We start from the raw sequence: 133,930 nt of genomic DNA on the forward strand, positions 1-133,930 counted from the left end.
AGTTTTTGCAATAAGAAGGTTCTATCAATTTTGTCAAATATTTTCTCCCAGTCCAGAAAGGCCACATAATTATAATTTCTTCTTTTTTCAAGCGTTTGTGTAATGCATGTAGAATAAAAATACAGTCGATTGTTGACTTGTCTTTTTGAAATCCAAATTAATTTTCGATAAACGTGTGTGTTTCCTTTGCCCATTTGGATAATCTATTAGAAAATAGAGTTGAGTATATTTTTGCAATTATGTTTATAAGCGTGGTTTCACGATAATGGGTAATGGTCAAGGTCACTGTTACAAAAATAGGAAAACGGTTGAAACTGAATACTAGTAACTTAAAAAAGGGATGACATATCTTAACCAAACTTGGTCTATAGGAAGAGTTTTTGGATACCCTTCATGGGATTGCGTTTGGGGTCAATATGGTGAAGGTCAAGGTTACTGTTACTAAAAATAGAAAGACGTTTGAAACTGAATAACTTTAGTTACGGTCCACATATCTTGACCCAACTAGGTATAATGGAGTTCATGGATACGCTTCATGTGATTGCGTTTGGGGTCAATAGGGGTAAGGTCTGGGTCCACATATCTTGACCAAATTTGGTACAAAGGAAGAGTTTATGGAGACCTGTCATAGGATTGTGTTTGGGGTCCTTAGGATTACGGTCACTGTTCCTAAAAATAGAAGAATGGTTGAAACTGAATAACCTTAGTCAGGGTTCACATATCTTGACCATACTTGGTCTATAGGAAGAGTTTATGGATAGGAAGAGTTTATGGATACCTTTCGTGGGATTGTTTTGGTGTCCCTAGATTCAAGGCCAAGCTCACTTTACTAAAAATAGAAAAAAGGTTGAAACTAAATAACTTTAGATAGGGTTGACATATCTTGACCCAACTTGGTATAACGGTATAGTTTATGGATACCTTACATGTGATTGCGTTTGGGGTCCCTATGATCAATGTCACTGTTACTAAAAAAGAGAAAAAAACAGACACAGGCTAAAGTTCTTCTGTCAATCATTGAAACCTGTTTTCGTCGCATTGCGGCGTTTCTTGTTAAGTCTTATATTGTTTTTAATGTATTTCCAAAACTATTTTGGGTATTTTTTTTGCTTGGTTTGCTTGCTCGGGAATTCTCAAAAACCTCAAGTTGTGTCTCATTGAGCAGTTTTCTAGGTCAAGCATTTTGCTTTTTAGCGTTTTTTTTTCTTCCTTTACCTTTTTCAATGTAGAATCAAGGGAACTATATTGTTTTTCAACTTTATTTACGGTTTCGCTGGCCGTTTTCAGTTCCTGTGAGTGTTTTTTTAAAGCCTTGGATTATAAATTTGCAGAATTTTTCCACTTCTGTGACTTTAATGTCCATATGTTTTACGTTTCCTTCTAAATCTGACATTTTTGCATTCATTAAAGAAAGTGTCTGTTCTATTTTAAACTTGGAAGGACGGACTTGAGTTCTTTTATGACGTCTAAAAGTTCGGAGGCCCATGGGGGTATACCGAGTTGTGGGGAGGGGTTCTGGGGGGCGGGTACTGTACTGTGACATGGGCGAAGATAGGTAGCCCGATGAATATGCTGGGGGTTCTTGGGGGTCTGAATGCCGTACACGGGCTGGGCGGGGGGCTGGGCAGCATAACTCATATTTGTATTCGTAGAACTGCTGTTCATGTCAACGTTCGTATTCCTAGTTAATGTTTTTGCAATCCCTTTTGTCAAAACCCTTATTTATTTATTTTCAATTTCTTTGTACTCCCCCTCCCCCAACACACTTTTTTCAGTTTGGACTGTATTGCCGACGTGGCATTCCAGTGGGAAGTTCGCTTATCTCTTGTTTTTCTCCTTTCCTTTTTGCCGAATTTTAGGTGGCATATATCACTAGTTAGCTATTCTCTGTTTTAGTGTCATTTTTTATTTTACTATAGTGATTTACTTTAAATAATCGAACAAATATTTTCCTCCATAATTTTCACCTGTTGCTCAAAGGGCGGTAACCAAAATGTATATACAATAGGGTTATTAGTACTGCGTTTTGATCCGGGAGATTGTATTCGACTCCAGTGTACTTTTGCAGATTTCGATTTTACGAGACTCAAGCCGAGTGAAATCATAATCTACAAATATCCACGAGAGTCGAATACGACATTCCGGCTGAAAACGCAGTGTTAATAACCGTTTTATTGTATACATTACTGGTTAGATCACTTCAAAGCCACATGTTTTCATAATAAATGCCTTTTTTACGACACACTATTTTGTTAATGACGTCATTTTAACCACGCGCAATGATATTTGTTATGACGTGACGTCACAAGAGTGGAATACGGCCATATTGCACTGGAGTGGAATACGGAAAACCGTATTTTGCGTATTGCGATTATGTATTGCGTGTGGATTCATGATGGGTATATAATAAATACAGATACAGTTCACGTTGGTTTCTCATCTGCCGATCAATTAAACTGAAGATTGAAAAACGCTGGCAAGAAGGGTGCTGCGACAAAATAAACGTTTTGTAGTGTTGTAATGGACTGTTTTAGGCCGCGGTTGAGGCAGTGCAAATTAAAAGTTTCTTTAATGCAAAAAGGCATTGTTATTGGACTAAGTTTAACTGCTTAATGGGCAATTTTATCTGCAAACCGTAGTAACATATATTATTATGATTTTTGTTGTTGTTTTCAGGACATTCGTTTTTTGTCATTACTGAGCCAATTCGACAAACTTATTTCTGAAGCAAAGGTTTGTCATTACACTGATTGTTAATTCAACTGACATTTACAATATGCATTTATTTCAAATTTAGCTTAAACCTATTATTATATTTGGTACATTTAGATCGTTGAAGTCCCCGCACTTAATTCTAAGTATATCAAACATGCATTTGAAGCCACTGCAGCAAGTCACTTAGCCAGTCGTTGTTTTTTGAAATTTTAACAAATATCTTAACTTAACACCACAACGTATAACTATGAATGCAACAAAAGCATATATACAGTGTATTTTGGCTTAATAATCAGATATCAACCAAAACGACACTAAAGGAGACACAACAACCATACCACATACGCATCGAAATAGCTTTATTGATAAATGATGAAATTACCGTTTAGAACGGTCAATAAAAATAGAAGTCCCTTAAACATTAATTTGTTGGGAGTAGACACAACACAACACCTAACAATTGTCCCAAAAGCTAACAACAAAGTATTTATTGTACTAATAAAGGTAGGCAGGGACATACTTGATGCAAAAAAACAACACATACAGTCTTTTTGTAAACACAATCAAGCAAATATGGCAACATATTTCGCATGCCAATTGTTTACAAATACGTACATTTTTTTCAATATTCCAGTAAGTTATCCCTTATTGAGTAACTATTAAAATTTATTGTGTTTTTATTTAGTCTTAAACCCATTTAATACATATATTTCAATCTCTTTACAGAGATACCATGTGAATTTCGTAGAAGAGTACATGCAAGCATTGTATAAAGAAAAAGATGCACTATTATTTCAAAAATACTTATCAGGATTACAAAGTGATGACGTTGAAATCGACGGAATCGATCACGAAGTCTGCTTCTTATGCGGTTCGAAGAAACGACAGGTTGTTGTTGAATGCTGCAAGAAGGAGATTGTATCAAAACAAAAGCGCTCTCTAGCGGCTCGACGTTACACTCTCTTAAAAACCATTGATGGAGTCCCCTCTGAGCAAAACGTGTATAAAGCAAAAAATCCGCAAGATTTCACTGTTGAGTTTCGGTCTGGAGAAGAAACAACAAATGCTTGCTTTAAGGAGACATTAACGTTTCAACCTGATTTCAAACGTTTGACGTTCGAAATTCCAAAGCAGAACGGTCCTGTTGATGTGACCATTCACTTGAATCAACCAGATGAATATCTTGAATTTCGATTACAAGGTTGGTCAAAAATGATCATAGCTTTATTTTTATATCACCATATACAAATGAATCTGCAGATTCAAAAAGCACGCCAAATGTTGATCATATCTTGAAATTGAAACTATCTGAAATGTTGCATTGTCATTTTTGATATTTAAGTTAAAACTACTTACGTGTATGTTTTATAGCGGGGTTCAAATTATATATTCTTTGTTGTGCTTACACTATTTATATTTGGTAAGAGTATGCATTACGTTGCAAACAGATTTAAACGTTCATCTTGCAGCAAAACATATCGACGTTGCAATTCTCGGCAAAAATGAAGAAGAATTGCAATCGTGGAAAGAGGAAGATTGTGCGAGGGATCTGATTGCAAAAGGGGTTCTCCCTCAACCAAACATTCTAAGGAGTTTATGCTCACACTATGGTCGAAAATCTGAAATTATAACGGACATCTGCACAAACATATGTGCTGTAATCCGATTAAGTTTAGACGAAAACCTGAACGGTGCCACTATCCATTTAATTTATCCAGCCTTTCAAGAAGAAGATGAATGTGCTATCATTTTCGTGATTCTGCTAGAGAGTGATCTAGATGCAATAGATGTTCAGTTTGGCTATCAATGTGAAATACTTTTAAAGAGAAATAATAGGCCTGAACTTCATTACGTTTCAGAAGAAACGCTGGAGAGAAAGATGACACTGCCACTTGAGCAACAGAAAAAACTTCAAGATACAATTTCGGAACACTGTGGACAGTTGTTTGAAGAACATAAACACTTAAGCATTATAACAACATCCGCAATAAAATCAAAAGGCTTTCTCAGACGTGGCTGCACAGAGATTACAAACATCACACCAGTTATTAGGTTTTGCGTCCGAGTAAAAGGATATATTCCCCTTAATGAAGACAAATTCAGCCCTGTGTACAATGGATTTTCAACGGACGTTATCGAAGGAGAGTTCATTCCTTTCGCTGGAAAGGCAACGGATCGATTGCAACAGTTACAATTAGGTTGCGAAATAAGTCGCAACTCGACCTTAGGAGGAACTCTTGGGGGATTCGCCTTGCACCCGACATATGGCTTCTGCGGTTTTACATGCGCACATGCTCTTTTATACCCAGAAGAAATGGACATATTGGTGAAGAAATTTATTATTGGTTACAACAACTGGCCAGGAAGTCATTCAAGAAGCATTTATCAGCCAAGAGCAGGCAATCAAGATGATGAAGCAGGCACTCTTGTTGAGGCTATTTACGATGCTGCATCCGGAATAGAAATAGCCTTTTTTAAGATTGAGAAATCGCGGGAACCGCGAGATGGGAAGTTTCCTAAAGATTACGAAAACAAAGGTGAGGTCTTTATATATATGTAAACATAAATACACATTGCAACGTACATCCGACTGAAATCGAACCCAGGACACTCGCTCTGCAGGCGGACACGCGTCGATACACTATAACGGCTTGTCGATTAGCGAGCAACTGTGATGCACTGTTACAAAACTTATACAGGAAGAGTTTATGGACAAAATTGGTTATCATGGTTCCCATCGGTATTATCTTATAGTTGTCTTAAACATATGAAATCGGACAAGACAATCCGCTTTGGTTCGTCACACATACATCTCTTGTTGTCGCCATTATAGAGTATACAATTACTCTTTCATGAATAATCAAGCATAACACAATTTTGTCCCCTGTTTCTTAAACAATACCATTCAGTGAACCTGTAAACTATATTTATAACTTAATTATATAAACTGGTTAATCTCTGTAACACGGGGAAAACGAATTTTTACAACGGTTTTTGCTTCCCCATCGAAACTCCAGTGACCTATAAAAATGAGTTTATTACCTACGACCTAACAAACAGAGCAAATTTGAAGCTATATACATGTATAATATCCGGTAACACTTCCATTTCACTTAATATTCGTACTTTGTCATCGGGGTTTAGTATCTAGGTCACAACAATTGAATTGATCAACGTCTCAAAAAACGTCCAGGTGTGACTACGTCATCAAAGAGAATGTTGAGTGGGCCTTTGGAAGCTACACGGTAACACCATTTACAACGGGTTGTATCGTTATGTTACAATGTCACTGGCATATCTCAGTGAAATAATCAGGCTTGTGAGGTCGTGAGGCAAAAATAACAGACAAAATACAAAGCTCGCATTATTTTAATGTTTACAAGTGTATACCAATGTGACATTGGACATACTTCATTGTTCCTCCTGGAAAACTATTATTATTTATGTTTGTTTTGTTTTTGTATGAGAAGCTACCCGTATAATTATAATTGATGGTATGTATTAAAACTACATATATTTTGTTCTCAGATACAAATTATCGTTATGAAGAGGGACAATGTGCAAGTGATTTCACGAAGAAAGAGGCGTTTTGGAAATTTGGGTGCGCATCAAATGCAACACGAGGATTTCTCGTTCGACCAGAAACTGCCTGGTGCAGGTTTAATTGCGGTCTATACCTTGCAAATATGTTCACCGTTAGCGGTGAGTTTGCGTGTAAGGGTGATTCTGGGGCTCTAGTGTTCCGTGATGGGGATCCTATAAGAATGAAATGCGTGGGTATTGTTGAAGGTGGTCAAGATGGTGAAGATGGTCATTATTTTATTTATGTTTCACAAATACTGCCAATACTTCAATATTTGGATACCAACAATTTGTTTGACTTTAGATTGTTGCGCAAGTAACAAACGCTGATTGGATTGAATATCATTCGAAGTGAATGCACAACTAGTGCGTTACAAATTGTTTACATTGTATTTTACTTGATACGTAATGTATTTGTAATACGGTGGATTATTAGCTTTATGGTAACAAAGCCTTATAACCACGCCCTAGGGTAGTAGCGTTCTTAAAATCTCAATCAACGGCTCAGGTTTCAGAGATCTTTTTTACGTTAATATAATTCACAGCTATGAAACTAAATGAATGTAAACTTAAGCATACAATACACGAGTACACAATTAAAACACGATATTATGTTAACATTGAGATATTCCTCATAATACCTATTCAAGTGGCCGAAATATTACATAACGTATTGTTGGTTGACAATCAATGGAGTGAATACATCACCCGAAATATTAAAATACAACTTGTTACAAAAATCTTAAACAAGTGAGTTCATAAATATAACTCATAATATTAACATGCAGCGTTATATCACCATCTTGATATTTAGAAATAACTAAACAATTACATGTCAAACTAATTTAAATAATACTGCTCAAATTATTACAATTTCACTTCTTATCAAAATACACTAAAACTCTAAAAGTATAAATAAATTCAAATTATACATTCTAAAACTAGTTGACTTATCTTCAATTACTTTTCCCTCAAATTTTAAATTCACAAACCTATCGAATATGGTTCAAAACTTGGAATGGAATTATCCAGATCACTTGAATCCAGGTCACGTGCAATCTTCGTCTTCAATAAGTGTTCACACAAAATAACCGAAAAACTGAAAAGAATGTCTATAAACAAATATTGCTAAGCATACACAAGATTGAAATTGTAATTAATAATCATAAAACGGCAATCTATTCCGAAACATTTTCATGACTTCCGTCACTCAATCTCACATACCTACTTACCAATACTCCTGAGCTTATTTTAGTGTGCAACGCATGGAACCTGGCATCATATGAGCTGCTGTCCATTCCATATATCACGTAACTGCTTTTTTCTCAGGATCTCTTCTTGTCCTTTCGGAACTTCGGATGCGGAAACTGTCTTTATCTCATCTTCTTTGTGGTTAACGGAACGTCCTCAAGTGTTGAATTCAACGTCTCGTTGCTGAAAGTACCTTCAACAACGGTCTGTTCAGCTTCATCTATGTTCTCATATATCTAAGGACCTCTTAATTCTGCTTCGGCAACATCACTGTTGTCCACTTCAACTTCGACCTTTCCAATGTCCTCATAAATCCACTCATGTTCTCAAGATCAGACTGAAACTGAAGAGCTTCTCTTTTCTCATCATCTGTATCATCTATGTGTAACACATCCATCTCAATTTATTTATTTGTCTTATGCACCGACACACGGGTGTCCCCGTGAACATATGCATGTGGGACATAAATCATAACATCATCATTTGGACTGCATTCTCTGGATGTATCCTTTTGCTATCTCTGTTCTGTTTTCTCAATCTTCTATTCTATGACACTATCATCTCTCACCCGTAGGCTCAATGATGGTTCCGTTGCAGGGTCCTAGCCCTTCCGGTACAGTTACCTTCTTAATTTTACACCGGTACTTCTTCGTTATGTCCTCACAACGTGTTAACCTCATATTCAAACTTGTCACTTAGATTGTGTTTTCATTCTTCCCTAGCCAAAATATTCACTATTACCTGATCTCCCCGCTCAGGTACAACTTATTGTTCACTCTTTTTTTACCATCTTGCTCTTCTATTCTATACAGAACACCTCTTGACGTGTTTCCAATTCTTCTGCATTTTTGTACCTTATTTAGTGAAGTCATTTTCTGTTATATCTATCTTTCATCGCAAATCTCCATTTTTCCATCACGGTGTCCACTATATTCTTCCTTCTGATTCCCCTTTACTCTTCTTGGGCCATTGGGGTACTGGTGATTTCAGTAGCTTCTACTTTGTTTAAATTTATAGTGGACAGAGTGTATATGTATAGTGCATACAATTTGCTCTTACTGCATCTCTATCTAACTTCAATATCTCTTCAGTTGCATTCCACTCCTGTTTCATGAACACTATCTTCTCATATGGGTACCGACTGAGTGTATATGCGTCTCCATTCTTGGCTCCATTTCGGTTTCTAACTTCAAAAACATAATCTGCCAGTGCAGCTGCCCATATTTGGCTTGTAGCAGCAAGGTTGGATAAAGAGAGTTTATGAGTCAGTGTCAGTATATACCATGAAATGATTTTCTGTCAAATAATCCAAAATGTTTGAAGTCCACTTAAACGCCAAAAATTATACTCTGTATAACTCTTCTCAGTTTACCTAATTGCCCTGCCTTTATCATACCATTGTTGACATAGTACTGCTGGCATTTCAAAGGGCTTACTAAATTCCGGGTAGGCGGGTGTTGATTGGCTCGTCAATAGCTCTTTATAGTCTTGAAATGATGGTATCCACTTTTCCTATTCATTGTAGTGAAGTGTAAGCAGTCAAACATCTTTTCTATTTTAGGAAAACCGTAGGCAACTTTTCGTTTAGCATCGTGTAATTCACACGTCGCTTTTTATTGTTCTTTATTATCAAAACTACGGATGAAACCCATGGCAACATTGATGGCCGTATGATGCCACATGACAGCAAAATGTGACCTGACTCTACTATAGCAGGTGGTATCCGCCGTCGACGTTGCCTGGTATAGGATTAATCAATTCAATTCCGTCTGCCGTCATCCGTATCGCTTGTGCTAAAAATATCACGATGGTGTAAAAGTAAGTTATTCTGTTCTTCATTAAGTAAATGATCTTCATATATCTTTAGCTCTTCAGCTATCTTCCTTCTCTACTGATCTATGTCTACTCCTTCCATCTTTTTTAAAACTTTAGTGTCAGTGACTGTTACTGGTTGCCTTTGTTGAAATATTTATGGGAATGATTCAAAATGAAAATTGTAACTTTATTGGCATCTGCATGTGAATAGTGTATGACGCTATGTGAAACTCTCAAGCAATCTGGAAGGCTGGACCTATTAGTACCACAAACAATGGCTGCCGTAGGCTTGTGATCAATCTTCTGGTCAATTCTACCCAATGATGTCCATGTTGTGTTTGAATTCAATGTCAACTTGTGTGGTATAGCACATCTTATGATTCACAACCTTTTCTAGTTTTTTTAAAAATATTTTCTCTAGTCACTATAGTCCTAAAGCAGGAGAACCAGGGAAATTAAAGCTTAGCTATCTGTAAATATCAGCAAAATTTCTGTCTTCAGTCGTCCTGAATTTCTTGCAAAATGATGGTCACTAATGAATGGTTTTGAACTCGAACCTTTTGTTTCGGGTGATATCAAAAATGATGCTGTTTGCATCTTACGTTATTGGATTTCTGATTTCTATGTCATCTACTTCAACTTCAATTTATCCTGAGTATGGAAGCAAAGTTCTACCTGCAAATTCAATTTTAAAATTTCAGATTTGAATTTAATTCATTTTTTTAGTGTTATGTTCGCTTCACCTTCTGGTATAGAACCATCCGTAATGTCCTTTGTGCCCTGGTCCGGCCAATCAAACAAGGCACCTATGCGTTTAAAGTCTCTATATGAACCGCCCGTGAGTATGCTGCTCTGCATTCCTTCACATTAAGATCATGGCCATCACACCTGTGACAACAAACGATGTAATTGTTGGTTCTTATTTGGCGCCATGGTTTGTAAGTTCCTCGGCCTCTATCGCTAACTATGTGTAAACTTCCCGACTGTCTTAAATATCTCCCGCTTCCATAACAGCAGGGTTGATATTGTTGCTGTTTGTGTGCATGAGGTCCCGCTGCTGTTGTTGTTGCTGCTGCAATTTGTCAATCTTATTGTTGAGCTGTTTGTTCTTTTCCAAAGTGTCATATAGTTTCTTACTCATATTCTCAAGTCTGTTTTATGTGACTGAGAGTTCTGTGCCGCATGACAAGTATTTTTGTACTTCCGTCTGATTGGTCAGGCTTTTCATTTCAGCTTTAAGTTTCCTAAACTCAATCTTAAACCTATCATAATCTTTGATGGTTTAACTCATGAATTGAGCAACTGGTTGAAGATCAATTCTCAATCCTTGTAGTAATAGTAAAATTAATTATTTCAGTAAATGTCATCTCCCTGTTGTACAACTTTAAGTTCCACTCCTTATGCAAATAAATCCTGAAGCTTGGATGCATATATGTTTACGTGATCCAATCCTTAAGAGCAGAAATACAATTTCCTTATAAAAACTCCTTTGATTTAATATTCCCTAAATTGCCATTCATTAATCTCCTAACAGTATCATTAGCAGTCTCCACAACACTCGTTATAATGCCTAAAAGTATTTGTTTATCGTTAAAAGTCTTCTTTTGACTAGGGAATCAATTTCAAACCTGTACGCATCACAAGATGCTTATCCTTTCTTTTATTCACCAGAAACAATGACACTTTCGGAAAGTGGAACGATTTCCCGGGCGCTGGGTCTGATTGCTGTTGCTGGGCTGGAGCACTGTCTTCGTGTATTCCGTCAAAACTTCTTTAAACCTTCTGGGCAACTCACACCTAGTTCTAATTTCAGTTCTTGAAATGCTTTAAATATATGCAATGCCTCTTCAAAGTCATATTCATTTACTTATTAACGAATTTTCCCAATACTCTGTACCGACTGATATTCCTAAATTATCCTTTTCAAGGAACATATGTAGTGTTTGATTAACTTGAATCATCATATAAGTTCAAAGTTCAAATCAATATCAATTACTAGCACACACTGACCACTTAACTGCTCAATACCGCAAATTAATCATAAGCAAATTATCTCATATCAAATATCAATTCAAAAGCATCAACTGAATTGGTATATAAATTAAAAAATACCCTTAATAACTACTGAATGGCATCGGTAAGGCAATAAACAAATAATCACTAATGCATGCAGTTGATTGTCAATAATCAATATAACACAATACAAACATCCGAAATAAACTAAGTGGAAAAAACAAATTTAAATTCGAAATCATATTTTTTTAAAGAAATGTCTAAACACTTAAGTCAGCCTTAAAGAAAAAGGTCACTAAATAATCAAAGTTTTTACCTCGAGCGAACATGTGTATCTAGCATTGAATGTGCGTACGAGGGTTTTTCTCAACCTTAAGTATTCTGACTAAAGAGTAAGTCTACATGATACTAAAAGTAAATTGACCGTGCATTCATGTATGTTTACACATGAGCAGTAGATAAGCTTATCCTATTATCAATTCAATGAAATTTGGAATGTAAACAGTCAAGATGATAGCTGTAGTGACTAAGTAGTGAGAAATGAATGCTAAAGTACACATTCAGACAATAAGTGAAGTGCCATCACCAAATCATGAGAAAGATTCAGTTATGCATGCATATGACCACACTCTGTCAATCTTACAAGATCTCATATGAAAAAAATCACTTCTGCAGCTATGACAAATGAACAAGAATAGTTGCAGAATCAACTTTGGCCACTAGAGTATATGGATAACTGGATAAAAGTCCTTAATCACAAAATCACAGCTTCTACAATTCACATTTGCTGTATATAATGTTTGCCTTTAACACTATATAAAACGCAGCAAAACAGTAAAATATTTCAACTGTGCAGAGGAGTAAGGGTTCAATCCTTTTTGCAACTTTACAATGTCATTGTAAATCAGATAAAATATGCCTTGTAGTAGGTAAAGACGTTGGTTATTTAACTGACTTGTTAATGCATTTGATTTGTGGCACTATTATAATAGTTCAAAATCACTGTGGTGAATTATGTTTGATTTTACTAGTCGTTAATGTGCATGATTCAGGTCACTATTACAATAAGTCAAAATTACTGTTGTGAATTATGTTTAATTGTACTAGTTGCTAATACGCATGATTGACGTCTTTTTTATTGTAGCTCAAAATCACTGTTGATTGTATTAGTTGTTAATGCGCATAATACATCTCACTATAATAGTAGCTCAAAATCACTGTGGTGACGGACAATGGCTTATAAATTATCTGTATGCGTACGAAAGCTTTTTGTTAGGGCGATTGTTTAAACTTTGAATGTTCAATATTAAAGCAATTGATTGCTCATGCTCACCTTATTTGATAATGTCCATATACTATATTATAGTTCAGTTTATATAATTATTACCCGTACATAAACCATGTGTGTGTTAATATGTTTGCTTACAAATACAATGTACGAACTTTGTACAACCCATCAATATATATACATATATATGTGTGTGTGTGTGTGTGTGTGTGTGTGTGTGTGTGTGTGTGGTTACGAAGATAATATACATTGTAGAATTCTAAATAAAGTATCAGTTCTGTTCTGTGTTAAGATAAGCTATCGTAGTATTCTTAGCTGATGTTTTTCGTACGTATGATTTATTGAATATCTAAATATGTTTGATATTAAAATGTGTTATCTGACTCCAAATAAAATAATAAGTCCAACAAAACTTTTCCGTGATGTAAAACTCGTCTGTGAATTCTAAAGGTTGGGGCAATTAGAAAGAATATGATGGTTCCCATTCTTATTAATAATTAAAATCAGTACAGTCGAGGGTAATAATTCCGAAAATGAGATGATCAATTCATTGAACATGACAACACGCTAAATGTAGTTATTTTGATAGATAATTAAATTTAAAGGTCCGCCCCACTGTAATACACCCGGTGCAACTCTATCTATACGCCAAATTGTTTTACGCGCAGTAAGTAACTACCATTTTGCCCATTTTTACGCCCGGTGTGTATCTACCCGCTTTTAAAAGCCTTTTTTAAGTCAACGATTCGTCTTGTTTTATGCAAGATGTATCTATTCAGCCTCCCCGTTAATTTACGCCCTGTGTGTAGCCAACCATCCACCAAATTGATTAACACCCGATGTAAATCTAGCCATCCGGCCATTATTTTACACCCGGTGTGCAACTACCAACCCGCTCAAATGTTTACGCCCGTTGTTAATATACACGTCAGGCCATTATTTTACGCCCTATGTGTATCTTACTATCAACCGAATTGATTTACACCCGATTTAAATCTATCCAGCCACCACAATATTTTACGCCCGATATGCAGCTTCACATCAGTTCAAGTGTTACAACCGTTATGAATCATCCCATACGCCCATTTAGCGCCCTGTAATTATCTTGCAATCCATCCAACTGTTTACGCATATTTATCAATTCGCCAAATTATTGTTCACCTGGTAAAAATATAAAAAAAATCTGGCTTGAGAACATAATTGGGTTGCCTTTTTAGCATGGCCAGTGAAATAATGAGCAAGTTATCACCTGTTTTCGAGATCTCAATCTCGCTGAAATGTATCCTCATTTGTATCCTTTGAAATAGTCACAAAATAGCAGAATACAAATGAATACAACAACGCACATTTATTATATAATTGTACATACACGAAGGACGGTTTCTAAAATATAGGGAAAGAAATGAAACATGACTCTTCATAACCAATACGTTCCATTTAACAATCTATTACTGGCCGTTTTACACAAAATATTAATAATGTATGTATCATAACACTTTCACGGATTCTTGAGCTTTAAGTATCTTACAACCACAAACCATTTAGTTTTAAACAGAACCTTTGAATCTCAAATTTCACAATCGCCGTTGTTTAAATACTTCTTTTTAACATCATCAGGACAACCTTTTCTATAGTACTCAGTCTTCGCTTGTAACATTTTCATTTTCTGGTCCAATAACATTTCTTCAGTTTTCTTTTTTAGTTTAAACAGTTCTTGTTCTTCAACAAGTCGTTGTCTCAGCAGGGTATTTTCCAAACTTAGCCTCTCAACTTCAGCTTTAGTCTTCTTTAATTCCCATTTCTTTAACTCCTCTTCTTGAGACAATTTTCTCTTTTTAGGCTGTATATCTATTTCGCTGTCACATTTCCTCTTCAGATTGGTATTGTCTTGAACAGATTTATCATTAGGCAAATCTATTTTGACATCATTTGTAGTCTGAGTATATTCCGTTTCAATGAAATGTTTACTTTTTAAATTCATATTTCCAAACGTATCAGATGGTTTAGGCTGAAATGGGTCAATGAGATTGTTCTTTACTTGTTCGATTTCTTTCATTAGATTCGCCCTGCTTTCCACCTTTGAGAAAACAAGTATAGATTTATCCGTTTCATGTATTGCATTTTCCGCTGGAACCTCCTCTTTTGAACCATAAAGGTTGGAATTACCCGCTGGATTATACTGCTTTGGAACACTACATTCGGAATTATTCAACGGTATCTCCTCCATTGAAATTTCAAGTTTGGAATTACCCACTGGTGAATCTGATTCCAAATCCGCTCTTTCATTAGTCGCGTTTATCATTTGATCCCTTAATTCCTGATGTTTGATGGTCTGTTGATTTTCATATTTGGAGCTAATGGCTTGTGAATTGTAGTCTACACTTGGTGTTAGTGTGTCTGAAACTTTCGTTTTCTGTTCAAGTGGCTTAATAGTCAAATAGCCAAGCTTGGAGGTACTGGAATCACAATCTAGCTTTACATCTGGTTGTACTCCCACTGTTATTTTCGCGCCAGTTTTCTTGGATATGTTTATCAAGTCCGCAGCTGTTGAAGCTGCTTCAGAAACGTTTGTATTGAACATAAAATCACCATTAACTTTCAAACTCCCATTGCCGTTTCTGTATGATGCCTGATTTGTAGAGACTGAGGAACCTGATGTTATCTGTGATATATCGCAGACTTTAGTTGCTGTGGACTTAAGACCTTTTTCAATGTCTTTGACCTCTGAAATGATTGAACAAAAATCGTTTATTGGTTACTATAGATAATCGTTAAACGGAATTATGTTTAGATTCTATAGATTACGGACATTTCTCACAATTATTTTTTAACAAAAGTTTAAACGCTAAACGTTAAACGCGTCAAGGCAAAATGCATGGCTAATTGTCTCCCTTTAACACTCACATAAAGTCGAACGCGTCCAGATATAAACGCATGGCTAATTGTCTAACACACTAGCCATAAAGTCGAAAACGTCCAGATCTCAATACATGGCTAATTGTCTCCCTTTAACACACTTACCATGATGTTGAACGCGTCCAGATATAAACACATTGTAATTCACTCCGTAGAACACATTAACCATAACTCTTAACGCGTTCAGATATTAAAGCATCGTTAATCGTCTGGGCAGAAGACACTTAACCATAACTCTCATAACGCGTGCAGATAAATACTCCCCGCTTATTGTCTCCTATGAACACTTACCATGAACTGAACGCGTCCAGATATAAACGCCTCGCTAATTGTCTCCGTATAAACACCTACCATTAAGCTGAACGCGTCCAGATATAAACGCCACGCTAATTGTCTCCGTATTAACACTTACCATGAAGCTAAATGCGTCCAGATATAAATGCCCCGCTAATTATCTCCGTATAAACACTTGCCATGAAGCTGAATGCGTCCAGATATAAACGCCTCGCTAATTTTCTCTGTATAAACACTTACCATGAAGCTGAACGCATCCACATATAAACTTCTCGCTAATTGTCTCCATATAAACACTTACCATGACGCTGAACGCGTCCACATATACACGCCTCGCTAATCTCCATTTAAACACTTTTCATGAAGCTGAACGCGTCCAGATATAAACGCCGCGCTAATTGTCCCCGTAAAAACACTTACCATAAAGCTGAACGCGTCCAGATATAAACGCCTCGCTTATTGTCTCCATATAAACACTTAACATGAATCTGAACGCGTCCAGATATAAACGCCTCGCTAATTGTCTCCGTATAAAACCTCACAATGAAGCTGAACGCGTTCATATGTAAACGCCTCGCTAATTGTCTCCATATAAACACTTACCATGAAGCTGAACGCGTCCAGATATAAACGCCTCGCTAATTGTCTCCGTATCAACACTTACCATGAAGCTGAACGCGTTCATATGTAAACGCCTCGCTTATTGTCTCCGTATAAACACTTACCATGAAACTGAACGCGTCCTGATATAAATGTCACGCTAATTGTCTCCATATAAACACTTTTCATGAAACTGAACGCGTCTGGATGTAAACGCATCGCTTATTGTCTCCGTATAAACACTTACCATGAAGCTGAACGCGTCTGGATGTAAACGCCTCGCTAATTGTCTCCGTATAAACACTTACCATGAAACTGAACGCGTCTGGATGTAAACGCCTCGCTAATTGTCTCCGTATAAACACTTACCATGAAGCTGAACGCGTCCAGATATAAACGCCTCGCTAATTGTCTCCATATAAACACTTACCATGAAGCTGAACGCGTCCAGATATAAACGCCTCGCTAATTGTCTCCGTATAAACACTTACCATGAAGCTGAACGCGTCCAGATATAAACGCCTCGCTAATTGTCTCCATATAAACACTTACCATGAAGCTGAACGCGTCCTGATATAAACGTATCGTTAATTGTCTCCATATAAACACCTACCATGAAGCTGAACGCGTCCGGATATCAACGCCTCGCTAATTGTCTCTGTAGAAGCATCAACCATGGAGCGGCAATCCGCGGAAGGAGGAGGAGAGGGTGGAACTATATAAGTAAACAAATAGAACGAGATATGAAAGCAAACATGTTATTAAATAAAATGCGAGAAAGTAGAGAGGAGTCATACATTATAAACTCGATGGCCGGAAAAGTAGTTTGGGCAGTCATGTTAATGTAGACCAATATAATTATATTGAGGAATAGATATGAAAATGGTCTAAGTGACATGAAAAAATCAAAAAGACACAACCTCTACAGATTCGTCATTTGAGATTGCAGAATACATGACTTTTAACGATAAACAATGATGCAAAAATGTCAAAGTGAGCCCTCAGTGTTATGCCAGTTCAACGATTTTAACGAAATATCGCCGCGTAAGCATGGTGTGTTATTACTTTTGTAAAACTGTAAGTGAATAAACTTTGTTCTTGTTTAACGTTAGTTTCTTTTTTCTCTTCCTCTGTTGTGTCGGTGATCGTTACATTGTACATTATAAGTTCATGTATATACCTTCACGGAAAAGCAGGATATGGGATTGTGCTCGACGTTCTATATGCAAAATCGTATTCATGAACATACAATGTTGCCTACAGAAAATATCATAGTTCACATGAACATACAATGTTGTGTAAGATAACATGCGACCGTTTACATGAACATACACTGTTGTGTAAGAATACATGCGACCGTTTACATGAACATACACTGTTGTGTAAGAATACATGCGACCGTTTACATGAACATACAATGTTGTGAAAGAATACATGCAACCGTTTACATGAACATACACTGTTGTGTAAGAATACATGCGACCGTTTACATGAACATACACTGTTGTGTAAGAATACATGCGACCGTTTACATGAACATACAATATTGTGTAAGAAAACATGCGACCGTTTACATGAACATACACTGTTGTGTAAGAAAACATGCGACAGTTTACATGAACATACAATGTTGTGCTATCGAATATGCGATTGATTACATTCGTTCTCCTCCTCAGTCCTCATGTAACATTTGGGCTAAGGCTTTTAACCAAATAAAAGTGATTATGGAAACTTACTCTTCTTAAAACAGTAGTAGTCGATTGGTTTATCATAAGGTGAATTTTTCTATTACATACGAACATTTGAAAAAAGTATAAACGACATTAAATGTAAGATCATTTTACCAAGACCAAAGACCGCAGAGTTGAATGGCCTATGTGACAATGTATAAACGACATTAAATGTAAAATCATTTTACCAAGACCAAAGCACGCCGAGTTGAATGGCCTATGTAACAATGCATAAACGACATTAAATGTAAAATCATTTTACCGAGACCAAAGAACGCCGAGTTGAATGGTCTACGTAACAATGCATAAACGACATTAACTTATTTTACCAAGACCAAAGAACGCCGAGTTGAATGGTCTACGTAACAATGCATAAACGACATTAAATGTAAAATCATTTTACCAAGACCAAAAAACGCCGAGTTGAATGGCCTATGTAACAATGCATAAACGACATTAAATGTAAAATCATTTTACCAAGACCAAAGAACGCCGAGTTGAATGGCCTATGTAACAATGCATACACGACATTAAATGTAAAATCATTTTACCAAGAACAAAGGACGCCGAGTTGAATGGCCTATGTAACAATGCATAAACGACATTAAATGTAAAATCATTTTACCGAGACCAAAGGACGCCGAGTTGAATGGCCTATGTAACAATGCATAAACGACATTAAATGTAAAATCATTTTACCGAGACCAAAAAACGCCGAGTTAAATGGCCTATGTAACAATGCATAAACGACATTAAATGTAAAATCATTTTACCAAGACCAAAGAACGCCGAGTTGAATGGCCTATGTAACAATGCATAAACGACATTAAATGTAAAATCATTTTACCAAGACCAAAGAACGCCGAGTTGAATGGCCTATGTAACAATGCATAAACGACATTAAATGTAAAATCATTTTACCAAGACCAAAGAACGCCGAGTTGAATGGCCTATGTAACAATGCATAAACGACATTAAATGTAAAATCATTTTACCAAGACCAAAGGACGCCGAGTTGAATGGCCTATGTAACAATGCATAAACGACATTAAATGTAAAATCATTTTACCGAGACCAAAGAACGCCGAGTTGAATGGCCTATGTAACAATGCATAAACGACATCAAATGTAAAATCATTTTACCAAGACCAAAGAACGCCGAGTTGAATGGCCTATGTAACAATGCATAAACGACATTAAATGTAAGATCATTTTACCGAGACCAAAGAACGCCGAGTTGAATGGCCTATGTAACAATGCATAAACGACATTAAATGTAAGATCATTTTACCGAGACCAAAAAACGCCGAGTTGAATGGCCTATGTAACAATGCATAAACGACATTAAATGTAAAATCATTTTACCAAGACCAAAGAACGCCGAGTTGAATGGCCTATGTAACAATGCATAAACGACATTAAATGTAAAATCATTTTACCAAGACCAAAGAACGCCGAGTTGAATGGCCTATATGTAACAATGCATAAACGACATTAAATGTAAAATCATTTTACCAAGACCAAAGAACGCCGAGTTGAATGGCCTATGTAACAATGCATAAACGACATTAAATGTAAAATCATTTTACCAAGACCAAAGGACGCCGAGTTGAATGGCCTATTTAACAATGCATAAACGACATTAAATGTAAAATCATTTTACCGAGACCAAAGAACGCCGAGTTGAATGGTCTATGTAACAATGCATAAACGACATTGAATGTAAAATCATTTTACCGAGACCAAAGAACGCCGAGTTGAACGCATATGTAACAATGCATAAACGACATTAAATGTAAAATCATTTTACCGAGACCAAAGAACGCCGAGTTGAATGGTCTATGTAACAATGCATAAACGACATTAAATGTAAAATCATTTTACCGAGACCAAAGAACGCCGAGTTGAATGGCCTATGTAACAATGCATAAACGACATTAAATGTAAGATCATTTTACCGAGACCAAAGAACGCCGAGTTGAATGGTTTATGTAACAATGCATAAACGACATTAAATGTAAAATCATTTTACCGAGACCAAAGAACGCCGAGTTGAATGGCCTATGTAACAATGCATAAACGACATTAAATGTAAAATCATTTTACCGAGACCAAAGAACGCCGAGTTGAATGGCCTATGTAACAATGCATAAACGACATTAAATGTAAAATCATTTTACCAAGACCAAAGAACGCCGAGTTGAATGGCCTATGTGACAATGTATAAACGACATTAAATGTAAGATCATTTTACCAAGACCAAAGAACGCCGAGTTTAATGGCCTATGTGACAATGTATAAACGACATTAAATGTAAACTCATTTTTACCAAGACCAAAGCACGCCGAGTTGAATGGCCTATGTGACAATGTATAAACGACATTAAATGTAAACTCATTTTACCAAGACCAAAGCACGCCGAGTTGAATGGCCTATGTGACAATGTATAAACGACATTAAATGTAAACTCATTTTACCAAGACCAAAGAACGCCGAGTTGAATGGCCTATGTAACAATGTATAAACGACAGTAAATGTAAACTCATTTTACCAAGACCAAAGCACGCCGAGTTGAATGGCCTATGTGACAATGTATAAACGACATTAAATGTAAACTCATTTTACCAAGACCAAAGAACGCCGAGTTGAATGGCCTATGTAACAATGTATAAACGAAATTAAATGTAAACTCATTTTACCAAGACCAAAGAACGCCGAGTTGAATGGCCTATGTGACAATGTATAAACGACATTAAATGTAAACTCATTTTACCAAGACCGAAGCACGCCGAGTTGAATGGCCTATGTAACAATGTATAAACGACATTAAATGTAAGATCATTTGACTAAGACCAAAGAACGCCGAGTTTAATGGCATATGTAACAATGTATAAACGACATTAAGTGTAAAATCATTTTACCAAGACCGAAGAACGCCGAGTTGAATGGCATATGTGACAATGTATAAACGACATTAAATGTAAAATCATTTTACCAAGACCGAAGAACGCCGAGTTGAATGGCATATGTAACAATGTATAAACGACATTAAGTGTAAAATCATTTTAACAAGACCGAAGAACGCCGAGTTGAATGGCCTATGTGACAATGTATAAACGACATTAAATGTAAAATCATTTTACCAAGACCGAAGAACGCCGAGTTGAATGGCCTATGTAACAATGTATAAACGACATTAAATGTAAAATCATTATACCAAGACCAAAGAACGCCGAGTTGAATGGCCTATGTGACAATGTATAAACGACATTAAATGTAAGATCATTTTACCAAGACCAAAGAACGCCGAGTTGAATGGCCTATGTAACAATGTATAAACGACATTAAGTGTAAAATCATTTTACCAAGACCAAAGAACGCCGAGTTGAATGGCCTGTGATCAGGCGAGTTCTTCATGTGGTGTATCAACAAGAGGACGTGAGCAGGAGGTTCCCGTATTTTAGGACGACCTGGCTCACGTGGTACGCTGCTCTCCTCAATATGTTTCCTGGCTGCAAAACAGGTGAAGTCGTTGAAAACGCATAACAAACAATAAGTCACCTTAGAGCAAGAACTCAATAAGTACATATATTAAAAGAAGCAGATATTGAGTTTTTGCATAAAGTTGACGAATAGCTAGATGCAAAAGCTAATTTGTGAACTGGTTGGCCAAGGGACATATTTCAGGGATCAAGATTTATTGATTCATACAGTCTTTTGTATGAATTTCCGCTACAGGATTATCAACATAAATCTTTGCCATCTACATATCTATATGTATTACAATAATTACAATTGTTTCCGTGTGCTGGCAAGGTTAAATGTGTTTGTGTGACGCTATAAATCAAACAGTTAAGTTTCAAACGCAATACTTTCGTTGGACTTGTAGGGTGTGTTTTAATTGATTCGTTTATTTTGGTCTTATGCTCTTTGTTACAAAGAACTATGTATATATATCTAGGAGGAACTTTCTTTAGTGTACCTTAATGTCAAACCTTTCATAATTCGGACGTTTTCACAAAGTGGTGTTCCTTTTAATGCATGCATTGACCCTGGGTTTAATAATAGTCTTTAATTTTAATGGATCTATTTAGAATGAATTATGGACCCCAGTCATTTACCTGCCATGCGAATATTTTCAAACGCCTTTTTCAGTTGCTCCGGTGACCTTGGTTCGTCCGCCTGTCTGCAAAGAAAGATGCTTCATAAATTTATGATGATGATGATGATGATCACCCACGTCCATATAAATTTTCTCACCAATCTGAACGGTTATCTCAGTTAGAAACGTTTGGATGAGTTGCGTTATGCTACCTTTCTATGTGAATTTTCAACAATTATGCAATTGAGTAGACGATAGCTTTTTAAACTGAAAATGACCCGTTGAACATCGCTGTTCCTTGCATCCATATGATTTTTCTCTTCCTTTATCAAGGAGTTCTAGTGACCGATGTCGGGGTGGTTGGAGTGGATATGGAGTGGGTAAGAACTGTTTTCAGAAATTGGGTATGGTTTAGCATGCGTAGTTACTTTACTCAACTGGTATATGTAACATAATCGTTAAACGTCGCTTCCACTTGCATGCAATAATCCTTCCGTCCCTCCGTAAAGTGAGGATTTTTTACGCAGGGTTAGGGTGGCTTATCATTATTAGGTAATTATAACAACGTACCTTATACAAGTGACACCCTTATTCAAAATCAATACATACACATGTATAACAAACATAGGTTTTGAGGGGTAAATCTTTTACTACTTACTAAGTAATGCAGTTTTGGAAATATTAATTACTGAAACAAAATTGTAACCGTTTATTAAATAGCTAAGCACGCAAAAATATTAAATGATTGGTGAGTGCTCAAACATTTACTGCGGTCTGCTATCGTCCCAGAAGGTAAAATACCGTGTTTACTGCACCTTTCTTTCAAATTAATCTCGGTATACTTCATAAAAACAATTGATTTCGACATTTATTCATCGTTTTGGTATATTATAACAGTTGTTGTAATATATGGTAAAACGTATTTTGGAGGAAGAGTGCATCTTTAAAACTGAAAAAAGATTTACTCACTCGTTAAACATCGCTGTCACTTGCATCCAGATGACCTTTCTCTCCATGTTAGAGGAGTTCTTGTAAGCTGTGTTTGGGTGGTGAGGATTATGACTGGGGTAGAGCTCCATCTCTCGCGGTATTATAAGCTTCACTGCCAGGTACTTATCATGCTCCGTCCAGTTAGAGGCACGATTTCGTAAGTTGAACCTGTAATGATATTATATTATCAATAGATGACATTAGACGATGTGCAAACTTTTGATAATGCACTTTCCATAAATGAGGTGAGGTTCAATGCCTCTCTGGTGTTGTTTAGGATTCAGTTGAACAAGGAGCATAGCTATTTTTAAAGCCCTGACTATAGACCTTGCTAAAGATGCATGTGTTTACACTTATATGTTCAGTTTAATTTTAATACTTTGAACAGTCTATTTTAAAGTATAGTCATAAGTAAATCATTTTTTAAACATGTAAATTAAAGATCTTATCAAGGCGTTGGCAATATAAAATCGTCTTATGTTCTTTGGTTTACAGAGCAGCAAATAAATTAAACACCCACCCCTACTGTCCCCTATTTTATTTACAAAAGTTTGGGAGGTGGTGGTGGGGCGGGGGGCTTTTCTGATACGGAAAATAAATATGTCTTTTTTACTTAAATTTGGTATTTCAATTTCCCAAGAATCAAACCGGAATACTTTAAGAACAGATCTACACAATGAAATAACATGTTAAAGTTCACGTCTTAAGATAAGAGAAATTTTCGGACATACAAAAACGTTCGGTCGGTTTTTGATATAATAAAAATCATCAACGAAAATTTGGAATAGGCCTAAAATTGGTTAGAACATTTTTTTTTAAAAGAATCCACCCCATTTACCCCATCTACCTGTTTAATGGTTTATGTCCCACAAGCCTTCCATCGACCCATTGAAAAGTGGTTGGCGACCCTTCGTTGGAGGAGAGGGAATCACCTTCGTCTACGTCAAATGCTCTTTGTGACATCATCGGACTTTGAGCTTCCAGCGATGACATCATCAGTTGTCGGAACAGAGGGAGTTGACTTCTGAACGGAAACTGTGAATATATATATTAGTCTTAGGTAGTGTTCTCCTACTATTTTCAAAAAAAAAATGTGAAAGTGATCAGTGACCAGTCCACTCGATCGCTGAAATTCGAAGGCTAAGGGGGTGTACATATGTACCTATAAACATGCAACGTTTCACTAACAGTTTAATTTTATGTGACTGGACGTTAGCATTCAGAATGCTTGAAAATGGTTATTAATTACCGTATTCTTTAAAACTTAATTAATTTTCCTACGCGAGCCGGAAGGGAATCCCCTTGCTTCAGTTTTCAAACCTCAGAGAACAGTTTTTGACTACACCAATTAAAGACATTTTGGACCATGGCTCATTATGAGCGTAAAACTCAAAATGACTCAGATACGTCCCTGACTAAAGAAAATAGTAAAATTCTTACCATTTCGTCTGTTAGACGTTAATGGCAAACTTACAACAAGGGGACATAACTCGCTAAATTCAATGTTGGTAGCAGGCAATGATTCTTATACATTTTTTTTCATTTGTTATACATGAAATGTTTCAAGTTATTTTGTGTTTGAATTTCATGCTAAAATAATATAAAATTCGAATAATACAGTTGTGGTCGTCTTTGGTTCAATTCCACTAAACAATGAAAAATACTTTAAAGTACGAAATGAATTTTATTAAATGGCATTTCGTTCTAACCATATTTAATGAATCTGAATACTAGTTTTCGACAGTGTATGTGTGATCGCTTAAGGTGATTCAAGTTTAAATTGAGACGTAATTTGATAGTAAATTTCTTTAAAATTCTGTTTAAAAATTGAATCCAGGAAATTATACGCATTCAAAATAATCAAGATGTTCATAGTTTAAAATGATGCCCGTTATAGTCTTACATGTCCGTATAGAATTTGTTTATAACGTATGGGATCGCATACAGAAACCAGAGCAACAACCAAAATTGTTTAAACACACAGGAGTCGAAACCGTACACACACTAGATATGAACGCAAACCACCATACCTGAGAAATACAGGTTTTGGTAGTGCAGTCCATCGATGTATGAAAACGTTTGGTTATTGCACGGTTTGTGACTTAACAACTAGTCATACACTGACCAAACGTTTTCAAACACAGATGTACCGCAATTATAAAATATTCAATGTTTATATTGGCACTTAGTAGTTTTAAAGTAACTCGGTCATGGTTTGTAAAATGCACTTTTTTAATTACGAAATAAAGATTGTCAAATCATAACAAGTGTTAAAACAAAAATACCAAAAGCTAGTTTCCTTCAGCAGTTGTTGATATTTGCTCAAATATCGTCTTTGAAGACCACCATTTTCAATCGAGTGAAAATTAATTACGGCTGTGGTGTTGCGTGATTGGTTGATTGACATTATCACGTGATATTACCAATGTTTCCTTAAGTAACAGATCAACATTTCCACCTCTTTTTTACTGGTGGCCGTGTGAACTAGCTGCTTTTTTTCTTCTCTTTTCTTGACTTTACCGGAGCTCGAACCCCACTAAAACCAAAAACTGTTTATGCCATAACTGTATTTTTCCACAATTTCGATGTCAAAGAGTAAAATATTATTAAAATAAGTGTTTTCAGATGCATTTCTGGGAAAACTAGTTTTTGGTCCAAAAAACATTGGTCATTTTCCATGAAGTTTAGATGCAGCAGTTTTATCAGCGGCGACGTAAAATATGTCACATGTTTTATCGACGTCACATACATTGTAATCACGATATTCTAAACCTTATCTGACCAATCACAAGCGTTGTTTTTTGCTGTATCAAAGGTGTTCCGAAGATGTTGCGTTCGTCGGAATTTACAATGTATTTACATTCACACTTGAGTTACTGAATGATAAAATAGCCATGAACCGGTCGACCTTTCGTGACCTCTATGGGTGGAGTTTCGCAAAAAAGACCTGGATCATGCATATATAAAACACGAACTAAACAAACTCCAACTATTTCTTAATAAACACGAAAGTAATTTAAACTAAGTAAGCATTATCAAAAAATAATAAAGTTATGCAAATGAAAAAAATAAACAAAAAGATTAATTCGTAGTTGTTTCGTGCGTTCATGCAGTATGAACGCTCGGCGGCGAGTTTGCAAATTTTCCGCTGCATATTTTTGCTGCATAAACGCACAAAAAATCAGAATCAATCCTTGAATTAATGTAATGAAAGGGATATGCGTTTATCGACTGAACCACAATATTGTAAACAGTAACTTAACTAGTAACTAATAGGTAATACTAAAACGCCGGTTAAATGGATAACAAAACAGTGCAAAAAGAAAACAATAACATAAAACAACGCTAAGTCTTGCTAGATATCACTCTGGTTTAAACACATTTTAATTCACCAAAAGGTTCAAATGACAACGTATGTTTTGATACAAACATTTATAAAATAGATCGAAAACTTCAGGCTTATAAAGACCACCGTATTAAGTCGTATAAAGAATCACCGTATTGAGTCGTATTAAGTATCAATCAGTTTGGGTTATATAATGAATTGCAATTAAAAAAGTACCCTAAATGTCAAAAAATAGGACAATAAATGTTTCACTTATTTTTAAGGGAGCTACCGACCATTGTAACGATTGGAAACAAGTCTTAAAATACTTTCTTGGTCTAAAGTACCTTATAAACTTATCTTGAGAAGAAAAACTAACCATGGTAGAAATGGAGGCTTACTTCATCTTAAGTATATTTTCACAGGTCTACGAGTAAGCAAATAGCTTATCTTTAAAGCTTAAGGGTTTCGTTCATAAATTTAATGTCGGCAACGATATTAGTCTCAATTTTGTTGAAAATGAGATATGCTGCTTACTTTTATGTACAAACATCAAATTGAAATTGGCAGATGTTCGTTTGAACAGACCTTTGAATATAAAAGCCAGAAATAATTAAATTGTCATTAGTGTTAATATCACTTTCGGGAAAGACATAGCATTTATACTATCACATTGGTAAAAAGGTATTAAAGCTGCACTCTCACAGATTTACCACTTTTTACAACTTTTTTATTATTTTTTTGGTCTTGGAAAGAGCAATTTTTGCGTAAATATCTCCAAATCGTTAATATTATATTGCTGACAAAAGATCCGATAGCAGATTTCATATTTCCGTTCGAAAATTTATGTTTTATGGCTTCAACCGTTACTAACGGTTTAAGAAAAATGCATAACACATCAATTTTTGAACTTCAATATAAAAATCTGAGATCAATTTTCTTTGTCAGCAGTCCTAAATTACTTGTTTCCATAGGTTTTCGCAAAAATTGGCACGTTCCAAGACAAAAAATAAAAAAAAATTGTCAAAACTTTCAATCTGTTAGAGTGCAGCTTTAACAATTGAGCTCTAATTTTAACACTTGACATTTTATAATTAAAACAACCATTTCATTCACATTTCACACGAACTAAAATAAATGTTAATCCGATCCTATAAAACGTGTTCGAGTCCCTTTAAAACTATTCTATCGATCCGTCTACTTCGCTGTAATATAAATAAATATCTAGTAATTAGACATACTTACACTTTCACTTAAGATTTCCCTGTATTTCGCATATTAAATTAAACCACGTGTACATGTACGATCTTATTTTCTATAACTTTCCAAAATGTACTTAAAAGTCCTATAATGAAATAGCTATCAACCACGTTTTAAACTCAGCTTACGAATACATGCTTTGTATTTAAGTCGGCTTATATATAAACCAATGAAATGGGAGGATTTAGGAGAGCGAAATCTTGGCTTAGTTTATGAACAACGTTATCGGATTATTTTAAACCTCGCTGAGTGAAAATATGGCTTAAGGCTGTAAGGTCAATTTTATATTGAGCGACATAATTTGAAAGAGTTCAGTGTGGTATTATGTTAGCCGTCTGAATTAAAGCCCGATTTTACTCAGGTCTGGATAAGAGAATATATGTACCTTTTCCATCAATTCAACAATTTCCTTAACTGTTTTTTCACTGGTACAAAGTCTTATTCTAAGTGCTTATTTTGCTATCAAATATTAAAAAAAAATAAACTTAATTTTTAATATTGAATACACCAATTCCAGTTGTAACACTGATTTTCTTTTCTTCAGATACTTCTATAATACGGACAGTTAGGTTATGTAGACTGGGCATTATCCGATTAATTTAAGATACTAACAATGACTTTATTGAATTTGATCGAACTCAGTTCAACGTAGAGTATGGTTGCTTAAGTAAGATAAAAAAAACAACTTTTTATCCGAAAAGGTGCCCAAATCAATGGAATCAGTCCAAGTGGCACACCTGGACCACCCTCCCCCCCCCCCCCTAAAATCTTCCAAGTTAACTTATATATTTCAAAAAAAGAAGAAGAAAAGTTATAAAATACGCCCTGAATGTACCATATCGGACTAGAAACTGTTCAATTTATCTTGAATAGTACATCCCCCCCTGCCAACATTTGAACTAAATAAATAACGGTTCGAGTGGAGGGGCGCAAGTCAAAAGCTTACACCACTAAGTTACGCCCCCTCTAACGTCTTATCATGGATCCGCCACTGGAGATGGGATAAACATTTTCTACATATCTTTAACATATAAAATTCATCATAAACATCGAACAACACATTGCAACATTTTATGTTTTGCTATTATTAACATGATCTATTGACACGAATAAAAACGAAATCAATTAAGGATTACATTCCTCTATAAAACGTGCGAAGTTTACGTAGTGCTTGATAAAACTCCGTGTTTCAATTAAATTGCGTATTACGTTTTGGTTTTAACATGCCTTACTAAAGGCTTACCTAACATATATATATATATATATATATATATATATATATATATATATATATATATATATATATATATATATATATATATATATATATATCAAACATCACATTACAACATTGTATGTTATAGTATAACATACTACTTGTACTTTATAATATATATTATACGTTATGACGGATTTAAGTAAAACTGTTTATTTCGATACTTCTTGTACTTTTATAATATATATTATCCGATATGACGGATTTAATTAAAATAGTTTATTTCGACATTTTAAGGTGTTGTGTAGGACGTATCGGTTGCGCCTTCCAATTTGGCTTTAAATCCAGCCTTATGGTCGGAGAAATTCAACTATTCTTGTAGTTTGTAGGAATCATTTCGTTGAAAATATCTTCTGCATGATATGATATTCTATTCGGAACTCCTCGGCCATTTTTATCGAAAACAACCTCGGATATATATGGACGGTTTACAATGTCAGAAATCGGTACGCTGCATAATTAGCTCAAAAGTACCGACTCCGATATATACCCCCCCACCCAGCATAATTAATGCAAATATGCTTTAGTTCTCGGGTAGGGACACACCACTCAAGTAGCATTCCATTTAAGTTGAGCTCCCTCTCATGCTAAATACCTTGTCCAGTCCTGCTAAATAACTTCACTGTTTGAAGAACTTTAAATATACACAAATCACGACAGTTTTCGGAAGGTCAATTGTGACACATATGGAATATCGGTCGAATTTATGAAAACTTTAATATAAAAAATGGCTAAGTTTGTGAAGTTCGAGAATGAATTATATTGGCTTTCATGTTTATAATGTGGATGCCTCGTTTAAAGAGACGCAATCACTTAAGTAATTCAGTACCAAATGGTAATATTTTTTTTAGTAACAGTGACCTTGACCATAGGGGCCCCAAACCCATTATTTTGATTAGGTTTCTATAAACTCTTTCTATATACCAAGGTCGCAATACCTCAACCCTAACTTAAGTTATTAAATAACAACCATTTTTCTATTTTTAGTAACAGTGACCTTGACCCTAGGTGGCACAAATCAAATCCCATGAAAGGTATCCATAAACTATTCCTATATCAAACTTGGACACTATATGTCAAACCCAAATAAAATTATTCGATACCATGGCATAATAGGCGAGTTTGACCCCACCATCCCACCGGCCAACCCGAACAACAACGTACATCAATCTAATAACCATGTCCCAGTTTGTGTAAACCTGACAAAAAATGTAAAACAGTGCCTGTCAAAAGCAATAAAAAAGCAAAAAAGTAATTTAGGGGGACCAAACACGATCCTTTGAAGCGTCTGACCTATATATGAAGTTTGGTCAAGATATGTCAACCCTAACTAAAGTTATTCAGTTTCAACCCTTTTCTTTTTTAAGTAACAGTCACCTTGACCTTGACCCAAGGGACCTCAAACGCAATCCTTTGTAAGGTTTCCATAAACTATTCATAATTACCAACCTTAGTCGAGATACATGTATGTCAATCCTAACTAAGTTATTAACCGTTCCTACCATTTTTCTACTTTTTGTAAGCGACCTTTACCCTAAGGGCCTAAAACACAATCCCATGTATGATAATCATAAACTCTTCCTATATTTGAAGTTTGCAGATATGCAAACCCTAACTAAAGTTATTCATTTTCATCTGTTTTTCATATTTTTAGTACCAGGGCATCTGACCTTTACCTGAGGGGCCCCTAACGCCCCCCAGGCGCACATCCACACTTAAACCTTTCAATTTTACATTTTATTTCGATATATAGAAGAAAAAATGTAATAAAATGTGCCCAAAAATAAAATTCTCTAGGTTGAGTATGGAAAGTACCCGCAAAGCCCCTTGCCAACAAAATAAATATCGGTTCTTCCTTAGCGTAAATGTTACGCCGCCCCGAGGTTACGCCCCCTCTAACATCAAAGTCTTGAACCGCCCCTGATAAACAGCAACATTCTTCTTCCTACAATTGATTACAGCCAAGAAATTCATCAACGTTTCCAATGATGTCAACTGTCGATGTCAACACAGAGTTGATATTGAGAATTCTTTGAAAGTGGACTTTTCCAATTAATTTTCTGGTACTTTTTTACTCTATTTATTTTTTGGCATGCATTCTAGTGAAAGTTTATCTATTAAGACATCATGGGACATGAATTTAGGACGTGTATACTTATAATGATTTTTTTCTCTTTTATGACAATTGAGACTTTATTCAATAGAAGTAAAAGCTGAATGCACAATCCCTGGACCCTGGCCCCAATTTCTCGAAACTTATAACAATCCCTTATAACAGGATTAAGCTAAACTCACTGTTTTTGTTCTTAACCCACTGTTTTTGTTCTTCTATAAATTGTTGTATATTTACTTCTGTTAAGATTTTGTAGACATGAAATAGGAATTATCGCCATGATAATTACAATTAACCATTTTTCATTTAACAAAATCAAAGTTTAGCATGTATTTTGGCTTATTGAAATAAACTACTAAAGCCTGTTAACCTTAAGAAGTTTCGAGAAATTGGGGTCTGGTTATTCCGTTAACTCCATTTGGACCAAAAATCACACACCTTTTCTGAACCTTAGTCTCAGTTTAAAGATTTATTCCAAACACAACATAAAGAAATTTCCAACAAGCAAGTTTGAAGGACATAATACAGCATTATAAAATAAAACAATACATGGACAAGCCCAGTAGTCGAAAAAATCCAATTCTGGTAAGCCTGAAATACAATGTTAAGCAACATAATGAATTCAACGTTTCATAAATATATGTTCTGTTGTTTAAAGCTGCACTCTCACAGATTGAACGTTTTGACATCATTTTTATTTTTTATCTTGGAAGAGACAATTTTTGCGAAAATCCATGGAAACCGATTATATAAGACTGTTGACAAAAGAAAAGATCGCAGATATTTATAATTAAGTTCAAAAATTGATATTTTAGGCATTTTCTTCAACCGCTTAAAAGCCATAAAACATTAATTTTCGAACGGAAATATGAAAACCTACGATCTGAATTTTTGTCAGCAATCTTATATTATTGGTTTGCAGATATTTACAAAAAAATTTGCTCTTTCCAAGACAAAAAATAAAAAAGTTGTAAAAATGGAAAATCTGTGAGAGTGCAGCTTTAAAGGAACATTTACGAGAGAATATTTCATAAGAAATAAGCTGAAAATGCATCTGCATCATCATTATCTGGTACATGTAGCTACTGTTTTAATATTGGCAAATGTCTCTCAATAAATCATGTTTTTTGAAAATATTGATACATGAAGTACACATTGTTAAACACAATTTTAATTCATTATTCATTTGTTAAGTGTTCTATTTTTTCATGCAGAATACTCTTCAATAAATAAAAATCATTTTTTTAAAGCTGTTCTCTTACAGATTGACTGTTTTCGCTACTTTTTAATTTTTTGTCCTGGAATGAGCCAATTTGTGCGTAAACATCTCGAAACTAGTGCTATAAGAAGGCTGACTAAAGATTGGATCGTAGATCTGTATTTATATTATTGTCAAAATCTGATGTTTTGGACCTCAAGGCGTTACTAAGAAAATATAAGTTTCTGGCCATAATTCAAACAATTGCGATGTGTTTGAGTGTGTGTTATACTGAAACACTGATGCCAACATCAGCTGATTCTGAGACAAAAAATGAAAAAGTTGTCAAAACTGTCAAACAGTTGTCAAAACTGTGAGAGTGCAAATTTAAGAGATGTTCCTATAAACAAATTCTGTCACTGCATATTTCACTGTAAGTTTAATGCACCAATCAATTGTAACCATGACCCCCGACCAAGATCCGGGGAATAGCAGGGACTTTGACTTTCGTCCCAGCTAATCTCGGGTAAAATCCCCGCTCTGTGGAGACAAACTGCTGGTAAAATCCCCGCCAAATGCAACCACACCCTGGGATACCAAGGTAAGGCCCATTCTTCCACCCTATTTACTCGGCACTGCCAGGCAACCTTATGCTCCATATTTGATGACCTGATGGCCACACGACTTATTTCCCCTGCTATCCCCGGTATACCCCCCGAGCTGGGTGTGTGTGTGTGTGTGTGGTTACAATTGACTGATGCATAAACCTGCTTAGATGAAAATGGTGACTTCCATATCTAGGTTGAGATCATTTCAAATAGAATTGCCAAGACTGACAATGTGAATTACATTTCGTTTAAAAAAGCAATAACACATGCCTCAACCTAGTATGGCTTCTGCCCTATAGATGTGTAGTATTTATGTGCCAATAGGAATTAAGGCAGGATTTAGAAAGAGCAGGGTGCTGCAGAAAAGAGACAAAGGCTTAGGGTAAAAAGGGCACATTTAATTTGGCCATGAACAACTTTAACATTAATTATGAATTTGAAAAAAACATTTGAAATTGTGTTTAATTAAAGTAATATCAGGTTTTAACTGCCAGATATGTAAAGTTTGTATGTATTTTTAATCTTAAATCAATTTTAAACAAAACAAAATGAATATTTTATGGTCTTGAACATTTAATTCTATGAGGGCAAAATGGTGCCCATGCTGGTCTCCATGAGCCAGAAGGGTGCTACAAAAAAGGACAGGGTGCAGCACCCTTCCATTACTCCCTAGCCAAAACCCTGTCCATGAAAACAAGTTTTTATCAGCATTTGCAATACAACATGTCGCAAACTGGTATGGATCCTCCTTTATATGTTTATGTAAAGTTAATCAGTTTTTATTTTTCTGTATGTAAACTAGTTGAATCCGCAAAAGAAATACCACTAAAACCACACCTGAAGGGCTCTCTTCTGTGTATATAATCTGTGTCTCTGTAAACTACGTTTATAAGAAAAGGAAGCACCACCCATGTCACAGACTTGAGTGAGGAAATCTCCATGTCTCTCCAAACTACTTTTATACGGAAAGGAAGCGCCACATGTTTCACATTTCAGTGTGTATTCTTGCATGTCTCTGCAAATTGCTGTTATAAGGAAAGGAAGCGCCACATGTTTCACATTTCAGTGACTGTGTGTATTCTTGCATGTCTCTGCAAATGTCTCTGCAAATTGCTTTTATAAGGAAATGAAGCACCACATGTCTCACACTTGAATGGCTTGATCCCTGTATGCAAAATCATATGGACACGTAAATCACTGCTTTGCGTATAAGAAGCATTACATGTATCACACTTGTATGGCTTATCTTCTGTGTGTATTTTAATGTGTCTCATTAAACTATTGTTTTCAGAAAAAGCAGCACCACATGTCTTACACCCATATGGCTTTTCCCCAGTGTGTAGTTTATTGTGTCTATGCAAACTACTTTTATCAGCAAATGCAGATCCACAGGTCTCACACATGTATTGCTTTTCTCCGGTGTGTATTCTCACATGTCTTTGTAAATTATTTTTATAAGTAAAGGCTTTATCGCATGTGTCACATTTGAATGGCTTCTTCCCTGAATGTAATACCATGTGGTTCCGTAAATCACTTCTTTGAGTATATGCAGCATCACATGTCTTACACTTGTATGGCTTTATCCCTGTGTGCAATCTCTCATGTCTCTGCAAATTAAATTTTTCAGTAAATGCAGCTCCACAAGTCCCACATCTGAATGACTTTTCTCCTTTGTGTATATTTTGGTGTTGACGTAAAGTGTTTTTCTCAAAAAATTCAGCACAACATGTCTTACACTTGTAAGTTTTCTCCCCTGTATGTTGACTTACATGTTTTCGAAGATTAGAAATACTAGAAAAAGAAGCACTACATATATTGCACTTATAAGACTTCTCTCCTGTGTACATGCTGTTGTGCTTTTGAAAGTCGGACCCATGAGTATCATCTGTTTGCATGAAGTTCTGTAAACTACATTGACATGTATGTTTAGAAGCAGCACTGCACAATTCACACGTTAATGATTTCTCCCCAGTGTGTATTTTCATATGTTCCAACAAATGCTGACTATCCTTGAAATCAATAAAACATATCCCACACATGTAAGGCATTATTTCGTTATATAAAGGGTCAGACATTTCAAAGTATTGATCTAAACAAACTATCTCAAGGTTTTCTTGGTATGTGTGTTTGTCGTGTGTTTTATTCATCGCATGTGTCTTTGCAAAGAAATATTTCGTGTAACAATAGTGCTTCCTTTTTTGTGACCAATTTTAAAGTGTTCCTTTTAACGTATGATTTCGATCTCCCATCTGAAAAATAAAAAGACCAAATTTAACCTCCAATTATCATAGCAGCATTTATAATTTAAAAAACCATCATAATAACAATACACAGTGATGAATTACGAATTCTATATATTGCTATCTCAGTTAAATGAGAAAAAATAAATAAAAGTGTTTTAAAAGAAGTAATTGAAGCAGCTGAATAACAACAGTCAGGAACAATGTTACAATATTTATCAAATATTAATGATCCCTGCCCTTGCAAGATTGCAGACCCTATCATTTCCCAGTATATGGTTGCCTTTGCCCTTGGTCTCCAAGAAGAATTCGTGACTTATCTTTATAAATGGAAAACATGTAGCATAGGAACAGATATAATAATGGATGTAGTGTGTGTGGGCTAGCACCAGACGCCCGGTTAGCTCAGTTGGTTAGAGCTCGGTGCTGGTGTACTGGCAGTCGTGGGTTCAAGTCCCACAACGGGCGCACTTTTCCTCCAAGGTTTACTTCATAGATTTTTATGAATATGTGTGAACAAAAGATATTACAAGTTCAACTTTGTGCAATACCAGCTTAAACCTGGGGCTAATAACGAATCCTTCTTTCAACTTCAACTGAGCTTTTTATGTTAAACGTTTAAGACAACAAACGATGATAAATACCTTGTTCTCCTGACCAAGGTCTTTATATTTATTAAAATTTGCAAAATATTTTGAATCAGTATCGTTTTGGCGCAAATAATCAAGCGCTTGGTGATAATGAATTGCGGTTACACAACACTATATTAAGAGAAGTACTATTTCCCGGTCTCTCACGGTATTATAATGACGTGAATGTGTGGGTTCAAATCCTGACGCAACTCACAATGAATGTTTTAAAGTTTTAATAACGTCCAGAATATAATCACATGTATACAGTTCTATGGAACACCAGTAGAAGTAATTTATACAGTGTCATCAATGATTCTTGTAACACAAGTGTTTAAGTATTTTAAATTTGTAACACAAATTATTAAACACACTTATTAAACTGTTCCTAGAAATGTATATTTGTAACACAATGTCCTTTATTATAACTTTGGTAACACACACAAAGTTGAAAATAATATTTGTAACACAATGTTCTGACTTTGGTAACACACAAAGTATAAAATAATGTAATGGAACACCATACAATTCGAAGTCCTTAATAAAAGTGATCCTTAGGCTTTTATATGAAAAATATTGTTGTTTTAAAAGGTTAAGAAGTAACAAGAATGTCTGAAATGTCTCACTCAGGCTTAGCTATCAAAACTTGTCTAGCTAAGCCTGTTGCATAAAGATTAGTTAGAACATAAAATAATGAAGGTGCTAAAATTAAAGGAAACATGTAGACACAAGAAATAACAGTTTGTTGAAGAATTAAAAACCATTATGAAACCCTTCAGATGTAAAAGGAAATAAAGAAAATGTATGAAATATTGCATATAATTTAAAGGTTCTATGTTATAAAGAATATAAATGAATTCCTCATAAGATAACATTAATTTTCATACCAAATATCATATATTTCATATGAATAAAAGATTTACATCTGAACAGCAAAAGAGACAATATGTACATCAGACTTACGGGACAAAAACATTAAGAACTATTAAATAAAAGATATCAAATATTACGAAGACAATTTGACACAAAATTGCTTCATAATAGTATTATCCGGTCTCCTAATTCCCGGTTACAAGGTAATTGAAATAACCTTCAGGCAACGGATTGGGTTGCCTATGTTTGGTAAATTGTATTTGCTTCTAATAGGATTGAAAAAGGAAATATAATTTTCGGAATAATTCGATATAAAGATGGTATTGGTTAAGCCTTTTTAATACCTTGCTGTTTTTGAAACTATTTTTTGGCGAAAAAAAAGTATTTTGAGCAAAAGTAAGCAAACACATCGTCTATTTATAGTTCATTGTTTAAATTTCGATCTTAAATATTTACACTACATACGTAATAAGTCTGAACACTTTATAATTTTATCATTGGCATCAAGAAATAAGACTTTGCGAAAATATTTTTTAGCGAAATTAAGATATAAGGGAATAAGTAAAATAATTGGCGAAAATGAAATTGCTTTTAGTATTATTCATATTTTATTGTAAATATACCTATTTTACTATTTTTGACCTGCTGAATATTATAATAACGAATGCACGATTCATGTGTTCCACAATTAGTGTTGTTATATTTTTATTTAAAAAAATAGCGAAATTATCTGACTAAGGATAAAAAGTATTTTATAAATTCGGTCATCCAAAACTATAATTAATTAAAACTTCAAAGCCTTACGCCGCACTCACTTGGCTTCTGTTGTCAGGCGTGTCTGTCATCGCCATTAAAATAGGTCGCTACTGTTGATTGCTCGGGTATTGTCACTAAAAGAGCACGTGTCAGCTAGACAAATCACTCTTCAAAATGTCTGGGTTTTCAACTGCAAATAAAATGTTTATACCTAACCACTTAATTAATATAATATTTTGATAATAGAGAGAAGAAATTATTTGACTTGAATGATGGCTTGGGGCAGAACTATATTACCGAGTAATACAAATATACTTGGATAATTTCTAAAATGTACGCAAAACACGTAGAGCAATATCAAGGCATGTGTTTACAGAATACAAATGTATTCTAAAAAATATATTAATCAAGCCAAATTAAAATTATATTGGTGTCCGTCCTACAAGGGAAAATCTCTCTACTGCTCTTCGCGTTGTTTTAGTATACAACTATAGTTTATTTAGAAAGACATGTGTATATACTGTTCATGTGTTTACATTTGAACAATATGCTATTAAAGGCATAACATAAAGATGTATATAATCGTAATTGTATAGAGAGTACTAGTCTTGTGATTTTTGATGATGAATTCCTTACAAAAATACCAAATTTAAACTAGCGTCCTTACATAACTAAGCTTTCAGTTCTTTGAGTTAATCAGGTATTTTTAGATTTGTATAACCTTTAAACCGTTATTTCCATCCGTTCGGTTTATTCGAAATGTTTCAGCGTATCACGTCACATATTTCAAATAGTTTAATCATTTGGAAGAAGATATTAGGAAACACATATTGCAATTTTATTTTAATAATGTTACCCTTGCTTATTCCACAAATTAGTTCAAGGAAGCTTGCATTATGGAAAGTTAAAAAGGCTGAATAACTTTTATGTAAATATTAACTTAATTTACACAGTTCATTTTTTTAATATCTAATTCTTAACAAACTATTATTTTAGAAAATGCTCATACCGGGACTGGTTCGCTTTAAACAAATATACTTGCAAATACTGGGTGCAGACGTAATGAAATAAAGACATTGTCAATATATCTAGTAAATAAAACAATGGACATTAACCGTGTTTTCCCCTATTAAAAGTATTTTGCAATTATTTTAAAAAGTTTTGGTCACCTGAAAAATGTTTCTTCTTATACGTTTAGCCTTTTTTTGTATGACGAAATACATAAAAGTGTAGCAGATCCTTAGTGTTAAAACTGGTGCATTATTTTAGGTCCGTGACTAAAATAATGATATTAAGGAGTCTTTTTTCCCCTTATTCATTATGGATGAAAGTTATTGGTGTTCCGATCTTTACAAAGGGTGACGATAGCAACGTGAATATATAAAGAGGAATTACCTTATGCAGCAGCCTGTCAAAGCTTTTCACGACGGTTTTTAATAAAAGACCGAGGTGTCGGTCCAAGCAAATAGCAACATATCAGACGCTCAGTTTGGATTTTGTGAGAGGTCATCAACTACGGATGCTGTTTTCTGTTTAAATAGTATCATACAGCACAAACTCTATAAAGGAAAACGCCTATATGTAGCATTTATCGATATATGTCTTAATGTTTTGACAATGGTTATAGAAAGATTTATACGGGGTAATATATTTGGGATCATCAAGAACATATATGAAAATATACCTGTACAGGGCCGACACAGCAATAGTTTTCTTTGACATTACACACCAGTTTATATGTCCGTGACATAGCTAACAAAAAATTAAGGCTTAAAAGAGGGAGAAATATGATCACCTTTGTTTTGGGCCATGTTTATCGAAGACCTAGAACTATTTTACAATCTTATCAGAACAGTGGACCTATGTATACGTTAAAACAGATAACTATGGGTTATTCTTATATGCCGATGACATGCATGGTTATATTAGCGGAAACGTCCGAATATCTACAACGAAATTGTTGGGCGTAAGAACTAAATGACAATAAAAGTAAAATAATGGTTTTCAGGAAAATATTAAGCCTAAAGCTAAAGTACCTAAATTTATGGGTGTGAAATTTGGGGATACTTGGATCCTAGATAATTTGAAAGAGTACATCTGAAGTTTAGGTAGCGCGTGCTAGGTGTAAAGCTTTCAACAGTAAATGTAGGTGTTTATGATACGTGAATTAGGACGTTACCCATTGCATATTATAAGACAGACTCGAATGGTGAAATATTGGTTTTGAAGTCATAAATACTAACAACTGTGTAATAAAGGCAGTATGTGACGCATCAGTTGCTGACATCAAGATAAGATACTTATATAACTGGTCGTCAAAGGTACAGGACTTACAGACTAGGTGTCCGGAATGTATAGGAAACTCCATCAAGTATCAAACCTGACTGTTTTGCTCAATTATTCAAGCAGCGGCTAGTTGATATTTTTCAGTCAAAAATGACACATTTCCCTGCAAAATAGCAACGTACTTACTCTATATAAATATGTAAAACCAAATATTGAATATGAACAGTTTAAGACGTTAAATGAAAGGTTGAATCGTCCTTTTTTATTTCCAATTTTAAACAAATTGCTTATAGACATCTGCATACAACATGTATGCAAGGTAAACTCGTTGTTTTGTTTTAAAATCTTATCATTACAGCTTTGTCTACATCCACTCTTTCGATCCACACGTAACAAAAAGTCGAACTTAATAAGAACTTTAAAAAATAGATGTGAATGTAAATTAAAATAGGTGTATTCTATATTACGTGTGGACTAACCGACTGGTTGTAGAGTTAACTCTTACCATTAATGGCAAAACTCGTGTTCTTTTTTAAAAATTGCATGTTAAAAGAATTAAAAACAAAGTATGCAGATATCTTTAAGCAATATGCATAAATTTGACAACCCCCAAAAAGGAAATAAACGTTAAGTAAACAATCGCAAATGTAACCGCCTTAATTGTAGTTCGTCACAATTTCTATATTAAAAGGGGCTGTCTCACAGATGATAAAATAGAAAAAAAGAAAAATGTCGAAAAATGACATAAAATTGGCATCGATGTGTACAATGCATTGAAACTTACTAACTGAAGTACCACATAGTTTACAATTTATTTAAGTTTAGCAGTTATTTCGTATTTTTCCATTAAAAAAGATTACTGGGTATGTCTACCAGGTAGAATTCATTCCTTATGCGTGATTGGCTAGTCGGTGTTATCACGTGATATTACCGAGGTAGGTTTATAGCTTAATTATGTCACCCGATTTGAATAAGCATTAACAGCTCAGTCAGTGGACTTCAATTTTGGCGACGCGGGTTCGAACCCGGTCTCTGACACATTTTTTTATACATTTTGGTACTTTTTTACAATTATGATATCAAAGCGTAACACATTCTATTAGATAATTGTCCTGAGATTCGTTACAGAAAAATACTTTTTTGGTGCCAATCTGTGACACAATCCCTTTAAGCGGAGACATGTGAGGTACTAATCAAAATCACCATTCAATCACATACGTATTTATAGTTCACACACATGGATTAGGAAAAGCAGTCGACGTCTTTTATTGTTGTTCTAGTGTACCATAGATATACAAGGTTTAGAGTGAACCTGGTTTCTAAAAATGCACAGAATGAACCAGTAAGCATGTTCTTATGTGTGCCGATTTAGCCAAAACACTGACGATATCCGCATACGAACAAAAATACCTGACATTCACCGAAACAATGTCTCATATAAACTTTGCACGGAAGTGAACGGTATTTATAAAGTCGTTTTAAAGAATATTAAAGTGCATCTAGTGATATTTCTGTAAATTAATAAATGTAATTATCATCTTATAAAGGCGTCATCGTGAGCAAGCAATTTCTCTTCATTCGTTGCACAAGGTCGTTTCTAAACAAAATATCGTTTAACATAGAAGTCAGTTTTTATACTCAATAAATCAAGGACGTTGTTCACCCCGAACAATGAACCAAGAAACATGGGCACACCTGACATAACTGCCTTTAAATTGAAAATGGGGAAACACTAGAACATCATTCAGACAAGGGCGGTAAGGCAGTTAATTGATAACGTTTACATGTTCGATTGAGTGGTCTCCCTCAATTCGCCCTTAAAGATATTGCATGTGCGTATCAAAATTCTTTTTGACACGATTGAGTGGGATAAAAGAACATGTGCAACACGCATTCGAACTCCGTGAAACCTTAAAGACCAACATTTCTCCTTTTAGAAGTATTGTTCCATGAAACAATTGTTTGCTCATGAAATCATGAGGTGGGTATATTTTTGATTTGATTTTATAATCTCGGTCTAAATATTTGTTAAACTTGAGAATTTTACGACTTCTACCTGGCGCTACGCCTCCGTGCACGTACTACGATAAACATGTTTTGGTTGTAACATAGCTGCATGTGAATAATTTGCACGTGACCGCTTATAGCCAATTAACTGCCGGAACACGATGACGTAAGTTTTTAGGTCACGCCCACAAATGTGTACTTCCGCTAATGGCCGACAGGAGATATAAACTATGATACGTTGGATTAATATGGAGTTAACTAGTTTTTGGACGGTTAATGCAAACAGATGACAAGTTACAATTCATCTGAAAGCCAGGTGTGTTTAATTTCTACCCATTTTTGTTAATTTTCTTTTCGGTCTTTTGAGAAAACTCCCTCGATCTTCAACGTTGAAACGTCAACATGATTTTTGTTGTATATTAAACTATTTATAGTAACACCTTTTCCTTGTGGGATTGTGTACAAATAAGGCTTAAATTATTAATGTATGACTTTAATGCAACGTGCATTTGTGTTTCAGCAGTAAAGGGTTTATAGAAAAATTGCCAAAACATCTCAAAATGACCCCGATATATCATTTTTATGAACAATATTCAGTCAATATATAGAACTTAGAAGTGTCAAATTACACAGTGTGACATGCCCTGTCCTATACATTATCGAACAGTTTATTATTTATGTATGGTTGCTATCACAGTTTAGACTTGTTAAAGATGTGGTTAAAAACTTGTTTGACATGCCATTCGGTGGTTTACCTGTACATTTTTTTTCAACACTTAGATGGAAAAAGATATTCCTGTCAATATTTTATATAACCTGCTATATATTGTTTATCTTAAAACTGCAAGTGTATGGTTATTAGCTTAAATAACTGAATTACTTACATGAGTTGTACTTGTTAGTTTTATCTAGAAGTTCACAATGAAATCTGAAAAGATAAGGCTGAGGGGTCAAGGGCGGCAGTTGATGCCTCCAGGTGGAGGATTCAGGGTGCAAAGCTCCTATTCATAAAAGAAATTTCACAATAATTGATGAGTCATTTGAGGCTTTTTGAGACATGCTTCTATGCTTAATTTAACTTGTAAATAGATCAGTAATTGAACAAAATATGAACACAATCTTTTTTATTTCAATAAACTTGCAAATAATACTGTAGATATGTGGGATTTAATTGTCATTTACCATTTATTATTTGAAAAGACTTATCCATACTGCTCTATGTAAAATATTAGATAATACCATCATTGTAATTTATTCAACTGATTTTACAAACACTGTCTAACCCAATTTCTGTAAAGATAAAAGATTAAAAAAGGTTTTATTTTTAATTAATCTGCTGAACTGGGAAATTAATTAAGAAGATAATAAAACTAGAGATTGTATTGCAGAAACATGAGAAATGACACAGCTAATTGACCTCTGAGTTAATTAATATCTGCTATAGACAGGTTGACAACCAATAATTCATTCTTTGATTTCACACTGACCAATAGCATAAAGATGGGCTAATTTGCATACTAATATGTGTAAACAAAAACATTCAGTGTGTTTATTATGAAGCAGTAACAAATATAAGACAACATTGCCTAAAAGTTCCAGAGATCGACTCTTTGTCAACGTTGAGGGTCCCATGTTATGATGATCTATAGGGATATAAGGCTTAAAACAACAACTGTTGGTTTGAATTACGTTACCCAACCCTGTTTGAAATAGGTGTGACCCTACCATAGTGTTTTAAACCTTAAAGATTTATACAGAATATTACTTGAATGCCATTCCCCAATAATGACAATAAAGTTTTAAGATAAAGCCTATGTTATAATCTGAGCTTTCAAAAACCCATGCAGTTGTTCAGTTGCTAATGTTTTTTCTGAGAACTTATTTTTCTAAGACCTGTGTATAAGTAATAGTGTGGGGTAAATATTTTTAATGTCCTGGCTGTGCACACAAGTCAAACTTAAAGCCTCAGCACAGTTTTTTATTGAGAATCCACGGTAATGGAAACCATGCGAAACCCCCACTTTTCGTTTCCTCCATGGAATTTTGGCCATTGCGTACATTTAATATAAATATGACGCTATCAGCGTTTCTCAGCATTTGACTCTCACCATCAGCAGCTGATCAGTGGACCAAAGAGTTTCTGTATGTTTGTCCTTTAGGAACATATTCAGGTACTTTGTTGAATGAATAAATGCACATTATGACAAAATTAATTTATGATGGAAATTTAAGAAAAGTATGTATATTTGGGAATAAATATTAATTAATTTATGTAAAATTAAATTCAGGGCTTCCATTAAATAAAACAAAACTCCAAACTGATGGCATGGACATAAAAACGTCCATTTTCATCTTTTTTGAAGCCCAGACAACCGTTAAGGTCTAAGATATATTTGTTTCAGGTAAACTGACCAATGATGTTTGTAACCACCGACCCAAATTTATTTTTTGAAATTAATAAAAAATCCTAGCTATGATATAACTGACCCACTTTTTTCAAGCTGTTTGAGAAAGCTAATCGTTTTTTAGTCCTAAATACATGTAGTTTAATAAGTTTGGTTGTGCATGATAAATAAGAGAGTCAAGCGTATAAAGACATGTGTAATATGATCCAATCAGTGTATGCCAATTGTAAAAAGTATCTGGTAGAATATCGATCAGTTCTATGCGTTACTTACAAATAGAGTTGAGAAACTAGGGTATCCAGTAATTGTTCATTATATATTTTATATAGTTAAAAGTGATTGAGGGTCGATAATCTTTATCAGTGGCAGACTTTATTTCCAGGGGAGAAATATTGGAAAACAATATCTTAAGCATCTGCAATAGTATTCAAACAGGATAATGTTAAAGTGACATTCATATTTAAAATCAGTACATACACATGAATAACAAACATGAATTTTGAGAGATAAACCTTATAAACTACTTACTAAATAATGCATTTAAGGAAAATATTAATAACTGATAGTGATGACAAAATTGTAAACATGTTATTTATTTGATAGCTGAAAACGCACAATTTATGATTGGTGGGAGCTAAAAGATTTACAGAGATCAGCTATCGTCTCATAAGGTAGAAAAACCGTGTTTTCTGCACCTTTCTTTCAAATTAAACACTGTATCCATTTTACGAACCATTATTTTCGATATTAATTCATCCTTTTTTTTGGTAAATTAAAACAATCCTGTTAATTGCGGTATTTCTTATTTGGGAGTATTAAAAGTGCATCTTTGAATTGTCCGCAGGACACTTCTTTTTAAAATGCATGAGTTGTGGTCATATCGCTTGAGCCCTATCGTCAAAATCTTTAGGAGCTACATGTTAATCTAGACTAGGGTTTTGACTGATTTTTTAAAAGTTACGGAAGAGTTCTGCACCTTGTCCTTTTTGGTAACATCCTTCTGCCGTCGCGCAGTCCAGGAAGTATATTTATATAACCTTTCCGTCTGCATAGATTTAAATGCAGAAGATTATCAAATATTTCTTTTCAAAGGATTAGAACTTCACTTATTCACATTTAATATATTTGGTTGTTGAAACCTTATAGTTACTTCAATTTAACACACAGAACCTAACATTTTATGTGAAATTTATATTTATGTTTAAGTTCTTCCCAGCTTGAAACTATGTGCCAAATTCACCCTCAGCACCCTGTCCCTCATCTGCAGCACCCAGACTTTTTTAAAACCTGGATAAAACCATATAGTTCCTAGGAGTAGTACATCGGTCCAGCCAGGATTTGAAAAGGGCAGGGTGCTAGGTTAAAAAGGGCACTTTCAATGAGCCTTGATCAGGCACTTGCAAGGGCCAATGTTGAATTCTTATTGTGTATTTGTTGTAATTACTTTCTATTTTAATAGTTAGTTATGAATACCTTAGCTGTTTTCTTTAATTTAGTGTCAAAACTATGTATATTTATTATTTTCATACTCATTTCTGAAAATTGACTCTGTCAAACAAAAGGGCATAGCAGGGTGAAGTAAAAAGGCAGCAGGGTGCTGGAAAAGGGCAGCAGGGTGCCCCACCCTGCTATTTAGGCCTAGCTGGAGCACTGGTACATTATGGACACCACTAATACATTACTGCGCTATGCTTTGTTGTGTACTATAGGCAACATGGCTAGAAAAATCTCGTAATCATGGATAGTTAATGAGGCAGCTTAGTTGAGGCACTCACTCTGAACCAATGCAGAAATATGCACACTCAGCACTCATATTTTCCTGTAGAAAAATTATTCCGGCGAAAGCTCGAATTGTCTACTTGTTTGTCCCCCTGATCACTACAAATTTAAAAACCACCACATGGAACACTCGCCTGCGGAGACAATTGACAATACAAACTAATTGAAGGAAGTATTTAATTGTGAGATGTGATTTCATTGGAAGAAGAGTTTATTCATTTCAAATGAAATTTTGCCAGCCTTTTTTTCCAAGGTATGTATGAAGCGTAACGGAAGAAAGTACCGAGGTTGCAGACTGCTAAAATAAATGAACAAATTCATGACTAAATTCATTGCAATATTCTGAATATTTTAATGATAATTGATTAATTTGCTATTTTATTGTTATTTATAGTTCATTGCTTCATAAAACCCAATCAGATCCATTTATTATGTACACTTTTTTGGTTATTGGTGTATGCGACTCAGAGTCAATTGATTTATTGTGCAATGACGTCACGCTTAATGATATCTTACCTGATTTTCAAGATTAAACTATTGAACTGGTTATATCGATATAGTTATTGTATTCCTAATTAAACAGATACATTCCTTCTGTTGCTGTCGTTCAACTGGAATAAAGTTGTTTAATTTGTAATACATAAACTGTAACCTATTATTTTATACTTGCCAGCTAAATTCTGCCTGTCAGCTGAAAATTAAAGCACCACTCTCTTTCCTGGGGAGCATTTTTTTTTTCATATTAAAGATGCACTCCTACTCCCAAATAAGATTTACTACAATTAATAGAATTGTTTTAATATATAGTTACCAAAAAGGATGAATAAATTTCTGGAAAAAGGGTTCTTACGAAGGATATATAAGTTTAATTTGTGCCGAAAAGTGTTTTTACCTTTTGAGTCGTTAATAGGTTACAGTTAATCTTTTAGCACTCACCAATCATTTAATATTTTTGCGTATTCAGCTATTAAATACACAGATACAGTCTTGTTATCAATAATTAATATTTTCCATAAATGCATTATTTAGTAAGTAGTTGAAGGTGTATCACTCAAAATTTATGTTTGTTATACATGTGTTTGTATTGATTAGAAAAAGAGTGTCAATTTAATGAATTAAGACATATCTCTAAGCACCTTCTCATTTATCCTGATAACCTGCAGTAATCATAGCAAAAACTGTCTGTTTCAACAAAAATATGATAGCAAAAATGTTTAGTATGTTCAAACAACCCTTAACTATCACAATAAACAAACAAATGTTGACACATTTGGTATTAATATTGACAAATTATACCACAGTTTTAAAGTTTGTTTACATGACTTACATAAACCCTTCCTGCTCTATTTGTCTTAGTGGATGAATATATATGTACCCTAAAGTACCCAGTTCAAATTTTGCTTCTGGGTGAATAATTTTCTTAACTTTCTATAATCCTTTTATCATAATATTAGGCAACACCAAATTAATGTTTCGTTCCTCGGATTTTTGCCAAAACAAATTGGAGCGAGCGAGCGAAAAAAATAAACATGACAATTTTTTTGTCAGTTTTCATAAAAACCGAAGCGAGCGAAGAGCGAAAAATATATTTTTCCTTATATATATTCAATATAAATAAGAAAGATTGTTCAATATAATTGCCCTTAAACCCATTTTAATGCCATCTTGAACTGAACCTCTAATGGACATTGGGAAAATGTCGGAATACATACTATTTATTCATCCGTGTTTAGTACAAACATTATATGGATAAATCTAATTTCTTAGATAATTAAAACGTACTTTAATATGACGATCATTCATAATAAGAAATAACCCTGCTTTTAGTAAAAAGTTTGAAACGACTGATATAAATCTACCTGAATCATTTTAACATGATATGCAACTGTATTTAGACATAATTAGGATTGATTTTGGATTTGTAAAAAATGATCACTTATACAGGCATCATCAAACATCAGACTCCATATAAAATAGACTAAATTTTGTTTTTATTATCACAGGAAATGCAATGACATGACATTTGTGCTTATCAAAACAAAAAGAACAAGTGTATTTTTCAGAGTACTTTTTTTTGGTTATTTAGATATTTTTATGCACCAGCCTATTATAACTTTGACATCCGGTCTTTTAAAACCCGGGTAAAATACCCGACCTGTAGGGACACACTGCTGGTAAAATCCCCGCCAAATGGCCCCGCAACTCCGGATAGCTATGTGAGGCCCATTCCCGACTATTTCCAATATGAAGACAAAACCACATTCACTAGGCACTGCAGGGCCACCTGAAAGGTAAAAACACAGCCTGTTGCCTCCACTGTCCCCGGTATACCCCTGGAACGAGGGCGAGGGGTGGGCCGGGCAGTGGTTACAATTGACAAGTGCATTAGTATGATTACAATCCCGGATTATGCTGCAAATAAAAACAAAATATAAGATGATAAACTTGGTCTTACTTATGTTGAGGTATATCCAGACTATTGTTTATATTGCTATTTGTGAAAAGATATTTGTTCAAAACTGTTGTTTTGTCAGATTTGATCAAAAATGAGCTTGATTATACATCAATTTGGACCAAACAATGACTCATGTTCCAGTTAAGTTGACCTGTCATCTTCAGCATCGTCGTAACGAGGTAAAATGTTGGTCCCTTGTATTATGACTTGAATAAAATAGTACGAAGTTGATTATTCCGATTTCCATTCAAAACATAGTCACTAATTACGCAATATATTCGCTACCAGTCTCAGATACACATGCTTTATTGCATAATGATTTCTTTAATTAATGATCCTTTAGTGCATGAGACGATCAACAAAGACTTCAAGTATGCTCAAAACATATTTATTGTAAAAAATAAGATTTAATTTCCAAACTTCCAGCCACATTGTTTATACCGGAAGCCGCCATTTTGATTGAATTTATTTAAACACATGCTAAAGTTGATCGATATACAGTATAAAACACTACGCATCGGTAACTTCCCTTTACAAAAACATGAAAACTAGCGTAGAAAAATTATACTTGATTATTTTTAGCCTTTTAATAAATTATTGCCTGAAAAAAATCTGCTTGGCGATCAAAATGGAGGTGCGGGCGCACAAAAAAATAATTTTTTTTCTTTACATTTTCAAATAAATAGGAGCGGTAAATCCGCGGAATGAAATATCAATTTGGTATGGCCTTAGCAATATAAATCTCATGTCTTAATTAAAGCTGCACTCTCACAGATTTAACATTTTTTTATTTTGTGTCTTATAACGAGCCAATTTATGCGAAAATGCCTGGAAGCCTGAGTGATATAAGACTCAGCTGAGAAAAAATCAAATCGCAGATTTTCATTTAAGTTAAACAATGATGTTTTATGCATTTTTCTTAAATCGTTAGTAATGATTTTTGCCACAATACATTACTTTTCGAACAGTAATATAAAAATCTGCGATCTGATCTTTTGTTAGCAGTATTATATCACTTGTTTGCAGATATTAACGCCAAAATCGGCTCATTCCAAGACAAAAAATTAAAAAGTCAAAATGGTAAATCTGTGAGAGTGCGGCAGCTTTAACCGATCACTATGATATGCTTTTTCAGAAAAGTTTTTATGTAAATTATTAAAAATGTACATAACTGTTGGATTTTTAAACACCTGAGAATGTGTCTTTAATATTTATGACATCAATGTGGTGAGATGATTCAGTAATTCACATAAATACCCAATCATCCTGATATCTGAACATTTATTACCTTTAAACCATGGACCAGATTTACTAAGTAACTCACTAGTCACATAATAACCCTGAGGCCTAAAAAACAAGATTTGGTTCGGGTCCTACCCCTACCTCCGAAATAGGCACTGACACCACCGTTTTTATAGTCAGTTGGTATAAACTAACGATTAATTAAACACTATTTTCAGTCAAATGATGACAATTACTTTCTTATATAAACACAGTGGTCAAAATTAGCACAAGCCCGCAAGCCCTGCACTGGTAAAATGCTTTCTGGGCTTGCTCAGTCAAATTCTGGGTTTTATAATATATATAGAAGGGCTTGTTCAAAAATGTTATTCCAAGCAGTATATAGTATAAGAATTCAGGCTTGATCATCCAAAAGACTTATTTCAAAGACTGATATAAAGCATTATAAAAAAACTACCTAACATATATAACCATTGTAGGTGGTGCAGTCTCATTCAGGGCCATCCATTGAGACACTACCATCACGAAATACTTTTCATGAACTTCATTTTGCATGCTGGACATTTCATTCCTAATTGGAGATTTATTTTGACTAGAAAAGTAAGTAAACAAATGAGTCAAAATTGCTGGTATAATTCATAATATAAATATACATGTTTTACTTTTTAATACTGTATTAAAGCTTACAAGTCTAGTAAAGATCTTTGCAAGAAATACATCTCTTTTTGTTCATTCATGGAAACTGTGACTGATGAATAAGATCATAATGATCTATTTGGAAAAGAAAGTTATGGACACCTTTTTTCAAGGGGAAACCTCTTTTGCAAGTCAAGTCACGAATTTATTTAAGTAAGTAAAGGCCTCTGGCCCAAAATACATTTCAAAATAGTAAACAACATAATTATATAGTTACATTACTTAGTGTTTATACCTAGTTGTGTCCTAGTACATTATACATGAGATGAAAAAGTGTACAAAAAGTATAATTATTCTTATTCCTTGATACAATTCATAAGATGAAATATTTACACTGCTAAATTTCTTATTGTGTTATAGTCATTTGTGGATAATAGGTCATTCAAATTATTAGGCCATTAATATCAAAAGGCAGTTTTAATTGCACCAAAGAAATCGCAGTATTAATGCATTTAAACATGTATAAACTCACCAAGGGCTTATATACTACATCAATATCGTCAAATACATTATGGGTAAATATACTTGATTCAATTGTTGAGATTGATTTCGATAAAAATGCTTCTTTAGAAACTATTGTGGTGATGATCGAATATTTATGTGAGCATAATTTGAAAGACATGTATGGCTATTACAATGAACTTAACCATACATGAGCTAACATGTGGGTTTTTTGTGTGTGCAATTTTTATTAATGAGAGATTTGGTTGTCTGCTTGTATAATAGTAATTTACTGGTATGCACAGGGTTACAGAATGTAGAAAAAATCAGCTCTTTTTTATCGCTAAAATATTAAATATTGCTCTCCCATAGCAATTTTCTGACCACTGTGTACAAGAGTGTAACCTAAGGGTCTATTCTTCATCATTGGTAACAAAAACTAACATTTAAATAAGGCCAAAAAAATCATTCTTTGTTTCCACTATATATAATTATAGAACATCTCCAAAAAATAAAAGGGTATTAAGGTAGGCATAACTATTTTATCTTTTGAGAACCGGGATTCTGTACCAAACGGACCTATAACAGGGTATATCACTATTGTAGAATTTTTAAATCTTAAACGGACAAATTTAAACATGTACACTAAAAAAAAGCAGATTTTTAAAGAACTTTATCCAAAAAAAATCACACTTTAATAATAAAAATAACAGTAGGGTCGGGTCAAGTTTACGTAAAAATAGGGTCTGTTGGTTTATTGGAAACAAATAATTGTTTTTTTTATGCCTGATAATTATTTCATCATTAGTAAGAGCAGTTTCAAACGATGAATACATAAATCTGTAGTGTTGTCTATGAAATTGAAAAATGAATAGAATTATTATATACATGTATGTATTAAATCACTTCCTATTTAAACCTTATTTCAAGTCTACATGTTTGAAATTCAGTATTATTAGCCCATTATATAGACTGTATATCACTGCACTGGTAAAAAGGTTTTCGGGTTTGTTAAAATTATGGAATTAAAAGAAATTAGAAGGTCTTATATATATATTTTCAAAAGATTTATGCCAAAAATTACAGAGAAAGAATTTTATTTTTTTATTATTTCGATGACTGCATGTACCATGACTGTATAGATCAAGTGTTTTGATATTAATTTTATGTACATTATTTTAACCCACCTCAGGCATATAAAGGTGATCTTAAAATACAATTGTATATTCAATATTGAGTTTCATGCCCAACTCTCCAATATTTGATTCAATGCTTTAGGCCAAATAAAAAAATACATTTGGTTTGGGTTTTCCGACGCTAGTCATTTTTTGTTGTTGTTTAAGTATATGTTTTAATTTTAGTTAAAAAAACCTTTAGCACTTTATACAGAATGTTGCTTTATAACGACATTCTCCAATGATGACAATTTGTATGTTCTTATTTAAATCTTGATTACAAGAGAGCCTACTTACCCAAACTGCTTTTGAAAAGGATGTAAACCCTAACCAAACCATTTTATTTTTTGGCCTTCAAAAAATGCTTTTATATTTCATGTACTTTCCTGTATGTACTGAAGTATCGAATTTCCAAACCAGATCTGTGAGTTAAACTCAAAGTTTAGGAGTATCTACTCTCTCTAATGATTCAAAGGGACAGACACTCACAGATTTTATTTTGGCAACTTTAAATTTAGTAAATTTTAGGCATTTTTATGAACAAACGCCAAACAAACGCATATTCTTTTGAACAAAGTTTTTTTTAATCCAGGCTAAGAAGCATTTGGTTTTCAATGGACCCTGCCCCCCCCCCCCCCCCCCCCCTCCCCATCCCCCCCCCAAAAAATACTCTTTGAAATTCCACATTTAAAAAAAAAATATATAAACAAAATTATATATATATTTTTTTAATTCTAGAATTTAATAGTGAGAACTTCATGATTCAGTAAATGGTGATTCTTAATGATATATATACTGCATTATTTGATATTTTACTACATTATATTTTGTAAAACTAAATTGTCCTAATTGTTTGAAAAAGGACTGTGAGATTTTTTCCCAAAATTGAAAAAAAACACTTTTTTTCCCATAAAAAAGCTTAAGGTGTCTTCTCCATAACTGGTAAACAGGCCCTGACTGTGTTTTACCATTAAAAGAACTTTTTTGTTCACTAATACCACGAAATAAAACAAAAATGGTATTTAACTTTATGTAACTTGCATGTCAGTCCCTTTAAATGCTTTAGATAAGAATAATTTTTTGCATAGAGCATGATCAGGAAGTATAAAATGTTTTGAATTGTTTCAAGCCGTTACAAGCATGACTCGTAAATGAGATATATATATCGTTTTAATTTATTGAGCATAATCATTAACTTAACAGGCAGGCAGGATATAGAATAGTGGTCGTGTTCATTAGTAAATGGCATTTTAATAAGTTGAAATTTAATTGCAAAAGCCAGACAGTGTCCAGGGGTGTATCCAGGATTTGACGTTAGAGGGGGCGTGACTTAGGGGGCGTAACTTTTTGGCTTGCACCCCTCCCTCAGAACCGAAATTTATTCGTTTAAAAGCGTTGGAAGGGGGGGGGGGTCGTGGGCGTATTCCCCCGGGAATTTTTTGACAGTTTCTAATCCCAGATGGATGCGCACCCCCTGGAGCAGCTTTTGGTGCTCACATTTTTTTGTTGCAAGTTTGGTGTCTAAACATTTTGAATGACAGATATAATTTATTCTAATGAGATGAAATTTGATTAAAAGACGTCATGTACATTTTTTCGTGTTTTATCATTATTCAATGACGGACATTATTAACAATGCAGTTATTATAATGATATTTTAAAATCTGTGCAATATCGTTTAGTTAAAGTGAAGCATTGTTGGGGAGTGTAAATTATAATAATAATAATAATTTAAAATCTGTGCAATATTATTCAGTTAAATTAAAGCTTTGTTTAATGAAGAGAAGAAATTTATTCAGGGAATGTGTTCTGTCTGTTCAAAAGAGTTTTGGAAAGGATATTTAACTTTTTGGTGAAACTAAATGTGATGAATTGTGCATTATTTTCAAATCTTTGCAGAAATATTTATATTGTCAAAAACAAACATTGTTTGACAGAATACAGATTTTCCACACAAAGCTTTCTATTGTTATTCTTTAACTCAGGTACCCGATTTTATAATTCCAAATTAAAATACCAAAAATATGAAATTAATTTATTGAAAAATATTTTTTTTCATAAATATGCGCTTTGTACTGTCTATATATGTGAGAATATTAATTTTGTAGGGTATACACATTTTATTGGGACCTTTAAGAACATTACAAGAAACCCCATGAGTAATGTAAGTGGTGAGGGTTTATATTCAAGGCAACCCTGAAACATTTATAGAATGAACAAGTGCTCTGTGTGTGTACATTAATGGAGGATAAAGACCTCAGAAATTGAGAGGAATATTAACACATTTTTAAGGTTAGTAAGCTACAATCATTATTTAATTCATAAATCAATAATCAGCTATGTATAAAACAGGAAAAGTTTTCATAAGGCAGCCAGCCAATTTTATAAATCTACTTATTTCATTGGTTTGGTCAAAGTTAACTGAAAAGCTTTTTGATTGGTCAGTATTTATTTAAAAATTGATATTAGCCAATCAAATCATTTAATTGGCAAACTTAGCTGGGTATGATATGAACAGTGGATAACTAATCCAAATGTTATACTAATGAACCAGTCAATTGTAACAACGGCCCCCCCAGGTCCGGGGGTATATCGGGGATAGGCGGGGAAATGGGCCGTGTTTTTATCTTTCAGGTGGCCCCGCTGTGCTGGGTGAATGCGGTGGTTTTGTCTTCGCTTTGAATGTAGCGGGGAATGGGCCTTACCTAGGGTCCCTGGTGTGCGGGGGCATTTGGCAGGGATTTTACCATCTGTTTGTCGCCGCAGGGCGGGGATATTTCCCGGGCTTGGCTGGACCGAAAGTCAAAGTCCCTGCTATTCCCCGAACCTGGGGGAGCCATGGTTACAATTGACTGGTGCATTACCAATGGTGATGTGTAAGCTTATTTATACTCCCACTCCGGCATGGCACATTTGGTGATTGCTCCGATAAGATTGTTAGTCATTTTAGGTCTTTGGATCATAGTGCACAGACAGAATTTAACCCTGATTAGAGCTAACCTGGTTCTTTACAGTGCATCAGTGTAAAGCACTGTCACAAGGGACACTCATTTAACATCCCTTTTCGTAGAATTGTTTTACGCCTGATTATGCACCAGTCAATTGTATCCACCACCCCCCCCCCCCACAACCCCCACCCCCAAACCCCACCCCCGGTCTGGGGGATATGCCGGGGAAATGATGGGCCGTGTTTTTACCTTCCAGGTGGCCTGCAGTGCTGGGTGAATGCAGTGGTTTTGTCGTCCTGCCAAATATAGCGGGGGATGACGGGGGGGGGGGGGGGGGGGGGGGGGGGGGGCGTGGTTACAATTGACTTGTGCATTACTCAAATAAAATAAATTATTAACTAAGTTCATTATGAACGAGAATTCGTTGAGAATTCAATAATAAGAACACCAAATCAAACATACGATAAAGCAACCCTTCCCCGATATAGCGAAAAATTAGGCTCCATTATCGTGATATTGGGGGTTTTGGGACCCTCCGCTTCATTGTGTTTTGGCAAGTTTTGTTTGTCAAAGAACGTGTATTATTGTGTATAATTTACGCATATATATGTAAATGAAATTTCTTTGAAGATATCACCTCGAATCATTAAATGATTGTTAATTGGTATTTAAACTCGATGGCCCCAATCAACCAACTTTTATTTTAATCAAATGCAAGCGTCTGATTCTTGTCGATATATTATGTACATCATTGTCATAACTGTCAGCGATCGGCATAATTACTTCACATGTTACGTATGGAACTCAAATTATTGAAGAGGCGACATTTTTCATCCTTAAACATCGATATAATTTTTATAATCTACAATTTGCATTGGTGACACCTAAATCGGCCAATAAAAACGTAGATTTTACTTGCTCGTGCACAAACAATGCAGAGATAGCTGAGAGGCTAAGTTGGGGTTACGTGCAAAGTGTGTCGTTTTCTTCAGCATGGATAATGGCAGTGCGATTTTGCTTCGATGCTTTTCTGATTGATGTTTATAATTCACTTAGTTTATTGCAAATATTTTTTTACAAAACAATTTATACCAATGAAATCAATATTTGATTTGGTCACAACACCTTAAATAATCGGCCAATTAAAACTTAGATTTTGCTTCGATGATTTCCTTTATATTGATCTTAAAATTTCGTTCATGCATGGATGGTGCTGTGACAGAAAGGTGACTTTGATACTAAAAGAACAACTGTTAATTCAGAGCTGCTTTTCTTTCAGGGTGCTGTACTGGTTGTCATTCTATTCAGTGTAAAGTGGCTCTGTGATTGTGCCTTAATGTTGAACTAATGAACCATAAAGTTATGTTAAGTTTATTTGCAAACATATTTTTAACTTTAACTTTAACTTTTAACTTGACCAATGAAATAAATATTTGATAATTATGAATTTATATAATGGAATCAATGTATAATTATTTTCTATTATAATGGGTTTTGTGGGCGTTAGGCTTTCAAATTTGTAAAATCAATACAAATGATAATCATGCACTGTGGTGTCCTTAGCTGTGTGCAGTTTATTCAGCATGTTAAAAGCATAAAACAAAATTAAGAACATATATATATTTGGACCAAATTTAATTATAAGCCTTTTGTAGCCTAAAAGGTACTCTTCATGTTTACTAAGATACCAAAAGCTGGAACCTTTCAGCAAATGTTGATATTTGCTCAAATTTGTCTTGGAGGACCACAGATTTTAAAAGCCTTAATTATAACGCTAATGGTCACTAAATTACAGCTTTGTTGTTGCATGATTGGTAATTGGTTGATTGACATCATAAAGTGATGTTATCAATGTATTATTAAAAGGTCAAAATATCCATAACTTTTTGTGTAGATCTTGGTGGCATATTTGTGTTTAAGGCGTCTGTTTTCTAATTTTTTCTTGACCTAATTAACAAGCATGGGTTCACTACCCCCTGAAACAAAATACTGTTTTATACTATAATTGTACTTTTTGTTGCAATTTCGATCGACATCATAGAGTAAAACAATGATAGAATAAGTGTTTTCAGATGCATTATCGTGACAACTTATTTTTGGTCACAAAACATGAATGGATCCCATTTAAATATCTATGCTCTTTTGACAAGAAAAAGCAGAGACATTTTTTCTATTTCATCTCCATATTTGAACATAAATATTTGTAAAATATAATAAACCCATGCTCCAGCTAGGCCTGAATAGTGTCACTTGGTTTTTGGCGGACTTTTAGCTGTGTTTCAATAAAAATATCGTACGGACATTTCCGGGCACTTTTCATCATTGTTGAATTTATGATTAAGATATCTTATTGAAATAGGGCTAAGTATTGATTTGCCAGCGTTGCTCTTGTTCATGAATTTTATTCATGTGTTTTCAGGGAATGTCGCGTTCAAATATGCTCTCACCAGAGGCGAAAGAGTTTATCCCTCGGCAACAACATGATCCTGCCCCTGATGGTGGTGCCCACGATGAATCGGGAATCCCCACCCCTGCAGGAGATGGACTTCTCGGCCCGGCCCCTGAAGGGCTGCTTAATTCTCCGCCCATTAATGGTCTGCCTGGTTATGTGACTACGTGTTACCCTTTTGTGCCCGCTGGTGATGGCAGGTATGTTTTGGGGTACAGATTGTGTGGTAAAATAATTTAGGTGTCAGATTAGTAAAACACAAAACATGTTTTAACAATTAATCATGCTGAATTTTCAATGTTGTCAAGTGATATTTTGAAATCCTTCTATTCCATTTTAAAATTTATATAATTAATTATCCGCAGTTTCAAAAGGACCCAGTAGCTAGGGACACTTTCCCGCCTCCCCCTCACAATACCCCCCCCCCCTCCCCCCCAACTCCCTACCCTCAACTGCCCACACAGACATTCAGTATTGGCAAACTTTATAATCTCCATTTATGTCATTCATTGTAACATAAGGTTGTAATTCGATTGCACAGCCCAAATCCCCACTTACCTTCAGCAGTAATACTGCTACATGTTAACAAAATGAAAATGAGACCTCTGTTTATCTGATTGTTCAGGCAAAAATATTTTTGAGTTAGTTCACATATACAACATCTAGGCCAGATTCTTTTGGGTCCAAATTTTATCTTTCAAACCACAGACTTCATTCTTACAAGATAAGAAATGTATGCTTAAAGTGAGTTAAAATTGAAACCAGACTTCTCTTTCTTTAACTATGTGTAACGGTTAACTCAGAAAATGAGAGCAAATTGAATTAGGCCAAGAAAAAAATTTGTTTGGTATGGATTTCACTGCCAAACAATATCTAGGTCACTTTTTAATTTTTATTTTTGAGATATTAAATGCTGTGTCTGATTGTCCTTAAAACAAGTCCGCCCGGTTTGCTCAATCGGTAGAGCATTGGACTGTGAATCGGACAACCCGGGTTTGATTCCCGGGCGGACCAGGTCACTTCTGTTGTGATTGGTTATGAAATCATTTCTACAAGCATTCGCAGTGGTACCACTGCCCCTGGCATGTACAGAGGTTGTCAGTTCCTTGCAGAGGTGAAGACACCTACTACTGGTTCACCTCCCAGGATAGGTGTGCCATGGTTGAACTGTCACTCTGGGACCCTTCAATGTGCTCACCCCAGTACCCAGAGTATAAACTACTAACACCACCACCTTAAAACTATTACCATGTTATCTGTGTTATATGTAACTAGGACGAATCTCTCTTATTTAAACAGTTAAGGCTATTATAAACCAGGTTTTAAAAAGGGCAGGGTTTTTTTTTTGCTTGAAGTTAACATGTTTTATACAATTAGCCACAGTGTGGCAATTAATACTGTAGTTTAACCAGTATATATTTTGATAGTACAATCAATGTTCAAAACACATATAATAGCAAGTAGGCTGATAATCACAAAGTCATAATGATTTTCGTTATTCATAAGATTGAGATAAAAATTATCAAGAAGTAAGTCCTGCTAGCAACTAAAGTACACATTTACAGAACTAAGAAGTAAGCATTTAATGCCTTTTCTGAGTCTTTCATCTGGCAATACATTAAAAAGGGTCTGTTTCATAATTTACTATAAGTTGGGGAAATCAGGAGCACACATTTTTTTTTGTTCTGCCTTAAAGCTTAAACATGCTGATCACCGACTTTCACGTTTTTTTATTGGTATAAAAACATATCATGTTACACCACATACATTGAGAATTCACGTTTCTGGTGTTTTTTTGTTGTGGTTTAATATTTTCCCTCAGTCTGAGAAATTATTGACACTATGAAAATGTGTCTGCAATTTTTTTTGTTTACTGGAAAAAGTGCAACTTCCGCAGAAACTCCTCTAAAATTGTTAACGGCTTTTAATTTATGAGTTATTCTGATATTGTTTGTCTTTAAGAAGTGCAAATGCAACAGAAAATTGAAATCAACACTCTAACAAATTGTCTCAGAATCCGCTCATTTTGGCATCAGTGCATACGAGTCAGTTATATAAGATAACTCACAATAGAACAGATCTCATTGGTTGGAAAATTGCCAAAAATTTCATTTTTCTTTAAGCTTAATTTATAGTACCACTTTAAGCCATTAAGCTTCAGTTTTCAAAAGTTAATATGAAAACTGCAATCTGCTCTTTTGTCAGCAGTTTTATATGTCAGTGATTTCCAGACATTTACTCAAAAATTGGCTCATTTCAAGATAAAAATAAAAATAAAAAAGTTGTCAAAACAATCTGTGTGAGTGCAGCTTTTTGATAATTTTTTACCAGAGTTTTTATTGCATTATAACCAGCCACATGTATAAAGCTGTGGGCTGTTGCATCAAGAACTCTAGGAGCTTTATTGTACTTTACAGAAATAATTATTGTACTTTAAAGCAATAATAAGAAACAGTAGAGGGTGAGAATCTGCCGTTGACTCCCAGATTTCTTTGTCTCTTAGGCAAAAAAAGAAAGGAAAAATTGAGATATTTTATATACATTTTTTAACACGAAATAAATAGAGTGCATTGATCTAACTGGGGGCCTTAAGTGCACTTAAATAGTTTCAGCCCTTCAGCCACTAGGTCTGACTCATGAGGGGTCATAAAAGATAAAACCATGAATCCTTGGATCCTATGCATAGGATCAGGGATTTATGGTTTCATCTATTATAACCCCTCATACAGAGCAGTTAAATTGTACTGTTGAAAACCAGGTCTCCAACAATAAAAGTACAATTTGTTCATAGGTATCTTGATGGAATGGCCCCCTGGTTCTTAAATTAATTCAGTGATGTAATTGGTCCGTGGATTCACAGATTTCCGCAGATCTTATGGCTTCAGAGACAGCCCTGCCCCCACCCCCACCCCCGTAACAAAAAGAAAAGATATATTTTTTAATGGATTAAAAAAATATTAAATTTATTGTTAGTTAATTGTTAAAGTATTCACACTCCAGTTTGTCTCAAATTTGAAGTTTGGAGGGACCTCAAAATGGTTTTAGCCCCTTAGCTGCCAGGTCAGTCACATCCCTGTAATGGAGCTATTTGTACCTTTTGGCATGCTGTTACAGAAAGATTTATGGAAAGGGTAGTCCTGGTAAAAGGTCATTGCTCTCTCATTCAATGACCTCTAAAAGTTTGAAACACATATATGGCACAGGAATACATACAGGACCCATGGGAGTCACTAAATCATATGTGATAGCAGGACTCCTGCTAGGAGCATGAGGGGCAAAATATTATTATGACTCCGGTCTCAGAGTCATTGTTTTATGTGCTTTTAAAACATAACAAAATGGCACATCAGGCCACAAAAAAAACATTATTGTTTTGCATTTTCCTGTTTAATCAAAAAACATCTTTTCTTCTAGCCTTTCCAGTGGTTTTCATATCTCTGACAAATAAAGTTTGAAGGAGGTATAAATTAGAGTAGCCCTATGGTTGCATGGTCAGTCGATCTGTGGGTTGGTCATTTGGTCTGTTGCAAATTTCCTTGGGAGGATAACTTGAAAACTGACTGGATGGAATTAAATGAAACTTGGTATGATGATAGATCATAATGAGAGGAAGTGTAGTGTTCAAGAACCATTTCTCTATTTTAATTTAGGTAATCATAGAGTAATTGCCCTTTATTATTTTTTTCATACCCGAAGCATGACTTCAAAACTACTTGATGGAATTAAATTATTCATCATTCAATTGTAAAGCACACTAAGAGGACGTACAGTGTACAAGAACCATAACTGCATATCAGCTTAGTCTCAAACTACAGAGTTATTTGCCCTTTGTTTCATTTTAAGCTCTACTGGCCAAAGGCCAAAAGAGCTTATGTGATGGTAATGTGTATGTAGTATGTGTGTCCGTGCGTTCGTGTGTCTGTAAGCAATTTCTTGTTAACACAATACAGTCTTCGGTTTTGATTGTATCCGGATGAAACTTGTACAGTATCTAGATATCCACTAGAGCTCGTTTCCTGTCGAAAACCTGCCAAGTCTGCCCATGCATGCCTAGATTATGGGCCTTGATAGTATTAAAAAATGCAATTGTATAAACAATTGCTTGTGAACATGATACAGTCTTCAGTTTTGAATGTATCTCGATGAAACTTGAACAGTATTTAGATATCCATTAGAGCTCGGTTCCTTTCGAAAACCAGCCAGATCCGCCCATGCATGCCTAGATTATGGGCCTTGAAAGTATAAAAAAGTATGTGCCTCTGTAAACAATATTGTGTAAACAATTGCTTGTGAACACGATACAGTCTTCAGTTTTGATTGTATCTCGATGAAACTTGTACAGTATTTAGATATCCATTAGAGCTTCGTTCCTTTTGAAAACCAGCCAGATCCGCCCATGCATGCCTAGATTATGGGCCTTGAAAGTATAAAAAATGTGCGTCTGTAAACAATTGCTTGTGAACATGAAACAGTCTCTAGTTTTGATTGTATCTCTATGAAACTTGTACAGTATTTAGATATCCATTAAAGCTCGGTTCCTTTTGAAAATCAGCCAGATCCGCCCATGCATGCCTAGATTATGGGTCTTGGAAGTATAAAAAAATGTTATTTTTAGCTAAGTCTATTTTAAGCCAAGTCTACATGAGCAAAGTCTATTTTTAGCCAAGTTTACATGTAAAGTCACAATTGCTTGTAAATGTTTGTTCAAATTATGCCCCTGGGGTCATATTATAACTGGCCACGCCCAGGGTTCACAGGTTTGGTATACTTAAATTGGTAAATGTTAAAAACCTTTTTGTCTGAAACAGCTCATAATGCAGATCCTTGCTATTTTGAACAAGGCTTTATTCAGTGGTCCACTTCCATGGTTGTTCAAATTATGCCACTTGGGTTAAAACTGGCACTGCCCTGGGGGTCACAAGTTTCCTAGAGACTTATTTAAGAAATATTTTCAAAATCTTCTTGTTTCAAACCACAAGGCCCATACCTTTGATATTTGTTGTGGAGCATCATATGAGCAAAACATTTGAAATTATGCCCCTTGGGAAAAGCTGGCCCCACCCCTTTTGACTTACTTTTTAATTTTTAAAGCTACAGCAATGAAATTTTGACTATGTGTACAGTTTTGCAAACAAACATTAATGTTGTCCTCAGATGTCCTTGATGTTGACCTTTTGACCAACTTTTTTTATTTTTAAGCTACAGAAATGAAATTTTGACCATGAGTACAGTTTTGAAAGCAAACATTTTTTACCCTCAGACTACCTTTACTTGGCACATATTAAAATAGTTCATGCAACTAATCTGCTTACAACACTTTCTGTCCTCAGATGTTGAACGTGCAGCGTTTTCAGCTAACCCAAACACAAAAAGTCAAACTATATATTTGCTTCCTATTACTCATACGTACATGTTCTGGATTGAAAATGACCACAAGAGCCATGCCAGTAGAGCATAGGCCCTCTTGGGCCTCTTGTTTTTTTAATTATTAATTTAAGAATAAGGGGTTGGCAGGTTGATCAACACCCAACACATAAAAAGGTATTTAAAAAATATGTAAAAAGAGCATTTAATGAACCATGAGCAAATCTCTTTAAATTTAGGATTCATTAAAGTATTTGACTGAAATATCCTTTACATTTAGGTGCTTCCATCAAGTATATGTATAATAATGATTTTTCACACGGTTTTCAAGTGTTTGAATTTTTCTGTTTTGAAACCACAGAAATTTTGTATGCATAGTTTTAAATTTAAGAAATTTGTAAATAATAATTCCTATTTAAATATAAAAAGTACTTGTGAAGTTGTGACAAGACTTCTGTTTTAATCCTGATGGATTTTTGTTTTGTTTGTTTAATTTCTCTCAAAACAGAACTTCTGTTTAACCATTTCATTCTTTGAAAATTTGTTATGAGATCGATGTCAGTAAGATTATGTATATTAGTAAGTGAACTTTGGTTAGACCCTGTCTTGCATCAAACTTCAATCAGTATGTGTTAATTACTTTAAACACCATTCAAATCAGTAACTGTTGACCTAGATGTAAATTATCTGGAAATACAAATATTTATCTGTATTTTAACCTTCTATGCACCCTAATAATTGAAATTTGATAACAACTATACAACAAAGAGGGAAGAAAAAACGTTGAAAAATAAAGTTTATATAAATGAAATCCAGCTTTATACTTGCTCATGTATTGTGATTGTCAGGGGAGATCATTGCGTAGGAGATCGGTCTTAGATTTAAAGAATTGTGAAAGAGAATAAACTTGTTTCTGTTTTTGATCACAGAGAAAGGTGAGAGAATTGTGCATTCGAGTTCCAAGTTTTATTTTTCTCAAGTCCAGTAACTGGGCTTATATGAGTTTGATTTTTTAGACACTACACGGGAAACAATTAAAAAATAAAGTGAATAGTTTATTGAAAAAAAAATGAAATAAATTTGCACAGCAATTAATATATTATGCAGAATTATTGCAGATATCCAATTTAAGAATGATGCATTAATTAAGACATCGTTTTTCTTTAAAGCGAATTATTTTCATATACCGCCCATTGTACATGGTGTAATGAATATGGGTATTGCAAAGTGAGAGTTAAACATTGAAAAATAATAATCATAAATCAGTAAAAAGGTTAAACATTCCAACTTTTGAACTTATGATTTGGCAATTAACCCTTTGCATGCTGGGTAAATTGTCGTCTGCTCCAAAATGTTGTCTGGTTTATTCTAAATTTCTTTCAATTTACTTAAAACTTTGGGGATATATTGACTGAGTGGCAAACAGCTTGGAACCTGACCAGGCGCCAAGTTACTCGGCGTCTGTTCTGGTTCCAAGCTGTTTGCAAAGCCTTTAAAATCGCCATCAGCAGCTTAAGGGTTAAACCTGCCACATAGTGTTTAAATTGACCAGCTCTGGTGTTCATAAAACATCCTTAGTCATTTCCTAACTTAAGTATTTTTATTAAGTTAAAGTATCTATCGTATCATATGATATAATAACTTAATCATATCTGAAATACTTCATTTGCATTGATTATCATCAAAAAAAATACTTATATGATAAAAAAACACTTACCTTTTCTTTTAATTTGAGTATAAAAATTTAAAAAATTGAATTAAGTTAAGAAATGACTTGAGTAGTTTTATGAATTCTGCCCCAGATCTATTGAATGACATAGCCAGTTGTATACCTAAGGCAAACAGCCTAATGTATGATCATGTTTACATCAAATTATCAATATAATGTTTATAATTAGATTCACCAAATAAACTTGACTAACATTATGACCAATGACTGGTTATAATCAGTGATGTGATTTGTCCGCGGTTTCGGGGAATTCCAGGGATCTAATGGCCCCAGGCCCCCCCCCAAAAAAAAAACTGATTTAAAAAGTTTATAGAGTGCTTTTGGTTGTTGATATTCCATTTTACTTCAAATTTGAAGTCAGAAAAACCTTCAAAAGAGCTTCTAAAAAGCCAGTTTTTCTTATACAGCGGTGTGCTTTTGACCCCAAAAGTACCCCCAAGAACCCATGGCCGAAATGGTTTCAGCCCTCCAGTTGCCAGGTCAATCACATCCCTATTATTGTATGTTTCAGGTTTTCCGGAAATCGGAATCGATTTCCAGGAAAGTATGATCCACGGGACATTGCGGTTCCACAGTTTTTACCGGGTAAGTGATCAGATCTAGGTTGTTTTATCCGGTAACTATTATATTCTGGCTCTTTCATTAGGTTTAGTTACAATTTCCGACTCTTGTCTGGTTAGCACAGTGGTTAGCGCACTTGCTTCTCACCTAGGCAACCTCGGTTTGATTCCCGGCCTGGGAGCATGTGAGTTTGGTTTGTTGTCACCAAGCCGGACTAGTGGGTTTCCCCCGGGAACTCCGGTTTCCCCCACATCACAAGACCACACTGTCACGTAAAACTCATGCAAACCAGAGAGATTAATATAATGTTGTTACACAATCGTTGTAAGATATTAAGTTCCGGGTCTTTTTCAAGGTTAAGTGACTATTTCTGGCTAATATTTTTTCCAAAGTTAATTAGTTTATATTTTATTTAAGTCTCGTTGTTCAGCATAACTGTGTAGGTAGATTATAATTGATTAAGAATGACTAAATGACTCACCCTTGAGTCAATTTCCTGTATAGAAATCATTAACGAAGGGTGGTTTTAAGAAGCCAAGAGTTTAAAAGTTGTCTAGTTAGCACAATGGCTAGATGGCTCACTTCTCACCCAGGTGTTTTAAGGTTTAATTGTCAGCCTGGGGACGTGTGTACATGTCTTTGATTGGTGGTAAATATGCGTGGCAAGTGTTTCTTCTAAGCACTGTGGTTTCCCCCAAACCGCAAGCCCGCTCTCTTTTAAAAGTGCAAACTGTTTTCATCATTAAATTCTGCGGTCTCGAAGATTAGTGCATCCTTTCGACATGTTCTCAGGACTGACACATGTAAGATTTATTATAAGTCAGATCTTCAACTTAAAGTTACGATTAAGTCGTATAATAAGACCCTATAACATTCAACTTTCATTTTACAGGTATGCCGCGAAATCGGTTCCCCAACCCAGGCAGTAAAGGGTTTAATATCGGGGCCTGGAACCAGTCAGGAGTGGGCGATGTTTTCCCTAACTACGGGGCAGTTCCCCATGTGCCCAGTGGTATGACATTTGATGGGGGAACATATCAGAATGGAATGAGGCCCATGGGGTTTCCACAGGTAAGGCCAACCCTTTTTTCGTGGTGTTGCCCCTTGCGGACCATTTACAACACACGCTCTAACACAGCATAGTATAGGCATAAACAACAAACATGTATAATGTAAATATTATTTGCTATTTTATCAGCTATTTTGGCATGATTTTGTATTTACCTATAGTCCGAAAAAAATTCTTATTCAGAAGGCACAACTCATGAAAAAAAATCTTGGCGATTTTGGTGGTGTCCTAATGGGCTGCAAATTTCAACATAACTAAAAAAAACCTTTACAGGAATTCTACTACACATCGATCTGGTGGCAATATGCACATGTGTAGCCTAAAACTCTACATTTAGTACTTGGTTTGGGAGCTTTCTTGTTCACATTAAAAACATAAATGAGCTGCTTTTGGTTCAGACTGAAAACAACAACAACAACAACTGCTTTAGCTTGATGAAACTTTTGTTTAAAACAATAGAAATAAGTGAGCTATATTTTAACCATTTTCTGTATAAAATTTGAAGACAGTTCATATACTTTTTCCTGGTTGGCGTATAAGTTTACGTTTACAAACTTTAAATATAAATTTTGAAAATAATGATTTTTGGTAGAAAGAGTTGTACATAATGATAGTATCCTAACTTTGGTATTAGATAACCTTTCACAAATTTGTGTTGTTAAAGCCATCATTTAATAGTCGAATAACTTTTGTATTATAGATGTACATGCAGCCAGGTGGTCGCATGGTCAATGGCATAGTAGACCCCAATAAACACCACAAAAATAATATACAGGTAAGTCACATGGTCAATAGTGTAGTAGACCCCACAAAACACCACAAAAGTAACTCCCAGGGAATTCACATGATAACTGGCTTAGTAGACCCCACTAAACACCACAAAAATAATTCACAGGTAGGTCACATGTCTTATGGAGTAGAAAACCCCACAAAACACCACAAAAATAATTCACATGTTACATGACTAATGGAGTAGTAGGTACCACTAAACACCACAAAAATAATTCACATGTTACATGACTAATGGAGTAGTAGGTACCACTAAACACCACAAAAATAATTCACAGGTAGGTCACATGACTAATGGAGTAGTAAACCCCACAAAACACCACAGAAATGTTTCTCAGGTATGTAACATCAATGTCTTTGTAGACTCCACAAACACTGCAAACACTGGCATAAATTGATAAATCTAAATGACGGTTTCTTTTGCATGAAAGACACTGAATAAAAAAAAAATGTTTAAAAATATTTGCAAACAAATAAGAAGCCAACAAGATATTGATTAGAATACCATGCCCTTTGAAACTTTTCAATTGAAATTTCGGAATAAATCATTTGTATCGGATAATAGAATGATGTCAAACTAAAACTTCCTTCTCAGTTTTTATATTAGGTGAAGCATTACATACAAAAACAAAATGTATTGCGCAATCAAGTCTTGTTAAACAAGGCTGTTGTTATATATTATAGAATGTAAAAGATAAGAGAGTTACATATTTGATTACATGTTAAAGGCATTCTTTTGAACTCAAAGGGCTTATCGTAAATTGTAGTTTAATCGTAAGTGTTGCTCCAATTTTAATATTTATGACTGTTAGACTGTTGTTTCATTAAAGATCATTGTATGAAAAGAAAAAGATGATGTGGGTAAGAGGAAGTTTAGTATGCAGTGATTCATTATCAGATGAACTTGAACTACATATTTCCTTGAACACGTTGGTTTAAATAGGAATAGGTCAAGAGTGTGGAGTATGTTTGGCTGGAGGGGGGAGGGGTCTGGACTTCAAACTAATACCATTAGATTAGGTCTGTACTAAGGCATCATTTAGCAAAAAGGTACCAGATCTTTAATCTTTTCCTTGTTTATTTTTTTTACGGTAATTAGTAGATCCCACATTTGTTAACCCTTGGCATGCTGGGTAAATTGTCGTCTGCTCAAAAATTTCGTCTGGTTTATTCTAAATTTCTTTCAATTTACTTAAAACTTTGGGGATATATTGACTGAGTGGCAAACAGCTTGGAACCTGACCAGGCGCCGAGTTACTCGGTGTCTGGTCTGGTTCTAAGCTGTTTGCAAAGCCTTTAAAATTGCCATCAGCAGCCTAAGGGTACATCTCAAAACATCAACAAAAGTTGGCCAATCCTGATATGCAGTCATGATGTTGATTGTTTGACAGAGATTGCCAAATAAATTTTATGCATCCTTGATGGCATTTAATTACAACTGTTTTGATTGGTTGTTCACACAGGCAATATTTTTTCGGACAGACTAAAACGTTTTACTTCCTTGTCTAGTGGAGAGGCAGAAAATTTACAATTTTGGGAAGACTGCTGTGATTCTATTGTTGAGTTGAGTATTTTTGTCTGAAAAAACAACAACAGTCAAGCATTAGTGCGTGCTTCCTAGCGCTCTTGTAGTAAAATGTTATGCACCAGTCAGTTGTAACCCCTCACCCCCAACCCCCAAGGTCAGGGGAGTAGTGGGGACTTTGACTTTGTCCAGCCAATCCCAGGTACAAATCCTGTCCTTAGGGGACAAACTACTGGTAAAAAAATGTCCCCCCACTCCAGGGACATCCTAGGTAAGGCTCATTCCTCGCTTTTTTCGACGGGAAAATAAAACAAACACATTCACCTGGCACTGTGGTGCCACCTGGAAGGTAAAAACACAGCCCATTTCCCCCGCTATCCCTGGTGTACCCAAGGACTTTTGAGGGCCGTGGTTACAATTGACTGGTGCATTATATGCTAAGTATCTTTTAAAGTGTCTTGAAAATCCAAATCCAAAATGAAAGACAGATACAATTGATTTCATTGGCTAAGATATAGATTATATTCTACAGGTCTTTTATTACATATTTTCAGGAAGAAAAGCCGTCAACAGAAATAGTGGAGACAACAGACAATTCTAGAACCATTATTCTTCAAACAGGTAAAACATTTAAACAGTATATATATATATAGGAAACAATTTTGTCTTCAAACAGGTTAATTTTTGGTGTATATGGACAATTTGAAGCCTGAGTTTGCCCCAACTCCCAATGCTAAAAAATATTTTCCCGAATGTGAAATGAAAAATTGGGAAATTTTCATTTTTTTATTATTTTATCATAAAATTAACAATCTCAAACATATTTATTCTTTGCTGTCAATTTTTAAAGCATCCTTGATTATTTTCTAGGCAAAATGGGAGTTTATGTATTTTAGTCTACATGAGACATTCCCTCCCCCCCCCCCCACCAGATTAAAGATCGTGGTCTTATTCTAAAAATGATGGCAAAAACACACTGTCAATAGACATTACGCATTAATTTTACCTAGATCTCCTAAATTAAAATGATAAGCGCAGCTTATTTACTTTTCAAGACAAATGATTATAAAATAGATATTTTATCGGTAAATAAGCTGTTGACTGATTTTCTTGTTGACAGATGATCAAGGACAAATTTTAAGATACGTGTTCAAATATTTACGTTAGTGGACCGTGTTTACTCCCATGCTTTTATAGGCCCAATGCATCGTAGGTTTACGTTAATTTAGTGGAAACAGTAACAAACGAGATAAGAACTAATGATGCCTCCTTCATGGGGTATCTCTGTAATTATTTCTCATTAAAATTTAAACGCCATCTAAAAATGTTAAAAGAAATTTTCAAGTTAGTATTATTATTATTATTATTAATAATGATAATATTTAATATTCGTATGCATTTAATGTATAGATATTTTTCTTGTTTATTTTCATATTTTTGGTGTAAAAACATAATTAGTTTTATTTAAATTCAACCTTGAATAAAAACATTGTTTTACTCAGTTAAAAATGTTCACTAAGAAACTATATGAATACGACATCAGAGCTCTTCTAAAGGATTAAATGGGAATCTGTCGAGTGATCCTGTTAGCTGAGACATGTGCATAAACACTAAGATATAATTGCTCTTTTATTTGGGCAGGAAAAGGAGTCTATTGCAATCACTAAGCAATTAAAATTGACTGTTGTCAAAACATCTAAAAACTTTATAATATGATTTATTTATTCCTAATTACACGAAGATCAATAAACGCATCAATGAAATGTTAAAAAGTAGGGCAAATTTATAAAATACCATTTATTTGTCGATTATACAACTATTCATAGATCTATAAAATTTTAATCTAAGAAGCCATCAATTTTCTTACTTTTATTAAAAGTTACCCACATGTACAATTACTAGGGTAGAATATGTTTTAGGATTTGCTTAGGATAAAAGTATTTTAATTGAAACACATTTATTTAATAGGTGATCATTATGATGTCTTAAAATTGAGTCTGAAGGCTTTACTTAATCTAACTATCTTAAACTTAAAAAATAAATTAGTTGAAAAGACTTACTAAGTTTTACAAATTTAGATTTAATAATCTAGGCACCAACTTATTCCTACAATAAAAATTCTTTGCTTAAAAATAAATGAGTTGAAAAAACTTTATAAAAGATACAAATTTAGTGTTAATAAAATAGCCCCTACTTAATCGAACAAAATAACTCTTTTCTTCATCTTTTTGATTTCTATTTCATCCAATTACATGCAGATTTGCAACCAAGCTCAAATGCTTCTATAAACCAAATAAAATGCAAGGTGATTGAACATTTGACATAAAAGGTGCTTAGTTTGAAAGGAAATTAATTTCAAAAGAAGAAAGAGTCATTTTGAAAAGAGTAACTTCATACGGAATACCGTTGGTTCTATTTTAAGAATGTAAATACTACATAAACTTTATACACTAGTATCATAACATATTTTGGATAATTTCGTTCTTAACCCCCATTTATTAACTTTTTTGATGGGTGGGATTTGGCCGAAATTGAAATCTTAACTACTTTTAAGATACATGTATATATCATACATTTCTATTCCATAGTTATAGTTTTTAATATTTTTTCATCAATAAAGATTTGTTTAAAAATAGGAATTTACGTCTCATAAAAAGTAAGCCAATGTGTCTCTTTGATCAATAATTACATTGTTGAAATAATTTCAATAGAACTGCTTGCATGAGCGCTGTCAAATAATTTTATTGTGAAATACTATTAAAGGGACTCCCCCAGGTTTCTGGTTTTCAACCTTTTTGTTCACAATATGCTCAAAAGTGAGTTATTTTATTTCTGAAAGAACATGAAACAAATACTGACAGAGACTTGTTTGAACAGAAATTTGTAAATTCAAGCCTAATTCCATAAAATGGAGTATTGACTGTCATATTTTGAGATAATTAAGAACAAAATTTGAACTCTTATTTTCACAAGGTTGTTGTTAATATTACACATGGAATTAAAAAATTCTATGTTTGTATTAAAGGCCTCAAGTTTACATGTTTAAATGGTGTGGTTTCATTATTTGTAATATAAACACAATTCTGACGATTCTGTATTCAATATGCTATAATTAACAAATAATTTCATATCATATCATTTGTATTATTAGTCGGCGGCCAGAAGGGTGCCGACTATATTTGATATTACTTTAGAAATATTCCAACTTAGGGACTAGTTCATAAATTGCAGAACAATGCTTTCAATAATTTCCACGTTGCATGATAAAATATGAAGTTTAGTTTGTTTTATAAAACTTTACACTTTAATTGATAATGAAACCTTGAATTATAATAGCCCTGCTTATCGTTTTGATTTTAAATACCAACTCAATCATAACAACTCGGCCATCTCTGAGATAGATACAGGCCGAGGTGTTCCGATTGATATAGATGAAGGTTACACAGTACTGTTAAAATATCCTTTATGTCTGTAAACCTCCTACGCAGTAATCTCCCTTGGTGACAGCAAAAATGCCGAGTTTTGAAAAATTTACCTTGAGCTTATTTGTTTGTTTTGAAAATGTCATTCGAAAGAATGAACTCCAGATAATTCCCCTTTGATATATAGTATTTTTATCCCCATTCTATATACTCATATGAGTGAAATGTGTTACATAAACTTGTACAAAATATAAGCAAGGAATTCACAGAACATGCCGGTACAAATAAAAGGTGAATTTCATGCTATTGAAATCTATGTATAAGACCATTGACTCTATTTCATCCGAAGAAACATATGTATATTTTTGTTATTATTCAGTTTTAACCGGAGGATTAGCTTGGGGAAAAAAATAACCATAATGTCCTTCGAGCATATGTACACCCAACATAAAACAAAATATTATCATTGAAATAATAACCATTTTTGGTTATCTGCATGCACGATTTTCTTCTAATTTCATTGCGCCGATTTGATGCTATGCATCAACTTTTTTCTTGTATTCTTCTTGAATTAACTTATTTATTAATGACTGCTACTGCTCTGGTTTACATTATTAATCCCTTTGAGATGACCCCCCAATCAAAATATAAAATCATGAGACGACCCCCAATAAAAATATAAAATCATGATTTCACAACATGGTTTTGACTTTTGCTACATACAGAATGTTAGGTTAAACTTAATTTATTTTACAAGTACATATCTGTACATGAAGTAATTTTAATGCTCACTCAGTGGCCAGTACATTATACTTAAACTCATAGGATTTTAAAGCTTACATAACATTAATATAGGACTATTTCAATTTCATGGTTTTAATTTTTGCCAAAAATTCTATTTGATCTTGCGCACACAATTTGTTATTCATGACTGACTTTTAAGTTATAAGAAATGAAAAAAGAAAGTAAATTACGAGCATTCCTCTTCAGACAAAATTTGCAATTGTTAAGCTAATGCACAAGTCAATTTTAACCTCGGCCCCCAAGGTCCAGGGGTATACTGGGGATGACGGGGGAAATGGGCTGTCTGTTTTTACCTAACAGGTGGCCCTGCACTGCCGAAGGTATGTGGTAGTTTTGTTTTAGTGACAAAAAAAGTGGGTAATTGGCCTTAAAGTAGGATTTTTTCGGGCTGCGGGGGCATTTTACGGGGATTTTACCTGCAGTTTGTACCCCAGGGTGGGGATTTTACCAGAGATTGGCCGTACCGAAAAACAAAGTCCCAGCTATTGCCCGGACGTGGGGGTGGGGGCGTGGTTACAATTGGCTTGTGCATAAGTGTTTTGTTAATACAAAGTGTGCATAATTTAGATTCACTCATTTACTGTTTATTGAACCCCCAGAACAGAAATATCCATGGTTTAAATGCACACAATATAGGTAAATGCCATTTTTTATTATTTTTTTATTTTAATGCATTATCATGTATCATTCCTTTAACTTGAATGATTAAAACATAAAAAAACCCATATGATTTAGAAACAGATAAAAAGATATGAGCGATGTTTTGGCGCTTATGTAACACTCAGGAATTTGAGGCTGTGTATAGATCTATTAATGAATAAAAACATTTATGAAGAGTAATATATTTTTATCTGTAACTAAATCATATGTTTTTTTTTTTTGTTTTTATCATTAAAGTCAAATGATTCAACATTAAAATGCATTAAGATATAATTAAAATATAATTTTACATCAAACTAGTTTGCGCGCGTTTAAATGCGGTAGACATTGTACGGGAATTCCTTCACAATGATATCGCTCTTTTTAATCAGAAGTGGGTTTTTTGTGTTTTTATTTTTTTATTAGTTATTTCCTCCTGGAATATTGATATGATTGAAATAAAAAAAAGTTAACTATGCGCAATTTTTGTGGTGTGTGTGTGGGGGGTGGGGGGGGGCTTCTCTCCATAAATCTGCTTTTGGTGTAAAAATAATTTTAGCGTGATATTGCGTTGATTAAAACACATCATTTTGAAATTAACTGTATTGCTTAATGATAGAATTCAGTACAAGTAGATGGAAGAGATAACAAGATATAAATATAAACAACATACTAAAAAAAATTGTAATTATAGAAAAAATGCCAATGGGCTTCAGGTTATTAAATTAGGCCAAACAAAAAGTTTGGTTAGGGTTTTCAAAACATGTAGGGTATGTATATTTATATTATAGGCTTTTTTTATCTTTTTTTTTTATTAGGCTTTATACAAGAATCGCTGGAGAGTGGTGTTAAAGTAATCTTTTGTATAAAGCTTTAAAAGGTTTTAAACTATACATATTATAGAAACACACACTTAATATTATTTTATTTTTTTAACAACTGACTATAAGACCAGTAGGACCGGCGCCTATTTCGTAGGTGGGGGGGGGTACCAAAACCAAATGGGTTTTTTTGAGGCCTAAACATTTTTATAGAATATTATTTGAAGTAATGTTTTATTCATTTATTGTCAATTCACTTAAGGTTAAACAGAAGACATCAATTTTATTCCAAATCTAAATATTATAATTCATACAAAAAAACAAGGGAGCGCAAAGCAAATTCTAAAAGCTTCCCAATTTTCATGTCACTTTGATCTGTATATTATTTTGTTTTCTTTTCTCTCTCTCTAAAGCACATTGTAGTAAGTCTATTCAGCATTGCCATTTTAATCACTTTAAATAAAAATTGGAAAATCATCTTACACATACATGACAATATTATAGTTCAAATACTTCATTTGGAAATAAATTTTCATTTATCATTAAGTTTATGTTAAGTCATTATTGGCAGATAGTTTAAACGCAAGATAGATATTATATTACACAGAGTTAACGATCAGCTATCTTAATGATGTTTTCTTGTAGCCATGAGTAATAGACATACAAGCATGACCTTGTATATGTTTAACTGGCAGTTTTAATTCAAAATTGCATTAAAGGGACTATTACATGTTGTTGTTTTTAAATTCACTTTTTACTGAATGTTGTTTTTTTTTAAATAAAAGAAAAGATTTATGTTGCAAATTATGAAAGTGTTTATAAACTCAGAGATGCCGGCGACTGGAACTCTTCAACAAATGTTGATATTTATGCTCAGATATTGTCTTTGAATTTCGCATTGAAAGAGCTTTAATAAATTGATTTAGCAAAAGGCTGTTGCGTGATTGGTTGATTGACAATATCATGTGATGCTACTAAGGCCAGAGTTTTTTTATCTTTAGATTTACAGGAGATTTTTCAAAAAGTTGGGTAAGGAGGAGGAAATAAAAATAAAAATAAAATGCATAAAATGTCTCAAAGGAGAAATAAATAAAAATAAAACGGATTTTTCTCCGATTTTTTTTATTTTTTAAATCTTCTTATATCACGAAGACAAAACACACCTTACTTGTGTCAGCTATTTCATAGGCTGAAAAAAGGGTGATAGATCACCATAAAGTTTCAAAAGCATAATTAATTTTTTTAAGATCCTTTTAATGACTGAAAATATTGACCTCAACACTGTGAGTTCAAGCGCTCATTGAAATTAATTGTATATATTTGTTCGAATGCATCTATGCATATGAGGTGCATATATTATCAACCCATGGATTTTATGAAACATGTCAGTGTAATAAAGAAGTTTAAATGGCCAATTCTAACCTTTTGCCCACAATATAAGCATATCCTTTCCATTGTGAAGTAATCAAACATTGAACACAGTTTCAGACACGGTATAATAAGGAGGTCAAATGTGTTTTTCTGTCTTTAACGAAATAGCACCGTGACTATTTACCGTGATGTGGTTTTTATATAGAAAATATAACCAAAAAAAGTAGAAGCCCTGATGGAAATTCCTCTTCACTTCAAAGTTTGACAGGGCTTACGGATACACAGACAGTCAAAATCTACATTTATGTACTTCACCAAAGAAAATTCGGGAGCATTAAGATAAATTTTACAAGTGTTATATGTTTCAAAAAACCAGGTCTAAGAACTGATTTTAGAATCAGTCCTGAAAAATATCCTTCTAATTCCAGCTATGCCCGTTGGCAATAAGCAACGGATAAGTTTGACTTCTTGCACTGACTGCCAGATATCTTATGTTCAGATTTTTTCTGTTTTATCGGAAACACACACTATGGTATTATTACATCATTTTCAGTATTCTATAACGATTTAAATTCTAAATCATTATTAAACTAATTAACAACTACGAATATCACGATACCTTGTGTTTTTCTCTTCAAATATGTGATCGTGAAGCAGTGTGTTCAATGCTCCCCAGAGTCAAATTCAGACAAAAATATCCATTTTGACTATGATGAACACGATATCATTTTGCAGTTTGTGTTTGTCAGAAGCTATACATTTTTGCGCTGTAATCCAATTCATCCTTGTTAATATACGACGTGCGCCAACGACTTTTAATAGACAATACAACCCACGAATTTCTGTCTCCTTATTTTGACCGGAAGTTTCTCAATCATTCCACGAAACGCGAACAATATACTGAATCAACAAAAAAAATCACAATAAACACGCTCTAAGTTCACCACGGTTTTATTTAAACAATGAAACATAAACATCGGAACGTTTTTGTAGTAAAACATTTCTATATAGCTGCAGAAATTGTGAGAAATAAGGGGTATGACAAAAAGTACTTTCACTTTTGACAGGACGTTGTTATGGTAACGGGTACCTGTTCTGTTTCCCCGCGTATTTCCGACTGGTTTACGTGGTTTGTGCAGTAAAAAGACCGATAATGAATGACAATTGGTACACCAGTTGGTTCTGAGATATGGGTTATAGAACACTAATTTTATTTTTTTCTTAACCTTGGAGCAACGTTCGTCGGAAAAAATAAAAATAAAACTACGAAAATGAATTTTATTTTTATTTGGGTTTTGCAATATTTAGGTACGGCGCTCCCGTAAATCTAAAGATATAAAAACTCTGGCCTAATGTATTCAATAAAGGTTAAAATATCCGTCAACTTAATTCGAGTCCCTGACCACTTAGGTCAAACAAACTTGGACAAGTGACCAAGCTGGGCTAGCCTCCAATTTGCGTCATATTAATTATCTGTGATGGTCATATTTTTGTGAAAAACATTTTAGAATCCATTGGAGAAGATAATTATGAGAGCAGATAAATAACTGAAAAGAAAAATCCGTAAAAAAATGCTGATATAGCAAATCTGTTATGTATACAGATATCTTAATACACAAACAAGAAAAGAAAAACGTTGAAAGAAAGCGGTCACATCTTAACGTTCAAAAGATTTCTTATCAATACATAAAATCTGGTTCTGCAGGTATTTATAAAGTTTCCCTTTGATGAAGGAATAGTGTAACATCTGGATGTATACATATATTATTAATATTATTTTGCATGATTACGTCCAACAAGCAATTTTTATAATATATGCGTTAAATAACGTATGTATGTGTACCTTTCAAGTCGCTAATAGAATCAGTAATATATTACATCGCATGATTGTGTTCAAGAAGTATTAATAGAATACTGTATATGTCATAATACACATACTTAAACTGCACTATTTTCTTTGTGCTGTAACACTTTGTCCAACCCACAGGGGGGAGGGGGGGTGTAGAAACTTGAACAATCTTCTCTGAAACCCCATGGCCAAGAACAAATCGGCCTTTTGCCGACATTTATTAAATAACCATTGACTAGTTGGTCATTTGAATCAGGTTAACAAAATTGGGCCATTTTGGGCCTCTTGATTTTAATCGTGGCTTAAACTAAACTAAAATAAAAGTTGAACTCTAGCATTGACCTAAAAATTGACTTAATAAACCCAGGCAAGCATTCGGTCTTCTGACTTCCTTGTAAACTATATGTTCAGGGTCATTGTAAGGATGACTTAAGCCTTTCACAATCTGAAAACCACACACTGGTTGGTTGAATTGTCATTTTTAAAAAAGAACAAAAAAAGTTAATTTGGTGTTAACAGGAAGGGCTCATTTCTTTATTCAAGTTTTGACAGTTATTTCGTTTGTTCTTTTTACACATTCTTCCATACGGCCTTTGATCAAGTATTGTTCCAATAAAACAATGGCAATAAGGTATGTTATTACAATTATATCGCAAACCTTGATCAAGGAATGATATTGAATGTATTGAAGGATCGTGCTTAAGAAAAATTGGCTGGTGCCGATTATTAAAAGACTGGATCTCAATTTAATAGCAAACCAAATTAACTGAATGTGTAGATTACTCTTTTTGAAACAGTTTTGCAATGATGAAATTCAAATTAAATGTTTGTTTATTTATCTCTAGGATGTGAATATTCTATTTTTGTCAGCAGTTTTTCTGTTCATGAAACAAATCAAAACAGTAGATATAATCATCATCATCATCATCATCATCATCATCATCATCATCATCATCATCATCATCATCATCATCATCATTGGCACAACAACTACCACCACCACCATCACCACCACCACCATAATGAGTCTCTTTATCATCATCATCATCACCACTGTTGTTGTCATCATCTTCATCATCATCATCATCATCATCATCATCATCATCATCATCATCATCATCATCATCATCATCACCAACACCACCACCACCACCACCACCACCAATTAACTTGCTGAAATACTAAAATTTGGCACTGCATGTCACCTTACTCAATATAATATATTGATCTAATCCATTGTCTTGCAGAATGGTATTGGTATAACTCAAGGCCAGTCAATGAACATGTTACCTTGATCAGAAGATAAAAGGGCACTAGAAGTTGAATTTGTAGTAACCTGTTTGGACTATGTTATGACAACTGCTCGGTGTTTAATTGTATTACATTTCTGTTAACACAATTACAAAGCTAATTAATTGTGATTCAGCTATGATTTGTTTGATAAGTGAGGATAAAAATAAATTTGTATAGTTTCGAGTTGATTGACTATTGATATAAATAATTCAGGACTCAAGTAACTGTTATAGTCAGACATTAGCAGGTGTTGAAATTAGGGAAATTATATTGTAATATAAAGAAAATAGAGGAAAAATAATTTAAAAAAAATGAGTAAAACATTTTTTTATTAATAAAAGGAATAAAAAAGGTTGAAAACGTTGTATATAATTTACATTTATAAGGTCATATTGACGCTCAAGTGGAGGTTTTGTTTCAAATTCTTAATATATTTTTTTTCCTAAGTTTAGTTGACTGTAAATTATATTCATAGACTTTTAAATCAAATGTCCTCCGAATTGTACTGTAACAAAATATCAAAACTGATGCCACTCAGGGGCCTCTCCCCCCCCCCCTCTCCCCCCTCCCCTCCCATTTTGTGAAACATTATTTCCTGTATATATATATATATAGAATATAACCTGCTGCTCTAGTGTACTATTGGTATGTTACCCACAACTATATCAAAAATGAACACTAACATTTTTGGTCATGACAAGCCTGCAAAGGGGTTTATTAACTTGAAATGTTTCTGCACATCTTTTGGGACAAATACGGTAGTTTATTAATTGAGTTTTCCTTCCTTCTACATCATGGAGAGAGGTCTAGTGGTAAAGCTGGCATGGGGTCATAATCATTAAACAACTTATATTGATCTTAATATAAGAAGCAAAATCTAAGTGTTTTCATTGGCCAATTAATCTTTCATAGTCCAATCAAAACAGCCATATTTCACTTTTATCCTTAAGTTCGATCTAAGATGTTTATTGAATAAGGTCCCAGACCTCTCACCCAAGAGTTGGTGGGTCTCCATACCCATCAGGAATGCTTTCTCTGATGACCTCGAAAAATGAACACTTGAATACTCAGGTTTTTACTGAAGAAACAGACTTGACAGCGATTCTGTATTCTATTGACATTCGTTGCAATTGAGCTAATAGAAATTATGAACTTAAGTATAATCTAATTAATGATCCATCATCAGTTTATGTATATTGGGATCAAGTTACATAATTATTGTCTGATTAACCAATATTGATCAATCAAATATGGTATTTGTTTATTGCTCTGTTTTAAAGTCATGTTAGGTCATGTTAGACACTTTATCCAGTGGCGGTACAAGGATTCAACGTTAGAGGGGGCGTTACTTTAAGGGGTGTACCCTTTTGACTAATGCACCCCTCCCTCAGAAATGAAATTTATTCGGTTTAAAGTGTTGGCAGGGGGGTTTGGGAAATTTTTATAGTTTCTAGTCCGAAATGTTGCATTTTGGTCATATTTGATTTCTTTTCTTCTCCTATACTGAAATAAAAAGTAAACTTGGATGATTTTAGGGGTGGTGGTGCGGGTGCCCCCCCCCCCCCCCCCCCCCACATATATTTATGTATTGCACATTGACTTCATTACGTATATCAGCGATAAGATTGATCCACAGATACACAGAATTCCAGGGATCTACTATGGCTCCAGGGTCCAATTATTTCTTCTTTAATATTTTGATGGCGCTATTATAAATCCTCATTTGGCGTCATGTAGTAAAGGCCATCAGTGGGTAAAAAATCAACATCGAAATGCAGCAATAAATATTAGGAACTATTTCGCATATTTAACCTTAATGTCCAAAACCTGATATGAAATTGTGAATACTTCACAAATTATTTTAGAAGCAAAAAAAGTGAGCTTAGTAATTATGTTATGCACTCTCACAGACCATTTTGACAACTATTTTATATTTTGTCTTGGAATGAGCCCATTTGTTTGTAACGGTCTGGAAACAAGTGATATAAGACTGCTGAAAAAAGATCTGATCACGGTTTTTAATTTTCACGGCCGAAATTGATGTTTTATAGCTAAAAGCGTTATTAACATTTTAAGAAAAATTAAAATATCAGCAGTGTTCCAAACAATTCAGATCTGTTCTATTGTGTGTTATATATCGTACATGACTGATTCGAAAACACTGATACCAATAACAACTGATCCTGAGACAAAAAATGAATAAGTTGTCAAATCCGTCAATCTGTGACAGTGCACCTTTAATCTCTAAAAAATGTAATGAAGGTAAATTCTACACAAATAAATATACCAAAGCAAAATTATTGAGCTTTGTTTATGTTATATGGGACTTAAGATGGCTCAAGAAATTGGGGCATGATGTCATTTCAGATAAGTTTTGATGGCTCGATCATATAATATTTTAATGTTTAAGCAAATATAAAAGCTTATAACATTTTATCAAACCTTCATTAAATACATGATGAAATTCATTTTAATTTGTATTTATGAAAGTATTTGAATTAAAATACTGGTTCAAAATTTGCCGCAAAGCAAAGAATAATGACAACAAAAATGTAATTAATCATTTTATAAAAAGCCTCTAAGGGCCTTTTTATTCAACAAATAAACAAATATAAACACATATATATATATATACTTCTGAATTACACTGTAGATAGTATTTAAATAATATTACACACCTCTGAGAGGTATTATAATGACTTTATAAGGACCAGCCATTCAGCCTCCATAACTTAATAACGGTTAAGGCCTTACGTAGCCAAGGTCAATTCACCTTTTAAGGCGGACTAGTCTGACCTTTAAATGCCATATATGGGACAAAGTTGTATGTCATGTTTAATATATTATACCTAACATTATATTATACCATTTAATATTTTTAAATCACCTTTAAAGTGTTATTAAACCCCAGGCCTTGTTAACTGGGGACAAATTTTCGTCGCTGTGAAAATCACCAAGCCGCTCTAATAGCAGTTGTATAATTTCAGCTGTACATTATTGCCATAAATGACCTTATACGGCATTTTGTCATACATAATAAAAATAAAGCTCTTGCCCAATTAGATATGCTTTGACTTTCCTTGGAAATGTTCACAGATTACAGGACCTTTTTTTTACCAAATTTCGAAAGTCATATACAGTAAAACTGCAGTCGTTCAAACAGGCAGTCGTTCGAGAATCGTCTGAGCTTGGTCCTGAACATTTTTCCTTCTATTTACATATAAAATATACTGGCGCTGCATCGAAACCAAAATTAGTCGAGGAGTCGAGCACAATAGCCGGTCCCCAATACACAAATCAAGCACAAAACCTTATAGCTCCCTCGAGGTCATAATTACACACTTTTTCCCGAACGTGTATTCAAAAATGAACAAACAATTGCTAGGTGTTTAAATTTTCGCAAGTTGTAAAAATTGCAATGACATTTGAAAAAAACAGTTCATAAGGTGTGAAAAACCGTTATGACCGGTTTTAGATGATAGGGCATTTGAGAAGATGATTATATGTTTGAACAGTTTCACGAGACAGACAAGATGTGCCAATCATCAATACTTGATTTTGGGAAACTTAAATCTGACTAATGCCATTATATGTACTGTCATATTTAAATATTGCTTGTGTAGAAAATGTGTTTTTCGTAAAAATAAACATAACTATTAATTCATTTATAATTGTTTTTGTTTTTTTTAACATTCAGTATACGACTGCCTTTGAGCATAATTATGAGCATAATTATGAGTGATTTCCTCAACACAACACATAATTGGTGTTGTAGTAAACAGCCAGTTTGACGACTTCAGACTTAAAAACACTGAAAGATATTTCATAACAGACTGCAAAATTGATACTCTGGTCGTTTGCAACATCGGTTCCCTCGAGGTTTCAGCTCGGACCCCGTCGTCCTCGACCGATCGCAGTTTTACTGTAGCTGAATTTTTCTTAGATGGCCTTCTGGCTCATTCCTTGATCATAATAAAAGTAAATTCCTTAGTAAGTATTATATAATGAATATACATTGTTGAAAATGTTTTCTTAACTCGTTTCAGATTTCCCAAGCCATATAGCTGACTCATCACTAGACGATCTTCCAAATTCCTTGTACAACACCAAGAGTTCAACAAAGACAGAAATGGTCCCAGATTCCTCGCATGCTCAACAAAACCTTCATTATACACCAAGCCAGCTGTCCCACAATGCATCAGACCACCCACAATTAGTTTCCCCTGTTTCTGCTGAGTCATTGATGACATCATCAGTTTGTGTGGATCACATGAGAGGAAGTGAGGGTCATGTGACCTTTGCTTTAAATTCTAACATACCTGTTAGTGCATTTTCTGGTGGATTTCATAGCTTGGATGCAAGCTCGCAACAATATTTATACCAGAACAATGCTAATGGATCTATGCAGTATTTTCCGGGGGTGTCAGTGCCTTATACAGGTCAAGGTGATAATATGTCAAATTCGTCCAGAAATTCATATGCAAGTGTTGCTCAAAATGGGCCTAGTCAGATTAAGTCTTATATAAATGATTCTGTTGCCAAGGCAACCGGTGATCAGAAAACCTGTGATAATGGCAATAGTGCAGAAAATTCTGGCAAAAGGGTTCCTAAACCGGGAGCTAAGTCACGGTACGGTAGTGTTAATATTCTGGATATTATGCAGGATTTAGAGAGAGCCGACAAAGAGAAGAAAGATGGAAAAACAGGGTCAAAATTGACTAAAACTTCAACAAGTGCTAATGATAGTAAGATAGAGCATACACACACTATATCATCTACTAGCTGTTCTGTGATCTCACAAACGGATATTTCAACAACAACAACAGCAACTACAATGACTGCTACAACAACATATCCAGATACCAATGATGATAGTAACAATGTGAAAGAGATTCACCCAAACTTGATGCAAGCTCCCCCCGATGCAATTAATTTCAATCCCAGTGTCCACCATCATCAAACTTGGCCATATGCTTGGCCTAATGGTAATAAAGAAATGGGGAATTTATATCATCTGCAGAATGGCATGAAATTTGTTCAAAACATTGAAAACATGCCATGGCAGTCATTATATGCCCAGCAAGCCTTATTACATAATCAGCCACTTCATGGGGGTATTAGTTTTGCGGACATCGTGAAAACTCATCAACCGCTGCAAGTTCAAGGTCAAAATCAGGTTCCGGGTCAAAGTGATAATAATAACAATATGGAAGGAGAAGTTAAGAAAAGGAAGCGACGACGAAGACGACGGAAAAAGAAAGGTGATGCGGTCGCTAATAATGACGCGGAAGTTGAGGATGCTGTTTCAGGTGGGTTGGCATTGTACTACAGTTGGCTGTTTTGTAAACTCACATTTAATTTAGTTTGATAATCATGATTTGTTTATTATTACCAAGTATTGGCCCCAATTACAATCCCAAAAAGTTTACTTTTTTAAACTAAATTTGACTCACAATTAATTAACTATCCTTTAATTTTTTTTTAAAGAATTAACAAGTGAATCTAGTGAAGATATGTTAGATGTTCGGATGTCTAGATGATCAAATTTTAAGATCAGGGATTTAAAAACCAGGACTTTGGTTTGACTTTTGTTGAAACGGACTATTATGGTAAATTCACAATTTTAGGCATTTTGTTGCTATTGGGTGATTTTTCTTGGTGCAATTTACAGCGTTCTAATAGCTGCGTTACACTTTCGAAAAAATGTCCAATTTCCCCCCAGATTCATAAGGAAAGCTCAATCTTTTTTTTTAATTTTAAAAAATCTTGTCAAGACTTAAAACTATTATTCAGCGTAATATACGCTTAAAAAAGTGAAAACATGTTTATATTTGCTATAATATTAGCTATTTTGACCTGATTTTGCAATATTCTAAAGTCAATTTTTTTCCCAATTACGAAGGCACAGGTGGTGAAAATAATAAAAAAAAAATCACTGCAATTATCTAGTGATGTTCCAATGATCGATTATAATCGAAAACGATTGGTTTGGCCTGAAATCGGCGACAATCGATAGTATTTAGTTATAATCTATTATCGAAAAAAAATAAAATAATATAAAAATAAAAAATTTTTTTTAGTAAGTGTTCAGATGTTATCTTTAACAAAATGGCTGATGAAAGCCACAATGAGCAAGAAAATAAACTATTTTTTATACAACAACACTTAATAACTTCAATCATAGACATAAGGTATATGCATATAATGATTAAGAGTTTAATACTGTACATGAATAAAACTACAACTCAGGTACACATCTAATATTTTAAAAACTGATTGTACTATCGATAATCGGTTACTTGAGTGGAACCGATCATCGATAGTAAAATTGCAACTGATTCCCAACACTACTATTATCACAATATTAAGGACCAAGGCAAAAAAGGTGAATTAACTCTTCTTCAATAATCATAAGCCATATAAATGTTTAGTGTACATTAATGCAACCTTATATAGGGCAATAATACACCCTTTCAGCTAACACTCTAAAATTGTGAAAGGTGTTTGAAAGCTTATACTCACAAACAGGCGATTAATTAGGGTGATCGATACCATAAAAATTTGTCTTCAACTGTTCAATGGCCTATAATTGGGACACTTAAGGCATATATATATTTTAACTGAATTGATTTTATTAGGCAAAAAAAGGTTTTGTTTCGGTCACGGGCCTCAAAATCAACAGGGATTTTTTTTATTTATTTTTTTCATTGGCCTCAAAATCACATGGGATATTTAAAAAAAAATAAAATAAATTATTTAGCCTTTTAAAAGTTGAAATATTGTCTGCCATTACTAGTCAACAAGCTCCAATAATATGAATTTGACTGTAACTTAACTAGAAACAAATCACTCTTGTAATAATTCAAAAGACTGATTATTTATAAAAAATACATGCATGAAAATATGACGAAATATATATCATTTTTTTTTCTTTTTTTCATGTTATAAAAATGATTGTAATGATGAAACTCAATCTTCCATTTTATGGTTCTGTTTAATAAGCTAATATGATACTAAAGAAGGGGAAAAAATGAGGTATTTTACCCTTGATGTTACCGGTTGAATGAAACGTGACGCTGTCATAATACAGTTGAATAGGCCATACCAAATTGATTTCTTGTTTGTTATGAACTTTGGGTTTTAGCTAAAAGAGTTATGGAAGGGTTCTGCACCCTGCCCTTTTTTGTTAACACCCTTCTGCCCTCCAGCAGACCAGCATAGCACCGTTCTGTCTTCATAGAATTCAATGCTTAATACTGTCAAATATTACTTTTGATATCGATTAAAACTTGATTTATGATTATCAACACAATATCATACAAATTTTATTTATTTGGCAGTCTTCGAAATTAGTCTTTTTCGATGAACAAGCCTGAATTTATATACTACTGCTAGGCATTTAATTTTAGAACAAGCCCTGATGTATATATAACCCAGAATTTGAGCAAGTCCAGAAAGCATTTTACCAGTGCAGGGCTTGTGGGCTTGCAGGCTTGTGCTGATTTCATCCACTGATTTGGCAGTTGAAACCTAACTTCAATTAATCCCAACTCCCAAGTTTTCTTATAAAATTTGTTGTGTTCAATTTATTCCTATCCCGATACAGTATGCCATTTTTGTCCCTAAATAGCACTCTGTTCCTCTTCTGCAGCACCCTGTCCTTTTTCCGACATTGTTAAAACTCTACGAACTCTTCCTTCTATTCAGGTGCTAATGATGACGAGGTAACTCTTCACTTTGAGGATGAGCAAGAGTTCCCTGACCTTGGGGTGTCGGAGGGCGAGATCGAGCGCCAACATGTCCCTGTCAACACCCCAACCCTCGTGGCCTATAGTGAGACTCTGAAAAATAATGTGAGTATTTTATGATAATTATGAAATACAATCAAAGTGCCTTCAGAGTTATATAATATGGTCAAACTGGTTGCAGAGTATTCTCCCAGCTTTCCCAGCTTCACAACTTGTCTTGACCCACAGGTGTTGTGACTTGTCTTGCCTTTTTTTAACTCTCAGACATAATGAATGACTGCCAGCTTTCATAAGCCCGAAAAAATTGTTTTCTATACTTTTTATTCTTCGTCCATATCAATTGTAAATTTAACAAAAAAATCCTGACCCACTAAAATTTTACCAGTCAGGGCTGGTTGGTCACACAATTCTGCAAATTTTGTGATCATGTGACTTTATCGTCCATCAATAGATCAGCTGGGCACGCGTCACATGGCTTGTCCAGCATTGTTAACGCTATCATTGTTAACTTTCAACTCACGAAGTATAATGGATGCTCTATATGATCTGCATATGTCTTTTAGTATCAAGATTTGAGACAACTGTTTCAGCTGAACTTGTCTTATTTTAACATACTGACATAGAATCAACTTTTGTTGCACATTTAGAATATATAACATCAATGTTGGGATATATTGTTCATTATATTTTCTTTTTTTCAGACTCCCGTGCAATCTACCTGGTCTTCACAGGATGAATCTTGTACCCTCTCCACAGTTGGTAGGTATCTTCCAGGTAGAACCAGGCAGTTTGTCTGCAGTTTGTCTGTTTTTCAGAAGAAAATTCAAGTGTTCATAATGTGATAGCCATGGTGCTTCAAGTCTTCAGTGCTGTTATTGTGCAACGACTTGAACCTTGGCCATGAAACAAAAGAAATTGAAGATATTCAAATGAAACTTGGTACACATGTTGCAAACCACCCGCACTCTTACTACTACTAGCACTCTGTGCTCGCAATCAACATTTTAAACAATCCTGCTCTCGTTGGTATAGATGTGTGCCTCAAACCCAAGAGGTTGTGGGTTTAAGCTCCGTCAGGGTGAGAGTAGTCTAGTGATTTTGGTGTCAGCCTTTTACCCCAGGGGTGCGGGTTTGATCCCCACCAGGGTGAGAATGGTTGTAGATTAGATCCCAATTAGGGGTACCTTCTCATGGCCTCTCATAATGGACACCGTACTACAGGTTTCCGCCAAAGAAACAGACTCAAACGTTAGTCTATAAGCTGTCAGCAATTGTCACAATCAAGTTGTAGAAATTAGTATGATAATAAACTATATAAGATCCAGTCTTTGAGCAAGCATAGAAAGCATTTAACCAGCTTTCCACCAGCGCAGGTCTTGTGCTAGTTTCGATCACTAAAAGCTATTTTAATAGAGAAGAACAAACATTCTGACATAAAATTCTCATAAAATAAGCTGAAGCCCTCTGAAGTTGCAGTTTTTCCTCAATGAAATAGATATTTGTTGTGGACTTCAAAGTAATATGAAGTAATATAAATGTTTAAATATGATATTATTTACAAAAAGAATTGTCCAATGTAAACAAAGCAAGTAAATGTTTAAATATGATATTATGTACAACAGAATTGTTTAATGTAAACAAAGCAATTTAATGTTTAAATATGATATTATGTACAACAGAATTGTCTAATGTAAACAAAGCAAGTAATAGCGTATAATGTCTTATCCTTGTTTCAAAATTTCAGTCTAAGAAATTACTATATAAATAATCACACAAATGCGTTATATTTTAAGTGCTTCATCATTATGCTTTTACCCGTAGATAAACAGACATTCATAGAAATTAAGTGACTTCATCGTCATACAAGTTGTTTGATGAAGGCGCATTGTTTAGCGGCAAAACAAATGACGCGGGTTGAAGCAGAAATATGATAAGACATATATACACATATAAATATAATGGATAACATGTGATGTGATACATCTGACTCAATAAGTTCAACATGTTAAGTGTTCTCAATAAGAACCGGCTGCCGGCCAAAATGGACGGTTCAAATGGCAATAGGGCCGGTTCAAATTTGGAAAACTAAATGAATTTTCAGTAGAATAAGTAGAAGCTGGTCGTTTACTTTACTATTTGAGACGGTTCAACCAAAACTTATTGAGAACCCTGCATGTTAAGATAACTGAATCTCTTTCCATAATGCTGCTAAATTGTTTGAAACCAAACTAAACTTCTTTTTTTTAAGCATTAAGTATAAGTTCTAGCGAGCAGTTTCTCATGCTGCATTTGTTGTTTATTTGATGTATGCTGATGTATTCTGTATATGGCATGCAGGACTTTGCATAATTTTTTAATTAAGTTTCAAAGTCTCAAAATAAAGTTGATTTTGGTCAAGAAAAACGGTATAGCTTATAGAAACATTCCTCTAGTCTAGTCACAAATTATTTTAATCACATTTCCATAAGAGAACAAATATCAATTATAAATCATTTGTCCATAATCTGAATTAAGTCTCTACGTCACATCATGTATCGTTTTTCATATCCTTAAATAAATAACTCATAAGGCCAAAAAAAAATTGGTTTGGTTAGGTTTTTTTTTTTATTTTTTTTATGTCATCATTGAAAAATGATGTTAAAGTAAAATTCTGTATTAAGTGTAAAGCTGCACTCTCACAATTATACCATTTTTACAACTTTTTTTATTTTTTGTCTTGGAAATAGCAAATGTTTGCATAAATATCTGCAAACCAATGAAATATGATTGCTGACAAAAAAACAGATCCTAGATTCCCATATTTCTGTTCAAAAATTAATGTTTTATGGTTTAAGCAGTTACTAACAGTTTTAGAAAATTGCATAAAACATCATTTTTTGAACTTAAATATAAAAATCTGAGTTCAAATTTTTTGACAGCCTTGTAAAACTGGTTTCCATGAATTTTCGCAAAAATTGTCTCGTTCCAAGACAAAAAATAAAAAAAGAATGACAAAACGTTCAATCTCTGAGAGTGCAGCTTTTATGGTTAAACCACACACTTAAAAATATAAAAAATAAAATTAATATACATATATATATATATATATTTTACCAACTGACTATAAAAGTGATTATATATATATATGGTCAGCCTCTATTTTGTTAAGGTAGGGTCTGGTAACGCAAACCAAATGTTTTTTTCAGCTGTATCATTTTTCCTATCCTTGAATAAATAACTCATAAGCTATAATCTTCTTGCCAGTGTAATCAATATATTGTGAAAACCACAATCAATACCTTGATTAATTTTGTTTGGGCTACCTGGGATGAAGTATCCCCCATTATACTGTCTGAAACGATCTTGAAATGGATTTATAGTAGCTCTAAATTGTCATTCCATTTTACATAAAAATTGCAATATAGATAAGAGAAATGAGTAGGACGACCGAATATTTTACATACTATACTTTGGTTTATATATTTTTTTCTTATTTTTTTTTCGCAAATGATTCATTAAACTAAACACAGTAAATTCTTGTTTTATCAAGATAAAAGTTTTATCAGTGGACATTTGTAATTTAAAAACTACCTTTAGTTTTGAAGTTTCGTAGTATTTTGAAATCGTAAAATTAGTTTATTTGCAATCTTGCGTCACAGGTAACCACCACACAAAATCTCTATTGTATTTATAGTGCGTCTAAATTGACACTAATAGAGTATGAAATATATCATATTACCTTGATATTTCACAACGAAATGTAGTGTCCTTATTTTTAACATTTGATTCTTACGTAATTATTGCCTGGCTGAGTCAGGCCCCCAATATCAGGAAAATATTTAATCTCTCAGTTTCTAATTTAAATCTTTACCTGTCTGATAATCACGAAAAACTCAGTTTTATGTATCAAAATCAGGTTAAAGTAAGAAATATTGCTTAACAAAATAAGCTACTTAAGTCTGTTAGGGTTAAGAAGTTTCAAGAAATCAGGGCCTGGACTCTGACACTTAATGTTGTTATGGTCCAGCAGACTCCCAGGCTAAAACAGTGAGGTTGTCCGGTTAGCTCAGTGCTTAGCTCACACACCAGGGCGACGGGGGTTCTATTCCCGGCCTGGGTGCATGTGAGTTTGGTTAATGGTGACCACGCCAGACAAGTGTCAGTTCCCCCCGACAATACAAGACCACACTCTCGAGCATCAGCGTGCCAACGAGAGTGACTTAGTATAAGCTATTTTAGCTTTCATCACAATCGTTGTAAAATATATAATGTTTAAACTAAAACGGTAAGTGTCCAACCCTGAATATTGTCTATGTTTTTATAGTCTCATTTTTACTGAGTATGTTTACACCTAGAATATTGAAACATTGGGCCCTGGACTCCTTGACTAGGACACCTTATAATTAGTTTGAACATTATATATTTTGCAACGATTGTGAAGAAAGCTATGATAGCTTATACGTAGTCACTGGTACGATGTTGCCTGAGAGAGTGATTCTTGTGTTGTGGGGAAAATCGGAGAAAACCCACTTGTTCTACTTGGTGACCACAAACCAAACTCACATGCGCCCAGGCCGTGAACCGAACCCCGGTCGCCTTGATGAGAAGCAATGGCACGTACCGAAAAACCATAAACCTTATAATTATAAGTAGGTGGTCCAGTAGACATCTATGCTAAAAACAGGTAGTGAGCTACCGTATTGTCTATGTATACATCATCTCATACTACCATTTTAAATTGCAGAAATGACATCAGCCCAGGCTGCTAAAGAGAGCCGGACGTCGAGGAAGCGACGGAAACGACGGGAGGTTGCCAACAAAGCTGCGGAAGCTGAAATGGCGGAGATAAACCTTGAACAACACATGCTGGAACTCAAGATGAAACAGAAACTGCCGCTTAGTGCAAGGAAATCGGTCTCCCCTGTACGAAACGCTGCTACACAAGGTGATTATAAAAATGATTATGAATATGACACCTTAATAGTTTGTCACAGCATATCATTGGTTGAAATAAGATTAGTCTCCGCCGTATGAAATGCTGCTACACAAGGTGATTATAAATATGACAACAGAATAAGTTAGTCAAAGCTTCATTGGTTCAAATGAAATCCTTCTCCCTTGTATGAAATGCTGCTACGCAGGGTGTTTATAAATATGACATCTGAATTGTTAGCCGCAATATTTCGCTGGTTCAAACAAAATCAGCCTCCCATGTATTGAATGCTCTTTACAAGGTGAGTGTTTCCAAAGCGAGTTGTAATTCTTAAGAAAAATTGCTTCTTTAAAATGCAAGGAAATCAGTCTCAAGTCATCGACTTTTGGATGAAGAAACCCAAAATTCTTATACTATTGCTTGGCACAATTTTTTTAACAAGCCCTGCTATATAACATTCAGAATTTCAGCAAGCCCAGAAGAAATTTTATCAGTTCAGGGCTTGCGGGCTTGTGTTTCGACTACTTGAGTATCACCCCCATTAGAAATAATATGACACACTGTTGGAAATGCTGCTATTGATGTCAGGTGAATTTATGGACTATCACAGCAGTTGTTATTGTGAAATGTCATTACAGCTTAATATCAAACAAGAATTGTTGCTTATTGCAAGATGATCAGTCTCTCCTGTTAGGAACACTGCTACTCAAGGTAATTTACATGATACAAGATTGTTTTCTGAATAATTTTGCTAATTCAAAAATGGTGATTAGATTAAAAAAGGTATTTTATGGGCCACTTCGTTATTGAAGAGATGTTGACTCATTTTACAAGGAAATCAATCTCCCCTTTATGGAACAATGCACTGGAATGTAATTTGTATTACAAATGATCTGAATATTTTCCTGACACAAAAATGATCATTGGATGAAAAGGCTCATTATATGTGCAAGAAATTCAGTCTCCCTGTAAAAATTATTGCTACTTAAGGTGAATTTACAAGATGTTTGTTTGTATTGAGAATATTTGGTTAAAGTGACTGAACACCAGATTGGCACCAAGTTTTTTTCTGTAACAAATCTCAGGACAATTATTTACCAAAATGTTTTACTCTTTGAGATCAAAATTGTAAAAAAAATACCAAAATGTAAAAAAAATTGAGTCGGAGGCCGGGTTGTCGCCAAAATTGCAGTCCAGTGTTGTATCAATGTGCTACGAAGGCTTTCTCTAAACAGTTGGAATATTTAAGCTTTTTACCTAACTTGGTAATATCATGTGATAACATCGATAAGCCAATCACGCATAAGGAATGAATTCTACTAGGTAGACATACCTAGTAATCTTTTTTAATGGAAAAATAAGAAAAAACTGCGAAAAATAAATTAATTGTAAACTATACAAGTGGTACTTCAGTTAGTAAGTTTCAATGCATTGTACACATCAATACCAAGTTTATGTCAGTTTTCGACAATTTTCTTCTTTTTTTTCGCTATTTCATCATACGGAGTACAGCCCCTTTAATTCAAAGATGGTTATTGGATGAAGAGTGATATTTATTGTAACACTTATAAAACAGGTATTGACATACCAGGGAATCAATCTCCTCTGTAAATAAATACTGTTGCACAATGTCATATATGAGATACTCGGATTCATGTATTCTGAAATATTTTGTCAATTCAAAAATGATTTTTGGATGAGAGGGGTGTTGACAGAATGATGTACAGATGAAACAAACATTGGTTTCAACTCTGAAAATGTTTGCTTAAGCACAGTAATATATAACACTTATTAGGGAATCAGAATATCTTGTTAGCTGGGAAAACTGAAGGTGTGGCCATAGTCGTCCGTGAAAACTTAAAATACTGGGCCAAGCTTTAATGACATATCTAAGTTGTAAACCGTGCGTGAGCTTGTCACTGCTAAGATACACTTGTACAATTATGGGCAAAATCTATGGGATAAAAGTTGTTATGATATATTTGTTTGAAACACATTTTAAGCCCAGAACGAGGTTACTCATGAACATTTACGATCTTGTAAAAGCCTTACGATCTTTATTGACCCTGGAACCACTTGAAGACTATTCTCAGAAAATGTCAATGTAGCTTGTAAATTATTTTCGACAATTTGTGATTATCATGAAACAAGATTCAGGAATTGAGAACTTTTATGATTTTTAGCTTAGTACAAATCATACATAATTATAGTTATGACTTGATAACGTTAATAAAACATTGATTTCCATGATGCAGAAAACCAATTTTCGCACCTGACTCAATTTACAAGTCAGTGTCTCCCATTTTCAACTAACAGTGCATCCTTAGCACCACTATGATATATTTTCAGTGAATGCAAACCATAATCAAATCAAAATCATATATCAGAACCCTGTTTAATTACCATAGACCCCCTAATTGATCAAGCATTAAGATCACAGAACCACAAGCTGAAAAGTCCTAGGGAGAAATCTAAGCAAAAAACATATACAAACAAAAGTAATGATGACCAATCTTTTCCCACAGGTGTCTGGAAGCTTGCTCCATCCAGCCCGACCAGTCAGCCATCACCTTCAGGGAAGAAAGTTTGTCTCGTGCTGCCTGGAACTGTTGCACAAGAGCCCGCTCACTCTGCCCCACTACAGCCTAGCACTGCTGTAAAACAGCCAGGTATGTACAGTCAAATTTTTCACCATAATAAACACCACAGATTAATTCTTTCCCCGATACTGTAGCTCAAGTGCCGGCTCACTCAGTGCCACTTCACTGTTGTTAGACAGCCAGCCTAGTGCCTATGTTGAACAACCTGGTATGGCCTAACTTTGCTGTTAATACTCATGTATGGTAAGTGTATGTATACCACCAGAAATATTCCCTTGAACTGATATTTACCATTTTTGTAATGTGCAAATTTGGACTTAGAATGACAACACTAAGGTTTTAATAAAGACTAGGTGTTTGTAATATGTCAGATCAACATTTCAGGTATGTTAAAGACCCTCAGCCAGCCCTCAGTCCCTACCCTCTCCACTGGCAAATCCCAGGGAGAACTTATGCCCCACCCTCTAGGGAGATAAATGTTAACACTTTTTCCACATTATTTCAGGTGTATTGCCACCAAGCCAGCCCCCAGTGGCCACTTATTCTATTGGCAAACCTCAGGGACAACTTATGCCCGAAGCCCCTAGAGTGGTCAATGTTAACCCTACCCCCTCTCTATTTCAGGTATATTGAAAACATCAAGCCAGCCCCCAGTTCCCACCCCCTCCACTAGCAATACAACAGGGACCACTAGCCCCGCCCCTGGAGCAGGAGGAAAGAAGTCCAAACAACCAATCACATACGACTTCGCAGCAATGATTGATGCTTCCCTGGAGGTAAAAGAAGTAGTCCAGATTATATAAGAACTATTTTCCCTCACTAGATTGTACTGTTCACTGACATGAGGCTTTTACTTAAGGTTAAACCCCCCCCCCCCAAAAAAAAAAAAAAAAAACAGGAAGATACGCCAGCTTAGCAAATTATTTCAACCTGAAGTTAAAGCTTCACTTTAGTGGTTGTGAGATTTCTGGATGAAAAAATTCATCACGGATATTTCATTTTTTGCAAAATGAAGCAGACTGAAGGCCTGGGGCCATGATTACGAACACTGTCTCAAGTCCAAGTCTAGACTCAGACCCAGATAAGCACTTAATGAAATTACTTAGAATCATACTTATTTCATTCAATTAATAAAAGTTAAGGTGAATCATTGTACAATTATGAAAAGAAATAAAATTCAGCAAATTTTATCATTAAAACGCAACTATAAACTTAAAAAGTACCAATGAAATGACAATTTACATTTTTTTAACTACAGTCAGTACTCAAACTTGAGACTGTTGGTTATCTTGCCCTTGCACTAGTAAAACTACAAGTGCCTTCTGACTTTCTTGGTTCATGAACGGGTCAAGCTTTAAAATGATTTTGCAGACTGTTTTTTTTGTCTCAGCCTTGGGGATGTTTGCAGAATCAATACAGAAAATTGACCCGTAGATAAGCTAGCTTACTGATTGAGCTTACAATATTTTGTTTTACGCTATGATAAGAACACTGCATTATAAGTTTTGAAATGGTAAGTCTAATTACTCGGGTAAAAGTTTGGTGGATTTAAATGCTACACTCTCATAGATTTTATTTGTGACACTCTTTACTTTAGTGTCCTTAGAACAGATCTCAATTGTTTGGTAAACTGACGAAAATTTTGTTATTCTTAAACCATTAGTTATGCTTTTAGTCATAAAGCATCAAATTTTGATTTAAATGTAAATATGATAAACTACGATCTGATCTTTTGTAAGCAGTCTTATATAACATAATACACAAACATAAGCTCTTTCAAAGACAAAAAATAAAAACAACTTGTCTTAACGCTTAATCTGTAAGAGCTTTAAATGCCTTCTTGTTGGACTGCAGAAACAAGTCAGCATCAGCCTCTGCATGTGGTAATTTTATAATCACACAAAGCATCTTTTCTTGAATAATAACTTCAAAAACTGTCTGCTTGTGTGTGATTTTAAGTGTGTATGTCTGGTAGTGATGAGTGCCATGTTGGTATGGGATTATATTTCTGAAACATTTCACCTTTGAGATTGGAACTTATAAAGCACATATTATATGCATGTATCCAACATATTCTTATTTTGTTTTACAGAGTAAGAAAGAACAAGCCAAAAAGGAGAAGGAGGTCAAGCCCGTGGTCATTAAGAAGGATGATCTTAAACCCGTAAGTATCTTGTCTGTTATTGTGTCACACACATGAAACTTGGTACAGAGCTTACTTATGACAATGCTAATAATTTGTCAACTAAATCTTAAAATGCTTTGTAATAGCAGACCAATTGAACAGCCATCGAAATAAGACTTCTGGATGAACAAGCTCTGGGGCCGTATTCAATAAGCATCTTTGTGAATATTTTCAACTTAGTGAGAATTTCGTAATTTTTGACAACGATTATTTTAAATACCCACTACTTTTCATCAGATTTATTCATATGCATATCTTGTTTAGACCATTTTCTTGCTTATTTTCATATTTTTGGTGTACAAACATTGTTCGTTTTCTTAAAATTCAAATTAAAAATGGCAATTTTTCACTTAGTTGAAAATTATTACTAAGATGCTTATTGAATACGGCCCCTGGTCTTAATACTAGTGCTTGATTTAAGAAAAGGTCAACAAGACCTGCTATATAAAATCCAGAACTTGAGCAAGCCCAGAAAGCATTTACCAGTGCAGGGCTTTCTGGTTTCTGTGAATTTTGACCACTGGTTGAATTAAAGCTGAACCACCCTGATATGAATAAACCAATTTAGAGACTTATTAGTAACAGGATACTCATGGACAAAGAAGGTCATGTGAACGTTGGTTCATTTTATTTTATTGTTAAACAAATTAGGTTATTTTTGAGGGCAGTGGTAATCCAACTTAAGCATCATATCCATATGAAAAGAGAGGAGTTCAAGTGGGCGAAAAAACAACAACAACCATCACTATCTTAAACAGCAACACCTATACCACCCTCCTCATCATCACCACCATCATTAACAACAGCAACCATCATCATCACCACCTTAAACAGCAACAACTAAATCAGCCTCCTCCTCATCATCATCATCACCACCAACATCAACTGCAACCATCACTAACAAGCACCAATAACAACTACCTCGCTCACCAGTCATTACCACCACTCGTCACAAGGCGCTGTAAACGACATAGAGAAACCCATTTTGCTTTCCACCTTTACAAGTATGCCAGACTTATGTTCTTTTGTGTATTCAGGTAAACCAGTTGGATTCCAGTGCCCCTATGGTGAAGCGTGGGAAGGAGAGGGAAACGCCAAAACTGAAGAAGCCCAGCCCACTGAAGAAGGTAAAATACAGTTAATGTTATTGGATTTTTCTTTGGTTAATATTAAATTTTGTCACCCAATATCATAGTAAAAATCTAAGGAACATGAAGCCTTATTTATAAAGCGTTTTAGTGAAAAAAAATTAATACGTTAACTTTAAATAACCTATATTTTTACAGGTAATCCTGAAAGAGAGAGAAGAAAAGAAACGGCTGAGATTATTGGACGACGAAGACAATCAGAGGTTTGTTTCCAAGGTTTTGGTTGGATGATTTGAATTTGAAATTGTGCAGTTCTATATTTATTGATACAATAGACTATAATATACAATGATTTAGATAACAAATTGTGATTCATTTAAACATTTTAAAATAATTATAAAAAAACAGGGTCAAATTCTAGATTCTTTAAAATGATTGAATATTCTAATTAATTGAATGTGTTTTTTTTAAATTTAATTACAATATTTTTATGAATTTTAAGAGTGCTGAATATATTGATTGATATTGTTCAGATAAGAGATATTTATTGCATTTCTTATAGATATTTTTAAATCAGCTGGAAAGATTAAATGATATGTTTTTATTACTAAACAAACAACTGTTAAAACTTCTATACAAAGAGAGGTTGTGGTTTTAATAGCATGACATGGGAATATCATGTGCATCATGTTCCAAGCTAAGAGTCTGTCCCGTTTTGGGTGTTTGTCCTTGAAGATGCCTTGATGTGCATTCGATTTATCAAGACTTGCGCATGCGAAATATGGTATCAGGACCCCTTGACACAAATTGAATGAGTACATACTGAATTGTAAATCTAGTTTTGTACATGTATATGCATTAAAAATCAAACTGTTGACACATAGATTCCACGCTGTCTACAATAAGGGTGAATGCATATTTTATAAACTAGATTTATAATTACATACATACATGTAGTATATACTAGATCTCAAGTCCAATCTTATTAAAAGGAAAAAAAGAAATTAACATGATCTATGCTAATTTTACAAATGCATATTTTGAATACTTTTGATTTCATACAATTTTAGTATATGTCCAATTGTATATACATTACAGCATGCCTGTTGCAATGTTCCCCAATTCACCGATAAGGTATAACTAACACGCTTAACATGTCCGCATGGTGTGTGCTAAATGTTTACCGTAAAATCAGCTATTTTTGCAAGGGTAAAAATATGTGCTCAGTAACTGTAAAATTGCTTTGTGAGGGAGGGTTTTGAAGATGGAGATTTTATTGCAAGTGCATTCCTAAGGGTACTTAAAACTCAAGGGTACTGGAAAACCTGCTTGTGACCATCTACATGTATGATATCATCATGGACACTTTTAAGCTGCTTCATTGATTCAGTGTGACATTTTACTAGGAAAATCTTTCAGTTATGAAAAATGAATAGTAACAAAGCCCTGTATGACATCATGGTTTTGTTTTCTGGGTTGAACAGTATTAAAACTTACATGCAATTATATTGAGGAAGTTTTGTCTCCCTTATTTAATTAATATTCATGAGATTTTGTAGGGCAATATTTTCATAGTACTTATATCTTGTCAATCGAATTAAGTACGAGGGTTGTTGGTGATGCTGTGTTATTTAATGCTACTTTTTTGTCACTGTATTACCAGTACATTGTCTGAAGCGGAAAGTTATTGTTGGCACATTCATGACCCATTTTAAGATAAACCTATACTTTTATATAGTTGTGAATGTTGGGGATACAGAATTACTTACATTTTTGAAAGGGTACAACTTAAATTGGGTATATATCATTAAAAAAAATTGTGTTCATGAAAATTTACCCTAGCAAAAATGAATGCTTTCCCAGTAATCGGTTATGGGTAAATTATGTGTGCATGTATGCATTGTATAGCTTAGAAATTGTATGATTTCAGATGCTTAATTTTGTTCAACTTTATGTTGTGTGTTTTGTTAGCCTGGCAGAGAAAAGATGCCCTCCGAAATTGAAATGTTTATAAGGTGTGCCTATATATGGTAGAAGCTAGACAAATACCCACTTATAGTAGGAAGTAGTAATCACCTGAAGCGTTTTTTTTCCCACAAAAAAACGCCAATAACTGTTTATCAGCAGGGATTTTGTTAGGTCCGGATTCCCTTATATTTGTCCAATGTGAGTTTTCCAATAATTAAATGGGCTCTTATTTTAATGATTCACAATCATATCTCAAGTTTCCTTGGCAGAAACTAGTACACATGGTGTCTGTTTTAAGAGGTCATAAGAAAGTACTGATGACGATTAAACCCTCAGCCGCATGGCTGAGCGGTGAACACCTAAACCACACAGACTCGTCCTCTGTCTGCTTAGTCCATATAATAATTAAGTCCTTATGATGTAAAATGTGTCTATTCAATTACTTAGTGATGCAAAATGTGGCAATTCAATTGCTAAGTATGGCAAAATGTGGCTAATCAATAACTTAGTGATGCAAAATGTGGCTATTCAGTAATTTAGTGATACAAAGTGTGGCTATTCAATAACTTAGTGATGCAAAATGTGGCTATTCATTAACTTAGAGATGTAAAATGTGGCTATTCAATAACTTAGTGATGCAAAATGTGGCTATTCAATAACTTAGTGATGTAAAATGTGGCTATTCAATAACTTAGTGATGCAAAATGTGGCTATTCAATAACTTACCGATGTAAAATGTGGCTATTCAATAACTTAGTGATGTAAAATGTGGCTATTCAATAACTTAGTGATGCAAAATGTGGCTATTCAATGACTTAGTGATGTAAAATGTGGCTATTCAATAACTTAGTGATGCAAAATGTGGCTATTCAATAACTTACCGATGTAAAATGTGGCTATTCAATAACTTAGTGATGTAAAATGTGGCTATTCAATAACTTAGTGATGCAAAATGTGGCTATTCAATTATTTAGTGATGCAAAATGTGGCTATTCAATAACTTAGTGATGTAAAATGTGGCTATTCAATAACTTAGTGATGCAAAATGTGGCTATTCAATTACTAAGTGATGCAAAATGTGCCTATTTAATTTAACTTTGTGACGCAAGATGCTAGTTAACTTTTGTGCTATCAAATAATTGGTATAATAATTATTAACACACATACTACATTAGGCTCTTGTTGAGCTATATTAGGCTCTGTTGAGCTTGTAGTATTGATGTTAGCATTAATTTTGTAACAAAAATGTTCTAGTAGATCTCATTTGCTGTGTTTACATACACTGCTTTGAAATATTTTGTTCGCTTTAAAGCTGCACTCTCTCAGATTGACATTTGGACATTTCTTGCCTCAGAATCAGCTGTTGTTGGTATCTGTAATGCCTTCAATTCAGTCATATTATAAAGATATAACTCACAATAGAACAGATCTCAATTGTTCGAAAAAAACCCTGAAATTTTCAATTTTCTGAATGTGTTAGTAATGCTTTAGCCATAAAACATTGATTTCAGACCATAAAGATTGTAAAATAGATCTTATCTTTAATCAGTCAAAATATATCACTTGTTTGGCAGGCATTTATGCAAAAATAGGCTCATTCCAGGACAAAAATATAAAAAAAAGTTGTTTAAAAGGTCTCTCTGTGAAAGTGCAGCTTTAAAATAATTGTTATTGAAAATTTAGTTTATTTGTATTAATTTGTACCATGTCAGCATACTTGTATTTTATTTTATGAAGCTAAGCTCGGATAAAAATAGTTTTATATAATTATCGAAGTTTTAAATTGTGTTGCATAAATTTATAAGAATTTTGAGAAAACTATTTTATTTGGTAATGTACACTAAATTTTAATTGTTGGTTTATTTTTGGAATATGTGTTGTATTCTTTAAGTTGGATTTATGTAGCTTCTTATAATAGGCTTAGCCTTCAGTTAGTGAGCGTTTATTTTGAAACACTGTTTGTAAAAAAAAAAAAAAATCACTATTTTAAAGTTGAAGTCATAAATTATTATTGTACATGTATTTTGAATTATTAGTTAACATTTTACAATACTTGAACTTTATTTTTATTTAGAAATAAAAAAAATAATAAAATGGCTATTTTAATTAAAACTCTTAAATGTATGTGTTTTGATGTCCCTACTGGGACCTTTTTACCATGTAATTTGTTTTGATGTCCCTACTATGAAATTTGACCAAGTTAGCCGGTTTGATCAACCTTTTTGAATGTGACTATATGTGAAGTTTTTTATATATCCTAATATGTTTACTTGTATGTATGTATAATGTTAATAATATGTTTGTCTGTTTAGTTGTTTTGATGTGCCTACTGAAATGTTTGTTTATTTTCAGTGCCCCTGTGGGGATTGGTGTGGTCAGTGGCTGTGAGTCGGACTTCTCACAGGATGGTAAGTTTTCTCCTTGTGAAAAATATTTTTATCTCAGCTGTGTTTGGAAAAAAATAAATGATATTTCGTCATAGCCATGATGTCGGTGACCGCACCATGCAAAAACCATACAGGATGGTTAGTTTTCTTCTTTTAAAAAATTAAATGTTGAGATAGTGTCATAGCCTTGATGTTGGTGACCTCAGAGTGCAAAAACTTACCTAGGCCGAAATCGGTTTACTATATTCAGATGAAACTTGGTACCAATGTTGCAAGAGACAAAATGCATATGAGGAGCATTTCCATTAACTCTGGCTTAAATAGGTTTTTCGTTATTCCCAAATTTGAAGATTTGACTTGTAGGGCTCAGGGTTGCCTTTCTTATTATATGACTCTTAGAACTTTTCATAGAAGAATATCTATCCATAGTTTTAAGCAACACTTAAGAGTAAAAATACATGTGTATCATACCAATTTACAGTACGGTTCTGGCCAAATTTGATTGACATCAGATTATTTAAAAAGAAATTTGTTTTCTATGAGCCTTTTTCTTCAAAACAGGAAACAGCAGCAGTTATCGGCAAACAGACATAATTGGCCTTGGAACGCCCAACAGTGCAGAGTTATCTCCCATAAGTCAGCCTTCACCTAGCTGTATGAGCCCTCTGTCACCAGGAACCAGTCCACTGAGCTCAGGACTAACCAGTCCAATGACGGGGTCAATACAGCATACAGTAAAGTTGAAAATTCACAGTCGGAGGTTTAGAGAGTAAGTTTGGAGATTTTTTTTTTTTTCATTTGAGAATATTTTTTTTAACAAGTCCACTGAATATATGACCAGTCCACTTATCTCTTGGCTTACTAGTCTATTGACTGGTTCAATTGCGTAGATGATCAAGTTGGATATTCACTGTCAGAGGTTTAGAGAGTTAGTTCGAAGATTATTTTAATCAACTGGAAAATAATGTTAAACCAGTCCACTTAATAGTCCAATGACTGGTTCAAAGTTGTAAATACTAAGTCAGATGTTAAGAGATGTGTTAAAGGTGGATAAGTGAGTGATATTGTTCAACCAATCTACATGTATTAACATCTGATCAGAAAAACAATGTGTAGGGTAAGACCCACAGTGCATACGTGGATCTACACCAATGACAGGGAGATTTCCTTTGAAGATTTTATTAAAAGCATACATATATATAAATGAAAAAAAAAAAAAAAAGTTCTGTTTTAAGGACATAATTATCTGTTCATTTCATGTATGATCTTAAATGAGCTACCACAAAAACTATCAACACAACTAGTCTGGCTTGGTATACATGGATTTCACTAGACCAGATCAGCTATTTGAAATACATTTTATGTCGTTCGGGCGTGGGTTAGTGTTGAACCCTGAGGATTATTACATTTCTATTATTTTTTGTTGCAGGTACTGTAACCAGGTTCTAGATAAGGAGATTGACAACAGTGTGATTGCCTTACTTCAAGATCTTGTCAGATTCCAGGATAAACAATACCATAAAGACCCTGTGAAGGTTTGTTGTAACCTTGTTCTCCACACACCAGTTACTTCCCTTGGTAGAACAGTATAGTTTAAGCTATAGAGCAATAGAAGGGTGCTGCACACTTTTTGGTAGCACCCTTCTGCCCTCATGGAAAGCAACATGGGCACCCTTCTGCCCTCATAGCTATTGCTTAAAATAAACAAATCTTTCTTTTATTTTTATCAAAATTTCGACTATGATTTTGAATTCAAACACATTTTACGTATTTGGCAGTTGAAACCGAATATTACTTTAATTAAATACAATTCCCTACATTCACACATCAGTAACTTCCCTTTGAAGAACATAATAAATGCTGTTATTTTAATCATGTGGGGAAAATAATGAAATAAATTTTGATTTTTTTCATATTGAAAATAAAATTGTGTAACAAAATTTGAATTATATACAGCAAAAATTAGTTTTTTTGCTTATATTGCAAATTTTACCTGGTTTTCTTGCTCGTTCTTTAAGAGAGATTGTCTTTGATTTGACATTGTTGTTAAAATAAAAAAATGCAGTTAAAATAAAATCAAAAACTGGGCTGCATTAAAAACAATGAGTAAATTCCAAGTCATAAAAATGGGCATGATAGTTACAAAAATTTCCAAGAATGGACTGGCAAAGTACAAGACAGTTGTTTGAATTTGGAAAAAGAAGACGTTACAACAGTGTTGCGTGAATCCCTCCAATTGTGTTATGACAAGACAATGATCTTGTTAGGATATTATTTATTGCTATTTAACCGCCAATTAATTGATTATGAAAATTTAAACTTACATTATATGGGATGTTAATCATTAACTAGAGTATGCTGCACTTAGGTTGACATTGTCATGTTATTAGGACTGCAGAAACCTTGCTGATTCTAATGCACTTAAGTTTATTTAAAGGGACTATACACCAGATAAGTTTATTTAAAGGGACTATACACCAGATAAGTTTATTTAAAGGGACTATACACCAGATAAGTTTATTTAAAGGGACTATACACCAGATGGTCCCAATATTGGCAAAAAAAACAGTATTTCCCTGAAACAAGATTAGAATTATCAATACAATCTAGTATGAGGCTGATAATGCAGCATTTTACATGATTAAAAGAAAGAATTATCACTGTCTCAGCTGAGTTGACCCGTTTGATAATAGTGCATAATGGTTTCTCAGTTTAAAGTGTGTATTTTTAGCATGGGATTTGTACATTTTCATATACCAGCGCTGTTTTGAAATATACTGGTATTTACATGGTAAACAAACCAAGTGAAATTCAGATTGAAAAAATACGCAAAAACTGCAAAAGTTTCATATGTCGTAAGCAATGTGATACATCAGTAGGTAAGATTTTTTTACACAACAATATCAATTTTATGTAAGTTTTTGACAATTTTCTTCTTTTACTTGCAACTAGCAACTTGCATCTGGTGTCTAGTGCCTTTAATAGTTACTGCACCTATAACCAGAGGTATTGAAATTATACCGAGTGCTTTAAGGCGAGCGTGTCATTTCAGTTATGAGGGAAGTGGGTGAAGTAATTATTTTGTACCATGTTGTCAAGGACAGTGTTCAATTTGATAACTTGTTTTAACTTAATGCCCTTGAATTATCAACGAAAAATAGACCACCTTCGCATTCTGACAAAGTTGTCTTGTTAATGAAAAATAAACGAACCTACATTCCCCACACAGTGTTCCTATAAACGAAATATAGACAAATTTCTTAGCCCCACAGTAGTGTTGTTAATGAAAACTAGAAAATTTTCGCATTCCCTCATAAGTGGTCTTGCTGAATTTCATGTATGCGTATGAATAGTTAAAACTAAACTCCAACTGCAACATTGAATTTTTTGTTTGATAAATGTTTCAACAATTTTGGTCTTCATTAGGTTGTATGTAGTTCAAGGTAATCTATGTTTATGGGTAATTACATATTCTTTTATGTTTGCATCAAAGAAAATGTTATTTTTTACAGGCAAAGGCCAAGCGCAGATTTGTTTTGGGGCTAAGGGAGGTAACAAAACACCTGAAACTGAAGAAAATCAAGTGTGTTATTATCTCCCCTAACTTGGAAAAGATCCAATCGAAAGGTAAGTGACGGCAAAGAAAAATTACATGGTAATGTTTGATTTCATGCTGTATGACTCGGTTCAGTGCATTTAATTGCAAGTATTTTAAAGTGATTTTTAATATAAAAAAAAACTATTCTTTACTTTGAAAGAAAAACCTAAGGAGTTGAATTTGAAAGTAAAAAAACAAAACATGTTGGTATTTATTTGTGTTTCATTTTGTAATTTTTGAACTTGAATATGTTTTAGATATGCTTTATCTATGAACAGGGGCTTTAAATGTTTTAAATAAGCTCTATCCATGAACAGGTGGACTTGAATGCTTAAAATAAGCTCTATGCATGAACAGGTGGTCTTGAATGTTTTAAATATGCTCTATCCATGAACAGGTGGACTTGATGATGCCCTAAACAACATCTTGGAGCTGTGTAACGATCAGAGTGTTCCGTTTATCTTTGGACTCGGTCGCAGGGCCCTGGGTCGAGCTTGTGCAAAACTTGTACCGGTTAGCGTTGTGGGCGTCTTTAACTATGAAGGCTCTGAGGTTAGTATGTGGATAAAGAATGTTTATATATCCTTTTGCAATATGCCCTGGAATGAGCATATGAGTGAGTACAGTTCATAAACTGGCTTTGCCCTGGGTCAAGTATGTTCAAAAATTAAACCAGTCAGCATTGTGGACATTTTTAAGGAAGAAGTTAATGGAGTTTGTATTAATTGTGATGCTTTGCCTTGACTCATGCATATGAAAAACTTCTACAAAACATAATTGATATAATTTGCTGGTTAGCTCTTGGTTCAGCATGTGAACAAAACTGGTGGCCGTCAGTGTTAGTGTTAGGGGGTGAGGGGTACTTAGAATTTTCTGATGTTTAAGCTATCTTTTGGGAAATATGCAAGCTATGAATAAAAGCATTGATTAAGAAATTAAAAATCCTTGATACTTTTGAAAGTTTTAAAATTTCTTCTGTTTTTTTTTTTTACAGGAGAACTACAAGTCTCTCATTGGCCTAACTGAGCGAGCACGAGAACAGTATCGTGAAATGATCCATCAGATTGAGAAAGAAGTCGCCGAGCACCCACCAAGGGCAACAACTCCGGGCGTTCCACATATTTTTGCCCACATGGGTCACTCTAGGACGCCAAGTGGGTGCAGCGTGATATCGTTCACATCAAGTATTTTATCGGAACCGATTTCCGAGAATTACCCACATTCAGAACCGGAGACAGACAATCGAGGTTATGAGATCGAAAAGGATGTCGATGAGTTGGAAGATGAGATGAGCAACTTACAAACTGACGATGCTTATGAAGCAGATGATGAAGAAGGTTTTGTAAGAAAGAAGAAAAAGTTTGTACCACGAAATATCGAAAATCCGACGAAACTGCAAAATGGCCATGCTCATTCGGATGACGATGATAACGACTCTGAACTGAGCGATGGTCAAAGAGTTAGACTCTCAAATTTGGAAAGTGCTTCAGGAAAAGTAATAAGACGACCCAGTATTTTGAAAAATTCGGCCGAATGGTTGAAAAATCGTGGAAAAGATTTTATTGATAATAATGTTAATATTACAAATGGGACTGACGAAGAATTTCAATCATTACCACAGAATGGTGACTTAGTCTCTAGTCAACAAAACCATATAATGGATAATACTAACATATTAAAAAAACAAGACCTCATAAAAGACCATATTCATGTAAAGACCTCTGAGTATGGTGCGATGATTCCGAGTACAAAGTCATTTCATAATGTTGACGAAAAGCTGGTTGTCGTAAGCAATGGTGATATTGTGTCGTCTGACAGCAGTGCGAACTTTCAGACTTGTAACGAGGATTCTGACTTTGATCGAGAAAACAAGGACACAGTATCAAGGTTACCGACGAAGTTTATGGACTCCGTACATCATGGAGATTTTGTGTCTGAGACTTTGTCAACGTTGTCACAGTATTCGGCAACGACGGGGGAATTTGACGTTATGTCGACACATTCAACAACCCACTCGTCGCAAACAATCGGTGAAGGAACTCCACATTGTAGTAACATAAACGAGAAAGGTGAACGATCAAGCGTGTCTGACTTGATTGATAAGAAAAGCATTGATCTGATAAGCCAGGGTGGATCCAATGCAAGCATGAACAGTGGGATGATACTTAAAGGCAAAGTGAAGGTCGATAAGGAGAATCGAACACTCTCTTGGGTGAAGGAAGCTCAAACATTGCATTTTAGCGAACAGGCAGAGCAACCAAGGGAGAATGAAGATGGTTTGAGTGTTTCAGCCGGATTGGAATGTGTCGATGCTGTAGTTTGAAGATGACAAAAAATTGGGCATTCGTGGTTTTGTGTTGAGATACTGTGGAAGAAATATTCATGTATTACGGTATGGAAATGAAAAAGAAACATTTGTTTTGGAATGATAGCCATTCAGTTTGGGATTTGCAAAGGAGGAAGGACTTCATTGTGGCTTGAAAGCAAATGACATTGAAAATGGCGTTGATTTTTGCTCATTCAGATAGTGAAATTGCTTGGTTGAGATGGTTATCTTTGGATGAGGTCATCAGGTTTCGTGATAATATTATTGTAAAATCGGTGATCGTTGAATTTAAAGATATTAAACCATCAGTGTGATAAAAATGGTTGATCTGAAAAAAAGACAGACACGATCGATATAAGGATGTTGGATGTTCAGTTCAAGTTCTAACAATCCTAAGTTTTGGACCAACTTTGTGAGGAAATGTTGTGAAATAAATATCACCTAAGTTATCTTTGAACAAACTTGATAGGATGTTAGATGGAAATACTGTTAGCACCTTGGTGTTTGAACCTTTAACTTGAAATGGAAAGAAACGGGAAGGAAAAGATACTATCCTCTCACAGTCAATCCCAGGCTGTCTCCAAGAGTAGCTGTCCCTAAAGCAGCCTCAATGCCTCAGAAATTCAGCATTTCCAAAGTGGGATTCTAGTTTCCCCTGTTCAGATTGTGTAAAAACTCATAAAGAATAAATATGTGTGGCCACGGTGCGTTGGAAAGTCAACATTTCCAGTGTGGGGTTTGAATTTCCTCAGTTGAAATTGTGAAAAAATCGGAGAGCACAAATACCATCAATTCAAAGTCAATCCAAATGTGTTTTGGAGGCAAGAGTATTTCCTTAAGAGGCGGCGATGCTTCGGAAAATCAACATTTTCAATATGGGATTAAAATTTCCTCAATTATGATTGTGTTAAAAAAGAAAAATGAAAAAGCATGAACTGAGTCGGCCTAAAACTGTTTCTTACGAATACTCAAGATTTACAATGTGGGATTTTGAATATGTAGGAAACTTATGCAATGATTTACGCTGTAGACTTCGTTTACTTGATTCTGGGATTTGTGATAAAGGAAAACATTCATTTTGTAACTATATTTTTCTGAAACAACGTTATTATTAGCTACGTGATTGTTTATTGGGTTTATATGAAATTCATTCAAAGCCTTAATGGTGAAAAATGATTTTTTTTTTTTCGTTTTGCTCATTTAAGATGTTATATGATGCAAAATATTATCATTATTTCCCTGATCATCATTAATTTTATTAGATGCATTCACACAGTGAATATTTTGATTGACCTATAGTTAACTAACATTTAAACTGGTCATTTTTTTTTGAGATGCATTGAGACTTTTGACACTTTTTTGGGACGATACCTAATTTATTGTGTAGATATATTCAGGAATTTCCCTGATCCAGAAAATCTGAGTCTCTGACGCAATCTTAGAGCTAGGAACTCCTGGCACATGTAAACTTATATTGGAACCCTATAGTATTACCAGAGCAGCCCAATTTGTCAGCCAGGAATGTCTTTGGACCCCAAGTTGGAAAGGACAAGGGATAACCAAATGTCTCAGGGGTTACGTCAATGTATTCATCATATGTGTTTTATCAATGCAACCTCTGATTACATCATACAAACTGGGAGAAAAATATTTGTGAATGTAGTTTTAAGCTCGCCCTTTTTTCTTGAAACACAAAAGTTGAGTTATTGTCAACATAGCTTCGGTTTTGTTATCATTGGTGCGGAAGTGCAAAAACTCATGACGGAGTTATTCAAATGTAACTTGGCACATATGTTGCCAGAGACAATACGCGCATGTAAAGCAAGGCCAATCACTCTGGCTAGCTATGCTCCTTTTTTTCAAAGTTCTGGATCAAAAGATAAACATTGGCATTCTTCTGCAGTGCGCTTATTAAAGAATGACTGCATCTTTGTTTGCTTCAATAACCATGTGTACATGACAACAACCCAATAGCTCATCAATATTTACTTCTGCTCATTTCTTATTAAACATGACTTTCTGTGAATTTTGTGGGGGTATATTTGATTTTAGGTAATGTTTCTATTACCATGATGTATATGGTTATTATGGTGAGACTTGTCTTATAGGGGGACAATAGAGGTTGACGCAAAAATTAATTTTTTAATTTTTTTTAATGCGTTTCTATGAATAACTCATTTTTCTTTTATAATCAAATCAAAACTAATATATATGATTTGCATACAGATATAAAGAGTATAACCATTTATATAAAAATTTATCGGGTCTGTAATAATCCATATAACATAGAGATAGAGTTACGCAGATTATATAGACAAAGAAGGGTTTTGCGAAGCGCAGATAACATACACAAAGAAGGCCATGGACATACGCAGATAACATATAATAAGAAGGATTTCTTTAAACATATTTTTTCAATTAATAGCTTAGTGGCCACAATACCCTAGGAAAAAAACAACAAAATATTGACAAGAAATTTAAAAAATAAATCCTACTTTTTGTTTTCATCTTTAAAATCAAAAGAATTAAACAAATAATTCATTAGAATAAAGATAAAAGAATGCATCAACCTCTATTGTGCCTCTTCGATACTACACCTGTCGCTGGGTTAATGTTGTGAATGTACTAAGTGGCATTACACTAAAATAATCTTCTGGTGCCTTCTGACATTATTACCCAACTTTTTGTTGTTAAGAACCGTTTTTGTTGTGAACTGAAGACACCTTAAAATAGTTGTTTGTCTTTGTGTTATATATGCTTTGTTAAGATAGTCCTTATTTCATTATAAATGAATGTCTTAATTTCATGATTAAAGCTGCACTCTCACAGATTGACAGCATTGGATTGTTTTTATTTATTTTGTCTCAGAATCAGCTGATTTTGGCATCAATGTCTTATATTCTGTCCTAGATAATTTACTACAGAAACAATCTCAATTGTTTGGAAAAATGCCGAAAACTTTCATATTTAAGTGTAAGTAGCACTTTTAGCCATAAAACATCGAGTTTCGAACGTAAATATGAAAACTGTAACCTGCTCTTTTGACAGCAGTCTTATATCACTGGTTTCCAAAAATTTAGACAAAAATTGGCTCATTCCAAGACAAAAAAATTAAAAAGATGTCAAAAGAATCGATCTGTGAGAGTGCAGCTTTAATGAATGTCTTTATTTCATTGCTTATGAATGTCTTTATTTCATGACTATTTCATTATTACGGCTTGTCATTGTTGTATTTATTGTTATTTGATAGTGTTCTTAAGTTATTGTATTTTTTGGTTTTAAAATGATAATGCGCTTGAAAATATGCATCTTGGGTGTCTTGTTAGTGATTTTAAGTTGAATGTTTATGATTATGTTAAAATGGTGATTGTTTTGATTGCGAAATCATTATATAATTTCTAACTGTAACTGTATGTACTGGTACTAAAAGTCTTGAAAATGGTTAAATTTGAAGCCAACTTCACCTGGGACCATGTTTACGAACAGTCTCAAGTCTGAGTCTCCACTGTCAAATTTTTTGAAAACTGCAAATGCTCATTTTCATTGTAATTTTCTATCTACCGGTAGTTGAATTTTGATGATGAAATTTGCTGAATTTTATTACTATTTGAAATAGTGCAAATATTAACATTCATTTTTGTACAACAAATGAAAAATAACGATTCTTAGTATTTCAATATAAGAGCCTTTCTGAGTCTGAGTCTGAATCTAGACTCAGACTCGAGAGCGTTTGTAAATCATTGGCCTGGAGTTTTCGAAACTGATATATAAAAATTAAATTAATTCTAAAGTATTAATATTATATGCATTATAGGGCTTTTTCGAGAATGTCCAGGACTTTTATTATTCTATATATATATTTCCTTCAAGTCGTAAAAGAATACTGTTTAGAGAACCATTTTTTTATTATTATTTGATTTCTTGAAAATGCAAAAAAAAGGGGTTAAAACACTTTGGGCCGATTGTTCAGAACTTCGTTAAAGTTAACAACGTGATTTACAACATCGTTGTTAACTTTTAAACTTAAAATATTGTATGATGTACTCTCATATTTAAATATAAATAAGTACAGCTGAAACAGTTGTCTCAAATCTTGTTAGAAATACATCAGATCACAATTGTATCCATTGAACTTGCCAAGAGCAGTAATGAATCAACAGTTAACAAGGAGGAGGTTAACAATATTGTTAACTTTATCAGAAAATACTGAATAAATCACACTGTAACACTGAATTGATGAAAAGAAAATGATTGTTTTAACAACCGAAATATTTTTATACACTATCCGAAAACATGCCTTATATAATTAACATTTGTTTTATATAAAATAATTTGTTATGAATTTAAACCAAAGCAAAAACAAATATTGGGTTATTTTTTGTGAAAAAAAAAATACATGTATATTAGATATAAATGTTTTGGAGACTATTTTAATGTGGAATTTATTTTGTACATAACCTACAAGTATTACCGTACAATGGCTTCACTTCAAAAATGCAGAAGCTGCAAAGTCACAAGTTTTCAGTAGCAACATTTTTAGTATTTTCTTGGTAATTTAATCATACATTTTTTTTTTCAACAAAATGCTGAAGTTACAATTATTGAAGTTACAATTTCTGAAGATTTGGCATTTCTGTTTCACTGTGAGATGTCCAATATGATTTTCGACATTTTGATCACATGATAAAACACCATTCTTTCATTGGACTATTTATTCGTCATTTTGCAGTTAGATGTGGCTCAACTTTTATGATTTTAGGGTGTATAAATTCTGAAACCGTAAAAAAATGCAGCTCGGCATTTTGAAGTGAGGCCATCGATAAGCTACATGTATTAAGGTTTTATGAAATTTTCAGAAATTATACATACAACATATTTCAGAACATTACATACCTTTAGTGGAATATACATCACTTTAGCGAAAAACCAATTTGCATGGGAACACAGCAATTTCAGAAAATATTATTTGCACCATAGAATGTACATTTTCCTGAATATTCCTTCAGAATAAACAATTTTTTATGAATTTTATGATCAGGTGCCATAATAAGATGGATATCACCTTTTGTTTTCACTTCGGTAATAATTAGCTAACGAATCTTTAGTCATACAAGTGCCATACTTTCACTTAGTCTTCGCAAATGTATATGTATGAAACCTCAACTTCATGCAAGAGCTCAATATCTGCTTCTATTTCATTATGTATTTATTGAGAAATTGCACTAGGTTTACTGAACTTAGTTTGTATGTTCATATCATTTTTTGACGGTTAAATGCAAGCAACGACACAGATGTTAATCTACTAAGCTTGTCTTTTTTTTGAGGGGGTGGGGAATGAAGAGGGTGGGGCCTCGTTAGCTTCGTTGGCATGCAGAAATATTAACCTATTGCCAAGGCTTAAAAACATTTAAGACATTCAAATGAAACTTGGTATACTTTGTTATTGCAACACAATTAGGAAAGAAATGAGTTTGATTTGTACATTGTATATGATTGTTTGAAATTAGCGTTGATACATGTTGAAATGACAGAATGATATTGCATACTTGATGTATTAACTTGTCTGCATTTCAAGGAAATATAGTATAGATAATTGTCATATCCATGCCGGTGTCTTGGAGAAACTTGAAACTTGGCCATGATTAACAATTTAAACCTTTCAAGATATTGAAAACATGTTGCCACAGACATGAGGGCAGTCTTAATACCCAACATATTCTAATATAGCTTTTTCGAATGAATATTTGTGAGTAGTTCTTGTATTTTCAAAATAATGAGCTTAATAGGTAATTTAAAGCAAATTAGCTAGCAATCTTTTCAACTTCATTTCTCACACTTCAAAATTATTGAATTGAAATTATTGACGTTTTGTTTTACACTCGTTGATAAGGTGACCTCAATAAACACATGTATAGCAGTACCCATAACTCTGGCTCAATTAATTGTTGGATTATCCCCCTTTTTTACTGTAAAATAACAGGCGAGCTTGGGTGCTCTTGATTATTTCCTACCTGTTATATTATCTGTGTCATTGTACACTTTCAATCCTTTTAATTATCTTCAATATGTGTTAACTATATGTTGATTATTTTTTAAATGTTTCTAACATCTTGTAAATTATTTATTTATTATGAAATCAAAACCAATCATTTTATTTTAATGTAAATGTTTATATTTACTTCTGATATTATTTTTTTTGCACATAAAATTGTGTTTAAAAATTAAAGTCGAATGAATTTCAAATATTATAAATGTTTCTGATTGGTTGCTGATATAATGGCAATCATTTATTGATTTATTTTTTTGAAAATGGCAAATTTATTTTTCTGTTTTCTCTTTTGTATAATATGGTTAAGATATTTATCTGAATGTCTTTTTGTATTATTTTCCGCAGTATTTTCTTAAATGTCAGAACTAAATGGTGTGATTTAGATCTGAATTAAAAAAGAAAAAATACATTTATATTTATGAGTCAAACATAGCAACTATAATATGTTTACAGTTTTTACAAAGTTAAAAAAGAATAGATTTTGCTTTTACTTAGGGTTTTTAAGTCTAAAGTCAGTACTTGAATTAAGAAAATATAACATAATTACGTAGGCAGTGCGTGTTAAGTGTTTGTAAAATTATATATGTGGGTTTATGTGTAAATATTTTAATTGTTTATTCATGATACATAGTTTTGTATATATTATGGTTGGAGATTGCAAATGTGCCTTTGATGTCTTAAAGTTGTTGTCTGGTTCAATCCAACTTGGTCACAAGGTAAATATGCCTTTGATGTCTTAAAGTTGTTGTCTGGTTCAATCAAACTTGGTCACAAGGTAAATGTGCCTTTGATGTCTTAAATTTGTTGTCTGGTTCAATCAAACTTGGTCACAAGGTAAATGTGCCTTTGATGTCTTAAAGTTGTTGTCTGGTTCAATCAAACTTGGTCACAAGGTAAATGTGCCTTTGATGTCTTAAATTTGTTGTCTGGTTCAATCAAACTTGGTCACAAGGTAAATGTGCCTTTGATGTCTTAAATTTGTTGTCTGGTTCAATCAAACTTGGTCACAAGGTAAATATGCCTTTGATGTCTTAAAGTTGTTGTCTGGTTCAATCAAACTTGGTCACAAGGTAAATATGCCTTTGATGTCTTAAAGTTGTTGTCTGGTTCAATCAAACTTGGTCACAAGGTAAATATGCCTTTGGTGTCTTAAATTTGTTGCCTGGTTGAATCAAACTTGGTCACAAGGTTATTTTACTTTTAGGAACTTGTGTGAGTTGCCATCTGATACAAAAAATATACCAAACACGTTGTGAAAAATTAATAAAGTGGGCCTTTGGTGATCCGTGTAACTTTTCTGTGAAGATTTTCCTAAATTATTTTTGTATTAAATGTAATAAATGTACGATCATTTTTATCGGGTGGCACATTGATAGAAAATACGTAATCATTGTACATATAGTACTTTTGAAACAGCAGTGTCGGGCAATAAATTGCATGTATCATGTGATTACTTACATTATGATTTACAGTTAATTATACATACAAAAACTGGTGATAAATAATAAGATATATAAAAGTTGTTTTGATAGAACTTTTTTCATGTTCAAAGATTAATGATTTAAATTTTTATGTATTATATAAAGTGTTATAAATTATAATTTCATTTTTGTTTTTCAGATTTTAACCTGTTTATATTGCAAATGGTATGCGTGAGCTGCATACATGTATTTCATTGGCTTATTTTGATACTGGACTACATGAAAAAAAATTAATGGGTTAGTCCATTTTTTTCATGGGTTAGTCCATTTTGTCATGGGATAGTCCATTATTGCAATATGTTGATTATTTGCGGTGTATTTTTTCTATTTGGAGGACGCATGAATGATATATTTTTGTGTGTTTTATTTTGAGTGTTTGATGCAAAACTATATTAAATGTATTCATTTTACATTCTCAATGCAAACCCGTCCTAACTCCTGCTAATTGTGTACAGAGTTATGTGTGTTTCGCGCTGAGCTTTTGTTTTGCACCTGCCCTCGATATTTGTTTATTGACTGCAAACTGTTGTAACTTAATCTTTATTTATATGCAGTTACACTGGTGTAATTTCGTGTACTTAAATGTCTCTTTTGTGGCATTTACCATGATATACGAATAAATACTATATTTATATCATTCACACTGTTGTTTTAATTTGTTCGTTTTCTTTTACGGAAGTAACGTCTGTATATTTTAGAGTTTATTTGAATTTCCCCAGAAAGTAAGCATAGTGTGTAAATCTAGCAAGCAGGCCTCTTAAGTCCTAAGAAATATGAAACTTAATTGGATATGTAAGTATTTGCCCCCTGGGCTGGTATTCAATATGCAACTTAAGTTAATGTTATGGTCAAACTTAATTCACTCTATTGGTCAGTTATAAATAACAAGTAATCCGATTAGCTAAATCGTTCTTAGATCCAATTATGACCAATATTAAATACCAGCCCTCAGGCTCCCGTTCATGAGAGTCTTTAACAGTATCAAGCTTAGACTCTTAGAAAAATCCCGTCATAAATAGTTGTTTAATTTTTAATCTTGGTAAGAATTTTGTGATGTTGCCTTGAAAACTCAATATGAGCAAGCTTAGGTAAAAAATAGGTCACTAGGTCAAAATTTAGAAAAAAATCCCCGTCATAAATTTGATAGTTTTTATCCATTTATTATGAAACTTTATCAGAATACTTGTCTGCATTTTGTCTTGAATACTCAATATGCGTAACCTCAGGTTCAAAATAGGTCACTAGGTCAACTCTCAAAAAAGAAATCCCCGTCATAAATTCAATAGTTTTTATCTTATCGTATGAAACTTGGTCAATTGACTTGTCTGCATTGTGTCTTGAACAAATATGAATATATATGTCACACCAGAGTAAAAAACAAGGTCACTAGGTCAACTCATAAAAAGGAAATCCCTGTCATAAACTCATTTTTTATCCAATTAATATGAAAGTTGGTCAGCCGTATACTTGTCTGCGTGTGAACGTTAGCTGCACAGAGAGCTCATGGTAAGCAAACATGATTGGTCGTTGGTCACCACCCACATTTACCTTGGTGACACTTGATTATGCACATCTTTTTTTGCTCAATATTTATGAAACTTGGTCTGGGTCATGTTTCAATAAGATATCTTAATTGTAAGCCATGCGCTTCCCAAATATGATTTACCACCAATAATGCAAATGTTTAAATAAACCAAAATGGATAGATAAATGTCGAAAACAATTGTTCTTATGAAGGATACCGAGTGTTATGTGGAATTAAGGTGCAGACAACAAGGTATTTCTACCTTATGAGACGAAAATGGATCACAGTAAATCCTTAGTCAATCTTAGAAAACTGCGTGTTAAGATATTAAATACACTGTTACAATCTTGTTTTTAGTAAATAACATTTTCCAGAAATGCATTATTGCAAAAGTTACAGAAGTAAAAGGTTAATCACTCAAAATCTATGTTTGTTCTACAAGTTTGCGAATTGATTTTGAATAAGATTGAACTTTTTGACCCTTTTTTATTTTTTGTCTTTGAACGAGCCACTTTTTGCGGAAATCCATGGAAACCAGTTATATAAGACTAATGACAAAATTAGTTCGCAGATTTTTATATTTAATTTCAAAAATTGATGTTTTATACATTTTTCTTAAAACATTAATTTTCGAACGGAAATATGAAAATCTGCGATCTGATCTTTTATCAGCAATCTTTTATCATTGGTTTGCAGATATTTACGCAAATATTTGCTCTTTCCAAGATAAAAAAAGTTGTTGTAACGGTATATCTGTGAGAGTGCAGCTTTAAGACAACGTTGCGGGTAGAGTCTATAGATAAATGTTCATGTTAAAGCTGCTCTCTCACCGATTTACCGTTTGACAACTTTCCAAATTTTGTCTTGGATGGAGAAACTTCCTGCGTAAATATCTGCACACCAGTGATATAAGACTGCTGGTATAAGTTATTTAAATGAAATCCGATACTTCCGATAAATTTGTGGTAGGTTTAGTTATGCAACAAATGTTTTAATCAACACATTTCCATTTTCTACGTTATAGATATATGCCTTTCTGTTCCTCGCCAAGATTTATTTAAGATTCTTCGGCTGGCTTTCAAAAGGCTTACTTGCTTTTCGTGTTAACGTTGCAATATTATCGAAGGTTTACTGGTTAGATAAAACGTCTGACGGTTACAATTAATATTCATTATCATTTAAAATAACAAATAAACGAAATATCATGTTAAATCTTACCTATTGTAAACATACATATTGCCATATAGCGTTGTTAACGTCGTCTCGCTAGGGCTACTATGTCCGGTGTACGGTTATCCATCGTGGTTGTGAACGTATTCCATTTGATGTTTGAATACTTGATTTACCTATCAATGGGTGGTCGGTGTGGGGGGGGGGGGGTGTAACTAAAATTGGATTCACTAAAAATGCTATTTTTGATGTCTAATTGCCTGCCTCGAGTAGGGAAATATGTCAAAGTCCCTTTCCGCTTCGCGGTCTCAAAATCCCGCCTGTCCGGAAGCTCACGTTGTCTAAAGTCACTAGGGGTTATTTCTCATGGCCTCTTAAAAGGGACACTAGGACCCGAGAGTGATTCTATAAGCCATCAGGTTTCGGCACAATCAAGCCAAGATAAATTAGTATAAACTAACCTAAAGTTTTATATCTGTCCTTCATCGGTCCAATTACATTTTGATTTAAAATAAAGATGAACAAGGCATTTGTATTTGGTTTGTCTAGAACATTTTGCCTTGAAACCATATAATTATGTCGTAGACCTTTTTGTTTGCATGCTAAAGGATACTCTCCAAATATCTCAAGAAATAATCCTTTGTAAAATTTGCTCAACTTCTAGGTTGGTATTCAATATGCAAATTAAGTTTATCTTAAGGTCATACGCCATTGACTTCATTCACTGTATTTGTCAGTTATTTACAAAAAGTAATCCGATTAGCTACATCTTTCTTAAATGTACTTTAAAAACAGAAAAAAATAATAAAAAGAAAACAAACGTTGTTTCATGCTTTTAATTTGTCCATTTCAATTCATTGTATACATAATTATGCACAGTGATTTGGAGGGAATGTGCTGAATTTTGACCTCTACAAAATTTAGTGCCATTTTACCTAAAATAACCTAAAATATATATATATTTCTTCAGATTCATCAAAGGGGTCACTCATACCAACTATCTAGCATAAATAACTATGAATTATGGCACTTTTACAAAGGCAGAAAATCTCGATTTGTCTAAATAGAGTAGAATATCGAGATTTTCTGACTTTGTAAAAATGAAAGTAAAGTTGTTTTACACACTTTATTATTTTATAATGTAATCAGTGAGAAACTTAACTATGGAAATTGACTTTGAAGTTAGTCATTTACTTAAAAGGATGTTTTATAACTACTGTCTCAGGGTTTGATTCACTGTCACCGAGTTTCTAAACTCAATCATTTAAAAAAAAAAAAAAAAAAAATCTTATAATTCCGAACTAAGAATTATAATACCGAAAATGTGAAAAAATATTGAAAAATATTTTTTTTATAAATATGCACTTTATACTGTATAATATACTAGTTAACATTATACAATATTTTTTTCACATTTTCGGTATTATAATTTTTAGTTTGGAATTATAAGATTTTTTTTTGTTTTTAAAAAAAAATGATTGAGTTTGAAAATCCGGTGCCAGTGGTTTGATTTTAAGATTTTATCGGCTGTAAAGATATATATATATATAATACAAAAATATATTGTAAATTTCACAAAAAAAATGTAAAAAATGTGTTGAATTGAAGTATTTGCCAGTTTCAATTGCCAGACAAACTAAGTTTGTGCATATATATAATCATCAAATGAATTTAAAAAAGAAGGAAAAATGCATCTAATTCTAAGATGGGAGAAGGGAAGTCCATATAAACAGACGCTTTAGAATCTTTGACGATTTTTTGTTTTAGCCACTCGACGCAAGGGAACATAATGGCTGTGCAAATGTTAAAAAAATCACTTAACGCACAATTTCGTTGCTAGGAGAAGGGGTACACATGCTGGTCTTCGATAGAGCAGAAGGCTGCTACCCAAATGGGCGGGGTACCACACCTTCCTATAATAGTTATAGTTAATAGTTTGTTTATTATAGTGTCACCCCTCTTAGTTAAGGGCCAGCCCGTTGGGCTTATCAGACACCTACATTCGTGAACATCTTTACCCCAATTTCTATCCAATACGCCAGGCACCTGGTAGAAAGGCAATCGGTACCTCTCTGTTTAACTAGCTGCTGGGTCGGCAACCGGCCATGTCAGAACAAGCCCCTTGTGATACTCGAACCTTTTGACCTCCCGCTCCGTAAGCGGACGCCTTAACCAGTAGGCCACACTTATAATACTTAAAATCCTAATAGGTAAAATCTAACATAATTTACATCTTATCCTTTGGTTTTCTCATGTAATACAGTGTACTTAATTACATGCATGGAATATTAAAGCAAATTGGACCTAATTCTCTTTCATCCGTCAATGAATGTTCAACGTCCATGACGATTGTTATAAATAATTGTTTTTATAATAAATACTGGTTAAAGCAATAAAACTGTTATATTACACCAATTTTCAAACTCACGCGGTCCAGTGAAGCGTGTCGACCAGCAAACACCCAATCTTAGTAGAGTGAATTTATGTCATAACCTAATATAAGGTCATTGTACACCATTTCTTGCTTATGTACGTGAATGAAGTTGAAAGTCGCCAATCTTGAGGTGGATTTTGAAAAATAACATCTCAAAGTAAGTTGGATTCTAATTTGTTGTTTCTTGATTGTATTTGCTTGAAACCCTTTTATTTAATTTTATTGGTTTTATTTTCTTACTTTTATTTTGAATTTATTATTATTATTATTATCATTATTATTATTATTATTATTATTATTATTATTATTATTATTATTATAATTATAATTATTATTATTATTATTATTATTATTATTATTATTATTATTATTGTTATTATTACTATTATTATTATTATTATTATTATTATTATTATTATTATTATTATTATTATTATTGTTGTTGTTGTTGTTGTTGTTGTTGTTGTTGTTGTTGTTATTATAATTATTATTATCATTTTTATTATCATCATCATCATCATCATCATCATCATCATCATCATCATCATCATCATCATCATTATTATTATTATTATTATTATTATTATCATTATTATTAGTAGTAGTATTATAATTATTATTACTTTTGTTGTCCATTCGACTTAATGTAACTTGTATTCAAAGTTCAAATATATTCCGAGTGAAGTGTATTATTACATAAATATTTAGAATAAAGTCTTTAGGTTTAACTGCTAAACTGAAATAACTTCGCGATCAACTTGCAGCGTAGTTAGTGGTAAAGAATGCTTGAAAATGGTTGGTTCTGTCTTCATCGTTTAGAAGTGTCCTACGGCAGTGTGTGTATACCACGTGACAAATTGCGTCATAAATGCTACATCTGAAGGCAATATTTTGCTTCTAATAAAGACTTTAAACAAAGATAACATCACTATTTCTTCTCCATTTTAAATGAAACATGGTGCAGTCTATGCCGCTTACGGAGCCCCACCTTCGGTCTTTTACTAGAGTTTGATTGAGAGTTAGTTTCCCAAAACACTTCGACAAACCTGTTCACAATACGGCCGTCTGACGGAGCACTGTCAAAACATTATTTTGGAAACAGGTTTGTCGAAGTGTTTGAAGAAACTAATCACCTTATCAAACTTCGGTAATAAAATGAAGGCGGGGCAATTTAAGCGGCATATACTGCCTTTTGTTTTATTTAAAATGGTGTAGTAAAGGAAAAGTTATCTTTGATTTAAGTCTTTATTTTAAGCAAAATGTTGCCTTCCGAGGTAGCATATATGACGTAATTAATCACGTGTTATACACACACTGTACGGGAGGGACACCCATCTCAATCGCACACGATATAAAGGTGTTGTGAAAGGTTATTTATACTCGCACTCGGGCCTCGCCCATTTTGCGAGTGCTCCGATAAGATTGTTAGTAGTTTTAGGTCTTTGGAGCACAATGCACAGACATAATGTAACCCTGGTTAGAGCTACCCTGGTTCTTAAACGCGCACCAGTGTATAGCACTGTCACATGGGACCATTAAGCATCTCTCCTAGAAGACGTTTAGTATTGTTTAGTGGAGCAGCCTGCGAACCTGCGAACCCTGGATTGACAAGGATTGTCAAGTGTGTTACAACAAGACCACGGACCCGCCACACACAATATAAACTACATTCGGAGCTCCTCGGCTATTTTTATCGAAAACAACCTCGGATGTATTTGGACAGTTTACATACTCGAAAAGCTGTATGTTTAAGTCCGCTGCAAGTAGATCGCGTAGTAATTTTATTTAGCAGTTAAACTTTATGACTTAACTCTTGGGAATCCTAATTATGTTTGCAATAATACACTTCACTGGCAATCAATTTAAACTTAGATCAACAAATACAACTCTAAAACACTACATTTGATTAACGATATAATTAAAAAAATACGATCTACTTCAACTGATGTCCCGGCATACATCCGAGGTTGTTTTCGATAAAAATGGCCGATGAGTCCCGAATGTATAAACTATTGAGACAAAACTGGTTTCAAATGACTGGTGCACTACGCTCATTCCACCAGTTTTAAATCATTAAAATATTTCTTTTTGTCATCAAACTTTTACTGAATATACTTAAGTTTTCAAAAGTTAAGGATCTAACCAATTTAACATGGTTAGTGTTAACTTATTGTGTGTAATCACCAGATGCCTCGTACCATTTTCTTTTTATTGGCGTTCGTGCAGGACTATATAATTTGTCTGTGGCGCCATACTTATACTGATCTGCTTGCTTTAGTTTTAGCGATACAAATAGCGACTGCACCCGTAAAAACGAATTATTAAATTCTACACGCGCCATTTAATTATGCAAGTGTTAGATGATGTAACTGTTTTCAACCGTGTTGCCAAAGACTACTTTTAATAACTAGAGTGCGATATTAGTGAATAAGACAATTACGATAACAAGTAGACTGTGCTTATCAGTAAATTTTACCGTTTATGACGTATGACGCACTGGTGGTGGTGTCAGTAGTTTATTCTCCGGGTCCCGGCGTGAGCACATTGAAGGGTCCCAGAGTGACAGTTCAACGACTGCACACCTATCCTGGTGTGGACTATCAGGCGGTTAACCAGTACTAGGTGCCTTCTCCTCTGCAAGGAACTGACAACCTCTGTACATGCCAGGGGCAGTGGTACAGTGCGAATGCTTGTAGAAAGGATTTCATAACCAATCACAACAGAAATGACCTGGTCCGCCCAGGAATCGAACCCGGGTTGTCCGATTCACAGTCCAACGCTCTACCGATTGAGCTTACCGGGCGGACCGTATAACTCACTCTAGTATAGACCGTCTTATATACGTGATAAACGTTAAAATTTACTGATATGCACCGCCTACTTGTAATAGTTCCGATAGGGGAAATAATGTATAGACGGAAAAAGGTAACATGGTGCAAAAGTCGGTTATAATTCATTAAAAAATACACTTAAAGTATAAAAAAAATATTCTTATTTTAGACAACTACAGTCAAGTTTCCTTTATTTCACTAATTCCAATAAAAACGTGGATAGAACTCTATTTTGAAAGGAGTAGTAATAAAAGTTCTAATTAGGTATGACTTAGGCCCGTTTTTTTCAAAGCACAGTAGTCGAAAATTAAACAAATAAACCCTATTTAGGGGCACAAGACAGCGGCCAAAACGACAGTGAAATAGAGTCACACATTTTTAAACACCAAGTACAAAAATACTTGTGACGTCATAAATGTTTTTCGCATATGCAGATAAATATTCTAGAATAAACTGTTCAAATTAAGCAAATGTAAAGAAATATAGTCTCATTGGTGTATAACCTAGGCTTTGCGGGTACAGTAGTTCGATGTTGACTCGAACCCCAAGAGGCCAGAGAAAATACCTCGAGTCTCGGGGAGTTCGAGCCAAGCAGAAATTGTAACATTCAGTTTAAAGAAATCGGTCCTTTAGATCCAGTTCGAGCCAACGAGGAAATCGAGCCAAGCCAATTCGAGCGAACGGGAATCGACTGTAAATGGTGTTATTACTGCTGTGATTGGCCTTTGTCAATTTCTACGGCTGTGTAACGTTCCATGGCCTTACGGCGTTCTTTTACACAATAACGTTCAATGACTTCGTTATGTTCTTAATAAAGCTTTGTTCCACGACTAAGTCAAGCACTATTACTGCGTTTGCCTTAATGACTGAATTGAGCTTTATGATGGAGTTATGCTCTAAGATTTAGGCAAGCTATATCTCTATTTAAAGGTTTTAAACTTATTAAAATCAATGTGACTGATATATCAGCTATGACTGAGTAAGGCTATGTGACTGAGATATCCACTATGACTGAGTAAGGCTATGTGACTGAGATATCCACTATGACTGAGTAAGGCTATGTGACTGAGATATCCACTATGACTGAGTAAGGCTATATGACTGAGATATCCACTATGACTGAGTAAGGCTATGTGACTGAGATATCCACTATGACTGAGTAAGGCTATGTGACTGAGATATCCACTATGACTGAGTAAGGCTATGTGACTAATATATCCACTATGACTGAGTAAGGCTATGTGACTGAGATATCCACTATGACTGAGTAAGGCTATGTGACTAAGATATCCACTATGACTGAGTAAGGCTATGTGACTGAGATATCCACTATGACTGAGTAAGGCTATATGACTGAGATATCCACTATGACTGAGTAAGGCTATGTGACTGAGATATCCACTATGACTGAGTAAGGCTATGTGACTGAGATATCCACTATGACTGAGTAAGGCTATGTGGCTGAGATATCCACTATGACTGAGTAAGGCTATGTGACTAATATATCCACTATGACTGAGTAAGGCTATGTGACTAATATATCCACTATGACTGAGTAAGGCTATGTGACTGAGATATCCACTATGACTGAGTAAGGCTATGTGACTAATATATCCACTATGACTGAGTAAGGCTATATGACTGAGATATCCACTATGACTGAGTAAGGCTATGTGACTGAGATATCCACTATGACTGAGTAAGGCTATGTGACTAAGATATCCACTATGACTGAGTAAGGCTATGTGACTGAGATATCCACTATGACTGAGTAAGGCTATATGACTGAGATATCCACTATGACTGAGTAAGGCTATGTGACTGAGATATCCACTATGACTGAGTAAGGCTATGTGACTGAGATATCCACTATGACTGAGTAAGGCTATGTGTCTGAGATATCCACTATGACTGAGTAAGGCTATGTGACTGAGATATCCACTATGAATGAGTAAGGCTATGTGACTGAGATATCCACTATGAATGAGTAAGGCTATGTGACTAAGATATCCACTATGACTGAGTAAGGCTATGTGACTGAGTTATCCACTATGACTTAGTAAGGCTATCTGACTGAGATATCCACTATGACTGAGTAAGGCTATATGACTGAGATATCCACTATGACTGAGTAAGGCTATGTGACTGATATATCCACTATGACTGAGTAAGGCTATGTGACTGATATATCCACTATGACTGAGTAAGGCTATGTGACTGAGATATCCACTATGACTGAGTAAGGCTATGTGACTGAGATATCCACTATGACTGAGTAAGGCTATGTGGCTGAGATATCCACTATGACTGAGTAAGGCTATGTGACTGAGATATCCACTATGAATGAGTAAGGCTATGTGACTGAGATATCCACTATGAATGAGTAAGGCTATGTGACTAAGATATCCACTATGACTGAGTAAGGCTATGTGACTGAGTTATCCACTATGACTTAGTAAGGCTATCTGACTGAGATATCCACTATGACTGAGTAAGGCTATATGACTGAGATATCCACTATGACTGAGTAAGGCTATGTGACTGATATATCCACTATGACTGAGTAAGGCTATGTGACTGATATATCCACTATGACTGAGTAAGGCTATGTGACTGAGATATCCACTATGACTGAGTAAGGCTATGTGACTGAGATATCCACTATGACTGAGTAAGGCTATGTGACTGAGTTATCCACTATGACTGAGTAAGGCTATGTGACTAAGATATCCACTATGACTGAGTAAGGCTATATGACTGAGATATCCACTATGACTGAGTAAGGCTATGTGACTGAGATATCCACTATGACTGAGTAAGGCTATGTGACTGAGATATCCACTATGACTGAGTAAGGCTATGTGACTAAGATATCCACTTTGACTGAGTAAGGCTATGTGACTGAGATATCCACTATGACTGAGTAAGGCTATGTGACTGAGATATCCACTATGACTGAGTAAGGCTATGTGACTGAGATATCCACTATGACTGAGTAAGGCTATGTGACTGAGATATCCACTATGACTGAGTAAGGCTATATGACTGAGATATCCACTATGACTGAGTAAGGCTATGTGACTGAGATATCCACTATGACTGAGTAAGGCTATGTGACTGAGATATCCACTATGACTGAGTAAGGCTATGTGACTGAGATATCCACTATGACTGAGTAAGGCTATATGACTGATATATCCACTATGACTGAGTAAGGCTATGTGACTGAGATATCCACTATGACTGAGTAAGGCTATGTGACTGAGATATCCACTATGACTGAGTAAGGCTATGTGACTGATATATCCACTATGACTGAGTAAGGCTATGTGACTGATATATCCACTATGACTGAGTAAGGCTATGTGACTGATATATCCACTATGACTGAGTAAGGCTATGTGACTGAGATATCCACTATGACTGAGTAAGGCTATGTGACTGATATATCCACTATGACTGAGTAAGGCTATGTGACTGATATATCCACTATGACTGAGTAAGGCTATGTGACTGATATATCCACTATGACTGAGTAAGGCTATATGACTGATATATCCACTATGACTGAGTAAGGCTATATGACTGATATATCCACTATGACTGAGTAAGGCTATGTGACTGATATATCCACTATGACTGAGTAAGGCTATATGACTGATATATCCACTATGACTGAGTAAGGCTATATGACTGATATATCCACTATGACTGAGTAAGGCTATATGACTGATATATCCACTATGACTGAGTAAGGCTATATGACTGATATATCCACTATGACTGAGTAAGGCTATATGACTGATATATCCACTATGACTGAGTAAGGCTATATGACTGAGATATCCACTATGACTGAGTAAGGCTATGTGACTGAGATATCCACTATGACTGAGTAAGGCTATGTGACTGAGATATCCACTATGACTGAGTAAGGCTATGTGACTGAGATATCCACTATGACTGAGTAAGGCTATGTGACTAAGATATCCACTATGACTGAGTAAGGCTATGTGACTGAGATATCCACTATGACTGAGTAAGGCTATATGACTGATATATCCACTATGACTGAGTAAGGCTATGTGACTAAGATATCCACTATGACTGAGTAAGGCTATGTGACTGAGATATCCACTATGACTGAGTAAGGCTATGTGACTGAGATATCCACTATGACTGAGTAAGGCTATGTGACTGAGTTATCCACTATGACTGAGTAAGGCTATGTGACTGAGATATCCACTATGACTGAGTAAGGCTATGTGACTGAGATATCCACTATGACTGAGTAAGGCTATGTGACTGAGATATCCACTATGACTGAGTAAGGCTATGTGACTGAGATATCCACTATGACTGAGTAAGGCTATGTGACTGAGATATCCACTATGACTGAGTAAGGCTATGTGACTGAGTTATCCACTATGACTGAGTAAGGCTATGTGACTGAGATATCCACTATGACTGAGTAAGGCTATGTGACTGAGATATCCACTATGACTGAGTAAGGCTATGTGACTGAGATATCCACTATGACTGAGTAAGGCTATGTGACTAATATATCCACTATGACTGAGTAAGGCTATGTGACTGAGATATCCACTATGACTGAGTAAGGCTATGTGACTGAGATATCCACTATGACTGAGTAAGGCTATGTGACTGAGATATCCACTATGACTGAGTAAGGCTATGTGACTGAGATATCCACTATGACTGAGTAAGGCTATGTGACTGAGATATCCACTATGACTGAGTAAGGCTATGTGACTGAGATATCCACTATGACTGAGTAAGGCTATGTGACTGAGATATCCACTATGACTGAGTAAGGCTATGTGACTGAGATATCCACTATGACTGAGTAAGGCTATGTGACTGAGATATCCACTATGACTGAGTAAGGCTATGTGACTGAGATATCCACTATGACTGAGTAAGGCTATGTGACTGAGTTATCCACTATGACTGAGTAAGGCTATGTGACTGAGATATCCACTATGACTGAGTAAGGCTATGTGACTGAGATATCCACTATGACTGAGTAAGGCTATGTGACTGAGATATCCACTATGACTGAGTAAGGCTATGTGACTAATATATCCACTATGACTGAGTAAGGCTATGTGACTGAGATATCCACTATGACTGAGTAAGGCTATGTGACTGAGATATCCACTATGACTGAGTAAGGCTATGTGACTGAGATATCCACTATGACTGAGTAAGGCTATGTGACTGAGATATCCACTATGACTGAGTAAGGCTATGTGACTGAGATATCCACTATGACTGAGTAAGGCTATGTGACTGAGATATCCACTATGACTGAGTAAGGCTATGTGACTGAGATATCCACTATGACTGAGTAAGGCTATGTGACTGAGATATCCACTATGACTGAGTAAGGCTATGTGACTGAGATATCCACTATGACTGAGTAAGGCTATTTGACTGAGTTATCCACTATGTCTGAGTAAGGCAATGTGACTGAGTTATCCACTATGACTGAGTAAGGCAATGTGACTGAGATATCAACTATGACTGAGTAAGGCTATGTGACTGAGTTATCCACTATGACTGAGTAATTCTATGTGACTGAGTTAGCCACTTTGACTGAGTAAGGCTATGTGACTGAGTTATCCACTATGACTGAGTAAGGCTATGTGACTGAGATATCCACTATGACTGAGTAAGGCTATGTGACTGAGATATCCACTATGACTGAGTAAGGCTATGTGACTAATATATCCACTATGACTGAGTAAGGCTATGTGACTGAGATATCCACTATGACTGAGTAAGGCTATTTGACTGAGTTAGCCACTTTGACTGAGTAATTCTATGTGACTGAGTTATCCACTATGACTGAGTAATTCTATGTGACTGAGTTAGCCACTTTGACTGAGTAAGGCTATGTGACTGAGTTATCCACTATGACTGAGTAAGGCTATGTGACTGAGATATCCACTATGACTGAGTAAGGCTATGTGACTGAGATATCCACTATGACTGAGTAAGGCTATGTGACTGAGATATCCACTATGACTGAGTAAGGCTATATGACTGATAAATCACTATGACTGAGTAAGGCTATGTGACTGAGATATCCACTATAACTTAGTAAGGCTATGTGACTGAGATATCCACTATGACTGAGTAAGGCTATGTGACTGAGATATCCACTATGACTGAGTAAGGCTATGTGACTGAGATATCCACTATGACTGAGTAAGGCTATGTGACTGAGATATCCACTATGACTGAGTAAGGCTATTTGACTGAGTTATCCACTATGTCTGAGTAAGGCAATGTGACTGAGTTATCCACTATGACTGAGTAAGGCTATGTGACTGAGTTATCCACTATGACTGAGTAAGGCTATGTGACTGAGTTATCCACTATGACTGAGTAAGGCTATGTGACTGAGTTATCCACTATGACTGAGTAAGGCTATGTGACTGAGTTATCCACTATGACTGAGTAAGGCTATGTGACTGAGATATCCACTATGACTGAGTAAGGCTATGTGACTGAGATATCCACTATGACTGAGTAAGGCTATGTGACTGAGTTATCCACTATGACTGAGTAAGGCTATGTGGCTGAGATATCCACTATGACTGAGTAAGGCTATGTGGCTGAGATATCCACTATGACTGAGTAAGTCTATGTGACTGAGATATCCACTATGACTGAGTAAGGCTATGTGACTGAGATATCCACTATGACTTAGTAAGGCTATGTGACTGAGATATCCACTATGACTGAGTAAGGCTATGTGACTGAGATATCCACTATGACTGAGTAAGGCTATGTGACTAAGATATCCACTATGACTGAGTAAGGCTATGTGACTGAGATATCCACTATGACTGAGTAAGGCTATGTGACTGAGATATCCACTATGACTTAGTAAGCTATGTGACTGAGATATCCACTATGACTGAGTAAGGCTATGTGACTGATATATCCACTATGACTGAGTAAGGCTATGTGACTGATATATCCACTATGACTGAGTAAGGCTATGTGACTGATATATCCACTATGACTGAGTAAGGCTATGTGACTGATATATCCACTATGACTGAGTAAGGCTATGTGACTGATATATCCACTATGACTGAGTAAGGCTATGTGACTGAGATATCCACTATGACTGAGTAAGGCTATGTGACTGAGATATCCACTATGACTGAGTAAGGCTATGTGACTGAGATATCCACTATGACTTAGTAAGGCTATGTGACTGAGATATCCACTATGACTGAGTACGGCTATGTGACTGAGTTATCCACTATGACTGAGTAAGGCTATGTGACTGAGATATCCACTATGACTGAGTAAGGCTATGTGACTGAGATATCCACTATGACTTAGTAAGGCTATGTGACTGAGATATCCACTATGACTTAGTAAGGCTATGTGACTGAGATATCCACTATGACTTAGTAAGGCTATGTGACTGAGATATCCACTATGACTGAGTAAGGCTATAGTGACTGAGATATCCACTATGACTGAGTAAGGCTATGTGACTGAGATATCCACTATGACTGAGTAAGGCTATGTGACTGAGATATCCACTATGACTGAGTAAGGCTATGTGACTGAGATATCCACTATGACTGAGTAAGGCTATGTGACTGATATATCCACTATGACTGAGTAAGGCTATGTGACTGAGATATCCACTATGACTGAGTAAGGCTATATGACTGATATATCCACTATGACTGAGTAAGGCTATATGACTAAGATATCCACTATGACTGAGTAAGGCTATGTGACTGAGATATCCACTATGACTGAGTAAGGCTATGTGACTGAGATATCCACTATGACTGAGTAAGGCTATGTGACTGAGTATATCCACTATGACTGAGTAAGGCTATGTGACTGAGATATCCACTATGACTGAGTAAGGCTATGTGACTGAGATATCCACTATGACTGAGTAAGGCTATGTGACTGAGATATCCACTATGACTGAGTAAGGCTATGTGACTGAGATATCCACTATGACTGAGTAAGGCTATGTGACTGAGATATCCACTATGACTGAGTAAGGCTATGTGACTGAGATATCCACTATGACTGAGTAAGGCTATGTGACTGAGATATCCACTATGACTGAGTAAGGCTATGTGACTGAGATATCCACTATGACTGAGTAAGGCTATGTGACTGAGATATCCACTATGACTGAGTAAGGCTATGTGACTAATATATCCACTATGACTGAGTAAGGCTATGTGACTGAGATATCCACTATGACTGAGTAAGGCTATGTGACTGAGATATCCACTATGACTGAGTAAGGCTATGTGACTGAGATATCCACTATGACTGAGTAAGGCTATGTGACTGAGATATCCACTATGACTGAGTAAGGCTATGTGACTGAGATATCCACTATGACTGAGTAAGGCTATGTGACTGAGATATCCACTATGACTGAGTAAGGCTATGTGACTGAGATATCCACTATGACTGAGTAAGGCTATGTGACTGAGATATCCACTATGACTGAGTAAGGCTATGTGACTGAGATATCCACTATGACTGAGTAAGGCTATGTGACTGAGATATCCACTATGACTGAGTAAGGCTATGTGACTGAGATATCCACTATGACTGAGTAAGGCTATGTGACTGAGATATCCACTATGACTGAGTAAGGCTATGTGACTGAGTTATCCACTATGACTGAGTAAGGCTATGTGACTGAGATATCCACTATGACTGAGTAAGGCTATGTGACTGAGATATCCACTATGACTGAGTAAGGCTATGTGACTGAGATATCCACTATGACTGAGTAAGGCTATGTGACTGAGATATCCACTATGACTGAGTAAGGCTATGTGACTGAGTATATCCACTATGACTGAGTAAGGCTATGTGACTGAGATATCCACTATGACTGAGTAAGGCTATGTGACTGAGATATCCACTATGACTGAGTAAGGCTATGTGACTGAGATATCCACTATGACTGAGTAAGGCTATGTGACTGAGATATCCACTATGACTGAGTAAGGCTATGTGACTGAGATATCCACTATGACTGAGTAAGGCTATGTGACTGAGATATCCACTATGACTGAGTAAGGCTATGTGACTGAGATATCCACTATGACTGAGTAAGGCTATGTGACTGAGATATCCACTATGACTGAGTAAGGCTATTTGACTGAGATTATCCACTATGTACTGAGTAAGGCTAATGTGACTGAGTTATCCACTATGACTGGGTAAGGCTAATGTGACTGAGATATCAACTATGACTGAGTAAGGCAATGTGACTGAGTTATCCACTATGACTGAGTAATTCTATGTGACTGAGTTAGCCACTTATGACTGAGTAAGGCTATGTGACTGAGTTATCCACTATGACTGAGTAAGGCTATGTGACTGAGATATCCACTATGACTGAGTAAGGCTATGTGACTGAGATATCCACTATGACTGAGTAAGGCTATGTGACTGAAGATATCCACTATGACTGAGTAAGGCTATGTGACTGAGATATCCACTATGACTGAGTAAGGCTATGTGACTGAGTTAGCCACTTTGACTGAGTAATGCTATGTGACTGAGATATCCACTATGACTGAGTAATTCTATGTGACTGAGTTAACCACTTTGACTGAGTAAGGCTATGTGACTGAGATATCCACTATGACTGAGTAAGGCTATGTGACTGAGATATCCACTATGACTGAGTAAGGCTATGTGACTGAGATATCCACTATGACTGAGTAAGGCTATGTGACTGAGATATCCACTATGACTGAGTAAGGCTATGTGACTGAGATATCCACTATGACTGAGTAAGGCTATGTGACTGAGATATCCACTATGACTGAGTAAGGCTATGTGACTGAGATATCCACTATGACTGAGTAAGGCTATGTGACTGAGATATCCACTATGACTGAGTAAGGCTATGTGACTGAGATATCCACTATGACTGAGTAAGGCTATGTGACTGAGATATCCACTATGACTGAGTAAGGCTATTTGACTGAGTTATCCACTATGTCTGAGTAAGGCAATGTGACTGAGTTATCCACTATGACTGAGTAAGGCTATGTGACTGAGTTATCCACTATGACTGAGTAAGGCTATGTGACTGAGTTATCCACTATGACTGAGTAAGGCTATGTGACTGAGTTATCCACTATGACTGAGTAAGGCTATGTGACTGAGATATCCACTATGACTGAGTAAGGCTATGTGACTGAGATATCCACTATGACTGAGTAAGGCTATGTGACTGAGTATATCCACTATGACTGAGTAAGGCTATGTGGCTGAGATATCCACTATGACTGAGTAAGGCTATGTGACTGAGATATCCACTATGACTGAGTAAGTCTATGTGACTGAGATATCCACTATGACTGAGTAAGTCTATGTGACTGAGATATCCACTATGACTTAGTAAGGCTATGTGACTGAGAATCCACTATGACTGAGTAAGGCTATGTGACTGAGATATCCACTATGACTGAGTAAGGCTATGTGACTAAGATATCCACTATGACTGAGTAAGGCTATGTGACTGAGATATCCACTATGACTGAGTAAGCTATGTGACTGAGATATCCCTATGGACTTAGTAAGGCTATGTGGACTGAGATATCCACTATGACTGAGTAAGGCTATATGACTGAGATATCCACTATGACTGAGTAAGGCTATGTGACTGATATATCCACTATGACTGAGTAAGGCTATGTGACTGATATATCCACTATGACTGAGTAAGGCTATGTGACTGATATATCCACTATGACTGAGTAAGGCTATGTGACTGATATATCCACTATGACTGAGTAGGCTATGTGACTGAGATATCCACTATGACTGAGTAAGGCTATGTGACTGTGATATCCACTATGACTGAGTAAGGCTATGTGA

The 133,930-nt window shown here is 34.5% G+C and overlaps 4 protein-coding genes across 11 annotated transcripts in view; 2 read left to right on the plus strand and 2 right to left on the minus strand.

Annotated features, from left to right (window-relative positions):
- LOC128222237 (uncharacterized) overlaps positions 1-13,076 on the plus strand; it is a 66,670-nt gene extending 53,594 nt beyond the window's left edge. For 5 of the 6 annotated variants that reach the window (XM_052931183.1, XM_052931184.1, XM_052931185.1 and 2 more), the window contains 4 exons: positions 2,677-2,733; positions 3,442-3,916; positions 4,185-5,252; positions 6,244-13,076. In XM_052931183.1, the coding sequence (XP_052787143.1) occupies positions 2,677-2,733; positions 3,442-3,916; positions 4,185-5,252; positions 6,244-6,617 (1,974 nt within the window). In that variant the 3' untranslated portion in view covers positions 6,618-13,076. The remainder of the gene's footprint in view (positions 1-2,676; positions 2,734-3,441; positions 3,917-4,184; positions 5,253-6,243) is intronic. The other variant, XR_008259104.1, reaches the window with a different exon arrangement.
- A 921-nt stretch (positions 13,077-13,997) lies between these two features.
- LOC128222496 (uncharacterized) lies at positions 13,998-27,999 on the minus strand. 2 transcript variants are annotated; one of them, XM_052931527.1, is made up of 7 exons: positions 27,867-27,999; positions 24,144-24,331; positions 23,276-23,464; positions 22,326-22,390; positions 21,570-21,716; positions 17,088-17,189; positions 13,998-15,388 (listed from the first exon to the last, which is right to left on the minus strand). In XM_052931527.1, exons 2-7 carry the CDS (start codon positions 24,290-24,292, stop codon positions 14,232-14,234), a joined length of 1,809 nt encoding a protein of 602 aa, XP_052787487.1. In that variant the 5' UTR covers positions 24,293-24,331; positions 27,867-27,999; the 3' UTR covers positions 13,998-14,231. The 2 variants fall into 2 exon arrangements, with proteins under 2 accessions (XP_052787487.1, XP_052787488.1); XM_052931528.1 differs by lacking the exon at positions 27,867-27,999 and adding an exon at positions 25,582-25,747.
- A 3,732-nt stretch (positions 28,000-31,731) lies between these two features.
- LOC128221181 (gastrula zinc finger protein XlCGF8.2DB-like) lies at positions 31,732-36,066 on the minus strand. The gene is made up of 2 exons (XM_052929650.1): positions 35,961-36,066; positions 31,732-35,325 (listed from the first exon to the last, which is right to left on the minus strand). Exon 2 carries the CDS (start codon positions 35,221-35,223, stop codon positions 34,132-34,134), a length of 1,092 nt encoding a protein of 363 aa, XP_052785610.1. The 5' UTR covers positions 35,224-35,325; positions 35,961-36,066; the 3' UTR covers positions 31,732-34,131.
- A 5,989-nt stretch (positions 36,067-42,055) lies between these two features.
- Positions 42,056-115,672, plus strand: LOC128221193 (uncharacterized). Of its 2 annotated transcripts, XM_052929671.1 has the most exons (22): positions 42,056-42,183; positions 57,428-57,657; positions 65,062-65,135; positions 66,004-66,182; positions 66,881-66,955; positions 69,049-69,115; positions 82,740-84,002; positions 86,401-86,546; positions 87,143-87,200; positions 91,165-91,365; positions 93,879-94,022; positions 94,578-94,729; positions 96,046-96,117; positions 97,176-97,265; positions 97,425-97,489; positions 98,325-98,360; positions 101,547-101,602; positions 102,143-102,350; positions 103,011-103,116; positions 105,094-105,208; positions 105,577-105,731; positions 106,174-115,672. In XM_052929671.1, exons 1-22 carry the CDS (start codon positions 42,154-42,156, stop codon positions 107,500-107,502), a joined length of 4,851 nt encoding a protein of 1,616 aa, XP_052785631.1. In that variant the 5' UTR covers positions 42,056-42,153; the 3' UTR covers positions 107,503-115,672. The 2 variants fall into 2 exon arrangements, with proteins under 2 accessions (XP_052785631.1, XP_052785632.1); XM_052929672.1 differs by lacking the exon at positions 98,325-98,360.
- The last annotated feature ends 18,258 nt before the right edge of the window (positions 115,673-133,930 follow it).

Source organism: Mya arenaria, chromosome 16 (genome assembly GCF_026914265.1).
Source record: "Mya arenaria isolate MELC-2E11 chromosome 16, ASM2691426v1".
In the NCBI taxonomy this organism is placed as follows: Eukaryota; Metazoa; Mollusca; class Bivalvia; order Myida; family Myidae; genus Mya; species Mya arenaria.

Excerpts from the sequence above, each read along its gene's own strand:
- LOC128221181 (XM_052929650.1), bottom strand. The coding sequence starts at position 35,223 with ATGAATAAAACACACGACAAACACACATACCAAGAAAACCTTGAGATA.
- LOC128221193 (XM_052929671.1), top strand. The coding sequence starts at position 42,154 with ATGACAAGTTACAATTCATCTGAAAGCCAG. Across the intron at positions 69,116-82,739 it reads AACCATTATTCTTCAAACAG|ATTTCCCAAGCCATATAGCT; the intron begins GTAAAACATTTA and ends AACTCGTTTCAG. Across the intron at positions 84,003-86,400 it reads AGTTGAGGATGCTGTTTCAG|GTGCTAATGATGACGAGGTA; the intron begins GTGGGTTGGCAT and ends CCTTCTATTCAG.
- LOC128222496 (XM_052931527.1), bottom strand. The coding sequence starts at position 24,292 with ATGATGTCATCGCTGGAAGCTCAAAGTCCGATGATGTCACAAAGAGCA. Across the intron at positions 21,717-22,325 it reads TGAAAATATTCGCATGGCAG|CCAGGAAACATATTGAGGAG; the intron begins GTAAATGACTGG and ends CCTGTTTTGCAG. Across the intron at positions 15,389-17,087 it reads CGGACGCGTTCAGCTTCATG|AGGTCAAAGACATTGAAAAA; the intron begins GTAGGTGTTTAT and ends CAATCATTTCAG.